Source organism: Athalia rosae, chromosome 1, assembly GCF_917208135.1.
Source record: "Athalia rosae chromosome 1, iyAthRosa1.1, whole genome shotgun sequence".
Lineage (NCBI taxonomy): Eukaryota > Metazoa > Arthropoda > Insecta > Hymenoptera > Athaliidae > Athalia > Athalia rosae.
Window position 1 is genome coordinate 16,230,329 of NC_064026.1, and position 144,179 is coordinate 16,374,507.

At 41.4% G+C, this 144,179-nt stretch overlaps 4 protein-coding genes and 2 long non-coding RNA genes across 17 annotated transcripts; 2 read left to right on the forward strand and 4 right to left on the reverse strand.

The window, feature by feature from the left end:
• Window positions 1–314: 314 nt before the first annotated feature.
• Window positions 315–22,807, reverse strand: LOC110117248. 4 transcript variants are annotated; one of them, XR_007279997.1, is made up of 5 exons: window positions 22,311–22,807; window positions 22,052–22,235; window positions 21,878–21,989; window positions 2,801–3,219; window positions 315–2,666 (listed from the first exon to the last, which is right to left on the reverse strand). It is a non-coding gene; the product is annotated as an uncharacterized LOC110117248 (long non-coding RNA). The 4 variants fall into 4 exon arrangements; XR_007279996.1 differs by having other exon boundaries at window positions 315–3,120; window positions 3,173–3,219; window positions 22,311–22,772; XR_007279995.1 differs by having other exon boundaries at window positions 315–3,219; window positions 22,311–22,760.
• Window positions 22,808–26,618: 3,811 nt separating this feature from the next.
• On the reverse strand, window positions 26,619–29,162 carry LOC125502151. The gene is made up of 3 exons (XR_007279998.1): window positions 28,594–29,162; window positions 26,889–28,489; window positions 26,619–26,759 (listed from the first exon to the last, which is right to left on the reverse strand). It is a non-coding gene; the product is annotated as an uncharacterized LOC125502151 (long non-coding RNA).
• A 5-nt stretch (window positions 29,163–29,167) lies between these two features.
• LOC105690667 lies at window positions 29,168–32,724 on the forward strand. Of its 3 annotated transcripts, XM_012408684.3 has the most exons (7): window positions 29,168–29,366; window positions 29,925–30,264; window positions 30,385–31,251; window positions 31,383–31,686; window positions 31,813–31,961; window positions 32,137–32,194; window positions 32,332–32,472. In XM_012408684.3, the coding sequence occupies exons 1-6, from the start codon at window positions 29,347–29,349 to the stop codon at window positions 32,182–32,184; spliced, it is 1,728 nt and encodes a 575-aa protein (XP_012264107.2). In that variant the 5' UTR covers window positions 29,168–29,346; the 3' UTR covers window positions 32,185–32,194; window positions 32,332–32,472. The 3 variants fall into 3 exon arrangements, with proteins under 3 accessions (XP_012264107.2, XP_012264106.2, XP_012264108.2); XM_012408683.3 differs by having other exon boundaries at window positions 31,813–32,194; window positions 32,332–32,724; XM_012408685.3 differs by lacking the exon at window positions 32,332–32,472 and having other exon boundaries at window positions 32,039–32,144.
• A 2,303-nt stretch (window positions 32,725–35,027) lies between these two features.
• Window positions 35,028–42,846, reverse strand: LOC105690628 (protein PAT1 homolog 1). 2 transcript variants are annotated; one of them, XM_048659891.1, is made up of 9 exons: window positions 42,691–42,846; window positions 41,840–42,037; window positions 41,138–41,747; window positions 40,937–41,046; window positions 40,355–40,860; window positions 40,032–40,245; window positions 39,726–39,941; window positions 39,381–39,644; window positions 35,028–39,285 (listed from the first exon to the last, which is right to left on the reverse strand). In XM_048659891.1, exons 1-9 carry the CDS (start codon window positions 42,727–42,729, stop codon window positions 39,028–39,030), a joined length of 2,415 nt encoding a protein of 804 aa, XP_048515848.1. In that variant the 5' UTR covers window positions 42,730–42,846; the 3' UTR covers window positions 35,028–39,027. The 2 variants fall into 2 exon arrangements, with proteins under 2 accessions (XP_048515848.1, XP_048515842.1); XM_048659885.1 differs by having other exon boundaries at window positions 40,355–40,863.
• Window positions 42,847–43,246: 400 nt separating this feature from the next.
• On the reverse strand, window positions 43,247–92,209 carry LOC105690467 (43 kDa receptor-associated protein of the synapse homolog). Of its 6 annotated transcripts, none has more exons than XM_048649173.1 (11): window positions 91,624–92,209; window positions 89,375–90,065; window positions 65,880–66,090; window positions 57,156–57,307; window positions 50,573–50,719; window positions 49,358–49,517; window positions 48,428–48,628; window positions 48,241–48,339; window positions 47,915–48,121; window positions 47,628–47,827; window positions 43,247–47,534 (listed from the first exon to the last, which is right to left on the reverse strand). In XM_048649173.1, exons 2-11 carry the CDS (start codon window positions 89,410–89,412, stop codon window positions 47,327–47,329), a joined length of 1,623 nt encoding a protein of 540 aa, XP_048505130.1. In that variant the 5' UTR covers window positions 89,413–90,065; window positions 91,624–92,209; the 3' UTR covers window positions 43,247–47,326. The 6 variants fall into 6 exon arrangements, with proteins under 6 accessions (XP_048505130.1, XP_020710638.1, XP_020710636.1 ...); XM_020854979.2 differs by having other exon boundaries at window positions 92,056–92,158; XM_020854977.2 differs by lacking the exon at window positions 91,624–92,209 and adding an exon at window positions 91,042–91,604.
• A 4,103-nt stretch (window positions 92,210–96,312) lies between these two features.
• Window positions 96,313–138,522, forward strand: LOC105690491 (transcription factor SUM-1). Its single transcript, XM_012408279.2, has 5 exons — window positions 96,313–97,127; window positions 100,505–100,781; window positions 101,380–101,550; window positions 117,042–117,120; window positions 137,020–138,522. The coding sequence occupies exons 1-5, from the start codon at window positions 96,868–96,870 to the stop codon at window positions 137,148–137,150; spliced, it is 918 nt and encodes a 305-aa protein (XP_012263702.2). The 5' UTR covers window positions 96,313–96,867; the 3' UTR covers window positions 137,151–138,522.
• The last annotated feature ends 5,657 nt before the right edge of the window (window positions 138,523–144,179 follow it).

A 144,179-nucleotide genomic window follows, 5' to 3' on the forward strand; every position in this document is an offset into this window, starting at 1 on the left:
TGCGGAGCTCCCGCTCCTGCAGCCCGCGTATATACGTATATTTCGAACCACCGTCATAACTAGAAGTGAAAGGGCCCCGTGGCGAAATTTCCTCCCGCAGCTTTTTCAGATAACCAAAATATAGCACTGTATAGTATCACTGTGTACGTACACCGCGACCGCCTCGAGTTTCACGATACTTCCTTTAATTAATCGATCGCTTTACGAATCTACCTGCGTAGGATATTTTCGTTCCAAAAAAACAAATGTTTCGCACCGAACGCGACGGAGACGTCAATTTTCGCCCGGATGCGTTTTTTTTTTAACGGCAAATGGGAGTCTACCCACCGTGGTTATCGGCATGATTGGTACACATCTTCTTCTTGTTTTCATCTTTCTCTGGACGTAGCGCCTCCGATAGAAACATCCCTGGTGTTGTATGCGTGCTTGATTTGTCACGGTATTAATGCGTGAGTAGGAATAGTCGTACGCGTGCACAGACACAAACTACCGTGACCTACCCTCGCGTATTCTATTTTGCTATGGATATATGTATATATGTATATCACAGGTATAGAAGACTTGATCCGTTGTGTATATGCGAGCGCATGAAGAGCGTCCCATTCAAAGTTTTTCACCCTTGTACTCACGGCAGTTTGGCATATACCTTACACACCCGCTACCAGCCGTATTAGAGAAATTGAGAAATGTTTACAACAAAAGTTGTACCGGTATGTAGTACCGTGTATCTGTATAGAAAGAAGAGAAATGAACACGCAACCTTTTAATGCAGAAATCAACAATTTTCTCACATTACGGTCGCAAAGGTCCGTGATAATTCACCCTCTTCTGCTATTGGTTCCAACTTTTAAGTAAACAGACTCGTTTCAATCGCCCTGACGAAAATCCATCCGCCAATCATGATCTCGATACCGAGAATGATTATTGTTTGGGAATTATTGGAACAATGCGGAAGCGTTAATTTTTTATTCGTTCAATTGTTGTTGTTGTTTTTTTTTTTTTTTTCTTTGTTCTCAAAATCAGAACGGAATCGCCTTCGGGGAAATTTCTGGATTGAAACTTGAAGCGTATAATATATACGCGGTCGTAGCGGACGTACACTTTTTTTCAATACAGTGCGATATGACGTAGTTAGTTGGCCTGCCTGATAACCCCATGCGTATTATACCTATACCGTTCAGATTGCACCACGAGCTTAACTTCGGGACGCGCGATTTACATGTATTTCGTCGGTATTTCGTATGCTGTGCGCATACGACCGACCAAGGAACAGTAAGGAAATTCATCCTCGACACTCCTGTGCATGGGACGAAGGGAAGATCGATTTTGAAGAGTATGAAATACCGGTCGGATGCGGGCAGACGCCTAAAAAAATGGTACCGAGACCCGATACTACGTAGAAAATTGGAACCGTTGCGCACAACGCACACGCGGCCGCACCGTTGGCCCGATCGACCTAAAACCTACTTCGCTCCTCACGCTCGTCGGTCGGCGCCAGGAACTATTCCTCGACGTGTTTAGCGCGGTAATGTTCGTCGTCTTTTCGTGCAGTGTACGCGGGATCGTTGTTGCGTCGGAGCTTTCGGGGTAGAGTGAAAAAAAGCTCGGTAAGATTACTTGCGGAAGTTATGGGAATGCGAAGAATACAAGGAAGTATTCGTCGATCGCGTGACCATCTCACGCGTACACCACTGTATACGTACAATAAGCCGAGTCGATATTCGTATCGTCGCGGGGGGGGGGAAAAATAAGGAATAAGTTTGACGAGAACTTTTTATTCGACGAAAGCCATCGTAGGCCAACTTCCTAAAATGTTCATCACCTGCTGACTGTATGGACGCCTAAATTTAGAAAGTAACCAGTCAGCCCAGCTTCCACTTTGTACATCTATATAGATACATATATATATATATATATATATATATATATATATATATATATATATATATATATATATCCACACACTTGCGACGTTGCTACAATACAGCGTATACCGAGGCATAGATTAGCCGTCAACCTCGGAGACCACCTCGCCTCAAATTTTTACCCCTTCCTCCGTATGTGCAACATTTTTTGTACACTCGGTGATCTACCACCGATTGCTCTGGTCTCTCTTACGATCGCGATTTCCGTTCTCCGGTATTCCCGCATGCGATTAGCCGTCATTCGTCCATCTCTGCCAGATACTCTTCCCAGAGTCGTAGAAACGTCGGGTATGGTCATGCAAAAAAGTCCCCGTCTTTTTTTATGGCCCGATGCCTGCATTCTGCAATAGGTTCTTATCACACTCCCGGAACGATGACCTTGCAACCTTGTCAGCTTACGGAGTTGACAGTCTGTCCTTCTCGCAGACCATGGCGTCCCAAAGACCGTCCTTGTCCACGATATACTCGGTGGATTATGAAACATCGTCATCGGTGTGAAAGAAAATCACCCCGAATGATTGTCTTCTGGATTCGCGTGAAAAATTTTGTTTAGCCCTACGCCCTACCGTCATCCGGAGAAAAGTAGCGCATCGGTTCCCCCGAGCTCCTCTCACCCAGCATCGATATAAAATTATCATCATCATCATCATCATCATCATCATCATCATCATCATCATCATCGACGACAAGAGAATGTAGGTTTTCCTGCAGGTATTGGCGAATAAAAGATAACTAGACATCCTGGAGAATATAAGAAAATAATAAATGAACAAAAAGAAGACCGACATGGCGTTTAAAAAAGATTCCAATGACGCAGTTGGGTTTTTTTTTTATTTCCTTTCGCAAAAACACGCTCACTGAATGCATATACGTACAGACGTTGTACGGTACGAGTATACGTATAACGTTTTGTTCCACCGGGTATGTTTAGAGCTGGAGCTGTAAGGCGGTGGATATAAAAGTTTATTCCTCCGTCTCTCTCCCACGTTCCCAATAATATTTCTCCGTCGGTCGCGTGGCCGTCCTCTTTCCGTCACTGTTCAACGTTCCTCGAACGTTTCACCATACGCAGCGGCAACGGCAGTAACACCAGCAGCGGCAGCGGCAGCGGCAGCGGCGTAGTCAGATTCAGAGTCAGAGAGCTCGGTCCTCTCTCTCTCCACACCGCAATGTCGGTGAAACTCCAGCACGGTCTCTGCACAGAACGTATATTATATACGTACTCGTGTACCGTACAACATACCTACCTTCACCACAGAACCTCCACCGTTCTCCAAAGCCCGATCTCCGCGCGCTATAAAAAATTATACATAAACGTATATCTATAGTGTCTGTTAGATTATAGATGCAGTATGATAAATGCTCGAAATCCTCCCACGTCATTATGATGTACTCCAAAAAGATCTGAATAACTTTCAACCTGTATCGAGCATATTTACGCAAGCGGCCAAAGAGACTCGCGTCCGATCACCTCGATTCCTTTCGTCTCGATTGGATGTTTTTTTTTGATTGGGCTTGCACAAGTTTTTCATTTCTGACTTTTGGAAGTCAGTTCTCTTGCCCTGTGCCTTCGACCGGAAAAAGTCGTACTCACACACTGGCGATGCAACGAATACTCGACATTAATTTCCGTGATTGCGGTACTCCTATAAACGGCTAAAGATATCGCCGATCCCACGCCCAATAATTCACTATCAAAGTGTACCTGAAAAATAATTTCAACCGCTCGATAAATTCGTGTTCAATCTTCGGCGTTAAACTTTTTCCTCCAACCATTCAATGTAGTTTATTTTTTTGGGGGGCGGCGTAACTTTTTTCGATTTTTCTACCGAACATCTCTGACTTCTGAAAGTTCCTTCTTCTTGCGCCGTTAGACATACGTAAGATCTAATAGAGGTAAACTTATACTCGGACGCGCAGAAGCGGCTTTGGCATTTCGTCGGCAGAGCGGCGCCACCAGATGAATCCGTTTCCTGTCTCATTTGGTCTCGCTCTTACTTACTACGAAGACTTCGTTACTCTTGGTAGTCGTGGGAGCGATGCGACGCGGCGGCGTTTCCTCTCAAGAGACATTTCCGTGGACTCTGCGGCGTATAGGTTTGTGAAAAGCGCCCCGCTACCTCTCGCTCCTTTCTCATCTCTCCGAATGGCCAAACGGACAACTTGTTAGATGAATTTCTGCAGAACTGATATAGTCCAGAAAACGCAGATGTCTCTGTACCGTTCGCGATCTGAGCGGCATAATTTTTCGATAATTAATTGGAATGACGAAATCTGCAGAGACCGAGTCAGCAGACGACGATCCGATGAGAAGAGAAAGAAATATTCAATACTCTGTATATATATATATTTATATGAAATCGTTTCAAGATCGACGCACCCGAGCCGACGTCGTCGACTATTCCTGAAGAAATCGACGCCGCGCGGTGGGGATTTCGAGAAAGTCTATTAGCCGGTCTTACGCAACCAACTTGTCAGTGAATCGGTCGGACGATGCTCTCTTGGCAATATGAACATTAGACTGATCCAAAAGAATCGACTATCTTTTTTTCTCAAATATATCGGAAATATCGTTGGAAATGATGAAATAAAAAATCCTGTGAAAGCCACGGCCCTTAATATTAATATTGAGATATCCCGCATGATGAATTTCAATTTCCCGTATGATAAACATGCGTATAGAATTTTGTAACTCTTTAATGATTCATCAAAAAGGCTAGACCGAATCATTTTCTCGTATAATAATGAACGCTCTACAACAAAGCTCTCTTATAATTTTTCCATAAACCGACGCGTTTCGAAGTTATTCAACTTATGATTAAATTGAAACAATATGATTTATATTATTTTCTCATTTTATCCAATTTTTTCACGAAACTATCAAGTTCATCAAAAAATTTCAGAATTCTAATAAAACTACTCTAATGTCACAAAGTTAAGGAAAAAAAAAAAAATAAATGAAAATATTTTGTAGTTGAAACAAAAATAATTGGAATTTATTGAAAAATTAAGATACGATAGTATTAGAAATTTAACAGTTGAATGAAAGCATCTGTGAAACCAAAAAAAAAATCATAATACAAAAATTTTGAAAACTTTGACAAAAATGAGAGAATATTATACATTATATTCTAAAGTTGAATAACTTCGAAACGCGTCGGTTTTTCGAAAAATTATAACGAAGTTTTTTGTAGAGCTTTCAATTTTATACAAGAAAATGATTTGGTCTAGCCTTCTTGATGAATCATTAAAGAGTTATGAAATACTAAACTCAAAAAAACAAGCTTTCCCATGTTGATCATACGGGAAATTGAAATCAGGTTTTTTGTTTCATTATTTCCAACAACATTTTCGATATATTTGAGAAAAAAAGATAGTCGATTTTTTTGGAATCACTCTAATGTTGGTTAGGCAGCTGAAATCGATCGGAGCTTTTTCTATAGTCGGAAGTGCACGTCGTTTCTGTGACAATTTCCGTACATCAAACAATAACTATAGTAAAAAATTTGAACTCATTGTTGAGATCCCGACGAATATGAATTCAAGTGAACGATCGGTCACGGAAATATGCTGAATATTTGAGTGGCGTGATTCTTGAAATCCAATTTTTTCCAGCGCCCGTAATAGGCATCAAGTAAAACTGCTGCAATAAGTAAAGAGGAGTACAGCGAACGTCCAACCTCCTGCGTTATATATAGCGTAGCCATGATAATAACTTAATCAACCGAGTGAATCGTCCAGTTTTTTGATACGATATAAATGGCGTTGCACCACATGTGTCTCGCATTCCCGAACTAGACGAGGATTCTATAAGGTTCACTACACTTCTTGCTGGTATACCGATTAGTATACCTTTTATACCTCCTCGCGGCGATTGGCACGCGATACTTTTTGTTTTTTGTTTTTTTTTGTTTTTTTTTTCTTTTTCCTGTAAACGTTCAGCGACGCAACGCCGCGCGTCAGGTGTCACCGTCGCGTGTAAAAGGCATCGGGTTCCGGTTCTTTTTTTATCACAACTTAACGACGACGTTCGTCTTTCCATCGGAGCACATACGTTCGCCTTGTAGTCGGTCAATCAAGACTACTTACTTCGAAGAGGAAAGTGAGAACAAATTTGCAACGAATCCGATAAAAAATCATCGAGTACGTAAAGCGCTTTTCAATTGAGAGACGCGCTAACGATTTCGAACTCGTGAATAAATCAAGCGAGGACACTGCAACCGGGGTACAAACGATATAATGAGAAAAAATGGAAAAACGACGATCGAGACCGCCGAACTCTTGGGCGGGGATATGACCGGTCAACTAAAACACTCGGCATCCTCGCGTCAGGTACACGCATCTTTCGGACTTTCGGTTACCGTTAGCTAATGGGAGTTTGAGTACTTACAATTAGCTCGCGTCTTCCAACTTCTTTTTGCACGTGGCCTGCGGCGCTCTGTTATTATTTCCTCTTCCTCCTTCCGCTTCTCCGTGGGGGATGAAAATATGCGGGAAAAGGGCAACGGCATTTGGCAAACTACTCCGGGGAATAGAGTAAAGCTGGTATACATATACCTGGGTACACGTACCGAGTGTACAGAGGGAGGAGACACGCGGCGTGTTTAACCGCTGTAGCGAGGAAAGGGAAGTAAAGGGAAAGGAAGGGGGTAAGGGTAACGGTCCCGTAAGTTATCATAAGAGCTATGAACTTGACCCACTCACAGAGTTGTAAGCGTCTGCACCGAGCGATACGAAGTTACGAGTAGAAGCGGCATGTACTATACACATACACAGCAGCGGCAGCGATCCGAGCAACGTACCCGGAACGTGATAACTGTTGCATATATTTTCAGCTTATATGTATATATATCCGCCTGCGATAGACGTGAATCCTCCTTCTCTTGAAACAGAGAAGAATTTCCCAACTTTACAAGGGCAAATGCGCAGTGGTTCCCAAGTAGAAATTCACCGAAATACGTGTTACACACATAATCCGCAGGGGGTTTCTACCGATCGATCGATCGATCGATCGGCGGTGCAGAAATTATAGGTCTACCTGTGCACACGTATATGTATACTTATAGACGTGGCGTGGATCGGGGTGCAACGTTCTCGTTTGAACTTGACCCAGTGACGAGGCGCGGGAGAGCTCGGAATGACGGAAATCTTTCAGCTCACTCTCGCTCCTAATTGCCGTCGAGTCCCCTTTTTACTCCCCCCCCCCCCCCCCCCCCCAACTTGACCCCGCATCCCCAACGCGCGCGACCCGCCTTTTCTCCACCGAGGTTCTCTTCTTCGCCGCCGCGCTCCCCGTCTTTGTCGCCCACCCCGTACGTCTCGCCCGTTTCTATTTATCCCTCTTTCCTTCGCATTCTCTCGCTCGCCCACGCGCTGCAGGTCGCGGTGATAAACAAAGGAGCGATCAGGGGTTGAGCGAGGCGTGGGCGGGTGTTCACGGAGTAGTACTACGGTCTACGCCGGGCGAAAGAGCGACAGAGTAGAGCGCGAACCCCACCTCACTCTTACCGCGACAGAGAAACGAGGACGACACGAGGCCCGTCAATGGACGAGTGGCCCACGCGAGAATGGGCTGCGGAAGACGGAGGACGAAAGATCGAAGGTAACCGCCACCAGCCGCGGTCCCTCAAACCCCCGGAAGTTGATCTCGCGTCTTAGATATGCGACCCGCGTCCCGGACTATTTCGCTCTCGCGCATTCGTCATTGATCCCCTCCGTGTCTCGATTGAGCGCAGATCGTCGATATTATTTCGCGCGGTCCAAAACGTTAACATTTGGCGATTATCGTCGCGGTCGCGCTACCCCGCGGCAGTCGTGCGATATATCGGACTGTTTACCCCCCGAGCGAGTAACGCGCTTCGCACGCCACTCCGACGATCGATTTTTAACCCGCGTTCCCCTCATCAATTTTGTCGGATGTACGCATTTTTGCGAGACGAAGGTATGAAATCACGAGACCGGCAATGCCAAGGTCGAGGCCCATTTCAGTGTACATCCGTAAGCAAATCCGTACAGTTTACGATCGTCGATAGAAATCGCCCGACGTTATTCAACCAATCACACGAGGGAATCTCGATATCGAGCGAATAGAGCCCGTCACGATTTTCCTCGATACCTCGCGACGCGTGCTCGTCGGTCAGCTGGACGAATACGGAGGAGCGGCGGCGGCGGCGGCGGCGGCGGCTCGTTATCGCTCGTGTGTATAGCCACTTCAAGAATGGACGGTCCTGCAACGTGGTGGCTGCAACCAACCGACCGCACAACCGGGAACTAACCTCGGTCAACCCTAAAACGAGAACACTCGATTAACACAGCACGTGCCATCAGCCTCCCTTTCTCCCTCCACCTCGGCTGCTGGCTGCACCGCGCCACTTCGTCCCCCCCGTACCTCTCCACGGCTCCGATTGCGCGGCTGGTGTTCGTTCCTCTTTCCATTTCCCTTTACCGACATCAACGGCACACCGCGGCACTCGCATCACGAGCCCAAACGGCGCCGGTCCGAAGCGCAGCAACCGATGAACCTGCCGCTACTGCTACACGGACGTTGGTTGCTCTTGTGCCGAGCTAACGGTGCAATAGTTCTCCGACATCTCCATTCATAACTCGACAAATGGGAAGACCCCCCGAACTCCCTCCTCCCTCCGCCCGCCGCCCTCGCTTTTCCCGTAGACACGGCGTACGTTTGACCGGTCTATTGTGTGAAATCGACTGTCCCGATCAATGGCGTCGTTGCGACGATTTAGTTTCACGGTCCTCGCTCTCGCCAATGCGAAATACGAAGGTGATGTGCCAAGGTCGGATCTTGATACGCTTGAAATTCGCTCCTTTAGCGTGCGTGCGTTGAGATTTTAATGTCTCTGGATCGACTGGATTCGCTCCCCCTACCCCCGTAACCGCCGAGCAATGCAAACAATGCCTGAGCGGGGAGGGGCGGAGGGGGGGGGGAGGGGGGTGAAGAGACCCGAACGCCGGAGTTGAGCCGGTGTTTACAATTCGCCACGTGTTCCCCGTTTTGGACAGGCTCGAGTTGTAAGAGAATTGTCAAACTTGACGGAATCGTCATTCGCGTGCCTATCGATAAAGACCGGATGTTACGGCTTCCGGTGTTTCCAATAAAACAGGAATAGAGACGGCGACTCTGAGCTTGGGATAGGTCGGAATGACATTGAGAAATGCGCTCAAGCCGCCGAGTTTGCTCAAGGTGGGATTATAATCCGGAACCCTGGGGGGTATGGGGAGGTATGAGGTAGGTCTGGTTTAAAGATTTCAACGTTTACGCGATAGACGTTCGTTCGAGTTCGGCGGTAAATAAGATTTCGCTCGTGTCGTTAGTTGGAGATAGTAGAGACGGAAATAGTATTGACCAGAGGAAAAGGTGGGGAAAAGGAGGAGGAGGTGGAGAGGAAGCGGCAACAGCAGCGAGATCCAGAAGCCCGTTTAACTCGACAAACACAACAACACAATACAGACCGTGGAAAGCATAAATGGTCTACTGTACGCGTTCATTCATGAGTTGGAACTTTGGAAGGTGTGAGATGTGTAGGAATGCGGTGGTGTTGCTGCCGCTACTGGAACGGGTGGATAGGAGAGCCGCTGGTGGCAGTACGGCAACGACGGTGGGAAAGAGAAGAGAAGAGAAGCGAAGCGAAGGGAAGGGAAGGGAAGCGAAGGGACCCTCCTCACCCGCGGGAGCTGCGGCTGGGAGTTGTGACGGAGACGGAAGGAGGTTGTTGCGGTTGTAAAGCGATAAGATATCCATGAATGGGCAACGCGAATGCCGATCAACGATCGAAATCAATGAGTAGCGGCTCCGTGTACACGTATACCTTCGACTCCGTACGAAGCACCGCTAGGTAAAGTCGAGCACACAGATGTACGCGGATATACAACCTACCGCCTGTGTCGCGTGGGTGAAGACGCCGGTAGTTTGGAGGTGTGCGTACGCTACAGTACACCGAAGGGGTATCCCACCGCGTCGGCCGCGAAGCATCGACACATATGGGTTGCGAGGGGGGTGGGGCTGCCGCTGTTGCAACGAACGAACACACGTGAACGTACAGCCAGCGCGTCCGACGTCTCATACGTTGGGGAGAAAATTTATACCCTCTATCTAGGAATTTACTACACGGATAACACGTGATACCTATAAATACCTTTGGCGTATAACTATAGGTAACGGTATACCTATACCAGCTACAGGCGCACAACTGACACAGGTGCATGCGTCCCTACGTGCTCGAATGTCCCAGCAGTACGAGAGATTTACAAGGTGAACGCTCCCGACGATATCGTATCGCGTGGTGTGGATACTCCGTTAAAGCTGTACAACAGTGTCACGGCGAAGGTCGCGTTGTACCCCGCCGGTGAACGATGTCATTCCGAATGCCGATCGGAATTCTAAATCCGCGATGAGAAAATATTAGTACAATCGCGAGAGCGGAAAGAAAGAAAGTGGGGTGAAAAAGTGAAAATAAGGGATTACGTAGACCCTCGCGCCGTATACAGCGCAGGTGGTTGGAGACACCGGAAGTAGCGCCCGGACCGGCGTATGATTGCATCCTTGCAGAGGACCTGTTGCTTCTTCTGGATGGCGAGCGAGCGAACGAGCGAGCGAGGGAGGCCGAGTGTCCGGTTCCCAGTGCAGAGAAGCGAGCCAACCGACCTGCGGGATCGCTGGAAGGCCCCGCTACATTTATCCATCTATCTATCTATCTACCCTTTGTTAATTCCGCCTTAATGCCCGGCTGTTGCTCTTGGCGGTATAGCGTGGAACGGGGTCACTGGGGTGTTTATCTACCCCGAGTTTCCACCGCCGGACAAGTTTAGTCTCAATGGGTGACTCGCGATCAATTCGCAATGTGCGCCGTCTCGAGAAATGATCGGCGATAACGTATAACACACCGTGTGATAAGCGATATCGAGAACGACGTGCGAATGAACGTTTTATCGAAAATATCGAAGATGTAAAATGTCTTCCGCGATATACGCGGTGTAGAGAGTGAACCCGAAATCCACTTTCCATTCGCACATGATTTTCCTACAACTGTCTGTGTCGTTCAACTTCTGAGATACCTGTTGCTCCGTTCGATCCCTGAGAGCCCACATTCCTCGTAAACACCCATACAGGACCGTCGGCGGTGGAATGGCCCATCTTTTACAGAGCGGTGCGTCGGTGGCGGTCTTATGTTAAACTTTGCCGTCGGTAGACGGGGGAGGAGGAAGAGGTGGGATCAGTGTGGCGTACACTCGTCGGCGCCACTTGCCGGACGGATCGCCTCCGTTCCAACCACTTCGGGATTCCGTTTGGTCGTTCTCACCGGTTCGCTCGCACGCAAAACGGTCGCAGTCCGACCGATGACCTTCTCTCCTCCTCTTCCCGTATTTGAGCGCCGATACAAATCCCCCTCCCCTCTCCCCCCGTACGAATAAAGCCGGACTGATTTACGAGACGATCAGTGACCCACTGACTGCCACCGAACTCTCCCTATCGAAAACACAAATTTCGCGAAACGGGGCGCGTTAGTCGCCGGCGATAGTTGTATTCTGCAGAGTAATTTCAACGAGCAGCTGATTTAACGAGGCTATACCGCAGCGGGCTGAATGGCCCGGCGACGAATGGCGTGCGACTTAATTGCCGTTTCACAGGTGGCAAAAGCGGTGAACTCTACGATACGGTACAACTGTATGAACGCCTCCCCCCATACCCGTTATCGCCGGGAGTTTCGGAGAAGGTAGGCAATTCCAGTATAGCATAGGCGGTGCGAACGCTGCACCGTCCACCGGAAGTACTACGCGAATACAATGATATCTTCGCTAGGGGGTAAGCGAAGGGGTGGGTTCGCATCGACTCGTGTCGGGGTTGGGCACACGCGGTTCGAGTGATTCGACTCAACGGAATAGGTGCAAGCAACAGGTATGTATGTCACCGTGAGGTATCGAGGCACACACTCACCGTGGGGTGCGGTACGGCGCCCGTTCCCCCTCCCCCCCCCCCCCCCCTCCCCCCGCTGCCGTGGAACGTACGTTAAGTTGGGTGCGAGAAGTGAATTCACTGCCATAGCCTGCCTCCAGCTTACTTCCGTCGTTTCTTCTTTCCTAACTCTACCTTCGGATTCGGGGTGATTCTGGGAGGGGTTTCCCCCCGATACTGCGAAGACGATGGACCGGAATATATTTGATCTGGATTATAAGATGCGCTAGATACTCGGAAGAGAGCGTGGTATCCTTTCGAGAGTTGTGTTATTATACGCGCTGCTAGTTTGACGATCGTTCTCTACGGATGACACATTTGAACGCTGCAGCGCCTTTATGCAGCACCGCTGCTATCGATGAACGGCAGATGCGTGAGCAGCCGGCTTAGTCGATCGGCGAGGAATCATTGTGGTGATGTTGCTGCTGCGGACGGTCTGCTCCTGCACTTTGAAATAAACGACTGTTGACGGGCAAGAAAGTTCAGCATACTTGTTGTGCTTGCAGTGCGCGCCGCTACTATATGGTCGTATGGTACACGTGCCGCTAAATAACTAGCCATATGATACATTATATCCAAAGATCAGAGAAACAACCATGTCCGGCTGTCTCTACGAATATCGTATTGTCAGAACGGTCGGGCGTAAGCCAGCGAAATCATTCCAGTTTTCGATGTTTCGAAACTACGAACGAATTTCGCCGCACAAAAGTAAACGGGTGTTACAAGCTTATAAGTCTCAAGACAAAAATCGTCCGATAAAAGCGCACTGCACAACATGCGCGGGCGACTTTGGATGCGATGAATCGATTAGGGAAAATGCTACGCATCGGTGATCAGCGGGCATGCGTGCATAGGAGGTCTGGGGTTCCCCGTTAAAAAAATTACGGCCCTGCCCCCCCCTTCCCCCCCCCTTCCCCCCCCCCCCCCCCCCCCCCCCCCCCCCCCGCCCCTCAAACATGTATGTGTAGTCATACCGTAGTAGTTTCCTTATTGACCAACATACGGAAACACCGGACATGACATGACGTCTGCGCTTCCTGCTGAATCGGTAAGGTAGGTCGACCGTTTGAATTCTCAAAATAAGGGAACGCGTTCCACGTTGTGGGGAGTTTTCATCTCGCTTCTCGTTTTTTTTGTTTTGTTTTTTTTCTCGGGTTTTTTTTTATGTGTTATTTTTTACCACCGTTCCGCTCGGCGTCAAGAGGCGCGAGAGTTTCGAGCTTCCGAAGCTCTCGATCATCTTCAAATTATTCTTCAATACGTATTGCGAACCACGCTACTTTTGATTTTTCATTCCGCGTTTTATTTTTTACAATTTTATGCACCGATGTAGAATCACCTGCAGCGTCTCGATATTTCCTTTTTGTATAAAAAATCCTCGTTAGTAAATGGTTCTTCGTCGTTGCACGAGCCACCAAGCTAGCGGTGCTGCTGAGTCACTGCTGGGTTGCCAATATTCGCTATCGCAAGTGGCGCACGGTTGCCACGTCCACGTCGAAACGCTGTATAGAGTGAGGAGTGCGAGAGAAACAGAGGGTGGCATGAAGAGAGAAAGCACCAGGCCGGAAGAGTGCGGGGAAGGAAGAGAGAGAGAGAGAGAACGAGAGGAACGCTTCAACGATATGAGCAAGGGGAGTGAGCTTCGCGGCGCGAATAGATGCTAGATTGAGAAAGACGGGAGAGTGTAAGGTGCGAGTCCGAACTGATGAGCGCAAGCTCGAGAGAGAGACGGAGGAGGCGCCGGTACGTTCAAATGTCACTGGCGTTGAAACGCATATTCGCTGCTTGGGTGCGGAATTCGTAGAAATCGTCGGTAATATAGACGTGAGAGTTTCCTCGAGATAAGCATAGCCGCTGCGGAACGAACAGGGTTACCAATTGGGTCCCCCGCGACACTCGACATGTGTGCAATTCTGAATTATACTACGTGTATTAGCGGTTCAACCTCTGACAAAAATTACGCTTCTCTATCATAGGGCTGCCCGACTGATTCAAGGTGAGCATGAATCGACCGAGGCAAATGCAAGTTCCAAAGAAAACAGCGAAAGAAGTTTGACGCGCGATCGGATTATTACAAAATTTCTACATCATCAAGACATCGTTGCATTCAGCAACGATTATTAGTTGTCGAACTTTATAACCAGTTTCTATTGCCAGCCAATAGATGACCATTTAGCAACTCCAAGTGCGGATGATTTTGATAGAGCCATCGCGAGATACGAGATTGTACGAGGATTCTTGAAATTAATTTCGTTTGGCGTCAAGGTTTCAGAAGTCAATTGGCACCCTAAATACATGAACAGGAATTGGATGCGTCGACCGACCGACCGTCGAAAAGTAACCCTACTAAATTCCACCCACTGACCCAAGATCCGACACTTTCAAGAATATCGCCCAAGCCGGAGAACTTCAATTCCCGTAAGGTTCGCGTCCGTGACGTCGTCGTGTGGAAATTCTCTGTTCACGGATTCTTGGCGATTTAGCTAGCAGTTTTACGCAGTTTTGGCAACCGCGTGCACGCACCCTGGGGGGAGTCAGAAGTACGCCGTTGTTTAAAGCAGTATTCAACCTGTGCGCGCAACCCGCCAAAACCGCGAAAGCTGCACTGGGTCACAGAAAGGGAAAGCTGCACGAGTCGGTGCGGCATACATACCACCGTACCAGCCCTTTCAAGCCGGAAACGGATTTTTACGACCTCGTGCCACGCATTCGTTCGAGGGCGCAACCCTTTCTCTCTTCAAGGTGTATAACCGAACATACATGTATATGGATAAAGTTGAGGAATCTCATCGATATATTTCAAGAGCTTTCGATCGGTGGTGAATGTGCAGAAGTCTCGTTATAAACATGCATATAAACCTGATGAATCGTTACCGCAAACTTTAACGCGCATTGTTTTTATGGCGTTGACCTACGTCCGTTTCTACTATCTCGTTTCATCATTTGCATATGATTCTTACACTCGTAATTCGATTGGTGGTCCCCTATGCATATAGCGCTGCATCGATGTTCTTTGAAATCAGTACGAGCAGTCTAGGACGCCACTCCGTGTATCTCCACGCGCGCACCTCGCGCTCGAGTTGTATAACAGCACTCCTGTGCGCATCGCGCATTTTCAATAACTCGCTTGTAAACATGTAGGACGTGCAGTCGGCTAGTGATGCGAAAATTGCTCGTGGCGGTTATTTTTAATTTCGGTATAATCCTTTCTTTGCGCGTTTATATGAAATATATATTTTTTTTTTATTTTTTTCTTTTTTCATGCTCCCTGCTCTTTATTCCATCTAATGTTTTCGCAAACGTGTCTCGGTGTTTATTAGGATGCCCACGTGGCACTCCACTTCTCTCTCGCGTCCAAAACCGAGCTACACTGCGGCGGTGGAAAGTTCTCATAACATGAGTTCCAAGAAAGTTTCCTATCCGTGACCGATGAATTCGCACACCACCCCGCTCCTTCGTAGACCTTCTTTTTCCCAACGCCCCCTTCTCCCAAAACGCTGCAAAAAGTTTTCAGAAAACTTGTTAGACGGATATCTCGCAGGACAAATGGGGAATCACTCCGCCTAGGGGTCGTGGGTGTTGCAACGACACCGGATCCTTGATGCGTGGAAATGGAAATGAACGGTGGAAGAAACAGATGAAAAATTGTAAATATATCTTGTAAAATTATAATAGATATTCGAGAGGCATCATTCTAATAAATGAAACTTATAACAGCAGTGATGATTTTGTGACGCGGAAGATGCCAATTTATTGCAATATATTTTTAAAGCGACAATATTGAGTCAATCCTAAACATTCACACCTCATTCACACATGTACATAAAGAACGTAAAATCGTTGCAGGTAAGTATAACGCGTTGTATATATCAAATGAATTAAGAGTCGGTGTATAATTGTATAAATAAAATAGTTAGAGTAAAATTGTCCTCTGGGGAGATTCACTGGACTAACATGGTAGGATCAATTTTAATTAATCGCTTCTTTGGTGAAATTTCACTTATCTTATCAATGACTTCTTCTTCGCAGGTGAGACCAAAGTTAGCCGTGAAATGAGGAAAAACCACGTCTTCAGCAGGTACGATTGTGATATCTTGGGATTTCCATTTATTTGCTCTATTTATTCTTTATTCGCAGGTACGTTAAGTGATTCGTGATGGAGGCCCTGGTGTCGATGCTCGTGCTCATTGTCAGTACAGGCGATGTGTGTTGAGTTTTCTCTTCAAAATTGTAGCAAGTCCTTGTTTAATTTATAAAATATTATCTGATTAATTACAGCTGATCGTCACTGACGATTGTTTTTATATTGTATTCTTCTATTTCAGCTGCAGTTTAATCGATTGCACTGAATTTTACTGCCTCGTGTTGTATGATATTTCAATAAAACTAGCGAGCGAACGCACTTACGTCCTCACTCATCAATTGTCTTCCCCAGAGTCCCATCCTTTTATTCCTTCCGACTTCTCGGAAGGTGAGTCATCATTTTGACCAGTAATTATCTGACACAGGTGTCACTTTACCTATAGCGGTAATTTTAAATCTCATATCGTTACAATCTACATAACGTACATAAAGATCTTGTGGTTTTTGAACTTGAGACGATCAGTAATTTTTCATGAAAAAACGCAATTCTATTTGTACTGTCATATCGATGAGTTCCGTTTCGCCATGTTGCTAAATTTTTATATGAAATCCAGGTGTTGTGAGTTCTCCGAAAGTTTAATCGTTCACGATCGTGAAATCGAGTGTGACATAGGCTCGACTGAAATACGTACGTAATAAGGCAAATCGCATAAGCCTGTAGACGATTCTCCGAGAAATAACGTGGATACGAATAGCGCACCCACGTATTCGAACGTTTGGAGAAACGCGTGATAATTTGCCATTTTTCGAAAATAATCTGCGAGCGTTTCGAAACGAGGCAACGTTTCCTAAGACATCGAACTCAAAAATAAGATTTAAACCGAGGGCCAAGGGTCACATATAAGATAGAGAGAGAGTCGCAAAATTATAAATGAAGGAAAATCGAATGACGACCGGTTAAGCCCGAGCAACTCGGGCTAGGGCGCCCTGGCCACTCGATCGATGAGACTTGGTCGGGATCAATACGCGCGGAGCGGCGTCGTCCCGTGCAGGGCTGTGCAAATTGATATCCGGATTTGCCTGACCGGCCAGTTTTCCAGGTTTCTACGAATTTGCAAAATACCAATATCGATCTACGTCGTGCGAACTAAATTCTGACAAACCGATAACGGTGTGGCCAGCACGGTTGCGCCGGTGGTTCGGGCGCTCGTCATAAATGTTTGGATGATGTATTATGGGTAAAACTTTGATTTTGCTATAAAAACAATCTAAGTAAATTATTCACGTGACAAGAACAAAGGTTTTATCGTAGAAAAAGTTAAAGATTGAGGAAAACTCAAAAACCTTTTTTTGGTCGAATTCAAATAGAAGGAAAATGCAGCCCACTATACGGGGGACGTGGGAAAATTCACAGAATAAATCAAAGTAAAATTACAAAAAATTGATGAGTTTTTTTCAAAAAAAGGGAAAAATTTTATAGATTTTCACATCTGAAGTTTTTTTGTATGTTCAGTTGACCAGTACGTTGGAAAACAAGAATCTAGAAAAAAAAAACGTCCCGATTAGTCAATTTTCGAAGAAGTTATGACTATTTGAGAAGAGTTAATTTTTCCAAACTTTTTTTGGGTTGGGTAAACAAATTTGTAAAAAGTCGCAAAAACGTATTCAGTGGGGTAAAAAGTAAGAACAAAAAAGTTTCAGAAAAATCAAAACGGGTTGGGTTCAAAAGTGGTCGATTTCACATGGATTGCCCCACATAGATACGCGCCAATACACGTCAACAAAATTGCAGCGTTGTCACAATATTGGACTGCCACAGAAATTATTATTCTAACCACTAATTTAGATTGAATTTCCATTTAATTTGGCTGCATGGTGAAATCCTGCCTCACTGTCATGATTACAGAATCCCCGTTAACGCGTCTATTCGTAGTCTTGTAAAAATGCGTAACAATTATTATTTTTCGGTTATCATGCGATTCTCTAGAATCGCCGCTCAAAATCCCCACGGCCCAGTGTGCATAGTGTATTAGGACATTATATATTCATTGGACGCGGTGTTCGACGGCGAACATCTCGTTTAGTCTCGTCTCTTCTCGTCCGTTTCAACGTAGCGTACGTCAGTTTCAGGGACGAATTACACGATGGGCACAGATACATCTGTAACGGACTCAAGTTGCATCTGCAGCGGAAAAGCCGGTAGGATGTGTTTCGCCTAAATATTGTATAGAAGTAAAATGTGAAGTGTCCAAAAATAGCCTGAGTTGTTAGTCCTGAGTTTCGTGCGGAATTTACCCCGATGTGATTGGTTATTCAGGTTTGTTGCGCGGTAGTTTTTGCGCGGGAATCGATTCCCCGTTCCGCGTTCTGAGCGAAGCTACGTTGGTCGTAGGGAACACGGCAGAGCGCGTAGAGCAACGCCGTCGAAGGTACCACCGCCGACCTTCTTCCCCTGGAGCCGTACTCTCATTAGTCCGACGTTGCTCGATGTTAATGTCATTTGCCGGATCCCACTGACTCCAGGGAAATTTTAGCCCACCTCCTCACCTCCTCACCCCCATCCCTCATTCTTTGCCCTTTCCAGTCTCATGTTCCGTTTCCTCCGTTCGCGGATACGAATCCGGGACGGTTAAAAACGTCGCAGAGATATACCATATTCGTTAATTTTGTATTCAACTTTGAAACAAATCATAATCACAGTCACTATTTCAGATGTTACACGTATACCGTTGGAGGAGCGGGGCGTGAAGGTTCGGACTATGATCGTTTTCCAATTTGGTTTTTCGCAATTTTGGTTCTGACATTTCTGCCCCACGATTCACTCGACGCCCCAACGGAGCGATCTTCCGTTACGAGTACCATTCCTTACACACGCCTCGAAGTTCCTTCTCCCTGGGACGATGCGCTCTTGGGCATGATAGCTTCCGGCTGTAGGTAGCTGGTCCGTGACGCCAGCACCAATCGTCTTTCTTTACTTCTTGCCGGTGAGTTAGCGAGCTGCTCGCACAGCCATTATATGTTCCTGGATTCGTCATATATCACTCTCCTCTTGAACGCAAACACAATTTTGTAAAAAAACAAGGAAAACTGATTAAATGATAAGAAAGACGCCTCTCGACTATCTTCAATTGGTGAGGAACGAAAAAAATTTGCAAATAAAATTTTTTAGAAAATATTCCTTGGAGGCAACATGGGTGCATTGCACAGAAAAAAAAACTGTCACATAATCGTGCACCGTTGAATTTCAAAATCCAAAACAATCGATCCAACTGTACCATTTGAAAACAAATCTGAGCTGACATCATCCTTTTGAACACTCGAGTATTTGAATCAACCATTGCTGCTGCAACTTGTATACCTCGTTTTATACCCTACATACGCTTGTACCCCCATTACGCTCATTTAAAATGTAAATTTGATTCAACTGAAAAAAAAGTTCCTCGAACAAAAAGTATTCGTCTGAAAATAATGTGAGAAAAACGATAAAAATAAAAGTTCATAATCATCGGTGCTCTTGAAAGGAGTCCAATGATGTATCGCACATTTGTTAATATACTTTTCGGTAATCTCTCTAAAAAGTTCACCAAGTACCGTTACTACCGAATTTTTACCCTTTTTACTGTATTCCATCCGCTCCACCCTCTAGCGTCAAAGTACACTTTTTTCCGTCATTGTTTCTTTTGAACATTGATATGTTCGATAACAATATCGAAGCAGTATATTGTTTCTGGTTTTGGGACAGAGAATGATTTTTCGGTCGCAGTGTTGATGTACTTGACGAACACTTCACGCCCCAGTGGCTTTGAGGGGATTCAACTCACCTTCGATCCTGTTCGATAAGAATATACCAAGCCGTTTCCTTCTACCCATTATATCCATATAAGTAGGCATATGTTTGAATCCCGCTAAAATGGTTGTAGTATATCACAGGAAATGACGGTGCTAGAAAATATGATCGTCAAACGATCCATTCGTTATTAGCATTCATCATATCTGAGCTCTTCGGTCTCCGATTTTATAGAAATTAAGTCTGAATGGAAGCTCGTCTGGAATTCGTGTAATGAATATGGGTCAACATTCCCCGAAATGTTGATGAACCCCGCCGGTATCAAAGATACTACTGCCCAACGACCAACTCTGCTTTAGATCTTAACGTTGCGGTTTAAAGATTATCTATTAACGGTCCAATAGTTTTACTTAGCGAAATAAAAACAACGAAAAAAACAGACTGGAATGACGAGCGTCCAAGGGAGACTCCACTGGACTAGTGTGGCGAAAAAAACAACAACAACAAATTGAACGAGTAACAATAAGACAGATGGGATAAAAACTACAACTTTCAGATTAAAACAAAAACATATTGGAAAAAAATCAAAAAGTCAAAAGAAAAATCGACGCTCTCCACTGAAAGCAGCCAAGCCCTTCTTTCGGGTGTTGAAAAACTCATTCAAAGTGACGTGGTCTGATGAAAAGATTCGGTCAATCAACAGAAACGCTGGCTCAGATTGACCTCGCATGCACTCGTAGGAGTGACGCAAGACTCCACCGAGTATCTTGATTATAAAAAATGTGCGCTGCAATAGATGAGTTTATAAATTGGGCAAGTCATTATTTGATATGGAACGAAAGGCTGTAATAGCGAAGATGAACGAGTAGAGAAAATAGTAAAATTGCAACAGAAATAGAAGCAAAATAAAAATTAAAGCTCTACACCCTGGGCACTCATAGTTATTACAGTTTTCATCCGAGTGATGAATGCTGGCGAAGAAAAAAAGTGAATAAAATAAATACCTTAATAAAAACTATAAAATAATCTCGTGAGAAACTTCGAAGCCCGTGCATTTGTTATAGATATATACGAGTAGTTTATGTAACCAGAATTATTTTTGGAAAAAGAATACATCTGTTATTTTATATAAGTTGGATAGACGACTGTTACAATGAGGGGCCGAATTTCTTGGCGGATGAGTTGATAATTGGAAAACAAAAATGTTACGTGGCAACGAATATTTTCACCATCCTTCAATATGTAATCAATTGAACTCAAGATTACGAGGTAATTACGAGCCCTCTACGTTGCAATAACAGATACGACGCCACACATTCGATTTTGAAACAACTAGGATCCGAGGTCCTCATCGTCACACTCTAATTTCATGTCAGGTACACTGGCTCCGACCAATTTGAAAATTTCAAGATTATTTACCCGCATAGTCCGCGAATTGTTCTGGTATTTGAGCAGCCATAGTTGCATCGATGACGTATAAAATTCCATTCTTTGAATACCGTAATAAATAATCGATATTCATAATTCCATATTGTTTATCGGTAGTATAACGGTTGAATATGTACCACAACCTTGTATTCAACAAAGCAGAGAGCGAGTCTTTGAATTTTCTCTCTCGCTAGTTGCTGCTACTGCTGCAGGCATGGGGTACTAAAAAGCGCCCCCTCGGCGCCGAGCGAGAGTAAGCCCGACAAAAACTCCCCTCGACTCTGGGCGTTTACTAACTTTTACGGAAAGACTGCTGCAAGGATCCTCCCAGCTTGATAATTTCGCGTTTCGCAAATTTCCTTACAATACAAATCCTGCAGACTCTCTTCCATCCCTCGCACCTACCTTTCTCCTCCCCGGGATAGACGTATCTTCAAAAATTTTCACTCGTCCAATTACCTCTGCCCTAATCAGGTAATCGATCCGAAAAATATCCACACCTCGAAAATCCCCCTTCATTCATTATTATACCGAGATAATATTCCTCTTACACTTATTTTAAACCTACCCTACAAGATATCCTCATATTCCCGCCACGCTTTATGTCATATACACACGTATACTTATTACATGGAAAACGTCATGTGCGCACATGCGCGTATTATAAGATCCTACGTTACTCACGGCGGTGGTAGCTGCCGAGGAAGAAACGCGGGTTGCTGCGGCGAGCAGACCGCAACAAATATTTCACCAGCTTTATCGCCCGGCGTTTTAGAAACGTACCGCATACGGTATGCTGCAAGAGTCTTTTGGTTACTATTTCGATGGTCTTTCTCTTCTTATTTCCTAGATACTCACCTTCGGCGCAGCTCCGGGTAAGAAAGCCTCGGTTGGGCCTTCGTTAAGATTTAATTAAACGGCGAACGTCTAATTTCCTTAACGGGAACCATCGTGTCGCCACTAGTTTCAAGGAGCACTTTCGTCATCGAAAGTACAAAGTTTAAAGCCCCGCGGAGTACACGGCTGGACGGTACCAATAAACCTTTGAAAATAACTGATATTATTATAAACGGTTCACTACGGAATTTTACCAACAGGAAAGTAGTCTTTCTTTTACCAATAATCGTACGATAATCGTATAAATGACTCCCGGAATCGCAATCGAAGTTTATTAATTTTTCTTGTTCAGTCAGCGGGTGTCTGTGTATTTGGAAACAAAAACGCACGTTCGAGCCCGCGTCTGACAGCTCGAGCCTTTAACAATATCGCGCAAACGAGTTGTGTTACGTACGACTACCTGTTCATTACGTAACGTCATGTCACGAAGTGAATCTATGTACACGTGCACGTATACCTGTACATATCGTATATATACAGTACGCGTGCGAAGCAGTCAAAAACAGCGCGGGGCATCATATATATCCAAACGTAGCAAAATCTACCTGCCTATGTAGGCATATAGGTGGAACCCGGTGCGGAGTGAACTACCCCTAAAATTATTTATGAATTTTTCAAAAAAATTATCGAAAAGAACTTCAAACATCATTCTGGATGAAAAGATTTTTTTTTCGTGGATCCTCGCCTCCTAACTACGTGTGCATAAAAATCTTAAAGTACGTACGATACAGCTAGAATAAGGGTTGCGGTAATTTTTTTACAGTTGCAATGCCGAACCTTTGTTGCGGTGGCGTAGGAGGACCGGAAGAAGTCTTCGACCATAGAACACTGCAGGTAGACGATATGCAGGTAACGAAAATTCTAGGGAATGAAACTTCAGGGATCAGGGATATTTCCAACGCACGCGAGATACCCGAGACTTATTTTATTTTGACAGGATTGTGCAGATTTTGGATATCGAAAGGGTCTCTTTTCGCAACCGGACTCACAATTAGATAATTGGAAGATATTTCGTGTGCTGTTTTGCAGGTCATCGACGATGATGAATCGGGATTCCTTGCATAATTATAGGCCGTGCCACGCGTTGTGGTAGCGCGTGTTTTAGGTGAATAATTAGATATAATTCGCCGCTCTGTTATACATATGTATGTATAGAGCTATTTGGAAGCTGAGCGATAATCCGGCTTCCGCGTATTATAGAATTTTTTATTCACACTTCAGAGACAGGATATGCTGCGTAGTGCGTCACTTGTTGAATGCTGGCCAACGCCGATTGACTCCCGTGTATGTAACCGCGACCGGCCCGCGGCCTCGAAAAGTCACAATCGGAAGAGGGACCACCCCGTTCAACGTTCGCATAGACCGCGAGAGCTGGAAACTGAAATGTGCATTTTCCTTTGGTTTTTTTTTTTTTTTTTCAAATCCGTAGCTTTTTTGAGTCTTGTAACTGGACATATGTTTTCGGAAGTGAATTCTTTCAAGATCCGATTTTAAAACGGTATATAACGGAATTGTGAGCGTCCGAAAATAAGACATATCGAGTTCAATTTTCACGAATTCCCAGACTCCTAAAAGTTGAGTATGAAAATTTTTATTTTTCACTGTTACTTTATATGAAAACGTTACAGACTTCTCGAATAATATTTTGAACGTACATATAGCCTAGGTCGACAGCGGTTTAATTCAAATCCCGTTTGGAGTAGCGCAAAATTTGAAAATTACCATCCATTGTTTTGTTGCACCATATGTATTTAAGTCCATTCGACAGCATGGAACCAGTGTAGAGACGCTGATATTTGCTTACGATATAATTGTCTGCTGCAAGCTCCTCAATCAGTAATAGGAAGACCGAGCTTCTTCTCGGTCCTCGAGGCACTTTTTATTCTCTAAATGTTTTCTTTTCGTTTTCTAGAGAACAAGGAATAACCGGTGTCCGTACACGGGGGAAACGGGGCGTCCACGAGTGAGCCGCCTTGCTAGCTAGTCGTAGAAGAAAGTGGGACATGCGCTACTATTTCGTTAAAAATGGGCCGATGTATTAACATCAGAAGAAGCGGGAGCGCCGGTTGTATCCGATCAAACCGCATGAGAGTATGGAAGTTTAGAGACTAGAAACTGGTCTGACAATAGACGAGTGATGATCCAGTTCCAAAAGATTTCCGCTACCGCGTATTCATTTATTTCGGAAATCGAGATTTTCTCTCAGTGTCAGTCTCTTTTCATGGCAATACCTGGTGCGAGAGCGTAACGGTGATTTGAGAATGACGGGCGACGGAATTTCGGGATCCCTGACTCGCGCCGGTCATGTATGTACATATTGGCGATAACTGTCACTGTGAGAATCTTGTTCGCACGATTAGATCAGGACTTGTTGCGCGGATGATGATCCTTACGTAGTAGCTCGATGACCGAGTGAATGTTATGGAGGAGGAATGGGATACCCGTATTGATATTGGATAACGTCGTGGTCCTTCGAAGGTCTTTGTATTACGATCGTAGGTATAGGAGCAATTTTCGTGATCCAGCTCTGTTATTTTTGTCTAACCTACAGAAATCGTGCGGGGGCGTTCCGCGCGGCGTTAAAATATAGAAGCAATCGATATTGTGAGAAAAAGTTGGCGACGGGATCGATACACTCGCGTATGCGGGATAAGAGGAGGAAATTTTGGAATAAGTAGAAGGCGGACAGGGCGGGTGAAAAAATTTGGAGAAGACCGGCTTTGAAAAAGATCGTTCTATCCCGGTCCTAAGCGCGCGCGCGCGTAAATATCTCCACGACCCTGACGAAGTAGAGGCAAGAGAGTGGGAAAGAGAGGAGAGCCGGGGCCGTCATAATTCCTTGAATTGAACGGCGGGTTATTCTCTACCAAGGTTACCGGGGGACGAAGCGGGAACAGGGAGGAGAATCGATAGGACGACAAGGACGCCTTGCGTATAGAGGCAGAGGCAGAGCCAGTGCCAGAGGTTAGGTTGGCTCGCGAAGAGGGGCGTAAGTTCGTGGCGTCCCTGTGAGCCGCGCTACCGTCGCCGTTAAATTTGTGGACCGCCGCGGCAGGGCGCGGCGTGCCGGGGAACGTCGGGCGAGAGGGGAGCCGACTTTATGCAGCTGCGGGACGATAACAACGATGGGCTAAAGGACCGTCGCTATAGCTGGGGAAATGCCAAATGGGCTACAGGACCGCGCGGCCTAGCCTGCTGTACGTTTGCCCGCTCGTAGTGGCATGGCGGACGGCACCGAGCAGGCAGGAAAGGCGGGAAGGAGGGATTTTCAAGCGGTCTTCTCTTCTCTTCTACTTCTGCCTCTACCTCTACCTCCGCGCTTTACCCAGCCCTACCTAGCCCCGGAGCCGAGGTTCCGTTGGCTTCCTACGAACCTAACTTCGCCCATCTCTCCGTCTCACTCTTTCATCACCATTCTCGCTCTCTCCCTCCCTTCTCTCTTTCTCTCTCTTTTTCGCTCCCTTTCTCTCTCTCTCTCTCTTTTTGCCCATAGGGATGAAGTTTGAACCACGTCCTTGTTCACCCTTATAACCTTGCCGATGCTTCTCGCCGCTAGTCATGCTAACCACCTTATAGCTTGCGCACCTCGATCTTTTCTCTCTTCTCTTCCCTTATCTGTTATTTTCACTTATTTTACTATTCTTTATCGGGGAGTATTACCACCCATTCCCCATACATACTCCGGTCGTTCATACGCCCAAACAACGTACTCCGATCATCGAGTCGCACGGTCACTCGAAAATTTAATGAAACACACCGTGTTCTCATTGCCCACTCATGTTTTACTCGCTCGACCCGAAACCACCCGGTTCTCAATTTCAAAATACTCCGAAAAAAATCCCTTACACTGCTTATAATCCTATTAATCCTTGATGAAAACTGACGACGAAACGTTGCACACGGAAAATCATTTTAACCGTCACATTGATTCCGTAGTCGCATTCACTGCAACGAATCATTCTATCGCCTCATTGCAATTTTCGAAACAAACTGATTCCTGCATATTTGCGTACATGACTGCCTATAGCGGTACGAAACCAGCAACGACTTCACTGTGGTTGACCATGGATCGGGGCTGTCCGTCGTCCACCGTAGGATGCCGATGTAACGCGTGCCAATTAGCGTTAAACGAATACTTGCCTAATATTATTACGTACATTAATTGTTTGTCATATTCTTTATTTGATGCCGCTCGGGAACAGCAAGCTCTCTTGTGACACAAGTCGAATGTACACAGTACTGCTTTACCTGTATGAATTACATGCAATAATACTCTGCGAGTTCTCACTGCAGAATGGCTTATTATGATATACGCTGTGGAAGAGTTTATATATACGAGGCTAATTTGTTGAGGAAAAAAATCGCCAAATTTCCCCTCGAAATAAAATCATTGGATCATATACATTTCAGCGCTACACTGTCAATGCTCTGCCGATTCCTGTTTCATTCAAATTCGAATACTTTCTTTTGTTCGGTTTCACACCGTTTTCTAGAAAATTTCTTCAACTTTTCGATTTATAACGACGGTACATTATGAGCCTGATTTTCTTCTGATTTCAATTTTTGTAGACCCTGTTTTTACGTTCGCGGTCAGATCTGCTTCTGGCGGTCGGTTCCGGTTCCGGTCTCATCCAAACGAGGTACCGTTAGTATTCACTCCTCAGTTTTTCTACAACAAAAAGTCGTCTTCAAAGACATCGGACGCAGCGCTGCAACATCGCAACTATTTCTTAGGTTTATTCGAATCCCACGTAATCCTGACGACGATACGATTTGTACTATGGATAATCGCACTTACGTGAAAAAATCAATCACAGCCAACAACTTTTCAATATTCAAAACCCCAGTGATCTTGGAGAACGAGAACGCCAACCGAGACCTCTAGCTTCACCTGTACCCGGAAGCTCTGCAGAGGCAAAAGAGGACTCAGATTATACAAGGTAAAACGGTCTCTTTACACACAACAACGTAATTCCTACGCCCCAGTCCTCTGCAGTGTCGCTTGAAGAACACACGGGCGGTATTGGTAACCTGAAGATATTACAACAGAAAAAATGATATCGATACAACCGGATATAATTTTTTAGGTCGTTATATCCAATTTATAAGTGTAAAATATTTCTTTCTATTTTCTCCGATTTTAAGCATCCGGATATATTGTGGTGCGATCCTAATCATATCCATGCCGTGCGATAAAATAAAATAGTAGGCAAAGCCAGAGTTCTTCTTTAGCTGTTAAACAACACCACGTAGTTATTAATATTATTGAAGTATGCGAAGACGATCGATTCATCGGGGGCGAAGTACACTAATTGGTCGAAATTCTTGAAGCATATGTGAACTACCTGCAGAATCTGCAGATATTAAAAATATTCTGAAGGTCGTTTTTCACTAATTTCTAAGAGATGCTTTATCAGATTTTCTCCTTGATCTGATTTCTCGTTTACCGCGTGTATTATTGAATGACTAGAATTACATAAATAACAGAAGAATAAACTTCAAGAGCAAATTATGGCTTTTCGGCTTGTTCGAACAAATTGGAAGGCTTCGTGGAATTTTTTACCTCCTAAATTTTTCACGGTAATGTCTGACAGAAATTTATAACGAGAATAGTCTCAACCCAGACGATGATGAAGGTTCGGATCATTTTTTATTCATCTGTCATCTACACTCATCTGAATAAATTTATTCAAATAATTCCTCTCAGAGCTTCGACGAATAAGGAATACAATAAAATTATATCAGCAACTTCAGTACAATTAACATTATCTGTGAATGAAAATTCAATCTTGGGCAAAAAAATTCGCCGTATCAAGATCCACAGTAGTGGAGTGTCGAGGATGGAAATTCATTTTTTATTGCAGAATCTACTCTTCTACTCAATCACATGATAATAATATCGAATTAAAGTGACTCAAAGCTGAGTTTGTGGTACCAATTTGTTGGTGTCCAGTTCACTACGATGGCTCAAAAGCCACTGGGAATATACATCAATCATTTGATGGCAGTAAGTGACAAATTGAATGTTACGAAGGATTCATGTTGACTCCCGCCTACTTATTCGCGGCGAAAATGGTACAACGCTACGCGAACAATGCGTCGCCACCTTCTGGTTATACTTACACTGCCACCTACGGATCGAGTATAAACCTCATAAACTATAGATATGACAATTGTTGTGATAATTATTAGAGAACATAATATCAGCTTGAGGATCTCGTTCAGGACGTGATGAGCCACTCTTGTATGAGTTTCCTATGTACAGTACGTCGATTCTAATTTCACCCAGACTCGATCTACCCTCAGACCGTAGTCGACGATTTTTTCGGTTTCGCACGTGCAGCTAGATTACGAGGGCCGGCGGCTCGGGCGATGTTCTAATAAGGGTATCTTCGGATTCTAAGTTTAAACGTAAAACAATGATTATCTTAGAAGGATTTCCGAGATCTTGGACATTCAGAAGGTTACCGTTGCTTTTTTGCTTGCCCGGTTTATATACTTACTAGAATTCTGAATAATAGAAACCCTTGTTTCAATAAACCGTCCATTTTACGACGTCACCTTGGAAGTCGTCGCTCGTCGCTCTGTCAGAGCCGTGTGATGTTGTTCCTGCAATACATATCGCATACGGTTCTGTAAATTTTGCAAACAAGGATCAATGTGGCAATGCTTTCGTGAAGGATACCGCTTGAATCATCAAATCGATGTTCAAATGATCTAACGACACTGCGGAACGTTAAGAACAAATATAATAATTGGGGAGAATAGAACTACGAAACTGTTGCCATTTGGGTGGTCCATCTGAGGAACTGAAAATGAAGTCGGGAAAATCCGCAAACCTGAATCTTACGCGCGCTTTGCGGCAAAAGTAGTTTAGAGTTTCGTCGTCAAAGGCAGCACCCTCTGGATCATCCCTGTTAGAATCCCTATATTTGAGATATTGAGCATCTTCGAGCCAAAGAGCTCGAGCATTGTCACTGAACTCTAGAACATTGCATTGATTGGTGCTGCCATCATTCGAGTATTGCTACTATGAGGAAAATCAGAATGCACGTATGTATGGATATGTATCGGCCGTGACATCACGGACTCAGGAGGTAGGTTGTAGCCTCCTCTTTGGTTGGAGCTAGGATGGTCATACTTCAGCTTTCAATCAATCGAGGTATCATTGTATGAAATGGAAGCTGAAGACGAAGAAAGACTTTTCACTGAGTAAAGGAGCGGATGACGAATATATTTCCGAAGCGGCGTAAAAAATGTTGGGAAATGTCTTGAGGTAATTCAGGGAGTTGTCATGTTATCATTAAACGGTGGCATACGACTCCCATTCCCACGATATAAAACAACTCCAGACCGACTTTAGAGCACATGTCGATGGGTCCTAATAAAATCCATTAACAGTGAATTGATAAAGAGTCAGTTACCAGTTATAAAGGTAAATGACTTTTCGTGGTACAATCACAATTTTGCCCAACTCTCGTCCATTTCGTTAAACCCTTCAAAATACATGAATTCTATGTTTCCAAGAATTGCACATTTGATTCAGAATGCTGGGATACGTCTATTTTAGTAGGACCCATTGATATTGACACCATGATAACCTATGGGCTATTCACCCGCAACATGATATGTATTCTTCAATTTTCCAAACCTGTTGAATATAGTAGATCTTGCTTGTCAACTTGCAGTAACAAGCCATTTTAATTTCTCTTCAAGATGAATTTAGATAAACCAAAAGTTTTAGCACCTAATTCAGATGAACCAAAAATTCCAACACCTAATTTTGCTGAGAATCTTAGAAAGATGAATGCCATTAATTTTGCATATCTTGCAGTGCTGCAGAATTATTGGTGAACAAGGGCATATGTCATGAGACATGGGAAAGATGGAACAAGACGGCTGAAATATTGCCGTCTGTGGGACAAAAACAGTATGAGCCAAATAGTTGTTGGCTACAGAAGAAGCAGATCGAAAAGGGGCTCAATGATCGAAAAGAGTTACTTGGTGTGGAGAGGGTTGAGCGAAAGTCACAACTTGCTGCTGCTGAGTGGTTGCCACAGGAATCACGGGCTCGAGTAACAAAAAAATCTGGTCAAGAATGGACAAATTTTGGTGTAGAAGAGAACTGCCAATTATATTTAATTCCTGAAGAGGCCTTAATGCTACTAGAATTGGTATTATGAGTTTTATGTTGATACCACCCATACCAATTCGATCAGCCATACATTGATACTAGGAGTTGAGAAATTTTGTATTTTTATTATAGTAATTTGTAAGCTCTACTATGTTTACAGAATTGCTTGGAACTAAGTTGGGATGGAGTAGCGCTTTCTGTACAGCAGGCTTACAGTATTCTACTTGAATCAAACCCATCTGGATGTACCCTACATGAGTATAGGGTGTACAGTCATTTGGTACGGCAAGGTTATCGACTGCAAAGATATCGGTTCAACGATTGCTGTATGGCTAAGAATGACAGCATTGAATCAACGCAACTCAGAACATTTAAACGAAAAAAGCTAGTTCACGATCCCTGCAACAGTTTTTGGCTAAAGAGCAATCTATGTGGCGACCAGGCAAAAAATTCTTCCGATCATGAAATAATCAAGCCAGAGGTGGATAATCAGGAGACCAAAAGTAACACAAGTAGTATCGCTAAGATTTCTAAACCATCATCCAGTGATGGCCAGGGCGACAAAATGGAAACTCACTTCAGTTACATTAATAAACAAGAGACAATGTCCCCATTGTTGAATAAGGAGAGTAATAAATCAAATGATACATGTTTGAAGAGTTTAAGGGTTTCAGCAAGCGAGGCATACGACAATGGAGTATTGAATCTTCCAGGTCCAAGTAAATTTTGTATCAACAATGACAATAAGAATTCACCAAGGACCTCACGGCTGCGGATTATTTCGAACGAAACTTTTCTGGGGGATTTGAAGATAGTTTCTGCATGTCCAGGGTCCCATGTACATAAAAAAGTTCGGCAGTTCCCTAAAGAAGAAATTCTCGCAGATGACAGTGACGTATTAGACCACCTTAAAAAATCAAACCAGATGCAAGGCTCTGACAATTCTGGAATCAAAGAGGTGTTCGGAGTATCTAAAATGGACATTCATAAGAAAAATGTGAATGCCGACGAAGGAGTTGAAGTCGAGGTAACGAACTGATCTAGTAACGAACCAATGAGATCCACGATAATCAAAAAATAGTCACACCGTTCAAAGCGTTGAACATCTTGGTTTCCGTTTGAAATTTTTTATACAGCTATATTTTTGACTTTGTGTAGGTCATCGAGGTTTCTGATGACGAGATTCAAGAGGTGCCACAGAGAATGCCACGCATAGAAATGCTGAATTTATTACCGAACTGTGGGTACACGAAGTTTGTTGCTACACCAATATTGAGGAGATATTTGCCTCCAAATGTAAATCCAAAAAGAGTTTGGAAACCCGATTTGACAACAAAAATTTCAAATTTGGATAAGTGTTCTTTCAACAATAGGGTACACAAAATATCACAAGTAACCGCTATGAAAGCTGTAAATATCCCTGCGCCAACAAGCTTCCCTGGAAACAAGCATGCGAATCATGGTAAAACTTCATTGCTTCTTTGAGACAGACAGACACTACTACAGATACAACATAGATCATCAGTTTTTTGGAAATCTGATGATTAGTCGAGATACATTTGAATAATCTTATATTATTATATTGCAGATTGTACAAACCAAGAGGTGATCAAGAGTTTATCATCATTCAAAAAAATTTCTGGTGCTTCATCCTGGGCTGAAACCAAGGCAAAGTGGCTGGAAGAAGAAACAATCACGATAGAGGACGAGGAGTACAAACCTAACGAGGAGACTGAGGTAAAAGTGCTGGCACAGCTTGTAAAACCCTTAGTTGGCCCACAAAATGCTTCGAGCCTTACTCAAGTTTATAAAAGTCTGCAGATAATAAAAGCATCGACGTTCAATAACGTCAGGTGGCTGAGGAAACGCAAGCAACCTGGTTACAAAATATCTTATAATTTGTACTCTACAGCTCAACATTTCAAGAAATCCAATCCAGGAACCCCCATGTCTAGAATAGTTGTATGCAAGTAAGTGACAAACAAGTCAGATTAAGCATTTGCCATGTTTAGTTCACTGTTATAGAGCCTCTGCATATTTGCTATGACATTGTATGATTCTATAACTTATAGCTGTGTAAATTACTTGCGATCTTTGTGTGTTTCAGTTCTGGAAATACCCCTGTTATCGAACTGGCAGATATACTACTCTTACAAAACGATGCCAAAGATACACCTGTAATTTTGGCTTGTGTGTCAGAGGCCTCAGTTAATTTTGTCGAGCTTGGAAGGGTAAGAATACCCGTGGCTTAACATAACTAACTAAGACACTGAAGCAGTGTATCAGCTTTTTTTGTTCAGATATTGTTATGAAAAACCTGGTGTCAAATACAGCTATTGCAAAATCACAGACAACTGTGCATATCGAATAGGTGCAATGTTCATCCGTCATCTTGTTGCAACATTAGGGTGTCGGCGAAAATGTAATTACAAACTATGATTTTCACGTATTATCATCACTATAAATATGTTCTTCACAAATAAAATCCAAACAACTAAGAGTTCTCTCACCTCTCATTTTGACTGGAGTCAGTGGATCAGACGCATAGAGATTAGGTCTACTGAAAGACTATGTCTAATTTTGATACAGAATTCTATTGAATATCCATCAACAGTCTCGCCTTGTGAGGAGAAAAGTCTGGAAACTCGGTTACCCAAATATGTATATTATTTTAGAATCATAATTACAGGAAAATAAGTTTTCTTGATGTGATTTTTAATTAAAAAAATATCAGTTTGTTATTGTATCATCATCATCACCATTAACGATCATTTACTATGTAATATGGATAGAAATCGTCGTCATAATACTTGATGCATACGTTCGTCGTGTATCCAGTAGTTGTGTCATACCCCTCAGGTGGAAGTAGTTGACCCCACGACCCTGATGTACGATTTGCAATCAAAACTCCAGCAATCACATAAGCCTCAGCATAACTGGCCCTCATCCTCGCATATAATGGGTCCTTTGCGAAACTGACACCTTGCCCAAAGCGAGAACGACGCACAAGACGCCAATTAAAATTTTCTTCTGTAAAAATAAGTCGATTCAAGTATTTAAGCGCATGTATCAGAGTGACTAACAACAAAAATTATAACTCATTTTCACCTGCTATAAGTAGTGCATTGTGATGCGTCGTGGCATGCACCATGATGTGCTCTGCTACATTGCGGGAATTTGGATCAGCCTTCATCTCCTCATATCGTAACACGTATCGGCCCCATAGATACGAATTTTCTACGCGTTTTATTGTAACTGCACGAGGCACGCTAAAAACCGGTCCGATGTATTTTAGTACGCGTTTTCTTTCATCCCGATCCGATAGAATTTGCAAGTGAGTATCGTAGGATGAACTCTTCCATGGATAAAGTTTTCTTAATCCAAAGGAGTTATCGTAGAGGGCCTTATTCAGTAGATCCATTTCAGAGATTTCTTAGTACTGCGATATTCTGCGCAAAACTGAATACAAATATTGTAATCATGGATCTTCTCGTTCGATAGAATTGGGAATTCCCGGAATCCGGCTTTGCGCTGTAGCCGTAACGTTGAGTGTAGCGTTGAGTGTAGATAGCGTTGAACTCAACTTGTTGGATTGAACTCAACGCTATCTACACTCAACGGCCGTAATTGCGTCATTACTTCCGGTTAAAGTTCGTCTATACCCATGCTTTTAAACCGAGTTTAAGGGCCCCCGCAGACTGCAGACTTTTTATCGGCCGATAGTTTAGTCGGGTTGGGCTGAAAGTGCGCACACCGAGCCTAGTTTGAATGTAATCGAGTAGCCCATCAAACTTTTTTATCGGCCGATACTGAATCGCTGTAGTGTGCGCATATGCATTCCTCTCCATACTGATTAAGAAACCGACCAAACTATCGGCCGATAAAAAGTCTGCAGTCTGCGGGGGCCCTAAACGCGCATGTCGCCAGCCAAACTCTAGATTGTAATTCCGGTTTCCGCTACGACGGTATTGCCAACTACCGCCAACTCCGCGAAAAGATCTGTTGCCAAACAGAAACATAACCTCCGGAAAAAATGTTAAATTAATGTTGGTTTTGTAATAAAACGAATAAAAATTCATCATTTCACAGGTAAGTAACGTTTCGTTCATGTGAAATTGTCCGAAAGAGAATAAAATATCCATATTAAGCTTCAATCTAACGTCCTCTCGTGTCAATTATTCAGATTTCCTCGTGATGATCGATTGAGGAAGTTAGGGATTCAGGCAACGAGACGCGAGTACGTCCGCTAAGTGTGTTTGATGTTGACCCTCCTTGTGGCCACGGGCTTTGGGCTGACGCGGAGCAGTTCGGTCGCTAGCGACGAGCCGCAATGAAGGCAAGCAGCTCGTCACCGGCAATCGAGGCGACCGGCGACAGTAGAAGTTTGTCCGATTTAACTCGACGCGCTTGGCCACTAGGAGGGTCAACATCAACACACTTGGCGTACGTAAAACCTTGGGTGCATTCCGAAATAGACTTGAAGTACGGCAAGTTTGTGTCAAGGAGAGATAGATAGATAAGCAAATGAACGGGTGCGAGAAGGGAACAAGGAAAACTCGCAGTACTTGCGGTATATTTCGGAATACGCCCCTTGTCGTTCGTTTGTCAGCGCGGGGTTTTTTAAATAGTAATGATGAATGTATCATGTTTATCCTGAAAGCGTTTGTCTGGTATTCTTCAGTGAAGGCAAGTGACGCTTGCATAGTTTTTTAGAACATTAAATTTTAGATATCTGATAGAATTCTATTCTGCAATAGAATTTTGTAACCTACTAACGAATAAATATACCAAAAAAATGTTATATCAGTAAGGATGCAAAACATTTATTTACGACTTGTTGGATCGAAATTAGATGAAATCTGTACATTTATAACGGTCAAAGTTACTTTTTTCCTCAGCATAAAAAATTTACAATCATTCATCATTTATATATATACTTTTTCTTTTTGTCATAATAATATCCATGTACCAAAATAGTACAAATCACTAATGTAGCTATTTAAAATTTAAGATTCTTCGCTTCGTGAAATTAGGCATATAATTAAATGATTCTAAATATCTATATTAGGACAATCATCATCAATCACAAACGCAATAAACATAGCATTTCTATAAAAATATATTTATGAATTCGAAATTCAATTTACGCCTTAATCAAAACGCGACCTAAACTTTTTTCCAAATATTTTTTTTTTTACGTTTTTGTTTTGATGATAGGAGTAAATTATACATAAGTTTCAACATACCAACAAGTAATCATTTGCATTTTTTTTTTTTTTTTTAATTACAGTTTTTTCATTGAATAAAGAATATCGATTTCAAATTGCCGATCGTTTTGCTACAATATATTCATCTTCGTCTTCTTGTTTCTTCGTCGCTTCTTCAATTGTTGAACTTACAATTTAATTATTGTACCGTTTTAAATCGGTACTTATTTTAATTATTAATAAAATTTTTAAATCATAAGATAACATATACAATTAAGATTTACGAAGGAGTATCTATTATTCCATCGTTATTATTTTATTATTTCTTTGTTCATCATTTTTCTTATTATTTTTAATTTCGTGTTATTCTGTTGATAACAAATTTTCGAACAACCACGAAATTATTTTTCTCTCTTTTTAATATTTTTATGAATTCTTTTCTGGCATTTTTCAACTAATTTCGCCATACTTTATTTTTCCCCAAACTCCCTATTTTCGAAACATATTAATAAATAGGTCGAGTCAAGGCATCTATAAACTTGCGCACTAGTAATCATTTTGCAATTAACAATAGGACTTAATTTTCTTTTCCCTTCATTAGTGAAGCTTACTACACACTCATTACTCTTTACATAATGCAAGTTTTCAACTGTTAACTTGTGTCACAATCGTGACTTCAGAATGCTTGGACCATAAGCAACAGTACAAAACGCATACTTACTGTAATAATAATGATAATAATAGTGATAGTTTATTAATAATGATAGTAATAATAAAAATAAAATAATTATAATTATAATAATCATAATCATAATCATAAATATTCTAGAGATGTACCTTTTATCAATAAATTGCAAAGCGTCTAATCACCCAGTTACATTGTAAGAAGAATATAGCGTAACTTATAGGGCATATTTTTACTTGTAATTGCAATGTTGTATATTTTCACTGAGTTTTTATATTTTCCTTTTTTCATTTTTTTTCTTCGGGTTTTCTTGTCATTTTTTCTCTACTTTAATGAATGCTTTCATTTCTATTTCTAATATTCAGCGCAATCTGCGGATCAGCACACGATTTTATCAAAAAAATAAATGAAACTTGCAATTCATTGCTGTGGCAGTTAATGCATTACTAGTCTACAGATTGCACCCCAAATTGAAAATAAAAAAGCATGCCTTCATTCTTTGGATTTAGATTGATAATGATAATGATAATATTAATATTTTATTTTCCTGTTTCTCCTTTCTATGATCTTCGGACAAGGACTCTTATTATGCATTCAAACATAAACTTTTGGTACTAATCCCAATTCACCATAGTAAATAGTTCATAGGTTCTACCCGTCTCTAAGTGAACCTTACAGGTAGAGCTTTTCGACTGTTCGGTATGATAATTTAACAAATGTATGATCCACGGTTCTGGTATTTCAGGGTAAAATTTATAACCTGAGTATGATACATATCTTTGCCATGAGCATGGGATTCGATTACTGAGAATCAACATGACGTTAAAACTGTTACGTCTAATTGAAACAAATTGAATAGTCATAACAAATAATTATGTATATCGACCAAAAGTTGACGTAAACGACGTTTAGATATTGGTTGAATGTATATTACCCCTTATTTATGAATCCATGATAGTATAAGAAATTGTTAATTTACAGTTGATTCTAATTTTACGTTTGATCTATGATAAATTCAAAAACGTTGCATTCATCGTTAAACGTTAGATGTGCTGATGTTAATATCAGCTAATCGATGACTACATAAATATGGAGTATAGTAAATAAAAAAGTAGTGAAATTAAGAGAGAAATATATTCCGTTTTACTAATAATATTCTTACTTATTGTTATTTTTGTTATTATTTTTTCATTTTTCCCCTTATTTTTGGGTGGTTTTTATATTTTTCACTTTTTATCTTGCGAAAGAGTATTACTCAACTTATCGGCGCAAAATATGTAGCGATTTTACACACACTTCTAATTACAAAATATATGAATTGTTCGATTATCAGTTTCATTTTTCTTCATAGTGTGTACACGCTACACATACATGATATTTTTACGATTAATAGTAACAAAAAATAATAATAGTGTACTATTTGCAATAAATGTACATGGGGGATTAAGGGCTGTAACAGGTGTTAAGGACATCATTATTATTATAATCTACTACGATTATAAACATGAATTGTATTTCAAAGAATGATTCGCCCGGAGCAATCTAAACGCAGGGTTGTGACTTAATAATCGATGAATGAAATAATTCAAAAGTAAATCTTTCGACCTGTTACAGCAATCAAGTTGTTTTCACGAATTAGCAACGTATCGATCTTATCGAATAAATCCAAGCATAAATGATATACAAGTTATCAATGGATTTATTCTTCACTGTGTATAATAACTCACTTTTCATACGTAATTCTTCAATCAATTTACATTATTAATAATAGCAGGGATTTGTAAAAATTCAATCGGTTTTTCTTTCAATTGCTACATGGATGTCAACAAAATTTTTTTCAATTATCACCTCAAAGATACCTATTTTTGATGAAAATTGAATTAAATAAAGAGCGACATGAGAACAATATTTGATCCTCGACCTGCTTGATTTTATTACTGCGCTTTAACAATGAGACAAAGTACAATTAAGGATGGTTTGAATTATAATTCAATTTCTTAATGATAGTTCTGAAATTCACTTTGGAAATAGGGATGCTGATTGAAAAATAGATCATAAATATACTGAAATCAGTTTTTTCTGCTTAAATTCATTCTTAAGATATTAGTTATAGCATAAATCACAGACCGAAAATAGTTGATCTACCGATAGTACTAATAGTTCAATATTAGTTATTGCTGTTTCAGTCAAACTTTTTCTCCGATTTTACGCAAAGTCTTTGCAATAGAGATTAACCCAACCTATCATTGTAGCTATACATAGAAAAAAAAAGGGGGAAGAACAAACAATATAATAATTACAAACAGAAATCTTAGCTTCGCTGTGTGACTTATGCTATCTAAATAAAAAACTTGAAAATTCACTCACAGACTTCATTGGATTATTTAAACAGTTTCCTTATCGAACCGAGCCTGATTTGTAATTTATTTACATATAATTTTATGGTTTAATAAAAAGAACGAAGAGCGAGAAAAGATGAGAAAGTGTACATTCATCAATATTTCTCAAGTTAACCGAATGTCAGTACAAACAGTGTGAATATTTATAATAATTACCTTAGTTTATAAATATACATTATGGGATGAGGAGTAGCTAGAAGGTTTTGCTACTTTGTCATAAAAAAAGTACTGAGCTAACTACTGTCAATATAAATTGTATCAACACTGATACACAATTGTCTTTGTATTGTGTAGAGAAAATAATTTCTAGATGACTGGCAGAAAGTTATAAAATGCAGTTTGCCTTAGATTTCATATATTTGACGATATCCAGCATGCTTTCTAATGTTACTCTACAGTAACTGATAACACAGACACTTTAATCCCTTTCCAATAATTTTAGAGGGGGAAAAAACACAAGTAAAATAAAATAAAAAACAAACTCTTAACTCAGATACTTTGAAAATTTTAGACTATCGTAAAAGGTTTGCATCGGTTAGCAGTAACTCTAAAGGTACGTACCTTTCAATTTTTAGCGAATGGATCCGGTTTAAATGTTGATTAAGGGTATTGGCAGCTATCGGTTGACAAGGCGCAACACTCGGAGGCGATACTCCAATAGTCTCGACAAGTTTGATTACAAAAGCTGACCACTCACGTGCTAAGGTTTCCTCCAGTGGGAACAGTGTCTCTGCTTGTTCCAACACCGAGGCTATCACTGATACACCAAACTGAAATTAGAAGTAAAAGATGAATCGATTAATCAGAATATTACTCAATAATATTTGTGATGATACCACAATAGAAGTTTTTCTTATAGGCCCACCTTATTTGTTAAAGCAAATGCCAAACTGTTGTTTTTAACGGGTTGTGAAACCGTCTCCGCCAATCCTTTAGCGAGACGGAGTACCGTGGTAAATTGAGTTATGGTGTGGATCCATCTTCGGAATTCAGGATAAAAGTTTTCCAGCAGATGAGAATCCCTGCGTCCAATTATTACGAGTCCTCTGAGCAGACCAGTCCAGAGATCAGCTAGTTGAGAGCTGTACTCCGTTACGCTCATATGTGGTAGTAGTCGGAGTAATAACATCTGTGAGAAATTTATTGATCGGTAATATTTATTTCCTCGGTGAATCGACGCTCAATTTAGATGGTAATAGAAGATACCGACCTTTCCTTTGCGTATGCTGAGTAGAGCGGCTAGCTTATCGTCTTTGAGTAATTGTAGAAATGAAGCTATCAGTTTGCCAATCAGTTCAATTTTTGTCTCTTTAATTGGTTTCTTTTCTGCTTCTCCTTCCTGTTGCTGTTGTTGCTGCTGCTCAGCTGCCGCTAATAGAGCTAAGGGATTAGTCAAGTCCTCTAACTTCAACTGCATTGTGTACAGCTAGACAAAGAGAACAAACGAATTTAGATATAAATTTTTGTCAAAGTATTCACATGCCATTTTCTATCTTTTCATGAATATAAATTTCACCCTTTCAATCTCCAGTAAAAGTTGTCGGGTCTTCTTAGAATCTTTCTGCTGAGGATGTAGAGCTTGTTGAGGTTCGTTATTTGGAACCACATCCATATCAATTATTTTACGAGGAGCTGTAACACTACCACATTGTAGCTTTCCAAGTGAATTCTCAAACTGCATCGGTGTGTAAACAACCTTAGTGAGAATATGCTGTGGTTGATCTCTATCCCTAAAATTACGTAAAACGTGATGTATCGGTAGTACATTGTTGTGTTTTGGAAGTATCTGAGAAAAAAATGAAATAAAAATTTGAAGTTAACATTTGCTTTAATTCCTACCTTGAATCTCTATGGTGACCGTTATTGTTATGATGCCTCTTATCCCTGTGTTCCTGATTTTCATTCAGTTTATTTTGCCTGTCGCAAAACACGGTATAATAATAATCTTCCACGTATGGTTGATTAGTGTTAAGCTGTAGCAATTGGATATTGATGAGCCACTGTTTTTCCCTATTACTCATGAGTCCAGCGTACTCGTCATAGTCACCCATTGACCCACTAGAACCATTCATCCCCTGATAATGATGGTGATAACGTTGGTTATTTCGATTATGATTGTAGTAGGGGTATTGATTGTTTTTGAAAAATGGTTGATGATTAGGTGGCGGTGGTTCATTGGAATGAAACGATCGATTATTCTGGGCTGTTCGTTGATTTCCTGGGTGAGAGGATTGCTGCTGTTGCTGTTGCTGCTGATGGTGATTCAGTTGATTATTGGCAAATGGTGGCATCATGGGGTGTTCAGGACGCAATAGTTGGGGCGGAGGCATCCCGGGATAAGGTGGCTGCTGATAGAATGAAAACATGAGCACAACCGTAAAAATTTAAAACCTACTTTAAAATTCTTTTTAAAATACTCACGGGAAAGTTATTGCGAAACGTAGGTGGCGGTGGAGGTGGCTGCCTTTGAGCCCCTGGTGGTATCATTAGATGTGGAGGTAGAGGGTACCGCAACATGTTACCTTGTTCTTCTGAAGTAAAAAAATGTTCAATGTCAATAATCTAAACATCAGAGGTAAGAAAAAAAAATACTTGATTTAAAACAAAAGTTGATTGACTTACTAGGAAATGGTCTGTGATGCTGCATAAATTGAGGAGGCAGTGGTCTAACTACTGGCAGAACTACTGGTGGCCCTGGGCGTCGGAGTCCAGGAGGAAAGCGAGGAGGTGGTGGACCTTTCATGTGAAGTTCATTCAATGGTAGAGAGTCGAACATGTATGGTCCGCCAGTTTGCTGCTGTTGGGCTTGTTGTTGGTGTTGTAGTTGGTGTGGGAGATGTTGTTGTTGTTGTTGGTGTTGATGATGTTGCTGCTGTTGTTGTTGTTGCTGCTGTTGTTGTTGTTGCTGTTGATGATGATGAAGCTGCTGCTGCTGTTGTTGCTGCTGTTGTTGCTGATGATGCTGTTGCTGCTGCAGCTGCAATTGTAGCTGCGAGGGTGGAGGTAATAGTTTCCCAAGGCCGGGAGGAGGTCTACTCGCGATAAGACCTCTTTCCAGTTCCTCGACAGTACAGACATTTTTAAGAGTAGCTGCAATGGGGTGAAGCTGTGGGCGTCTTGGTAAAGGTAGATTTGTTGGGCTATCCCAAACACCTGGCCTTGGCGTAGTTCCATCTCTATCGTCTAGTACCAAGTGTGACAAACTGTCTTCGATATCTATATCGATACCATTCTAATATTGAGAAAATGAGAGCAATGAATTCCAAAGCAACTGACATGATGTCATTTGAGTGGCATGAAGAAAAAATTGATGCTTTGACTTACTTTATGCAGAGGCAAATTAGGTACGTGTTGCCGACAAGACTCGGTGATTTGTGCCAACTTTTCATGATTCTGCTCCCAATCACCGCCAGTTGCGTCAGCTCCGAAGGTTTCATCATTTAATGCGTCATATTCATCTTCTTCACCAACTATTTCTTCTTCTTCTAGGGGTCCATCGAATCCATCTTCTAAGCCATCGCCCTATTACAAATGAAGTCAAAATATCTAGCTATAGAAATTTTTAATATCACAGAATCAACTGTGCATGCCTAATTACGAGGAAACGAATTCATGGCAGCATAGGTTAGGAGGAAATATGAATTTCAAGCGTGAGTCACGTCCATATTACATTCTTCGAGGCAACAATCCGGTAGAACATAACCTTCGAGCGTTCGCTGATTATCGACTGCCAGAAAAAGTGGAGGAATTCGAGCGCCCAATTTCGGCGAAAATCTGTTATCTAAGGATTCAAACATTCGGCGATATTCAATGTTATTGACCTCTCGGGGGCGGGGGTAATGATAACTGAGGTTATGTACGATACATTCGTGGCCAGATTTGAGTTCACGTATCGTTAAATTCGATTGGCCGTACTTGTGATAGTTGTCATCTGAAATTAGTCGTTATCTTAGTATGTCTGTACATCTAAACATTCGCTATATGCTCTCTAAAAAGCCAAATATTTTGATACGCATTAGGCACGGTATACGTTACAGAAATAACAAATTTCCGCTTCATGCTGTACCGCGACGCGGCCCGAAAAAACGGAGGTTTAGTTTAGGCCGATATCTAAAACGCGGCGGAACGCACGGAAAGTAAATTAACGGTAAATAACATAGGCAAATTTCACTTACGGTGAGAGACGTATCAAATCCGAAAAAAGAGTCTGCCATTTGTCAAAATTAAATTTGCAAAATGTCATGATCCGAGCAAACGTCAACCGCTGGAAAAGACATCAGCTGTCATGGCGGTCATTCCCAACCACTGAAATAGTTCCCAACGGGGCGTTCCGTACTCGGAAAGTGCTCCGAACACAACTACTGAACCACAACTTCATTACTACATTTCCCACCAGAGAACGCTAGGCTGATCATAAGCCGCGTTTTCGAGTTCGGCTTCTGGTTATTCATTGATACCTTTCTCTACATTATCGAGAGACTCGGTAGAGACTCGCGCCAAGTGCATTCAAATGAACGGGCGCACATTCATTGATACCTTGCGCAATAGTCTTCTCCTCTTTCTTTTCCGCATCTCAATTTCCCTTTTTTCGAAGTAAAAATCTCTGAAAAAATCGTAAACTTGACTAATAATATTGAAAAAAAAAAAAAATGATGTGAAGGCCTTGCAGTCGTTGAATTCGTCAGTCAACGTTGTAGTAGAGAAAGGGCAAAGTAGGAAAATATACGAGTCTTCAAAACGATATTCTCCTTTATTATTATCGGTAATTGTAATATTAATGTAGTTTATAATTTTCACTGATCCAAGTATTTATCTACACTTCAATAAACCTATCACTAGATAACATAAATCTCATCAATTTATCTAATTATTTATTATATTAATACGCTGTGCTTACAATAACGTTGTGCATTCTCGTTTTTATAATAGTTTTCTTTTCTCGATTCAATAATTTATTTTATTATACTATTAACACGTTATTTTAATCTCTTATTTATTCATTCATTTCTCTATTAATTTATTATTTCTCCTTCCATGTTCATCATCGTAGTATTTCATTATTATCTATCGTAGTGCTTGTAGGTAAACTATAATAAGTGCATAGTGTGATTTTTTGTATTCTTGAGTGATTGTGCATACATTGCCGTGACAATAGATCACATAAATTTATGTAGTATAGATTAGACAGTTTATAATTCAATTATTCATCATAATTGAACAATCCGGAATCCAAACTCAAAATCAGCCTTTCCAAAATTCAAAAATAAACTCTCGTATAAAAGTACAAAAACTTGATCCTACGTAAAAACGAGGAAAACCAGGCTCCAGTTATGGATTCTCAAGAACACGTGTATATTTCTCTCAATTCTTTACAGATTAAAAAGATCAATTGCGGGATAATACTTACTGGTAATCTCTAACCGAATAGTTGCGAAAATTTCAAGAATAATGCACAAATTTCTGAAATAAAGTGAAATAAATGAATTATGATATCATGAAAAATAACGATTAGCATAAGATTTACGAGAAAAATGTATCGCCCACAAATGGGAAAGGCTGGTTTTTTTTCGTACTTACAATGCGATAATTCAGATATGACTACATGGGCATTTTTTTACCTCTAGATAATATATAGTATGCATATATAATCACTGACTTTAATTTAATCGTTGCTTCGTAAAAATGAGTTTAAATAAATTTCGAAACCAATTTTCACAGGGGTAGTAATTGAGTAAGTAAACGAAAGCTAAAATTCCAAATCCAATTTCCGCGAAAACATTATCGAATATTCCTATAAAACTTATTTCTCATCGATTGTCAAAGAAATCGTTAGGGCAACGCTCAATTTCAGTAATAAAAATATTGAATAGTCGCATGATAATCGGGATTAGAAATTATTTTTTCCTTCCATTATCCAGAGCGTACAGCTTATAAATTTAATTACTAAAGGCTATTTTTAAATCAAGTATAACACGGATATTGAATCAATAAACAGTTTGTATAATTTTCATAATTATAATAATTCCATTTATAAAAACAGTTGCTGCTATGTGCTGCACTTCGGTGTACGGATGAGTGCGGAATGAATTTATTCGTTGCCCTACAAACAACACGGATGATGATTGAATATTCAAAGAATCATTTCGATTTTCACTCCACTTTCACATTACTACTCCTTTATCTTTTTTCTCTTCATCAGGTTACGGGATGAAAATACGTTCGATGTGTAATTAATATTTTTCGGGGTCGTCAACAAATAATCAAGTTCTTATAATTCGTTTCATTCGTATACGATTCGTTTGTCAATATCTCTACTAATGTCAAATTTATGGTTTCAATATTATTCTAGTTATTATGAGTTTCCATTTTTGTTTGTCATTTTTTTTTTTGTAATTAATCATTTTTTACTTCGTTTATTTATTATATTATTATTGTTATTATTGTTATTATTATTTTTTATTTTTTTTCATAAATTTTGGCGTAATTCATTAATTTTAATATTCGAGAGGGATTAATACGCCGTCGTTTTGTTCCCCGAAAACTCGCGCGCCGAGTATAACGAATTTATACTATATTTTTCACGCACGAATATTATCTACCAAGTTCTAAATAGTTATAACTAGTTTATGAGTGATGGAAATTTCTTGATATTAATAATTGAATACGCTATGTAGTCGCACACTTGTATTTCCGTTTTTATTTTTCGTTAGATATATATTATCATTTATTTTATTTGTTCTTTTTTTTATTTTATAGTATATGCACATCGGGGATAAAAGTTTAAAGGTTTTATAACATCGACCTACGCGCTTACGTTACGTTTATTATAGATTTTCTATATAGTGCTTCCATTTTTTGTTTTTTCATTTCGTTTCAATAATTCGGGTATCTTCTTTTTTTATTTTTATGAGCAGTTCGATCCGTTGGGGATGTGATAATTAGTTCATAGTCGTCCTCGTAATGAATTGATTCGGTGCGTTGGGTGAGTTTATTAGAAATTTGACGAGAATCACCGCAGCGTCAAATATAACGTTATAATTTCGAAATTTTTCACATTAAGAAATATTTCTCATACTTCGCGTGAATTATATGCGTGTAGCCCTTCTTTAGAACTTTTCTACGCTTTTACCCCTGTAATGAGGTTAAATGGTTATCATTATTACTTTGTTTTCATTTATTCATTTATCGGTTATTTATTTTTTATTTTTCATGCGTTTTATGCCTCATGCAGGGGGGACTCGTGTCAGTTTTACGTGATCAAATAGATGATATTATATAGTTTTTCGGATTGAATATCAAATCGAAAAATAATCATATTAGCCGCCCTGTACATGTGTTATAAAATCTGCAAATTTGACATTGCACTTTAATTTACAATAAATAAATAAATATGTTCCGTTACTATTATACTATATATCGTATTTATATAACTTTATATTGCGCAATATACATAATTTTGACTATTTCTAACTTTATACTTATCAATTATCTATCATAAAGGATTTAGGTGCGTTCTTTGTAAATGGATGTATAATTTTATTTCTCTTCAATAAATTCTTTTCATATCTTCTGGCACTGTGTATCTAATACTGCTTCATATCAGTTGTTCGCAATTAGTGCACAGCTGCGGATAATATAATTGATATTTGAATACTGTTCAGTTATGATTACTTCCAGTTATTATTTCTCTTCAATGTTGTTTTCTCTTTGAAAATTTACTGTTATACGTTGAGCATACAAATGGTTATGCTCGGTGAAGTCTTCAGTTTGTGTATTAAATTCTGCCAATATTTATTCATTTAATTATTTCTTCGTTTCGACTAACTTACTGGTATGTTGGACGAATTCTATAATATATCCAGAGTGCGATCCAGCGCTTCCATTTCCGTTTTTCTTCGCAGTAAGTTATAGCAATTTGACCCGAAGTGTTATATCGTATGCCATACACACCTATATGTAGGCATAAATATTTTACTTTCAGTGGCCACGTCCTCCGAATCTGTGAAAATCGATCTACTCGTTGACAGACCCGTAAAATCTATGGTAATGCGTTAATGAATAAGTTAAGAGATTGCGAGCCCATAAGATTTATACTTAACAGCTGCAACTCCGCTGCGGTCTTTCTGCGTCCTCAGCAAATTTATTTACTATATGCATATATGTATACATAAAATATACATCTATACACGTGTATTATACACAGCGAGTTGTATCACCATTCATTTGAAAACTCATCATCTTCTGCTTACTGTCTTGAGACTCGCAAAGATTTTTGAAAACGTTGAACTGAACCGAAAAAACTACAATTCTGATTTTACTGAATGATATAGAACTCAGCTTCGTGAACGTGGAAACGAATGAACTTGAGAGCTGCAGATATATTTATCGTAGATACTTTTGATAGTTGCAGAAAAATACGGAAGCCAGGATAATAATTACCTATTTAGTGTTATGCAAATAATTATAATACTGAAGGGTAATTTATTCCTAGATACTTGCGTCCTGACTTTCCATTATTTTGTTTTTTGTTTTTAAAATTTTTGGCACTGTAATTTTGACCTACACATTGTTCAAAAAAGAAAAAAAAAATTGAAAGCGCGCAAAATAAATTCCGATTAATCCACGATTTAGAACAATTAACAGCTGAGCAGAGTTAATATAATATTGTAGATGTTGTGTGATTAGTGAAAATCATAGACGCGCGCGGTTTTTCTCTTGATTATTTCTTGTATAGAGGCAGCATAGTATCGATCGCGCGTAAACTATTCCGGATTTATTCTGGACTTTCATTGATCCGTAACAAAAGACACGTCAGACGCTGCTGGTTGCGTGGCAATCTTCTAAAGTTGCTAAGCTGCTTGCCCTGAGGGATGCGAGGCTGAGAGAACTGTGATTCAGAGCATTTAATCCGTGGGGATCTTCGCAGTGCAGGTAGAGTCTGGAACTAACTGATTTGTGGCAGTCTGGACACAGCCGTTTCTTCTTTTTATCTCGCCTCTTGAGGATATCGTAGGCGCACCTGGAAAAGAACGTCGCAGTTTTATCGTTATGACGAATAGATCTAAAGCTCTACTAATCTGGATAAACTACAACATCGTTCAATTCTAATAACCTGGCGTGGAGGATATGCGAACATGGAAGAGCCTCGAGTAAATCAGCCTCTAGACCGAAAGGCTCGCTGCATCCGCCACATCGCAATTCGAGATCCTCTTCCATAGCTGCTGCAAGTCGTTCGTGATGACCTCGTTGCTCTTCGTCACCAAGAGATCCGTAAATTCTTGAAAGTCTGGATCTTACAGTTCGCACCAGAAGCTATTTCGGATAAAAAGATGATAAGTTCTCAGGGTGATGAGATAATTTTTACATTAGTTTTTGCCTTTCCTTCTCGTTGGCGTATACCTTTGCGCCTACGGATCCTGCTACCTCCAACAGCCTGGTGTTGAATTCTAAAGGTCGGCAATTGCAGATTTTATGCTGAAGACGAAGCGCTTCCAAGCACCTTGCAGCTCCATCCATTGCTTCCATTTGGCAGAGACGATCTCCAGTACTCGCAGCCGAACCCATAGCGCTTTCGTACTGACAAAACGCTTTCTGTAAAATATCCAACTTCATTTCACACTGATATCGCTCTACACATCTCATGCAGTTGTAATTGTCATTTACTTGTTACTATTTTTTCAACATTTTTCTCACACTTTCTGAATTTTCTCGTGCAAAAAACTTACATTTATGTCAGACTTTTTCCTATAAATATCCCCCATGATTCGTATACTTCTAGCGTAGCTTGCTTGGTCCCCGGATACGACGGACAATCTTGTGGCTTCCTGAACCGAAAATTTATCTCTGGTTATCCGTCATTTTTGATTAATCAGATCGCAGTATTTTTGGGTAATTGGTCGTCACATAACTCACCGAACAGTAATCGTGAGCGTCGCCGAGTTCTCCCTGTTTTCTGAGGGCCGCAGCCATTTGCAAAAGGGCTGCTCTGTGATGCCTCGAATTTAAATCACCGAGTTGTAAACTCCTTGATAAATCGTAAGCCTTTGCCGCATATCTAGCGCTTTTGTCCGCATCTTGAAGTCTGCTAAAAAGTTCCGACAGTCCAACGTACACCTTAAACAGAATTCAGTTAAACGTAGAATTTCACTCCCCGTGGAGAGAAAGACAAAGAAAAAATCTTAATATCTTCAAAATTTGAAGGAACCGTGATGCACGTTTATATACCTAGCGTATACCTTATATATACATATACACGTACACGTTTGCACGGAAGTTTGAGAGTTTGAGAAATATTAAAACCACGTTAGAGTAAAGCCGTAAAAAAAAAAATAATAATAATCCCAAGGGTAGGAAAACATTGGCGCGGAAGGATAATAACGGATCGTCAATTGGACCGGGGGTGTTGGGATGATACATTTATCATTCGTTGGCGCAATCAGCGCCCAACTTGGTAAAGTCTCTTCCTAAATCCCGAGGGCTAAACGCGGTGTGGATATTCCGTGGAATTTTGAGTCATTGATTACTCCACCCCGCGTTCACTACTATACGAGTACAACAGACGGCTTTCGAATAATTTATGCATATTGGTACGTATACCCGTGAAAGAAAAAATTCTATGCGTCAGATATATCCAATAATATTAATCTTCGGGGTTTTCAGTGATTGGTATTTTTTTTTTTTTTTTTCTCGTTTTTAAACGAAATTGACAGAGGGCCAAGATAACTCGAGAAGTTTCTTTCCTTTTATTCGGCTCGTACTTTTGGTGGTAATTTTAATTTCTACGTCTATATGTACTATTTTATCTATTATCTACTATCTCAACGTTGGTATAACATACGTTACCTGAAGCTCTAGCGACGGGTCTTGAATAGATTGCGCGATTTTGTGAGCTCTTTGAAATGCTTCGAGAGCTTTGCAGAATCCAGCTAGTTCCAAGTGAACTCTTGCAACGGTCAGATGCACAAGACCAGCAGTTGCGCATTGATCACACTCGTTGAAAAGACTGTAAAAAAGAAAGAAAATGAGAAATAAAAAAAACTTAGTCAGAAGATAAATGGATATCAAGGATTACAAATAATGGTACGGAGTAGAGAAAAAAAAACGATCGATATTTAACGTCGCGAAATTCGAAGTTCTCCGTCGACCAGAAACAACTATATCTTTGTATTAGACGGTGATTTCGTGGAGACAATTTTTAATCGTTACGATTCAGACTAAAGCGTCGAAATATATTTTTTCAAGTGAAATACGATAAATTCAAGCCTATGCACCATCTAATATATTAAGCTGCGACCCAGATATTAAGCGACAATTTTCACATGAATTGTTTTTAATTGGAGAATTTTTCAAGAATAAAAAACAAAATGCCGAAATTCAAATCGTCGATAAGATTATTCATCCGACAAAGTGGAGCTCGAATTGCTTTCCGTAAATTTTATTCATTCTCTGTAAATTTTCATAATCCGTTGAAACCATTATGTTATCCGCATATGCTGAAACAATCATACGCGTATGATTTTTCTCCATCGAATAAGACTCGGGTGAATACTACCCTTACCTAATCTAACCTGACCTGACCTCACCTAAACACTCATCGTGAGGTTTTCAAAGGTATTATGATATTATCCTCAGGGGCCTCTAAAGCCAAGTTATTTCGTGTCCCTCCAGAAACGCACGGGTGTATTATAGATCTTCTACGGTGTTCTACGTCAGCATGTATAGACCGTAATAATAATGATAAGAACAGCAAAAACAAGCGACCGCAATGAAATGTGTGGAGCGATAATTCTGACGAGGGGAACAACAAGCTCGGCGAACGTTTAAGGGTATAACGGCTTTCGCCGTTGCTTTTGCGTTATGACCCGTCCAACAAAAGTACGCATACCTATACATATGAATCAAGAGACTCGCGCTGGTATGTACGTGCGTTCAAAAGAACGAGCGCGCCGCCGAGTATCTTTACTGCGACGGGAGCTCCGAAGCGGAGTTGGTATATATTATAAAGGGTTCGCGGCAGTTTTAGATTTACAACTATTAGAAATCATCAAAGGGACAAACCTGTGTCTCGCGTATGCCAAAGCTCTGTCCAAAGCTCCGAGACGTTCGTGAGCTCTTGCTAAATTCAAGTAGGCTTCGGCCCTCATATTCGGAGAATCGAGTTCTTCGGAAATGCATAATTGTTTGTGAGCGAAATCGATGCTCTCCCTGAAACAAATCATGGTATACGAGCACCTGGTAAGACCTGGGATAAAATTTGGTCACGCATAATTGCGTGGGTTACATACGATCAAAGGAACAATGTGAATTTGCGATTCGCTTTCGCGGCAATTGTTCTTTTTTTCTCATTCGCAGCTTCATTGCTTGCATTGAAATGGTTGGGGGTGGATATTTTTTTACTCCTCGAGAATCTTGTTTCATGTAGAAATCTGCTGCGAACACAATGCCTGACGAGAAGAAGCGAGATTTCAATCGCCGTGTTACATGGTATTACCATAGATATGTTCGATATATCTATGGTATCACTACACCGTTATCGGTAAAAGGAAAGGAAATTTGGAAAGAAACTTTATGGGAAGGAACTTAAATGTGTAATCTATATGAAGATGAGAAAAGCCCTCCAGATCGAGTTCATCTCCGGCGACTAACCGGAACGAAAATCGCAGTCTTCATTTAAACTTCTTCGTTATTTACCACCCCTGTACGGTCTTCCGGGATCGCGAGAGTAAACGTAGAAAATATGTTCTGATAAACTGGAGAAAATTATTACTTTTCTTTCACTCGACATCCCAGCTGCAGTTTAGCGTGAATACGATAACGGGGAGTTTCGTTCCATGCACACGAGCGACGTTGTGCGAATAAGCGTCCAAATTTAGGTATACACGTTTTCATCGTTTTGGTACTCGTCACGGGACGGTTCACTCTTTCCTTTCAACCCCCTGTCGCTTCTCAGTTTTAGTTCTCCTCGGCCAATGGCCAATGGCTGCCTCTCAAAGGATCAATAGGTTAAGTGGAGTTCTCACACTCTCTTCTACTATTTCCTGTGCCAACACCAACGTCACTACAGCACACCCCCCAAATACTCGGTACACGTCTCGCATTTATCCCCGCACACCTGTATCAGACATCGCAATTTATCCATCGGTATTGCGTACTGCGGCGTCTTTTTTTTTTTTTTTTTGCTCCATTTTTCAATCCTCGCGGTAGGGTGGACGAATCAAATATGGTTTGTATTTAATTAGCCTACCCGATGCGGCGACAATTGTATAATTGTCTTTTTTCTATTTCATTTTTACGATTTCGCAGGTTTTTCACCCTTCGGAGGACATGGAGATTAAAGAATAACCAAAACTGAGACAAAAAGGGGGGTTGAGGAGAGGGAGGAATCGCACAATCCGCAGAGGTGATAACAACGAAGGAATAAATCAATTAATCGTGGACGCTGCATTTTCCGTTTAGTCGGAAATTGAAATATACCACAGGAATGTAATAATGCGAGAGGGGACTAATTTTAAGACGGCGATAAAGAAAAATTAGGGTTGCATATTTGTTCACCGTTCCATCTCGACATCATTTTTCTTCCCTCGCATTTCTCCCCCCAAATATTTCACAGTTTTTTGCTTCGCGTCTCGCGTATAATAAGTAAAATAATATAAAACGAGCGAAACTCAATTGCTTATTCGTGTATGATGGTACCGGAATAACAAGAGGTTTTGATAAAAAAAAAATCAATATCTCGGAATAGATGTATGGGATGTATAGGTATATGCACGAAAAACATATTTTTCTGTCCCCGTCCCTCTATCGTCTGCAGCATAGTAAAGCGGATCCTCTAGGGATGATAAATTACAAATTTTCGCCACGATAGCAAAGGTCCTTTATCATCGAAAGGATCGCGCAACTCACCATCTCCCGGCCGACACGATGCTTACGTATAATAAAATTCAAATTCATGAATATATAACATATTCCATTGGGAAAAAAGGCAAAAACTCTGACATGAGCGGAACGTTGCAGGGGGTCATACCATCTAGGCCTAAACTTTTTTGACGTTTCTTGAACGTAATAAAAAAAAAAAAAAAAAAAAATTAAATTAAAACAACTAGATCAAACAAACAAGGAAAAAACGTCGACGATTGACATGAAATTCCATATGGTGCCTGTGTCGACTTCTCAGGCATGTGACATTGAGATCGGGACAAAAAGTAGGAGCATATCTATACTACATACCTATATGTTACGTGCAAAAAATTGAAGATAATAATATCTGGTTTTTGTACTACAGCGGGCGGCACAAGGAACTTTTTCAAAGGATAAGTATTCTCCCTGTATATACGTATACATAGGTACAGGGAGAATATGTCTGATATATTGATCCAATATTTTCCTTGAAAATGGACGATGATCTTTTTTATATTATTCATTTATTGATTTCTGCTGATTGTATCGAAACTTTTGTTGTAACTCGACTGGAGATTGAAATTTGCATTTGAAATGCGATTGACGTCTAATTAAAACTCTGCACATCAATTTTGTTACATACCCCCGTGTATGAACACGTCGTCAATTGCCTCTCGACTATTTCGGGGTTTTCGAACTGTAGATCGGATATGACAGAACCGATCATGTTATTGATAGCTATGCAATATAAGTTTGTACGCTCATAGAATATTATCGACATGTGCGAAGTTTTGTACGTAAAAAGCAAAACTGTTACCAAGTTCAAATTCGCAACGTCCAATAATTTTTTTTTGGTTGATCCAGTAATTTTCCAAATCTGCAGCAAATCGAATCGGGCTCTCTGCCAGAATTTAAACCAATCACCCCTCATCACGTAACTATATCCACCGCAGTTCACCTGACCGTTTGACCGATTCATTCGGTAATTTCGGTCGAATCACGGAGGATACAGCGATGGAAGTTCCACCCCGAGTGATCGGTCAGCACTACGCTTCTCGACAAAATCTAATTACGCGCAGCAGGAAGAAATTGGTTGTAAACTAGCAACTACTCTCGTTGGTAGCAAAGATCCTGATACTTTTGTTATTCGGCCGTAACATCTCAGGCCGTTAAATAGTTGTAACAGAAATGAGAAAAAAGCTGGGATATTACAGCGAGTTGCAGCAGCCAGGATACAGTGACAGTACCAAAGACGAAGAGGAAAAAGCTATGAACAAAAAAAAAAAAAAAAAAAAAAAGAAGAGGAAGAAGAAGTACAAAGCTGTAACGCGTTGGGTAGCCTCGGGCGCGTTGTGTGTCTGGTGTAATAAACGTTATCTCTGAGCAACAATCTCTTTGTTAAGACGAACTTGCTCCTCTTCCTCCGACTCGCTGGTATCATATCATATCTGTTTCTTTATATCCTCAAGGGTCCTTGGTTCAGAACTGCACAGCAGTCTCGTGACACACGATGGGCATTTCTATATTTTCAACAATGTATACGGTATGGGTACGTAGCTAGTTCTAATTCGCCTTCCGGAGATTTTCCGCCTGTCGAGAACTCACTCAGACCACCAACACGACGAGCGGCGAGTGGTCAATTATGAAAAAAGTAGTGATGAGAAGAAGAAAGTATTTCCGCTATTCTCTCATATCTCAAAACGTAAATGGAGGTAGCGGTCTTTCGCAGACTCTCTTTCATATCTGCTGCCAGTAGATGCGCGCACCTTTGATTTTTTTCGATTTTGGAATCGAAAATCAACATTTTTTCTTATTGGGGTTTTTTGTATGGTTTTCCCCGCTGTATTTCGATCTCAGGAATCCGAAATCGTTCACCGAATCGATCCAACGATTGGATTATTTAATTTGGTTATCTCCGATTTATCGCTCCAAAAATGAAGAAAATTTAGATATCTCTGCAGGGTTTTGTCGTATAGCCGGATTTGTTGTACCTTGTACCCTTCGGGGGAAAATGAGAATTCAAGCCGAACGTACGGACAGGCAAAGAAAAACGATCGAAATACTGAATATCGTATCACATAACGCAAAGAACTCCAGTTGAAGAACGTAAAACAGGGACTCTTCTCCCCTCTCGTACTCCTTATAGTGGTACAACCAAATTTCTCTGGCAATTTCCCCTCCGGTAAAAGTTTCTGCGATTTGGCTTTGCTGTATTCTCATCGCAAGTTCATATGCACACATACATTTATGCATCCAATATAGATACCGAGGAGTGCCCATAGAAATCGTGCAGTTGGAAAGCAGCGATTTCGCGTGATCCGTCGTCTTCTTCTGCTCGTATCCTTCATCTTTTTAAATACTTTTATTCTTCTTATTCGTCTTCGCTTTCGACATCGAGATGTAAGGTACGTACATACATTGGAATGCAGAAAACATCAGGCGGAGGTAAAAGGTATGACATAGCTATAGTATATGTATAGATTTCTCGTTGGATCTCTTACTTATGTACGTGCGTCTCAAAGCGGCCTGTTCAACCCCCATTTCCGTGCTTCTTTCAATCCTTCACTACTTTTCATAATACACCCGGTACACATCCAATCCTGCATATCAGGTACGTCGCGGACGTTGCATAAATTCGCTTCAAGTATATTCTCAAAAGTACTTTTTGGTATTCCTCTTATTTCGCGGGTTGAAAAAGCATCCGATTACGCATATAAGGTCGGTAAGAAACAAAGTAAGGGAGTTCCTTCTCACTGGATACTCGCAAAACGACCCGATACATAAATTAAATAAAAGAACGAGAAAATAAACAATCAGCAAAGAAAGAAAGAGAAGAAAACCTGATAATGACTATATCTTCGTGAGATTAAGGCGGTGATGTAAATCATTTCAATCTACGCGTAGCGGGTCAAGGCGAATAGAAAATTTTCCCAAGCTTGCGAAAAACAAGAAAAGAGAAAAAAAATCAAATAAGGAAAAAAAAAACAAAATACGGGTGTTACGGATACGATATAATAATACCTCATTTGGGTAAGCATCGGAAAACATGTTCTTACAATTAGTTGTACGCAGGTAGAATTAGAAATTCACTCGCTTTTTATATAATTATAAAAAGTCGCTCTTATTGTAAGCAAAATTTACTTCGCGGATTTCATAAATCTCTGGGTTTTTCTTTGCGGCTCGGTCGTTATATTTCACCGATACATATATATTATATATGTAGCATAGTGTCGACTTATTAAAGTTAATTTTCCGCTCTGCAGCACATTTTTACATTTCTTATACGTAATGGAATTTTGAACAATGAAATATCAAGCTCAAGAAAAATAATGACCACGACCCTTAATTTTGATGATCATTATTATTATTACTATTATTATTATCTCATATTTTTTTCACCGAAACAAAGAAATTCGAACAATACCTATAAGTTGAAGCTAGGAATACATTTTATGTGTATTTCTGATATACCTATATAGATATGTGTGTGTGTATAGATCGGACATATAAGACGAGGCGATTGAGACGTACATAACTGTCATGGCGTGAGTTATCGCGAACCCGTGCCATTTTCTATAGCAATACATACTCTCCGGAGTATATATGTGTATGTACATAATATCGTATAGTTATACTATAGCTATGAAGTATATAATCGATATTGGCACATGGCCGAATATTCAGGATGAGTATAACACGCATAGGATGAACGTGCTATTTGTAATAAAGGGTCATCATCAATTGCCCAAAGAATTGGAAAAAGTAGTAAAAATTCATTAACAAAGAAGCTGACTATCACCTATATTACTTCATGCCGATTCGTAATTGTTGCATTTTTCGCGTTATACCAGAACTATTTCAGGACCCTCCATCCCCTCCGGTGCTGACGTATTGCTACTAATCTCCCTTGAAACCCCCAAGACTACAGATATATAATAACCCCCGGATATGCAAGAGTACCGATACTGATCCAAACATGACGACGACGTTGCGGTATTTCTCAATATCTATAAATATATAAATCAACGTCAAACAAAAAAAAAAAGAGGTAATACAGCGAAACTCTTTTTTTTCTTTACATTCCATTAAATTTTTCCGAATCACCCCAACTCGTAAAAATTCATTAATTATTTGAAATTTCTCGACACTTTCTCTTCTACTTCCCTACAGACTTGTGATGGGTATAAATTTATATTATTTGCCATCTTCAGCGTGGATCATATCGCCGTTCAGGTGTAAGTATATGTACCTAATATGTTTCACATCGCTCGCGGTAAGTTGGTGCTGCAGGGCCAGCGGGGGCTGATATCATAATGAGGGTTCGTTCTCTCGTAATTATACTATACGAGTAGAGGTAAACTTGAATGGGTATATGTGTCTACGTATATATATACATTTCAGACACGTGAAGCATATACCGGTACGTATTTAGCTACTACTCAAGCTGCAAAACGAACGTGAAACGTTATTAATGTATTTCAAACTTGTTGGAACACGGGTGAGGGGGTTGTTTACGACGCAGATTATACCGCGAAAATATTAACCCACCACCTGCAGGTACTCCAGAATGTATTCGCGGAATAACTATAGGTACACGATTATCGCGTTCACCTCGTAAAGTACGTTAACTGCAAGTAGCTTCTACACGTAATACCTGCAATAATGACGACGACGATTGAAGTTTCTAATTTTTTGGTTCTTGCAATTTCTCCTTTTCACCGATTTTTTTTTTAATATTTATTACCTGTATTTACCCCAGTCCATGTACGCCTGATAGAGGTATCCGAGCAGAGTAAATTTGTCGTCGCGTTGTCTTATGCTTTTCAATGCACCGCTCCATTTTCTAACGGCAGCTTGCTGCTTGTGCGCTCTGTACAATTTCAGCCCCTGTTCAACCTGAAAAATTTAATTGATAAATAAACGATTAGGTCATTGATCGAAGATTAACAATCGTAGAAAATAATATAAAGGGCACACCCTCTCCGCGAACTGACTTCCACGTCGGACAAACAACTGCGAAACTTTGTCGCATCAGGTGCGCAGAAACGCACGAACATGATCCGTAACCACCTCCCTTTTTGCACCCCTGATAATGATAATAATAATTCGCACATCTCATCTTGAAACAACTCATCCGACGGTAATTTAACTCTCGTATCGGTACGTCATGGGGATTTAGCTCCTGAGACATACGTACGTACGTACGTACGTACGTGTTGCTATTTATTGAACTATATGTGCGAAATTCCATCACTAGAGAATATCAGTCGACTTCGTATCGCGGTTTACCCACATCATCTATAGGTAAAAGGTATGTATATATACAGCTAGAATTCTGTTACATATCTCGTCACCGTGGGAAAATTCACTCTGCAGATGATTCGGGGCGTGGTCGGTCGAAATGTCAATCGAATCGAGAACCTTTGCCTCGTGCACAACTTCAATGGGATTTTTGATTCAAATGTCCATTTTATCGGAACTTTTTTCCCAATCAAACAAGGAGAATATTTTTCACATGCCCTTTGGAAGGGGTATCGACACGGGTAACTTGGAAAATTTTTGTAAGAATAAAAAGAATTATGAGAATCAGACACCGACCAGGTCGCTTCACTGCATACCGATGAGACGAAGCTGAGCTTAAAATTGTGTGTTTTAGGTAACTACTACCCCGAAGATAGGTACACGGGGTACACCGCATAGAAGTGAGTAGCACTAAACGAAATTCGTGGTGCTTATTGTTAGCTACTTGGGATTCTCGGCACACCTGGCGTTTATCGCCGCGCGCGTTTCTACGTCACGAAAATATCTAGATATATGTACAGACATAGTTGGGTAGGTAGGTAGGTAGGTAGGTAGGTAGGTAGGTAGGTAGGTAGGTAGGTAGGTAGGTAGGTAGGTAGGTAGGTAGGTAGGTAGGTAGGTAGGTAGGTAGGTGGGTGGGTGGGTAGGTGGGTCGGTGGGTAGGTGGTGGGTGGGTTATACCTATAAATGGAAGAAAGTGGAGAAGCCGAGGCAGAAACTGGGTGGTAAAAGGTGGTTCAGACTCCGCGTGGTATAGATAAGAGGGAGATGAGAAAACGAAAAAGACGAAGAAGGAGGTCCGACCGTATCGATTCAACCCTGAAATTTGTTATACCTACGTGGTGCAAATTGAGACCACAACCCCTAATATAAATAAAACAGAATGATCTACAAACTAGCTTGGTACGGAATTAGGTGAGAGAAATGGGACAAGAACCGACAAACGAATCGCGATCAGTCAACGTTTTCCAGAGGATCCTAGTTCAAATAACACGCGTCTGGGGATTCAAGCGAGTGACAATGCTCGTCCCGCACAGCAATTTCCATGACTCGCCCGGGGCGTATGAAAATATGGAGAAAATAAATAAACCAAAATAATAAACCAGAGAGAGCGAGAAAAGAGACGAATGAGAGAAAATAAGGAAAAAACAAAAACAATTATACTTCGAGACGGGAGGATGCCATCTCCTTCTGAATTTACTGTCACCACCTTGAAAAACTTTTCTAATTAGGGGTCGCTCGTCGGGAGTTCTTCCCAGAATACGAGTTGTACGTTTGTGGAAAGGATCTTACGCTGGTTAAATTTTGTGTATATGTATATAGGTAGAATACATCATCTCGATTCCGAGCAAGCTGCGCAGGATTTCTAATTAATATTTTCCGGACTCTCGATTCAAATTCAGCGATCTAAATTCCATTTTTCACCCAAGATCCTTCAACCGATTCTCGCAGAGCACCTAAATAATTCTATTCCAAGCGAGAGCTATATTTCGAAACGACTACGTTAAAAATACGTGTATATACGTGATCGGTATGATTTTTTCCTTCGACTGAACTTTTCGTCGTATTGCACCGCGGGGGTCTCGACCATGGTCGAAATTAACCCGTAAATCCGTTAGTTCGTCCCTACGGACCACCCCCTCGGCTACCCTGCGCCTGATCATTCGGTAATTTCCTTTGCCGCCCGGTGGTTTCATCCGAAACTTCCTGCACAGACGGCCTCCGGCAAATCGTATAACTTTTCCCATACCGGATACTTGTGGTCCGAATTTACCTGTTTCCCGCTAATATAAGTATATATGTATATGTATATATGCGTACCGATCGCGAAATCACGAACCGACGCGCCACGATCACGGTTTCGCGAGTCGTAGTACCAAAATGGTTCAGGGACATTCTTAACGTTTTCCGCAAGGACGTTATCGAATTCTAATCAATGGATGGAAATAAAAAGAAAGATAAGCCTCACAGTTTCACACCCGTATACAGATCGTGATTGCCGATCCTTGAAATTGCATTGCGATTCGGCATCGGTGGTATAGCTAGGAAACGGGAAGTTTCGTCCGTCTCTATAGATACACACACACACACACCGGGCTTTGGATGTCCTTATCTGCTATACCGGCGCGGGAATCAACCCGTCGAATTTCAGCCCCCCTTCCGCAGACGCGCGGTAACGCCGTATTTCTCTAAGGAAGCCAGTGTACGTGAGTACCGTAGCGTAACTTTGAGATAAGTTGAACGAAAATCAATTCCAAGATTGGCGATCGCATCGCTTCTATTCTAGGCAGCCGGCGGTGTGATACACCGCGGCGTCGCGCGCATGCGCTTGGTGATCCGTATCCTTGAACGCTGATTAAAAAATGTTCATCATCATCGTCGAAATTCCGACACTACCCAAGCGAATTATTCTACTCAATTATAGGGGAAAATAAGGTGGTGGATGTCCAAAGGTTGTAAATCAAGGGATGCGCGGGAAATGAAAAAGCTGCATTCAATATACATACGAGGCGTACAACGGTAGCGAGTATAATTTTCGCTCTTCAGGGGTGGAATTAATTTGATATGAATGTATAATTCGTTTCGGATGGCTTCTGCTTGTTCGTATGTACGCGAATACGGTTCGCAAAAAGTTCGTCGGGAGGGATGGAAGTTCGTACAGAGCGACGACGAGAGTTCGCAGTTCGCGGCTACGCTCAGGTACGCCCGTACAACAGGTGTATATCATAAACAAGCGCGTACGTGGTATGGAACGCCACGGGACACGAGTGACTTCGATGTCCCGGCGAACACCCTCCGCGGGGTTCGTTCGTAATTGTCGGTCTCTCCTCGCGAACGCGTTCAAGAGTACCCTTGGGCAATGACGCGGCGTGTAGTCGCTTCTCATTTTCCTCCTCCGCTTCCAATTTACCGATCAAGATGTCCCGAAACCCCCGGCCTCCTCCGGTTCGAGCGCGCGCGCCTGCCAGAAGCTGCGAGGATCGCCTTGGAATCCGTCCCGCAGATGCTTCGATATACGGGACCTCAGCCGTCCCCTCGAAGAACGTTACAGTACAGAAGCGTTGTACGTATAATACATATACCGTAGAAACTTCGAAACTTGAATTTCGAAGCCTCGGGTTAGGGAACTCAACTGGGAATCGACTTCTGAGGTGATTTCCTCTATTCCCCGTTTCTCTTCACCTGCACATACGACGTCGCTTGAAAAAGATTATTCGAATTTAGAAGTTCATCGGATGTAAAAAAAAAAAAAAAAAAAGAAAAGGCGAAACTCTAGCTGACTTTTTCAACGCTTCGAACGTACAGTCTCTCGCATAAGCATATCGCATCTACTCCGGGCGGTTGCCTCGGTCCGGATTCTTCGCTTGATTGCCGTTTCGATCCACCGTCTTAAATACTTCCGAAGATTGATTAGTCGCTATTCGCTGGTAGAATTGTTACGGTAGCTTCGGTAACTTTATAACAATTATTTCTATTTTCAACGTGATTTATCAATACGTTTTGCTTGAAAAAAAATAATATTTTTTCAACAAAATTCCCTAAACGAGTTCATATAGAAGGTAATATATGATTGGAAAGATGTGTGCAAAATTTCCCCCAGATTGATCGGAAAACTTTTTGAGTCATCGCCCACAGCAATCTAAAAAATGTGGTTTTGAGAATGGACACACAAGCGGACGCAACGTGTAGGAGTCACACGTTTACGTATTATAACATGAGAAACACTTCAAATTAAGTTTTGAAATTTGAAAAAACTAAACATTTCTTTTAAACAGTTGAAAATATAAATAAGCCAAACTCCAGTTTTCAAAAACATGAAATACACGAAGAAATAATAATCGAAATCGATTCGAATGTGCGACTTCACTTGTATTTCCCCCATTAATTAATTTAGAATTATTTTTTTTTGTAAAATCAGTAGAAAAAAAAGAGGAAAAAAAAGGGCAAGCTGAAAATTTCACAGCACTTTCGTGTCACCTTGAAGTAACGTCAATGAAAATGTCAATGACAGCGATATCTTGTATACCAATTATGTATCATTGAACTTTGTAACTGTTGAAATCAACTCACGTGGTGACAAGGAATTTAGATTTCCATTGCCGTCAAATTCGATGACCTACGGCCAAAAACCGGTTCGTTACACGTTAAATGCCACCAATGCTTTCTCCATTAACCCATAGCGACGGAAGTAAAAGTCCCCATAAAGAAATCAGAGCGCAGTCATTTAGAGCATTCGCTTGTCAATTCATCATCAACGAATAATAACCGTCGAAAAGTTTTGGAGAATTTCCCGACATAGGATAGCGGGAGCGTAGCGAGGTGGAATGTAGATTCTCGTTACGTCTAATTTCTTGGATGTATTTATTTCGGACCGCGTCTCATCCAATGCCCGGCGTCTCATACTACGATTACACACATATATCATAGAAGGATCAGCACACACACGCACACGCACATACCTATACCACACTCGCATACGTAGTACACACTATCGATTCCTAGCATACTACCGTTTTTCAATCGTTTTTCAAAACATCTCAAGATTTTAATAATAATAATTATAGTAATAATTGAGCGACAATAATGAATAATTAGGTTGATGACGTCAAGAGGTCGAGAAGTTATCAAGCAGCGGATGACCACAAGAATTCCTGACTTCTGGTAAATTTTCGATGACGTCACCGAGCAACGTCCGAGTAAGGAATTAATTACCAAAATTTAGCGCCGCCGGGCGAGGCACCCCACATCCTTTAGTGTCTCAACTCTTGGGGGTTTCCCATGGTGGGACAATGATGCCAGCTTGACGGAGGATTAATCATTTTTTACGCCGTGAACAACATCGAAACTTTGAGGCCAACCGCGCGTTATTTTGGAGGGTGTAAATTCGGGCTAGCCGGGTGACTCGTCGACAATGCGATCTTCAATACGAAACATAATGGGGCATTATGTATTGATAAATTTCACCCCCCCCCCCCCCCCCCCCCCCGAATGTACGACGAAAATAAAGGAGAAAAAATATTTCCATTACCCAAGTGGTTACGATATTTGGCGGAAATCAGCCGACGTCAATTTTCATTTTGAATAGCTCCAGCAGCTTTTTACTTCGACCGAATTTAAGAGTGCCAAAAAAAATATCCCAACGGGGAGGGAAAACAATGGTGCGTTAAAAAAAAAGGAACGAAAAAAAAGAATAACGCAAAGAAAGGGATGAAACTCTGAGGCCGACTCGCGGCGATAGGAGGAAATAAAATGGAACGGTCTAAATAAAATAAAACTTTCGAAATCTCGGTACGCTTTCTCATATTCTTCCGGGCGAGATAGTAATTCCCGTCACCGCCCGATGCAAAACTCCGGGCAAATTTAGTCAACGTTACGAGTTCGCGGGGTCCTCAAGTTCGGGGGAGGAAAGAAAAGTAGAGTTGGAAACGGACTCGTCGTTCACTCGTCCGGAAATCCTGCGCCGCAGGATCGCATACACGTATACCTACGTGTATGTGTTTTTTTTTCTATGGGATTCCTCATCTTTTTACGTTTCCCGACGTGAGAAAAAAAAGGAGGCGGGAAATTGGAAATCAACTTCCGGGAAATCGTGCAAAAAGAAGGGTGCGATTATTATTCACATTATACGTATGTATTTTTGTGTCGTATTTCTTAGAATGTTTCCCATATATTTCATACAAACGTGGTATAACGTAACATATGTGCGTGCGGATCGTATTGTGTCGGAAGGTTTTTTTTCAATGATGTATTTTTATGCTCAAAGTATTATAATTCGAGTTACCTTGCCCGGGTTATGCGGTTCGTCGTGGTAAATTATTCAAGGCTCAAGTGATACACGGCAGTGAGCGGCTTGGAATACACGTCGGCGATGGAAAGTCCCGAAATAAGTATGACGATCGCTCGTTTTTCTTCGGGTTTCTTGGTCTTACCCTCGCCGTGGACTCTGGACATTTACCAGACGAATTAAAAAGGGGGATCCGCACGTAGCTCGTCTCTTCTTTTTTCCGAGAGAGCTGGAAACGCTTATTTTTCTTTTCCTTAACTCTCCTGTGGTTAAACTGATTTTTTTTTCCCCCCCTTTTTTGTTCAACTCCCTAATACACAGCGCAGATACCCGACGAGAGTTACACTCGTAATGGGGTGTCCATGATAGAAAAGAAACACCACGAATAACTCCATTGTTCTCGCCTTTTCTTTGCTTTTATGATAAATATTTTTATATTTTTTTTTTCTTACGGATTCATCAATTATGATTTTTACCGCCAAATGCAGTTCAGAGTATGTTTGGAAAATGAAAGAATCTTTGTACGTTCAAAAAGTGAGGTACATCAAAATTCGGAAAATCTAATTTTCTTCTCGTTTTAGGATTGGCGCGGGGACGTTGAAGGCATGTATTAACGGCGCCGACGAGGGATGTGTAAATATAAAATGGCGTCGCCTCTTTTTCGGATATATTATATCGCAGCCCCAAGGACAGACGCTACGGAATAGGGTAGCAATCTTCTACCATGTGATACAGAGTATGACGATGCATTATTTTCGCTCGCCTTCCTCGCACGAGGTTCGGGTTGATCGGTCACGGGGAAAAAACCCCCCAAGAAATAAGCGAATTTCAAAGTGTCTGTCACCGACGTGGAAGAGATCCATCAGAAGAATAGAATAATGATGAAATTCAGCAGAAGAGGGAGAAATGTGCGAGACAAAAAAATCACTAGTTAGCGCAAAAACGTTCTTTTTTTTTCCCATATATTTAATAGAAAAAGTTTGAAGAGCGCAACAAAAGTTCTTTGTTTTTTGTTCGTCATCTTTGTTTTTTTCTTTTCTTTTTTTTTTTGGCGCAGTAATAAGCCAATCCTGAGAAGTTCGCGCGACGAATCTTCTTTCGTCTCTCGCGGTTGGTTATATTGTATGGAACTTCCATTTCATTTTGATTACCAGAGTATAATAAGAAATCGGGTACTTGCGATACTCGTGAAAGGAAATTGCGAGAGCCTCTCGGAATTCATACATATCCCGGATCTCCTCTTTATGGAATAAGATAAGTGAGAAATCTTGGTTTGTATGTGCATGTAACACACATAATCCGGTTGGAAAATCATAAGCAAGATTCTCTCATCTCACCGAATTGAAAATCTTGAGAATTATTTTTTATTTTATTCTCCATTCGCATACTACTTCACGTTATAGCGCGCGACGCGACCTCGAGGGCCGGGGCTCATCTGCGGCTACATTCAACGACCGTACCTGCGCAATCATCGTGATTAGCTTGCCCTTGTCACCCTGAAACCGAGGGTGACAGCAGGAGACAAAATTGTGGGTGACGAGTAAAGAGCTGTAAAGTAACCCGCGACGGAGCACCGCATATTGCTTCTGAGAAGGGGATTATCTTGAACTTGAGATCGTCGAGAATAAAACTTGGAAGATAAAGCACCTCTTGACGAATTAGTTTCTCTCTCCGTTTCTGTTCTGCTGTCAGTTTCAACCAGATAACTCAACGGCGCCGTCCTTCGAGGAGTGACGGTTTAATTAGATATGACCGCCCCGGCCTCTTTTTTCCCTTTCATTCCCGGTTCTTTTCCTAATACATTCCGAGCATGTAATTATATCACGCGGTCGTCGCATCTGGTTATCTGAAAACCGTCGCAACGACGTTGGATGCATAATACCAAGTTTTTCTTTTTTCGTTTTGGTTGCCTTAATTTCTCCTTCGTAAATTCGTTGTGAATTCTCGATGGGAAAAACAAATAAATACTTTGGTTCTTTTAACGACGCTTCCGAACACTGGACGTAAAAGGTATAAAAGTTAATGCATCTGCTGTTTACGTATAATGAGTTCGTTTGACAAAAGCCTCTCAACTTTTAAGTACAAAGTTTGAGTGCTTTTCGTAGGTCGTATATGTGAAACTCGTTAGCTTAATTGTAAATGTTCAACTGTTTCTAAACAACGTTTATTAAAGTCACGTAGGTTGCGCGGTGCAATTTTCATTGCCAATTAAAATACGGGAATTGGGTACACTCGTTATATCCGAGGCGCGGGTGGAAAGGATAGAAAAAAAAAAAGAAAAGAAAACCTTTAACGCGATCGAATCTTGTATCACGTCGAACGCAGCGTAGCCATGAGCAACGTCCCGTTCACGGATCTATCTCTAGCGGTGCATCGACTCACCCTTCGTCTTGCCAGTTGCTGATCCAGCCGATGTCTGCATCCGACAAGGCACTCCCAGAGTCCCGCTCTTCCATTCTGATAATGCCCGCTGCCGTTTCCGTTCTGGTGACGATAATCCTCCTCAGCAAACTCGTATACGTCGAGAGGGTGCCGCGAACCGTCCGGACTCCCCAACAGCGCCGTTGCCGACAACTGATGGCTCGCCGAACCGCTAATAAATTGGAAAAAAAAATTCAAATTATTCAATTGGGCCGTACAAGTACGCTTACTACTTTCACCTTTCACATGGGTATACGGGCCGTACTTCTATCCCTCTCTAGTTTAATTATCGAAGGATAACGACCGCTGGAACCTCGTGTCATTCGACGACGTATATAACTAGAAGCTCTTCGCGCCGTTATTCTTTTCCTAAAATTTATCAAATATAAAACTTCGTAGCTCCCAATGAACGTCTATCCGAGGTATTCTATAAAAAGTTGGTGATAAAATGTGTACACTCGTCAGAAACTCGCTATGCAGTCTGCAGCCCTTTCTCTCGTCTTTATTATCTCGGCGATCCAAGGGCGAAAAGGGTTTCTCGTTTTCGGGAGACGGCTTTCCCTTATACTATATATAACGTCTGTGACAATATCGTCGGTTTTGTCCAGTTCTAGCGCGAAGTTGGGAGAAAACTTTTTTCCGCCACACATTCGGGGGGGGGGGGGGGGGGGGGGGCACGGTATGTAAGGATTTCTCCGACCCTGTTCCGTATACATATACGTGTAAAGTTACACCGGCAATCCGGCACATAAAAGCCCTTTTCTCTTTTCACCTTCTCGTTTCTTATTTCTCCCTCGATTTCTCCTCATTTCGCATAGATACACGTCTGCGAGAAGGGTGCACCCGAACATAGTCAAACCCCCGTCTTAATCCGTCGCATCCACCCCATTGCATAGAGCAATCGACTAAAAAATAAGAGAAACTTCAACAAAAGCTGAACGAACGTCAGGCGCGTTTGGAGTCCTCGAAGACCCCGATCATAAGCAGACCCAACACGACCGAACCAACTGTATGTTACAACTACCTCGGGCAAAATCGCAATTTCGACTTATCGACGATTCGCGTTCCTCGAGCTGTTCTATACAATCAGTCGAAGGCGAGGGTTTGATTCTCCCGAAAAACTTGTGACCTTGACACAGGATCTTGCGGGGGTTGTTTATGCTACAAGTAGGAGTGGGGGGCTTGGTGGATCTCTCGGCGCTTGAAGCCAGACAGAAGTTTTTAGGCGTCTGCGAAATATACGACATCAACTTGATCGTCGACGACGTGAGGTTCCTACTGAGAACCACGCCGTAGTCTGGATTTATCGTGGTGTGTTGGTAGACAGGGAGAAAAAAAAAAAGATAATTAGAAAAATTAGAAGTGGAAGAAAAACCGATAAAGACTGGACGGATGTCAAATGCAGCCAGTCTCTAGAACCCCAATTCGCACGAAACACTGAATTACACGTCCTTCGATCGTTTGGCCGGCATTTTCATACACATATACCTATACGGATGTATGTACGTACATTGTACGTACACTTGGCTTAATCCTAAGTGGTGTAGTGAGATACTAACCGATGACATTTAGGTTGGCACAAAATATCCTTAGGGGGAATTTACAGCAGCGCCACGGCAGAGGTGGGGATCGGTAGCGGTTCGACCCGCATCGATCGTACGTAAATTCCCCCTAGGGATATTTTGTGCCAACCTAAATGTCATCGCGTAGTGTCTGGCTACACCACTTATTGTTAGGATTAAGCCAAGTGTACACAATGTGCTAACGGAACCCGTGTACTGCGCGTACATCGCTTGCATGTATTGTGCACAAAACCGAAAGTGGTTTTGTTATAATCAGAAAATTTTTGATCCTTGAAAAAAATTGGGGGGGAAAAAAAATTGATCGACAAAAAACCAGTTAACTTCGTAGCCTTTTGCCGGAGTCTTGCTCCAGACATTGACAGGGCGAGCGAATGAGATGAGAGGACATGATGCTCGTCAAGCCGTGAACTTCTTACAGTTTTTTTGGTTATAAAGTACAAAACTAGAGAAACGCACATCTATGCGTCTAAAAAGTAAATGTCTCGTGCACAGCCTCGCCCAACGAATGAACCAGCGAGTCAGCAACCAGCGTACATACCTATATGTATACGTCCTTCGGGAATCCTATGGGGGTCATGAAACGGGAATGATGGGGGTGTAGAGCCAGTCCCGCGATCTCCCAATTCCATGTGTCCTCCGCACTGCCGCGATACCATTTATTACGGGAGATCCCTTCCCCTGTTTTTTCACTTCGCGTTCTCTTTTTATGTCTCCCCGTTGCAACCGCACGCTCTTCCAATTTCTCTCTCTTTTATTTTTTATCTCGATTCAGGGCTGGCCCAGTGACCCAGAGTTTGCTGCGACGAACTCCGTGACCTCGTGGAATTTATTCGCCGTTTTATTGGCAGCCGCGTAGCCGCCTTACGTAACATCTCGTGCACATATTCCGCGCGTGCGGACGATGTGCTGCGTTAATTCTGGTACCAAAATCTGATTGATCACCCGCCAAATTCGTTTGTTTCGATTTACTCTGCATACTATAATCGATCGCACACGATCGAAATTCGACGAAACAGACTAGGTATTAACCGATGGAAATTTGAGCAGGGTGAAAATGATTTTCTCCTTTTTTCGTTTTGCATACAAGTATTTTAGCGCTTACTTATTTCGAGAGTAGTATCATCACTTACACAAGAACGTGATCTGTAGGTATAAGTTCGGTGTGTACTTGCGAAACTGTATTCGTACTGCCGAATTCCAGCGCTTGGATTTTCGTGCGAGTACAACGCCCACCTTGAAATCCACTCAACAAACATACTATAGGTATACCTACACCGACGTAATGTATTCGAAGGTGAGTTGAAAACATGCAGAGACACTCAACAACCCCTGCGTTGTTGAATTTACTTTGACTTTCTCGAAAATTTCTAGTGCCCGCATTTCTCCAGTTTACTCGCCTTTCCCATATCTGCAGCAAAAGCAGCACCGGCAGCAGTTTGCTCGGTGCTCGAACATACCTATATATAATTTACGTATACTATACATATGTACAGGTATTATATTATATAAACGAGGAGAAAACATTTTGCTGCTCTGCCGAGAGGTAAAGAGGGCGGCGAGAAAATTGAGGAGAGAAAATAGACGCGGACCTTTTGCCTCGCAACTTTTCTTACGAGCCAAAACCTGACGCTAACTTCACCACCCTTCTTCTATTTTATACCACAGAAGAAGCGGAATATGGGGAAAAACAGAAAACACCGCAAACCGATGCTTATACGTTCTCTCCGTACAAAATTTTGCTATCCTTCACCCATGCACGTGTAAAGAGAAAAAAAAAAAAAAAACGTACAGCCATGATACGTATTCTCAACTGACAAGAGAGCCATTTTTTTCCTCTGCTACTTCATTCAGATTCATCTAGCAAGGTTACAATTCTGTGTTACAATTCTCAAGGTTGTCTGAAGATGGGAGCCTTTTAAGGGCACATATAAATTTTTTTTCCCACTTATTTTTCATATCACTCCTTCTGTTTGTCTTTTTTTCCTTTTTTCGTTCTTTTTGTGCGGTCTTCCCTTGATATGCGCGGATCAAACGAAACGCGGGCTATACATTTTCGATGGGGCGCAAAAGGGTCGGACGTGCCCGGAGTTAGATAACATTCGTTTGAAAAATAGAAGAGTCCAACTATATGTGCTGCGGCAAATATAAGAAGGATTTCCCTGCAATAAGGCATGAAAATAAATAATCTCCTTGAAAACGTCTGCACGCGGTCCGTTGACTTCTGACATTTATTTCGACGGCACGCGTTGCAATCAGGTCGATAATTTCAACATATTATGACGATAATCAATCACTCGACGATTTTCATTTTATTTCGTTTTTTTTTTTTTTTTAGATAACTTCCAATTTTCCGCGGATCTTTTCACATCAGCGATGTTCGGAAAATGGATGAAAGGAGCACTCATCGCCCTTTCCCTTTTCTCGCTTCTCCCTATTATTTTCCTTCTTTTCGAGGACTCTTTATTTTTTTCTTCCTTTTCCTTATTTCGTTACAGGCATCACTTTGCTCCGAGGGTCCCTTTCCTGTATAATAGCGCTAATTCCGGTAGCATTTTACGAGCCAAAGTCAGGTGATTCGGCCCTGGAATATACTTTCCTTCTTTACGATTTTAGGGTCAGGTCTTCAGATACACGTGATGACTTATCGTAGACTGCAGTGTGGCGAAAACAATCCTTGGTCAAAAAATCAAATGAATAAATATGAAATATAGGGCAAAATGGTGGAAAAAAAATTAGCCCGTTGACGAGAGTGGGGAGAGAAAAAGAAATAATAATCGCCAAGGGAGAACATCGATCCGCCCTCCGAACTTGGGCCGCGTGACTTGCTCCCTTGGGGAAGCTGAAAACCGCGCATCAACTCGTGCAGAACTTATGCCTAATTTTATAGAGGCAGAACCGAATTCGCCAGCCCCCTAGCCCAAAACTTTTTAAATATCATACCGCCTCTCGCACCACATCAGGTTATGCGTTGCGCGCGACATATTCGAACCGAGGGAAATAAAACAGTTGCCAAGTTTTCGAATTTATAATATCCCATCCCAGTTTTATTAAATTTAAAGAAAAAATAGAAAGAATCAAATAAGAATCAAGGACACCAGCGTCGGATATGCAGGGAGGGGGTTGATGAGAGATCGATTTGATTGACCCCTCGGGGCATTGAAAGTTCGTTTTCTTACAGGCGCTGTAGCTATATTATACCGATAAGACGTTGTAATTCTGCGAGTTCAAATTGTACGCGGCTCTGATAGGAGTTCACAAACTTTGCAAATAAACGGTGTTATGCGAGAGTTACGGAGCCATAACGACGTAGGTATACGGCGTTTTAATACTTCTGTATCCGACTGCTATGTACGCGTCATGCTAACTCATCTTTTTCACATCAGAATGGTATCGCAACAAAACAAACCCAGCTTGCGTAGCTAATCATCCTGACGAGATGAAAACAAAAACGATCCTCCCAAATATACGTACACAGACGAGACGATGAAAATGAAGCTTTCAATTGAAAATGTACGCGTCGCCTTTTGACAAGATTTTTGAATTGACAAACTCATATATTACACGGTGGAGAGAGAAAGAATTTTCTTTTTCTTCTCCTTTTCATTTTGAGATCGTTACTCGCTTGTTCATTTACGTAGTGTAGTGGTTGGAGGGTGAAAAGAATTTTGAATTCTCAGCCCCTGCTCGATGCTGCTGCGTGAAAATCCTTAAAGAATTCCGGACACGCGAGATTCTGCAAAGCGTATTTATACACATATACACGGCCGTGCATAGTATGTACAGTATATTTACCTGAAATCTCAGTCGGAACACGTTGGAATAAATAAGTATACTCACCACATATATACTATATACCTATACATATATATCTAACTTAATATACGGGGCGAATGTCACCTTATTCTCTGCGTATAATACACATTATATAACTACAGGCACATATATGAATAATAAGTGTACGTATTTATCTAGTAGCAGCTGATAATATATTCTATGCGTTTTTATTTATTCATTTTTTCTTTCATTTACTTTTCGCCAAGGTATGTATTTGCTTATAAATATACGTCTCCGAAGCCCGGTGAGGAAGAGACCCGCACATTTCATCGCGCGAGGACCTGATTATACAATTTTTTTCATTATTCTTTTTTTCTCAACACCCTTTCCACTCGTTGAATCCTTTCCTGCAGTTATTCGCGGCACTGAAGCGGTAGATGAGATTATTTTTTTTCATTTGCTTATTTTTCTCCTTCATTTTTGCATACGTTTTGCGCTTTTAATATACTATCCTCCCACCGAATAATGCGATGGGATGCTCTGTTCCCCAGAAGGGTGTAGTTTTCTTCATCTAAAAACTATATGCATATACGTATATATACCATGATTGCCTCTTTGAATAATCAATAAAAAGATCCGAACAGAGCTGCAGATTTTCAAACGGGTATACCGGGATGCGTATATAATAACATCTAGGAAACGAGAAAAAAAAAACAAAAAGGAAAAATGAGCTTCAAAACGGAGAAAGAGAAAAAAAGGAAAACATCTGAACCAGCTTATCGATGCTCTACATTGCGCCGTGATGCTCGATACTCGATGAAAATGAGTAGTTACAAGGAACACAAAAAAGAAGGAAGAAAATCCGTTGCATCTCAGTTACCATTTTTCAACGCACTCCAAAGCAAGGAAAGAAAGACAGTCGGAACGAAGAATGAAATACAAACAATGGAGTGGGAAGAAATATGTAGTTCGCGTCCCTTAAAATTAGCTCAACTCACAATCAGTTGGTTCGCCAGTTTTTCAATCAGACAAAGCTTCACTTGTATCGTTCCCCCGAAGGCACAATATCTGGACAGTCAACTATTGTCCGTTTTGCTGGCCGCATGAAAAAACACTCTACGTATGCGTACATATGTGAACACGTGAAAATACACATACATCATGTACGTGCGTAGGTATAATATACCCGTACGTATGAGTATAGGTGTACGCATAATGTCTTTCTCTTTGCTTTATTCAGGCGTAATACCGAGAGCTCAGGAAAGCTCTATTTATGCCTACTATACTTATATCGTATAGGTATAATAAAGGATGAACCACATTGAGAGGATATCCTCTACCCGCCGTTTCTTTATATTACGCCACCGAAGTACCTCGGGTGCAAAAAAAACATCGCCAATTGCATTAACTTTTATAAATCAATCGGCGCACCGAAAATTCGTCTCTCAAGAACAACCGTCAAATTAAATTCCCTTGAGAAAAAAAGAATCCAAATCAATCATTGTGCCATAAGTACATGTGATTTTGCATCATGCACAGATGTACCGACGAAGACTGGAACGAACGCGTCACCAATACCTGGTTCACGGAAAAGATTTCTATAACCAACAAAGGTAAGAGTGACAAAATTCTATTTTTCCTCCGATAAAACTTTGTGGGAACGATAAAAAAGATAGTTTGGTTGCACACGAAACCGTAACGTCCAGTTGGAAGAGCGTTTATTCGAGTGTGAGAAAAATAAAGAAGATAAAAATTGCATACCTGCTGGAAAAGTTTCCGGATTGACTGAGAACTACGAGGGCGTTTTCCGCCGGTGTACGTGACTCAACTAATTTAACGAACCTTCGAAATCTAATTACCCTTACCGATCCCTATTTTCGCGCGGTAATCTCTCTTTTTTTATGTTTATTCATCATTTTCTGTTTCTTTGTTACTTTTTCTTTTAGTTGGTAGTTTGGTTTAATCGAGGACGCGCCCAGTTTTCTTCTGTTATTTTATAAAAAATTAGAACTCTCCGAGAAGATCCTCATACATAATTTGTATTTCTATCAGAGGATTTCAAGAGGGGAAGATTTTTGATTAATTTGAAAGAAAATAATTTCCATCTCTCGATTTGAATTTGTCGTATATTAATTATATAATGAAAAATATGTTTGTAATTTATAAGTGAGATCTGCCTTGCATATCCGCATGGCAACGCTCTTTCAATTAAGTTTAGTAAATATTAATGCCCCCTTATAATATTGTTCATAACAAAAGGGGATTATTTCATTGGGAGAACAAAAGAAAATTTAGGAATTTCCATCCCCTCGAAACGCGGATCAAGTCCCCGGGATTAATTACGCTAAATTATACCCACGTCACGTACAATTTTCGCACCACTCGCTCCGGGAAGCCCCTTTTCTCATTCGGTTTCATTCGATTTCTATTCTTCTCGTTGCATTTTCTTTGCCGCTTTCTCCCTGCATACTGGCAAATTATCGTTACAAAGAACCGAGAAAAAAAATGGAAGAACCCAAGGAAAAAATACGTTCGAGAGTCGCGGCGTTACCTTATTTTCCGATTAGACTATGGGATTTCCCTTTAATATTCATCCCTCAGAGCCCTCTGATGTTAGTAAGGAAGTTGTTGCCTTGAACCAGTTAATTTGGCGTGAACAATCCGCAGTTGGTCGCATTGCGGTAAAACCAGCTGGGCTTACTGCATCCTCCAAAATCTGGTCTGACGCCTCGAGACTAACTTCAGACTTTATCTCCCTATACCACGATCCTAATCTTCACTACGACCTAAGCAAAAAATTTCGAACTAAGCGAAACGCTTCCAAAATCGAACTCACCCTCGCGGGACGCCAGCCAACTTGGCTGAGTGAATTGATTTGAAAGTGACGAAAAACCGACGTCGTACAAAAGTACCCCGCACATTCTTCCTTTTAGGATGCTCTGATAAGGAAGAGTGTTCACATACTAAAATGTAAGACCCCCTATTAGGCCGATCCATAGAGCTTTTTGCATGCACTTGAATTGTACAGAAAACGACTTGCACCATCGTTTAAAGTATAGCGCGTTGATGAAAACCTATATGCATGAGTTGGTTGAAGCGAAATCGCACTAGAAATTTGTTTATACAACGAAAAATCATAAAACAATTGACAAGTTTTTGGTTTGTCGCAAATATCTCGAAAAGTAACGAAGGGATCGCTTTGCTGCCAACAGGGCTCTTGTAGAGAATTTAAAACCCAATGAAATGGTTTTTCAAACGACTCGATCGGTGCATTTTCAACCGAGAAAATCCGGAAAACCCGCGAAAGTGAACCTTTTTTCAAACGTTCATTACTCCGTCGAATTTCAAGCTGCAACAACAATCTTGCGGATTATGATAGACAGCAGTACGCAGTGTGTGGTGATGCGTAAGATGGTCTCCGTCCGACGCATAGTCTTTGCACAATTGCGTTGTAAACAATAAGAGGGCTCATTTTGTCAAATGCATGACATGTGAGAAAAATGGCCCGACTGAAATTCTGTTGATGGTTCCGAAGAGTAGAGATCGAAATCTTTGATTGGTCTGTATCAGATCTTCACGTGGGAGGTGCGAAATGTCTCAAAAATGGCCCCTAAAGTGGCTCCGAACGCTCGAAAATGCGTCCGAGACCGAGTTGGGTAGTTGTGGTGGGGGATCAAGCCAGCGGAGGAGAAGTATAATGCCCTCGCGGCTGCGGTTGCTCCTGACCAGGCGCCATTTCGCATATTACGTACTCTTTTACTATAATTTTGCGTACTTTTTCAATTACTTCGGTTTATTAATAATCTTATTGCAATTAACTATTATATTATAAAATAGTACACTGACAGCATTGTAAGGTGAGTATAATATTCGTGATAAGAACGTCTCTTTTATTGAAATAATAGGTTTAATAAAGTCTAGATATTTTAAAGATTTTCCATCAGATCGAGTACGCACACATACAAAAAAATACAAATTCATATCGTTTCACGTTTTTTGCTAACTTGGGTCTCTACAATGTCCAACACTGCATCGTCTTCATCAATATTTTGACCGCATATGAGCGCATTCATTGACACTAATATATTATTATAAGTATGTACATGCTGATTGTAATGATTTGTTTTTCAAATGTAATGATTTTTTTTCTATTTTAAATAAATAACTTAATTTCTAATACATGAAATCGGACGAACACAGAACATTCACATGGAATTAAATCAGGTATAATTTAGAATCAATTCATCGTCAAAAAAATTAATATATCCGTGAGATTTAAAAGTGACCCTTATTTTACTTTTAGATTTTCGTCTCAAAATATATGCCTTTGTTCGAATCAAATTTTTTAAAATATATATATATATAGACAAATAAAATTTTAGTCCAAGTCAAACATATCACAAACATTACAGACATATAAATAAATAATTAGGTGTATAAATAAAATTAATTGTTAACGGCACGTAGACATTGAAAATAAATTAGACATGACGATAACAAGTCAACAAAATATAATATATAAAATTATAAAAAAAAACGTCGATATTCGTAAAATGAGAGAGAGAGTATGTGCGCGACATCCAACCTATGCCGTCTCCTTGTTAGTTTCATTTTTCTTTTCTCTCTCTCTTTTTTCTTCTTCTTTCTCTCTCTCTGTCTAAAATGTATCGTTACATGATTTAAAAGTACTAATAAGTCTATGTCTTGATCCACAATTGAAACAGTTGACTGATTTTCAATTTTTGCATGTTCGATTGCTGAATTTATATTAAGTAAATCAGCATCCTAAAATGCTGTTTTAGTTCGAAATCCTGAATGATTTAGAGCTTTTGAGAGCATGCTCATTGAGCGAATATCATTTTTTTTCGTTTCTTGAAGATTGTTTTTGAGGAACTGTAATTTAGATGTTACCATCTAAGTGAATTTTAGTGCCAAAAGAAACTAGTTTACGACGAGATCGTTAAACAGATTTTGTTGTCAACGTCTCATCATCCGGATAACTATCAGATATGACGTAACTATTGCGTTTGTAATCGCGCGAAGCATAATTGACATATTTTTTAACTATTGCTCCTACATTCTCGTTCGTGTTCCAAATAACTTTGTCAAGAAAATAGCCACTGTTTACACCATGAAACAAATCGTTAGAAAATTGCGGAGTACTTTCAGCAGGAGTGAAATGTATGACAATGTAATTCAGATTTTGCGGTTTTGCGCATTCGTTGAACCCATTGCTAATGGTGCTGGAGAGAGTTCATATTTCATCTAATCTTTCATATCATTTTGATCAGCAACATTCGGTGAAATTCGTTGAAATATCAACAACTTACTCCTTCATTTTATATATTTTTTATTTTGAAGTCAATCGATTTTAAATTTAGAACTTTATTTTTGCGCAAAAACTTCAAAGACGCAAAATTTTCTCCTATATTCGCTTTCGTCAAATTTTTTCCAACCTCAAAAGCCTTAGGACAATTAATACTCGAATCACCAACAGCACCTGAGAGAATCCCCATGATAACATCAGTTACAGGAAACGGCACATGAATTTCAAAAAAGTCGTTCAATTTAGATAAATCAGCTGAGTCACGACTAATGCGACTGGTCCTGTTATCTATGTGCTGCTCATTGTCAGTCGTAGGTTCAATATATCTGTGGTCGTAGCAAATGTTATATTGCAAACATTTTCCATTTGGTTACACACATCCATCATAGCAATTGTTGACAATACCCATTTACTAACTACTTTCAGTAATCCCTCGACCATATGTTAATCCCCCGCTGCATTTCACGGCTCTCATAAGCACTTGCACTGTCGTCATATCTGACCATACTCCACTCCAAAATCTGTTAGATCGCCTAATTGTAAAAAATCCTTGAGTGCAAAATTTATCATACCCATGGCTTTGCAAAGATACCCATACTATCCTCTAACTTTAACATTTTTCGCAAACACAATTGGGCACGGTTCGCATAGTTATGATTACCAGGAGCATAAAAAATTGTTATCATCAGTTCTATGGTATTAAGATGTTCTTTGAAATTACCAGAACGTTCTGCGACTATAAATCTTTGCATTAAACGAACCAATTCGGAATATTACGCCCATAAGTGACCGGTAGGACCATTATCTCTCATTTTATTGAATTTTCAATAAAATATAATTTATAAAGTAAATAAATAGGCGATGTGAGATTAATTTAACAAATTAAAATAGTACTACACATATAATGTATCGTTGATCATCACGACATTATGTGTCAATAAATAGGTCATGTAATCAGTATGAAAAATATAATGGTTAAAATGACAGGCATACTAATAAATACATGCATACAGCCATACATACTGTAAAAGTCGACTGCCCCTAACCCTTCGTTCCGAGAGACTTTTAGTGAGGGTCACCTCAGAGGAAAAAGCCCTCGGATCACGTGTCGATTCTTCGACGAACATGAAAAGAGATAGTCGGCGCGCAGGGTGAGAGATCGCTCTATTTTCCTTACATACCGCCCGATGAGTTTGTGTCCGGATTCCAAGGAGATGTCAACATATTAGGCGGTTTTATAAAATAGCCAGTGACCTCGAGTTCTACTTTCACAATAAATAGATCCAAACAACCGATATTGGTATAATAAAATGTCTGCTGCTTGTGAACACGTGTAAATTAATTTATATTATGACTTATTACCAAACTGTATTAATTATGTTATCACCCAATGTTATTTTATGCGTATATTTTCACTGTTATCACTCCGTTGCATACTGTCATTATTTCAAAGTCAAGAATATTAGATTATTACATATTACAGAAGTGAATCAAATACGTCTTTCTAGCACGGTGATATGGTCACTTAAGAGAGCGAATATTTCAAATCCCTTTTCGTTGCTCTGCTGGTTTGGATGTTGTCTTGACCGGTGAGGTTGTTTACCACCTTATTCGAATTCGTTATGATGGGCGGCTATTTATATTTTCTTTGCGTCGCTATTGGGCTTATTAAAAATTCGTCGACAAATTTAGTTTAGAATCGATATCTTCTAGCATTGGACTCTCCTCAATTCTCTCGTCATCTTCCAATTTTGTTACACAACTTTTGAAATACAATTTTTCTTCGTCGTTGAATTCAATTTTTTGCAAAATTAAATTTGCAACCGAAGTTTGTGCTAAAAGTTGTCCTCTCATAGCTCTGGAGAGAGCGTACCCTGTAAGAGCCATCTCAGCAAATAATACGGCATATATTTGAGAAAATGCTTCTTTCAGTCCACTTCCTTCCATAATCATGCCTACGGATCCCAGAAACGACATAAGCAAATGAAAACAGCCTAAGCGAACAATTACAGAATTCAAATTATGAGGATCGTTGTCGGGATCCATGGAACTTTCCTTGGCTAATTTCCTTGGCTCTCTGACAGAGGAAGGTCAAATGTCACGAAGCAATTCTTTAGACCAACTGCATCAGTTCTACCTACGTCTTGCTTCTGTTAACACGGTAGTGACGATGGTAATGTAGTCACTTGGGGATGCATCAACGAATTGCAATGTGATTATTTTCGAATTAGAACAATCAGTATCTGAAGCGTTGAGATGATTCGTAAATCCATGCCAAACCATGGTGTAGCGCATTGGCGTAGTATATTTACCATAATACCAGATAATCTCTATAGGTTTGATGTGGATTGTCGATGAAATAGCATTAAGAGTGTCCAAGTCATTAACTATAAATTATTTTAGTGTAAATGGTTTTGTCCGGTCGAAATCAACTGAAGGTAGATAGCCGAATTTTCCACTATTAACCGAAGGTAAAGTTCCTTCCAAACGAACGATATTGTTATCAGACTGTACTGCGAAGAAGATGGTGTCACACACATTACACCTCCCATACTGTGAAAAGTACTTTTCACCGTCGATTGTAGCTGCGTTATGGTCGGCATTATCGAAAATGAATTGAACTTAACAGTCGGGCGACGAACGTACACCTACGTGTTCAGGATCATGAACAATCGTTTCAAAGCGAACTGTTTCTGCGTACGAAACGCAAAGACCTGTACAAACGGTCGTTGAAACCTTTTGCAGGAAACTTTTTCTGTGTCGTATGGTGTCGTAGAAGACAGAGCGAGCAAAAGTGAAGACGAAAAGGATCGTGGCCTCGAGCCGCGTGCACACTTGAGCATATATTTGCGCGTACGTCGTACGCACGTTCGTGCGTGTGAACACTTTTGCTCAAGGATCAAGGTTTGCGTTTGTGCGCGCGGAATCGCGCTCGAGTTGTTCCTGGTGTCTCCCCCGCGCCATGTGATAACGAGATGTCGTCCAAACTGTGCACCGCTTCGCACGGAAACCCTTCGATGGACCGACCAGCGACGGATCGTGTTCGTGCGTGCTAAGAGGTATCCGCACGCACAAAAACCACGTCACCTCCATACGAGCATTCGTATGCGCGCAAACCGTTCGTGAGCGCAAATATGCTCAAGTGTGTACGCGGTTTTACGCATTACATGATAATATGGGCTATCGTTATTATTTTATCATCCCATCATAGATATATTGAACTAGATCGGACAAGTTGCGAAAAGTGAGAGTCATAGGGTATTAAGTCGCAAAATAAGAGTGCCAGCCCAGAGCGCCCTCTGCGTTTCATGGTAAAACAGACCCTTCATCGACCTCTGAGAGATTATCGGTCAACCGCACGAACGATCTGTAGATCCAATCTTCAAATTCATCCTTATAGACGGTGACGCGCGACAAATATAACACGCTCGTCCGGACTATCGGTATTACGGTGCAGCAGATGAGCTTCTCTCATCACTAGGATGATTTCAGTGCAAATGGATATTATGATAATTTGTTCACATTTGAATACAAAAATCTGAAATACAATATTTTCTGTAAGGAGAATTATTCTTGTTCGGTTGAAAAAAATTTCAGTATAGTTCGCAATATTACGGCTATGGAAAAAAGTAGTATTTCATGTTCGCTAACACAAACTATCGGTCGAAAAAAAAAAAAAAACTGAATATAACTGTTATTCTTATTGGGGCTTGCGAGTAGGAGTTTGTTCGTTGTTCAGCTTTTTGTGAACTTGTTAATATGTCACGATGGAAAGATTTTCGAGTACAGAAAAAATTTAGAAAAAAAAAACCAAAATCAAAATCCAAAGATGCCGAGGAAAGGAGAATTAATTGAAAATCAATTGGGAAATAATGATTTCTAAGTGAGAAGAAAACTTGTAACAAGTTTTTCAAAGAAATTAGATTGTTCAATTAATTTTCACTGGAACTTAATTCTATCATTAACGTGTTGTCATTTTCTTCGATTCATTTTCTTTAGTTAGTTTATTTTCTACCGACCGACTTAGGGTCGTTTGCATTTGTATCCAAACGAACCTAAGTCGAAATTTCTTATGTCCAAACGAACCCTGGGCAAACTTTCTCCGTAGAAACGGATTCTGTCTAAACGATTTCTGTCCAAACTAACCTCACTCGCACCAGCAACCAGGCTTTAGCTCGCCGCGCATCAAAGCGACGACACTCGCTTCCCAGCAAATTATCACTTTTGCACCTCGCTCTTTTTTCGTCCTTCTAGTCCTATAGTCTAGTCAACAAGTGCCTTTTGGTCAAATTTGAGTTAGCCTTCGCCGAATTCAATGTAAAGGTGATTTTTGGATCCAGAATGAGCTCGAGAAACTTCAGAAATCGCATGACAACGCGGTTGAAAAAATTACAAAAGTAATAAACAATTTAATGGAAAAAAAGTAGGGTTCGGTTTTTTGCGGATATCTCGAAAACTATTGCGGCTATCTGAAATTTGATCTGAAAAAAATTCAAAAGGGGAAGAAAACACACTAAAAAAAAGTCCAACCTCCCTGAACTGCACCACGAATATTTATGATTTTAATTGAGCTATGAAAAAATGACCGATGACGCCTGATTCGGCTCCCACGCGCGATGCTCGTTTGGGAGACATGAGCAAAAAAAAAATTTATTCAACAGTTTATATATGAATATTGAGGGATAAAAAAATTTAGGTACTTGCTGGACACTTTAATAAACAATAATCAGTTGGAAAAAAATTAGAACCAGAATTACTCATTAACTGTTGATACGGCAAGTAATAATACGATAGTAGTAATTTTGGTAACAAAGGTAAGAAACTCGAAGAGAACGAAAAAATTCAAGATCCATAAATTTTTTAAATTAAAAAAAAACTAGAATTTTTTTTGTTCAAAAACCCACACACAGTTGTTATTGTATCATATTTAGTAATAAAAAAAAATCTCGCTCGAAAATTCATTTGTTTATAACAAATTGTAATGCGAAAAACAATTTGAAAATAATTGAGAAATTTTTTTCCTTTAGAATGTCAAATAACAATTGAAATTATGATTTAAACAAGAAAATGTTTTCTTAAAAAAAAACATGTCACTCCTTTTTTTATATTTTTAATTTTTCTCCATAGCTTCAACGAAGTGGGAGGAATTTGAAACTTTCGGTTTGTTAATTATCCGAGTTTTTTTGTTATTTGCCTATTGAGAAAGAGTTTTCAATTTACAAAAGCATATTACATTGAAAAATGATGAATAAATTTTTTTTCCAACTGATTATTGTTTACTAGAGTGTCCAGTACGTACTTGAATTTTTTCATTCCTTAATATTCATATATAGACTGTTGGATACATTTTTTTCGCATATGCCTCTGAAACAATCATCGCGCGCGGGAGCCGAATCAGGCGTCATCGGTCATTTTCTCATAGCTCAATTAAAGTTATGAATATTCGCGGTACAGTTCAGGAAGGTTGGACTTTTTTTTAGTATGTTTTCTGCTCTTCATGAACCTTCTTTCAAATTTGGGATATCTGCAATAGTTTCCGAGATATCCGCAAAAAACCAAACGTGGTATATTGGAACAAAATTTATTCGAAGAACAAGCTATTTGCTTTTAATCGTGTCAATAACTATATTTTGTTAAATTTCATTATTATAAATCTCATTGATTATCGATCCGTTTTTTTTTTTATTTCTTTTTTTACGAAAAGAAGTTCATATTGTATTGTCATCCAGTTATGAGGAGTGTTTGAAGTTTCAAATATCTAGCTCATTGGGAAGTTGGTTTAAAATCGATTGCAAAATTTTTACTGAACAGACAAGAAAGCGGGTTAATAAAAACTTGATAAAGAGGAACGCTTCGTTACAGAGTCGTATCACCAATTGAAACAAAATAGATTCCACAAAAGCTCTATACAGAATGAAATTATTTCTTACCAGGTAGAATCTGATGTGAAATGTAAAAATAATTTTTCTGAGATAATTTTTTGAACAAATTTATGAGAGTAAAAAAAAAAGTTCTTTAAACAAATTTAAAGAAAAAAAAAAAAAAGCACTTCACCGTTTTTGTGGATGCGATACGATAATTTGAAATATCATTCTCTTTTTAATTCCAACACGTTATTTTCGTGGTCAATGGTGATCCGGCAACGCTGCGCATAAAGTTATCTCGAGTATATTGTAGAATCAAAAGTAGGAATTATATATATATATATAAGTATATATTATATATACTCGGTGCAACATTGCCAAATCACAGGTTTTGTTTCAGTGTTCTAAGATTGATACACTATGATCAGATATTAGATCTTACAATCATCCTCGGTGTACAATGCATCGTAAGCTGTATACATAGGCAATACAGAATACATATGGGTACGTATGTGGCAAAAAAAAATTTCTCTGAACCTTGTGAGAATATTCATCTGAGATTTGTGTAAAAATTTTAGATTTTTGAAAATTATTGATTCTAATTTCAGCAGTTCAAAGATAGCCAAGGATGTCATATTTCGGAACAATGAAAAAAAATCTCGATACACCTTTTTTTTTTACCAAATTTTCCGTACTTTTTGAAAAAATTGATTTTGACTTTCCATGGCCTTTAAAATGACCCTCTCGGTCATTTCAAGTGCCAAAATTCCTCGTTCAGAAATTTATAGAATTCTAAACTTTCTAATATCTTCTCTTTGTCTTCTGCGATTTTTCTTCAGAAGTTTTAGTTTTTGCGTGTAAAATTAATTTTGTATACTATAATTGCAAAATGATGATTATGAAAAAAATGTTTTGTACGAATGCTGCTTAGCTTTTCTTGTAGATTACGAATCTGCAATACAAAATATGGATTTCCGCTCGGAAAACCAAGTGACCCTCAAAACCCCCATACAATCCAGCTAAATTTCAATATCTATGGTATTATTGAATTTTCCTTCTATGATTCTGCAATTATTGTTTCAAAAATTTTCCAAAATAATCCTCAGTTTTTGAGAAAACACCTTGTAACACTTTGAAAAATATATCCTGTTTACATGGAGGGTACAATCCACTATGCCGTGCATTCGTGCATTTTTGGATTTTGTGTTCTGCTTGTTGAGACATTACTGCAATAATTTATCACGGGTAAAACAGCCATGTATAACTGTATCTAATATATCACGTTAAAAATTTATGGATACCGTGTATAACATGGCTCATGTCGCTTGGTCACATATCTGTCGGTCAAGTCGAACAGTTTCATAAAATTATCATATCGACCTGTTAAGCAAATCATGGGGTTTTAGGTAATTCTGTGAGTAAAACAGTGGCCTGAAGCTAAATCCTCAATTTGGGTTTTTTCGCCGAGCGCGCCGCCTACATTTAAACCCATACACTAGAATCCGCCATGATCTTGTCCGATCTAGTTCAATATATCTATGATCCCATTGAGCCCAAGTTCTACTTTTGGGTTCATGTTCATGAGTTTTAATTGAAATATCGAGAAATAATTTCAAACTTTTATTAGGAATATCATCACCAAAATTATTCGAAAAATTTGCAGGAGATTTGTAAACGTCCATATTGCATTGTTTGATTGTCCTGATATCTTGCAAGCTGAATCAACGATTCTTCATTTTTCTTGCTTGATATCTCATTCGCGTTGAGAATTTTTACCTAATTAATGTTTAAAACAAAGCAGCCAATCATTTTGAATTGAATGAGTAATCAACTCATCCTCAAAGTGTCGTTTCAAATGCTCCACAATCGCATTAATTCTAGGAAAATTCTCTGACGGACAAATGCTTTTATGATTATCTGAAATCGTCTTCAAAGATAAGTGACTCTCTTTAGAATTATCAAGTAAGAAATTCATAACAAGCGATAGTGTAATCGAGATATCCTCAGTAATTGATTTCTTAGTAATTAAATCGTAAAATTTACTCATGCGATTCACATGGGGCAATAATTTATTTTCCGTATGATATCGATCGTTACACTTTTCTAAATTACAAATACGCCCATATAAAAGTTGATTATTCTTCGTCCTCGGATAAGTTTCAAGCTGTTCGAGATTATTATCTACCGTTGACTGTTTGGTCATACGACGGAAGTTTGGTCAGTCTTCGTTAATCTTTTCGCCACAAAAAAAAAAAACAACGCGTCAAAAAATCAAATTCTACACCTTGGGTTTTCGATATCTCATAGAAGCGCTGTGTTGAGCTTTTCTCTCTTTAATAGTTCATTTTATGTTGGTTTCTCTGGTGTACGCCATTTGGCAGGCTGTTTGAGGAGTAACTTCTCGTAAACTGTGAAACTTCAAATGTTTATCGTCATTTCTTCGTTTCCTTGAAAGAACCAAATTTTCGATACCTCGTTCTTTCACAACTCGTGATTCGGAGGGTTCCATCATTTTTTCTCATATGAGATGAATATCTTCAGTCTCGTCATCTTGATAAGCTGCACCTTCTCTACTTAGATTGCCCGCAGCATTATCGTCGGTTCGGAATAACGAATAGAATTATCAAATTGCATGAATATCTTATTCATTATTTACAAATTCCGAGGTAAAACCAGATATCACTTCCAATAATTCATGTTACAAAGTGACAAACCGAATTTTTCCTCTTAAGGGAGGATATTCATTTGTTTTACATGTTAGTAGAAAATGTTAAGAATATGTCACCAAATTTAGAAAAATTTATTTTGAAATATTTAACAATACGCTATAACTTGTCCAAACTTTGAACGCGTTTTTCTCGAAACTACATTTTTTAAATTGGTGTGTGTGGGCGAAAAGTCAAAAAATGATTGATCAGTCGGGCTGAAATTTCGCATTCATGTTCTCAATGATATTACTTTCTATATAACCCTACTTATTTTTAAACTTTTGGGGAGAAAATGTTTTTTGTTTTTTGTTTTTTGAAGCAAAAACAATTGAAAAATTTGGTTTAAAATTCAAACAATTCTCATAAAGTGTTTTATTTCGCGTTTTTTTGATTTTTCGATTTTGCTTGGGTTCATTCGCAAATTACATCATTGATAAACACTCGGAATTCTTTTTTTTTTTCCCAAGATCAATATTGCAGATACCACAACCCACACCAGTCAACAACTCACGCTATGACCTTCCCAGAAGACTGCACCGTATATCGGTCATTTTTTGATAATTCAAATGTGAGGAACAAGGAATTAACTGTTTATCAAATTTACTATTTCAAGCAAGGAATTTAAAATTACTGTATTTTGTTCCAATCCACCATTTATAACGGCTAATAACATTTGAGTTATTTAATTTACATTTCACTGTCTTATCCAGATACTTCTAATTGTAAGACCTGAAAGTCTTCACTGCCGATTTCCATGATCAAGGTTTTTCAAAATGTTTACGCGAGTAATTGATCTCCTGTGAGTAAAATGGATGCAAAGTGAATATTAAAACATTTTTTACTCAATACATTGAATTAATTATTAAGTTATTCATGGTCACTTACTATGTTTTAACAGTATTTTACGAATTATTTTACTAATGTTAAGAAAAATCTTACCTTTAATTTTAACGGATCCAATTGTTTTTATTTCACGATTATATTTTCGATATTGCGCAGTCAGAAATATCACCAAAACATGCAGGAAATCACTTGACACTGTGCAGGAGTAACAGCTGTGATGCTTGAGGACACTGTTTGGTAACTGACCGAACTTTTAATGGGTTGTATAGAAATTTTGAGAGAAAAACCGCTTGAGGTCGAGCACATATCTGCGTTTTGTGCGGATCTAGTTCAGATCTAAGTTTTTATAAAACGGGTCCATATAAAAGATAAATTCAAACCGGCATTTTTCAAGGGTACGCCTGGTCAGGAGCAACCGCAGCCGCGACGGCATACTTCTCCTCCGCTGGCTTGATCCCCCACCACAACTACCCAACTCGGTCTCGGGCGCATTTTCGAGCGTTCGGAGCCACTTTAGGGGCCATTTTTGAAACATTTCGCACCTCCCACGTGAAAATCTGATACAGACCAATCAAAGATTTCGATCTCTACTCTTCGGAACCATCAACAGAATTTCAGTCGGGCCATTTTTCTCACATGTCATGCATTTGACAAAATGAGCCCTCTTATTGTTTACAACGCAATTGTGCAAAGACTATGCGTCGGACGGAGACCATCTTACGCATCACCACACACTGCGTACTGCTGTCTATCGTAATCCGCAAGATCGTTGTTGCAGCTTGAAATTCGACGGAGTAATGAACTTTTGAAAAAAGGTTCACTTTCGCGGGTTTTCCGGATTTTCTCGGTTGAAAATGCACCGATCGAGTCGTTTGAAAAACCATTTCATTGGGTTTTAAATTCCCTACAAGAGCCCTGTTGGCAGCAAAGCGATCCCTTCGTTACTTTTCGAGATATTCGCGACAAACCAAAAACTTGTCAATTTTTTTACGATTTTTCGTTGTTTAAAGAAATTTCTTGTGCGATTTCGCTTCAACCCAACACATACATATAGGTTTCCATCAACGCGCTATACTTTAAACGATGGTGCAAGTCGTTTTCTGTACAATTCAAGTGCAAAATCGCATCTTTTTTTCGCTCTATTGACTGGCCTATACATACATATATTAATTTATACTTCCGTCACGCTGAATTATCGGTGTTATACTTCAGACGGTTATGCAAGACCCGCTGTCAACTATTCCGAGATGATCTAGTGATCTGTCGATTCTTCTGAGAAAGAAATTCACCCTCACATATTATAGGCGACCTGTATAATGGATCAGATGTATGAAAACACGTTAATGTCAAGATAGGTAGAGGATAGATACGATATGAGGCAGTAAGTCAGCAACCGCTGCCAAACACCGACAAACACGTATACATATATGTATAATCGCGAAATATAATCGACGTCGAGCTAAAGCCCAAGTTACTTGAATCATTTTTGGGAAACTTTGAAGAAATTCCCACACTTATCCTGACCGAGCCGACGCCCGACGTGAGGAGTCACAATATCCACGTGCGTACGAAAGAGAGGATCGTCGATTCGCTTATCCAGAAGATACTCCTTCATCTCATTTCTCGTGGGTTAGGTCCTTGAGGATTTCGAGTCAAGAGCGGACAGAATAAATAATTAAATTGTTATACCTAATCGTTCGCCGAACAAAACGAAAATTAAAAATTGATAACTGGTAAAAAAAACTCGTCGTTGATGTATTCCATATCCTCCGGAGGGTTGTATTAACTCTGGCAGGTATGTGTATCTGAATTACATGTCCACGTCGTGTACATGGGGGTACGAAAGGAGAGCACGGGAGGCTGTGGGGATAAATCAAACCTATTGCGTTTCGGGAGTAACGGAGGGAACGGCGAGGGGTGGTTGCCGTTCACCCTTCCAAAGTCGGCGTTCAGGTTCTGTTCTCGAATATCCACGTACAATATTATACCTACATACATTCGTACATGCATACCCGTACGAGGACTGTGGACCTCGGAATGTGTGTGATACGTACATACGTGTACGAATGTAGTCCTTATACACACACACACACACACACACACACACACACACATATATATATATATATATATATAACATAAATCCATCTGAACGTACATGTATAGTCAAGATACACGAGGGGGGGGGGGGGGGGGGGGGGAACGGAAGTGGGAAACTGGAAACTGGAAATGCGGATAGAGCATAGCGAACATTTCTGTACATGTACGGAATACATGGGTGCATACATGTACTTGTAAAGTACACGACATGTGGACAGAAATGAGCGAAGTTTCATGAATATGGGGAACATGGCGACCGCGTTTTTCTCGTGTGTTGCACCAATTTTCGGTTTCGAATCCAGCTACCGTGGAATCGGAAAAAATGCAAAATTGTCCAACGGGACGTGAGCCGTGAGATTGGAAATCGTTGAACTATCGATTACTGATTCGACCGGACGCTTATGGGGTGTGAAATGGTAAACTAATGGGTATACGTGTAGGTAGCCGTGTACGTGTACGTACATACCTGGGGGGGTAGTCGAATAATTTAGTTTAGAGAGGAGGATTTCGCGTGCAGTAAATCTCGATTAAATGGAGCCGCGTTACCGCCGTCTGCGGGAGCACACAAAGAAACGTTTCGGGCGTCGGATCGGGACGCCACAATAAACTGGCTAAGACCGCGCGAAAGTAAAGGTAGACAGTTATGGTCCTGCAGTTGGATGGGAATAATTACAGTCTGCCGCCCCTCGACCCTCGTGACGTAATAAAGTACGATCGAGGGAACGGCGAAAAATCAGAAATTGGAAACCATAATGGACCGAGTAAGGTGAACTTCGCGTGACACACGCAAAGGATATTACGTAAAGCTTCTCGGAAAATAGAACTTTCAGCTTCTCTTCAGCTCTATTATTTTCCCTTGCGCAGGAATTCGGAATCTCTACACAGATCGATGAATGTTGCGCTACAAGTCATTTCGTACGATGACGAGTATCTCACGGCGAATCACCCTTATTACCGCAACGCGGACGTGGAATTTTTCCTCAAATCATACAAAAATGACAAAAACTTTCAAAGTGCAAATTTTCATTATTGCTTGCGATGCGAAAGCCGTGATGCGAAGAACTGAAGGAGAGAAAAAAAAAAATTCGCTACCCCTCTCACGTATGGCTGTTCAGAGGACGAATTTTGTCATTTTTGAAGAATCACTCCCCTCGCGAAAGGAGGAGATTCGTTTGTTCGTTCCAATTTTTTTTTTTTTTTTGCTCTGCTTTCCTCATTTTCATTCGGTTACGGATATAGGACGGGAATATTTTCTCACCTGAGGTACTCCCTGGACGCGATGGACTCCCATGACATGGCTGTAGCCCTTTCGCCCGCGTCCCTCTCCGCTTCCTCCCTCTCTGACGACCCCCACTGCCAATCTCATCTTTCTCCACCACCATTATCCCCAGCACCGCACCTGCAGGCCGCACTCAGGCAATACATAACCCCCTCTTCGCAATCCCACTTTTTCGACACTCCTTATGTTATTAATTTGTTGGCAAAATTTCGCGCGATTTTTCCTTTTTTTTCTTGTTTTTTTTTTTTTTTCTTTGTTTTTTTTTTTTTGTTTTTTCTGTCTCCCCTGGTCAAACGAAAATCTCTACCACACGCGACACACAAGTTTTATACAATATTATAAATTTATTGTAAGTTTTTTTTTCGCGAATAGACAAACTTTGGGCATTTCAATCGATCGGTGCGTTCCTTTTTTTCTCGCGCGATTGAAGTGTCCTTTTTTCCTCCGCTCCCTCTTATATCCTCCTTTTTCCTTCTACTCGATTCGACAACGGTGAAAAGAAGGACCGTGTACCAGATGATTGGGGCGCGAAATTCTTCCGAGTCGTTGCTCGAGGGTAATCCAATTATCACTGATCGTTTAATCGACTTTCTGATGACAGATTCGTTGATTCGGTTCGCTTCTTGCAACCCTCCCTTCTCCTGTTATGTTTTTATTTTTTTATATCGTGCTGTTTGAACAAAAAATACTCTCCTTTATTCGATGTATTCCTTCGTTCTTTCCAATACGCCCGTATACGTGATGTTCGAACGCCGATTGAAAAAGATAAGATCAGCCACTAACCACGTGTAACGTAGAAGGGAATTAGCAAAAGTGAGCTCCCTTTGTCTTTACATTCGTCGAGAATTCGGTACGGCGCGGCGGTTTCAATCAAAATTAAACTCGGTGAAGCGTGTCGTCCCACTTTTGTTATTAGTTTATATAGGTATACCGTGTCCTCGTCTCTCGCGGATGCTTCTACAGATCTTTTTTCTGATTTTGAAAAGTTATAGATTCAGCGAAACTGCAGAGATGGATGAGAAAAAATCGAAAAAAAAAATCAAACGAATATTTATCGGAAATGAAAGTTTCTCGCGGATTTGAACTTCGCACGGGAAAACTATAGTGGCAATTATTGGAGTTGAGCTTAATGAGTCAAGTTATGCTCGGTTGTTTTCGATTGAAAAGGGCAAGCTACTAGACGTATAGATACGTATCTAACATGTACACGTATGCACATGTAACCGGCAGTTGTTTGCTACGTTTAGTTCCCAGGAGTAACGAAGCCAGAGCCGCCCGATGTCTGGGAAAATTTTCTCTCGAATAGAAACGAAAATTGTTCGGAGCTTGTTCGGCGGGCCGGTAAATCGTTCGTTCGTTCGTTCGTTACGAACGTGGAAGGTCGACGTGGAAAGAAGAAGAAAGATAAAATCCGAGAGAAAGAGAGAGAAGGAGCACAAGAGGGATAGAGAAGGAGCAAAAAAGCTACCGTCACAAGGTAACGGCGGGGGGATGAAAAAAGCGGGATATTTCAAAGGAAATCGGCACTCGTACAGGCTGATTGCATGACGTGTTTGCTCTTGCTTTTCTTTCCTATTTGTTTATCTTTATGCTCATACCTTACCGCTTTCATTACTCAATTACTGGAATATGGAAGAAAAATTCACCTTGCACGCGATTTATTGCTGTTAACTTCCGACGACACTTTCTAGCAATATATGTACGAGTCACCTACTCCTTGTGTTACGACTCTCGATGCATTGGGCATTTACGTCCGTCACATGCGGTCGGAATTCGCCCCTCAATCGTTTTTAGATCTTCGCATGATTTCGAATACGGATTCGATCATATCATATTGAAGGGGTTTTACAACGGAGCCTAATGAAATTTCAACGAGTATGTTCTTTACGTGCGAGATCCGTTGGTGGGTTGTGTCAATCTCAGTCAATTACGATCATTATCGTTATCACTTTCCTAATGATAACCGCGCCACGCTCCAACAGGAATATTATATTAATATTTTATGTACAGTTGCACGAGTCGTAACGATTATAACTTTGATAAATTTAATGGCTCGTAATTTCTTTACGCGAATGAGATTAAGATCAGGTATTTAGTCGGCCCCCTTTTTTTCCACCCTGAAATATGTAACTTTTCTCTCTCTCTCTCTCTCTCTCTCTCTCTCTCTCTCGACAAACGCTATCGGCGTTAGAACAAGGAAAACAAAAGGAAAAATTGAGTTACACTACTGATTTTTTAGCAGCCGACTGAACCTCCCGGGTCGAATAAAGAAAATGAAGTAAAAATTGGAACATCAAGAAGCAAGCTATGCCGCACGCGATCAAGTTTAAGCCGCAACGTTATTAATCTCGGAGCTAGTTTTCAAAGCACTCCTAGAAACGTTTGGCTCCGCTTGGTAATAAAAATTTTACCGATGACACTATACGCGATTAAAATATTTAGGGTCCATTATTCCGTCCAGTTTCAACAAATACCGTTATTTACTCTTCAATTATTTTTTATTAGGAAATAACTATCAATTCATACTTCTCGCTCGACAAAGGGCAGTAATTAAGGGTTGAGTTTTATGTATCGAGTGAGGGTATTTTTTAGGTTTTATTTCTTTTCGGATCGATAAAGTTTTGCGGGAATGGCTGGTCGTTTTATTTATGCGTACGTACGTAGGTTAGTGACAATTCTCGCTCCGTATCGCGGTGGGTACGAGTTTCGAGGTACGGGGCAACGGCGAAGCTCTGCCGGCCGTAGTTGGTGCCGAACTGTCGCGCCCGAGCCGGAGCAGCCCGCAACACACGACCCCCCATCCTCCAACCCTCCTTATCATCCCTCTCGTGGCCTTCCTTCTGCCACGCCGCGCTATTCCATCGCCTCCGTCGGCGCCGCTCGCACCCCTCCCAACCAATTCCCGGACCTTACCTTCCTTTTCCCTTCAAAGATTCGGTCTCATTTCTCACTTACATCTCGTTAACTACCACCGACCACCCCTCCCTCCTCTGACTTCTATCGAGAAATACTCCGTGCCGAACATATCGGTGTACGTCGTTTTATCGATGTTACAGGGGGGGTTACCAACCCTGTGCAGGTCGCATTAAGTTTAGGGTAGGCTTTGAATTTCGTCAGGGTCGGAGGTGGTCATGGGGGTTAATTACACCGCCAAGGTCGTAGGGCGTGCTCTCGGCTCATATGCCTGGTTCTGAATGTGCGTATTTTTTCCAGTTTTTTTCAGTTTTTTTTTTTTTTTCTTTCAGTTTTTGGCAACGCATATTTTGGCTCCGCTCCTCTGCGCGTATAACGTATATTGTTCTGATGCAAAAATAATTGGTAGAACGCTGCGCAGCTGGCAACAACGGGGTTGGATTTTGGTGAAATTATCAAATTTGAATTACCTTCGCATCGATTATCGTCCGCTTGGAGATATTACCGCGTCTCTCTCTCTCTCTCTCTCTCTCTCTCTTTATCTCTATTCAGATAGAGGGATAAGCGATTTTCGTTTGTTCCAGTGGACGAAAAAAGCTACAAGTTCGGGAACCGTGTAAATGTGTTGCATTATGCTGATCGGATATCCCGGCGTAGAGTCGGGGACGCAGGTGATGACGGAAAATATTTCAACCGCCCTCAAAGTCTGGCATCTCACCTGATTCCAGATCTTTAAATTTTCTCCTGGTCTTCCGCGGCCGGTGCATCGAACTCTCGCTTCGAGGGCGCGGACCTACTTCGCCTACTTCGATCTTTCATCCTTAATTTGATATTTAATGGATCAGAGAACGTGGGTCTCCCTCCCCCCGCAGTTACGTGAGACAAAAATCAGCCTGCTAGTCCTAGTTCGGAATAACAATGGCAAGAAAAAGAGAAGAAGGGAAATAGGACGGAGGGCGGAGGGTGGAGGGTGGAGGGTGAATCAAGGCGGATTAGAAAGTTTGGGAATGCGCGTCACGCGATTCTCCTTTCCGTTCCGCGTCCGACTCCTGTGGCCTTTGATGCGTCACGTGACCCCGCGAGCGTCCTCCTTAGTTTTCAAGGTATCGCGGGGGTCCTGGGACCCCATAAAAGTGGGTGAGGCACCTTGGGCTCCGGAGCTTCGGCGGATGTATCCCAGGCATCCCCCGAAGCGCGCGGCTGGAGTGAGTGACCCGTTTTTCATCTCACTCTCATTCGACCCAGTCTCTCGGTGTTCGGGAAATTTCCGAGTCCTACCGAACGCTACCGATTTTCCGACCCATACGGGGCGCGGGGGTGGAAAACGGGGACACACGACGGTGCAGTCCGCAGCCAGGGGGGTAGGTTCTACGGTATATCTGTGTATATACAATACACATACACGTATATTTAGTCTTCGAGTTGAGCCGTCGCGCGCGTGGCCAGTTGCGGAGAACCGGTCGACGGAGAGAAAGGAGGGGGAGCACGTAGGGTGGAAAGATCGGGGGAACGGGGGACCACCGAGCATCGTGAAAAATTAAACCCTTACCCTCGGAGGCATCGGGCACGAGGCACGAGGCGCTCGCTCCTCCTCTCTCCCGGGGTCTCTTCTTTCTTTCACGTTGTACGTATCTACACCCGCGTACGTATGCGCAGGCCACGTGTACAACATGTATACCCCCCACCCCGCCGCGATATGAGCCAGGACAAATACCGCCCGCATAACATCCCCCTGTCGTTCACCTACTCCCGACTTTCGCTTTTTTTATTCTCAGGTAGACGCCTACCACCGTTTACGATGAAATTGAAAAACTTTGATTCCTCTTCCTCTCCTTCGTTTCTTTTTTTTTCCCTGAGGTTTGTCCGATGTTTTCGGATAACACGAGCGACCCACGTCGGATTCGCTCGTGGCAGCCGGTAGTTCTTCGTTTTTTTCCTTTTTCTTTTTTTCTTTTTTTTCCCCCCGTCCCCTTCACCCCGTCATTTGTACCGTACGACGATAACGCGGAACGCGAACAAGACGAACCTGCGATTGGCGCGCTTGATTTTCAGAGTGTGCGAAACGATATCGATGAATCGCGACAATTTTCACTCGGATCGCACGTATCGCATAACCGGTGAACTTTGACCTTTAATCAACGCCCGAGTGTTTTGTGTTTCCACATCCGCCTACGCTTCGGCAGATATTATAACGTTTCGTTCACCCTCCATTCCCACGTCCATAAATATAACCCACTGTACGCTCCGTTTCTGCACGCGTTGCAAAATTGCAAATCTCCCCTTCACCGGTGTGTGTACGTGCTTATCACATTCGAAAGGCGCAGGGGACGGTGTTGCACCGGATTACCTTGTCTCGAAGAACCCTCGACCGTCGCTGAACGACAGAAATAAAGTAACGAATACCGATATACGAGTATAAATCCTTGCCGTCGTTGTTCGATGCATGCATGAGAATTATACCTATATCTCCGTTCGAAAATAACAACGCGACAACGGTCGTCCCCGCTCGCGTTAGGGGAAGGGATCGTCTGGAGTCGGGGATGGGGTTTTAGATTACTTATCGTTAGCTCAGGGTGTTGCAGCAGTTGGCACGCCCGCTGGAGTGACCCGATAACCCAGATAGCCCGGATGACCCCAACGCGACCTGTTATAGGCACACCTGTATACTACTTCTTCTAGGAATTATTTAAAATAGCAACCCCGATTCTGGGAGGGAGGGGGTAGAAAATCTGTGTAGAACGCGGAAACAACTGCCGGATTCGAAGTGAATCGCGGAAAAGGAGAATTTCGGTTTCCCTGTTAAGAGGAACTGCCGCCATGAAGGGGACGTTAAACGAGAGGGAAAAGCTCGGATCACTCTTGAAAAGCTCTCATTCACTCCATCATTTTTTAATCGCTGGATGTTTTTTGCCCGTGCATCGGATATACCCGACTCAATACATCTGGGTTACTGCCAAAGTAACGTCGGAAGGGTTGAATATAACAGATGAATACATCGACGTGTACCCGATATCCGTATACGAATACATGGATTGTTGCTTGAACGTGACGTGGAGGAACATTGTCAAAAATCCGAGTCGATGGAGAAACTGGCGAAGTGTACCGTATCCACGGCGAAGTAAAGCGTCGCGGTATCTCCCTGTGAAATTCAGTGGCGGTGCATAGAATTCCGCGGTGGCGGGTTCCAGCAATCCAAGGAGTGGAAATGCACTCGGAGTGGGTGTATACCAACCTATGCGGTTGATGATCAGGAAACCGAGGTAAATTTGTCTCCGGCGAGTCGCTCCAGAATTCCTATCTCGCGAAATATCCACCCGGCGCAGTGGTGTAAATGTACTTTGGGTCGTACGCGCGAATCATCATGATTATGATTGATCGGTGCGGCAAAGTGACGCCGCCGCCGTGTTCACCCCGGCCCCGTGACATTTCCTGGTATGAATTTCGCGCGATCGTCGCGTCTAACTTAACCTAACCTAACTACGCAATAAAACAAAAGGAGTATCGAGGAATTCGACGGGCCTTGAAATCGTCGCTTGCGTACGTACCCGGAACCGAGTGGCGATTCGAGTTGCGAAAAGAAGTCTACTTCTTTTTTTTTTTTTTTTGTTCACCGGATGATCGGTGTCGACCCGCGGGAACAGCGACGCGCCGCGATATGTGGGATATCTTCACTTCGCTCGGTTAATTAATACCCGGGACCACACCTTCGCTGGCAATTCTGCCAAACTAACGTATCCGTGACAGCGCGAAAGGGCGGGACCTCGGAGAGTCCAAAACAATTTTCTTATCCCCGATTGGTTGGGTCGCTCAAAAATAGTGTCTCGGGGTGTGTCTGACTTACCGAAGAGACACACAGAAATGAAATCTCCCTCCCTCCCTCCCTCCCTGCCGCGAGTCGTACCCCGCGTTATACAGTTTCTCGGTATGTTGATACACGCGGAACCATCGGAGTGTGTATTTCTAAAAACACCCACATTCACGCACTGGCTTGTCGCCCGGGCGCGACACACATGCCACCGAAGAAAAACCATGTGGCTTCTACTCGGAGAGTGAGTAGTCGCTGCGACATAGTCGGAGGATGCCTTCGCTCAGAGCTCCTCGCTACAATCTTTGACCTCGAGGATTTCAGATATTCGGTAAAAGTAATTCGTCGGCAAAATCTTACGTCGACAAGGATTCGGCTCGGCTCGTCGACGTCGGTTTCGTTACTCGTTGTCCCCCTCAGCGAAAATATGGTTTTCGTTAAAAGTGACCAGTGGTCATCGGCCGGAGAATCCCGACTCTAAAGACAGCGTGCGAAAAGAGCGATAAATCAAAATGCGGATTCCTTTTTCTCCCGTGCTATTCATTACCCAAGAGAATACCGCATGCGATATCTCCGAGTGTTCGTAAACATGTGTGATCGAAATTGAAGTGGTGGATTTTTGTGAAGTACGTTGAATAATAATAACGAAGAAGAGAAGTAACGGTCGCCTCTGTTCGTATTCTCCAAATATCGTGCGCGCGGTCTTCCCAGGGATATCCTTCAATCGTCATTAGTCCGAATCGGAATCTTCGAGATGATGACACTGATGACAGACGTGGGTCAGTACCCGTACGACGCAGCGACAAGGTCTTCCTACGAAAGTTATCACCACCATCACCACCATAGACATCATCGTCACTTTTACGCAACCGCGACCTCCGACACCGATCAGTACTTACAGAGATACACGAACACGGATCGAGACGATAATCCGAGAGCGACGAGCGCCGATGGGAGTTTGGCTTCCGCCGAAAGTGCGGGATCTGGACGCTGCTATCATCGCGATCCTCTACGGTACGGCGGCCCGTGCATGCACCCAGATATTATTTTGTTCTGCATCGGCCCCGGTTCCCGGGGCCTCTCGTTCCTTCGCCTTCATTTTCTCTCTCCCCTTCGGATCGATGGATCGACTTCGTCGAGAGTTTCGACGGATCGTCAGCGAGTGATTTTATGCGGGTATTTCTAAGCGCGTTAGATACGGGGACCGTGGTATGAATTACTGCGGAAGGAGGCGACCCCTCGAGATGCGCTTTGCACGGCGTTTCGAGCTCTCCGCGATTGCACGTAGAACGGCGCGAGTGCATTCGAGCGTGACTATCAACAACTATTGGATAACTGTACACGGCTATTGCAGTCGATTCTCCATTCGCTTCGCTACGTTTATATCGGAGCGGGAGGCACGACGCGGAGTCATTGTGACGGGCGTTCACTGTTTATCTGCTTGTAAGATATTCGCGCGTTGTATTCGCTCGTCCGCGAATGGTTGTAAATTTTTTGCAAATTTTTTTTCATCATCACGAGGTAAATATAGGCGAAAATAAAAGCACGCCGTGATTTTTGATTCCGTTCTTTTGATCGAAAACTGCGTTGTAACTCGTCGTCGTTTATCCAGCTGAGGAACCTGCTGCCCGTTTAATCAGGGTGTTTCAATTCGATGAGAAAATTGAGAAAAATAAGAAAATGGAAGACGAGAAAAATATACGTTATTACGCCCTCTTGGGCGTATTTTAAACGATGAATCTTTGACGATCGAAAGAACACGGGCGAAAAATACCCCGCGAGGGTTGTTAAAATTGATTATTAGGCACGCTTGAAGAAGATTATTTTCCTCTAGTCGAGGGTGGAAAATTATAAGCAATTTGCCAGTGATTGTTGAACCGATAAGGTAATGCTCGCTCGCTCAGCTTCTGCCACTTCTCTGCACCCGGCTCTACGCTGCGTTACTTCTTCGGGATTAATTACACGAGGATATAATAACATGTTTAAAATCCACCGTTTTCAGCCATCCATCTTTCTTCAATTTGTACTTTACATTCACGATCAGAAACGACGAACGAGATGGCTCAATTTTTAGGGGATGAAAAAAACCGAATAGCTGCAGTTTTAATTTTTTTCTTCCAATCCACGAACGCATCTACTCGATAAGAAAACAACTCCATCGATTTCGTGAACGGTTGGAATTGAGGAGAGAAAAGAAAGGCATAAAGTACTTTTCCAATTTTAACGCATCCACGTAACCCGCAAAAACTTACTCCGCTATTTTTCTTCATATCTGGTATCGCGTGCGTTGATCGTTTTTTTTTTTTTTTCTCGATTTTTCGATTTTTCCCCTTTCCGTTTTTTTTTAATAAACGTCACATTACGATTCGGTGGTGGGTATTAGCTGCGAAGTGGTGTAAACTGTTTTCCAGTGTTTCGCGGTTCCGCGTCGCTTCGCATCGTTTCGTTGTCGCGTAAGAAGAATTGATACATTTATAGTCGTCGTATGGGATCTTCCCGCTACTGCCAGGGACTGTGGAGTAGAGAAAAGGGAAGAAAAGGATGGCGCAAATTCGCTCGGGATAAACTTGACGATATCTTTACTGCCCTCGAAACAGTTCACACCTCACCTGCCTTCCTTTTTCTTTCCACTCTTCGTCCCTCTCCGTCATCCTCATTCGAAGACGCGACGTCTTGAGCACGGGAATTCGCACCACCGTGCAGCGCCTCCGTCGTTCCCGACACCGGCAGAAACAAAACAAAAAAACAAAACAACGACGAACAAAACTACAACCCTGACGTGAACAAATTGATTGGAAATAAAAATTAAACGTTGAAAATATACGACGAAACTTGCCATTGATCGCGTTGTCATTTTCTTCTTGGTTATTTTATTTTTTTTTATTCCTCATCGGACAGGCACGGATTTCAGTGTCATGCCCGAATCGAAGGGGTAGAAACGAAAATAAACTCGGCGTATCCGCAAAATAAATTAAAATCAGGGGGATTGAATTCAAATCGAATATCGATTGGATATACGTATACAATAGTCGAAGCTGCTTCAGGAAAATATGTATCTTTGCGTATCACACGTATACGAAATCAGATTTTTCAGCAAGCGTTTGATTTATATTCAAAGTATTTTTTTTCATACACTTGAAAACGTCGGTCTGAAGATTTCAATCGAAGCCGGGATACGGAAACGCGTTAATGCATCATCATCATTTATCGTAATTATTTTTCGACTGACATCGAAATAAAATATTATAAAATTTAAAAAAATGACAGACGTACATGTTGGTGAAGCCGCGCCGTGCGACAGATATCTGCTATTAGCGAAATAAATTTTCTGCGATCGAGGATGATAATGAATGCTATTTTTTACCCCGAAATCGAAAAACAAATGAAAAAATAAGAAGCAAAAAAAAATTGTTACCTCAATTCCGGGCGACGATCCACTCCAAATCTTTCGACGTTGTGGACATTGCGTTGCGGTTCGGGTCGAGGGAGACGATGGATTTAAACCTTTTCTCGATTTTAATCGTCGATAATGACTCTCAACGCTTTAACTTTCAGCGGTTCAATTACCAGGGGTTCTTTCCGGGCAACGGAACTCCCTCTTTAATTTTCAACACCGGAAACCAATCTCAGCATCTGCGTTCATCCGAGCGACTATCTTCGATGAATTTATACTCCACGTGTTCAATTACCCATCGATGTTGACGAATACCAAAAAAATAAAGAAAAAAAAACAAAACAAAACAGCTCCCAAGCTTACTCGGGACGGGATCTAACGGAAAATTGTCGTAACCTTTATTCGGTCATTTTTTATTTTCATTTACGCAATCCTCCGTAATCGTAACATCTAGTCGGTTATAAGAATTGTTCATTTTTATCGCTTGACGATACGGATGTAGTTTTCGAAACGAACATCCTGGATTTATTGAGCGACCCGGCAGCCGCGCATTACAAGCGATAATTACGGTTCAACCCCGAAATACTTGAGTATAGCGGTGTATAAACGAGGGACACAATTGCGCCAAAATGGTTGGAAGATGTTTATATTATTCCTTGTTGAATTAACAGGGAGAAAAAAAGCGAAATCAACCCCTGCCGCCGTATACGCTGCACACAGACTGGGGGTGTCAAGTCCGGAGGCAGAAACAAAGTTTTTTTTCTCCTCTCTATTTCTTCGACTCACAATTTTTCTGAAAACTTCTTCTTCTCTCCCCGAATGCCTGTGACAGCCGAGAGGCGCTCCGATTTCCGCTTTTCCTTCTTGTTTTCTTTACACGTCGTCTCCAAGGCATGCGGACATAACAGCTACCCTCTAGAACCGAGTGATGAAGTAGAAGTGAAAATCGATGGAAAAAAAATGAATTCACGTTTACGTCAATCTGTCTGAATTGCAGATCGCAGTCGCGATACATCCCAGATTCGGACGACGCATCGTCGGTAATATCGGCGGACGCATCGGCGGATCTGGAATCGCCTTCCGGGGAGGGCGACTTGGACGGTGGTGAGAATGAAACGGTCGAGCACGTACCCCATCCCCACGCATTGGACTCCGGTAGTCCGCACGGACCGAGAAGATGTCTTTTGTGGGCGTGCAAAGCCTGCAAGAAAAAAACTGTAACCGTAGACCGAAGGAAAGCCGCAACTCTGCGGGAGAGAAGACGTCTACGAAAGGTGAGCTCAAAAACTAACGGTGATCCGAACAACAACGACGAGTAAAATAAAATGGTAAAACTGTCGTGGAATTGATATTCCTTGATTGAATTAACAGCACCGCCGCGTCGACATTGCGCATAGTTGGCTCATTTATGTTGGAGTGAAACTTTTCTCTTACCCTAAAATATACAATAGTTTCCGACCTGACTCCGAGCAGACGATGTACCGAGAGTATGGCAAACTTTGTTACAAGATATGACGAAACGGAAGTTTCTCGATGCCGCGCGGCGGCGCGTTGGCCCCTCCGCACCTCCGTTGAAAGTTGCTGAAAATTTCCCCATGTAAATTAAATTCTACCGGTTAGCTCTAGTTTCGACATTGGGCGGTTGACCGATATTCTTCGCTTCGTTCTCGTCCTAATTGAGAACTTTTTGGTCATTACCGGGTTTGAATCCGGCTGATATTTTCTACGACAATAATTCCGACGCGGAGCGGAACGATATATGCATGTATCCGCCGATTCGGTCGAACCACCGAGACCCTGCCCGTTATGTAACCCCCTGTCTACGGCTAATCCGTTATCCGTCTCCGTTAAGTGGTCCTCGTATGATTTCAGGTGAACGAAGCTTTTGAAGCGCTTAAACGGAGGACGAGTAATAACCCTAATCAACGTCTACCCAAAGTGGAGATACTGAGAAATGCCATCGAGTACATCGAGAGTCTCGAAGCCCTTCTTCAAGGCAGCATGACTCCCGGGCCTCAGGATCATCCCTCCGCAGAGACCATGGTGCGTTTCACCCTTCACGTTCAATATTATATGTGATCACGAGTCACTCTACTAGGCGACACCGAAAACCAGCTGTCGACCAAAATACACTTGATTAGACTTGATTGGACGCGTATCGGGCTGAATATCGCCGCTTTAACTCCCGCATATACATATACACGTTTACACGTTTATAAATCACATTTTTTCCCGACCGAGAAACTCGCTAGGCCCGCGATATTAATCACCGATGGATGACTTATATAATTGCGATAATATAATAAGGGTGTTGTCGCGGTCGTCGCATGAATCAAATGTATTACACGAGGAGAGGCAATTCGGGGTGTCAAATAAAAGTTATCCGGCCATATCCATAGATTATACCTGCAACAAGGCCTACACACTCGTGTATGTACGTAGAGCGAAGATTAACAGCGGTTCGAGCAACGAATATACCTGTGTAAAGTGGTCATAATTCAGGGGACATTCTCACGGGTGTTATATAATATACGTATAATATATATGTATATACGAAAAGTTTTTCCAACAATTACAGCTGGTATAACGGAACAAAATAAGGTCTCTGTTTTTCGCTCATTAGTGTCGCGATGACACTCATTGTCCGAGGGGAACCGTATAAATCCATGTTTTATTTATTCGTGTACTCAAAACCGTATAAAATCGCTCCCGTATCGATTGAACACTTTCGTCGTAGCTCCCGTAACTTTGAACGAATTTTTTACCCGGAATTCATTCGTTGAAAAAAAAGGGAGAGAATCATGTCCCGAACAGGCGACGACCAATCGAAACTCGAAATACGAGACGTCGTCATCGATTGGCTGTGAGGTCGATATTCGATTTTTCAAATATGTCAACAATTGGCGAGCCAAAAAAATGCCAAGCTTATGGTCTTAGATTTTTCTCAAAATTGGGGCCGGAATCCGACAGTTTGTTTTTTTTTTTTAGATTCTCTACAGTATTCTTGAATATTTTGATGTCGGGAATCCGAATTCACGAGTCAAATCGATCTTTCTGTAAAATTGATCGAGTTATCGCCAATTGTTTTGCATCTCGGAGCAGAGATATCGAGATATCTCGATGGTAAAAAATTTGTAGATGGTCAAAAAAGGGCTCTCGACACGCCTGCGAAGTATAAGGATGCGAAATTTCGTTGCCATAGTTTCGACGTTCACCATCCGAAGCGCATTGGACGACCCGCGTTTACGATATGAGAGATACTTCAGCGGCTGCTGCGACGTGCCACGCGTTTCGTTCGGATCGGATGACGACACGTGCGGCGGTAACACCGACCGAAAGCCGCGTGTTTTCTCGCGTGAATATAAACGGAAGTTCGCGTACGCCGTTTACCTATACCGTACATACTGGATACCGTAATACCCAGATCAGGGGTAGTCGCGGTGGCTTTATTTACCTCGCAACTTGAGAACTAAAGAGAGAATCGGAGGGTGAATTTTCCTCGAGGCGACGACGACGACCGCGACGACGACAACATCCACTGCGACCGTTATTGGATTTCGATACTTCGATTATCTGTAGATGTTACGTGTACAGATAGGTTTGCCTATATGTATGTGCGCTATACGTATATGGTACGTACGCCACGCTCTATGATCTGAAGATAGTTTCGCGGTAGAGGTGCTCGCATAACACCAACTTAGGAGAAACTCAGTTCCTACCCGGAAGGACGATTCTCCTTAACAGGGTTAGAATGTCTGTCGGATAGGGCGATGAAGATATAGAATGTAAATTGATTAACAACGATCCCAAATTTAATCACTCTATCAGAAGTGATCGAAGTAATTAAAGCTATTGAAATTCAACGGACGGTTGAAATTCCCGTCCAGTTTTTCGTGTAGCGCGCGACACCGGTTGGATTACGGATACAAAATATTCACAAATATCCGCTATTCGAAGGTAGGAAAGGGAGAAGCGAGAGGCGAAATGAATCTTCGAGCTCGTTGCGACCCCCTTTAAAACGAAATGGAAAGAAATCCAGTTAACCAATTCGCGTTCATTCATTTCCCTCGAGTTTCATAAGACCACTGAACTACGTTAGCTTCTCGACTCGCGGATATTAAGACGTTCTTCTGGAGGGAAAAAGCGAGAAGGAAAAAAAGAAAAGAAAAGAAAAGAAGGTTGCAAGGCTTCCGATTTTCTTGGGGAAACGTTCGTTCCTTTTCGGAGGGAATTGTTCGAGTAGACTGAGTAAGTTGGAAGCAATCTAACGTACCTATATAACGTGGAGGAACCTGACTTATCTTACGCTCTCGAAAGAAAACTATGTATTAGAATTGCGGGGGTGGCGAGTTAGCGAATATATTTCTCGCATTGTATTTCCCCGTTTGACTCGTAGCAGCAGAAACGGTGGCACCGGCGATGCATCTCGTGCACTCCGGTGCGGCGCACTGCACGGTGTACCGCATTGCATCGGAGCAACGGCGGCGGCAGCGGCAGCGGCAGCATTGTTTTTACGCCGGAAATAGAAGCCCCGGCTTTGTCTAGGAGGCAACGGCGGAGCCAGAAGGCAAAACTTTGAAATACTCGCTAAATTTATTGTTTCTACTATACACTGGGTGGTTTCTAGGAACGACCGAAGAGCTACTCTCTAGTCTTCACGCTACCGATACGAGTCGCTGAGTTACTGACTGACTTACTGACTGATCGATTGAAGGCCCTTTGACGCCAACGGGGGAACTCTCTTGAAAATACGGTTCTCTTCTGTTGTTTCTGCCATACAACAGAGGTGGAAGGTCTCGAGGAAAATCCAACCGCCCTTTCTGTTTTGTCTTCATCTTATTCTTTTCATCTTTTTCTTCGTTTTTTTTTTTTTTTTTTTTTTTTTTTTTTCGTTTTCCCTCTTCTCTTCCGATGAAGAAATCTTTGGGATCCGTACAAGGGTGGCAGGGTATAAATTCAGGAGACGTAACGAGTGTCTCCGTCGCCTGGAATAGCGGGGTCCTCGTTGTCCTCCTCGTCGTCTGGGTCAACTACGAGCGGGCGATTGGTTATTGGCGGGAAACGGGAATCGACCGTAACGTAGAATGGCGGAAATAAAAGGGAAACGGAAGAGGGTGAAAATGTGAAATGAAAGCAACCGTCTTCCGATTGTTACTCTGCAGGATATACAGGTACCTACCTTGCTCCGAGCAAAATCGTACCTCTCCGCGGCCTTTTTACGGAGTTTGTTTCATTCGAGTCTTTCCCCTGTCTTTTTTTTTTCTCAATTTTTTTTCTCTTCTTTCTTCTGCAATTTCCCTCGTCAGTCAACGGTCTCGTACAACGCGTTATCTCCTAACCCTCTTATAGCTGAAAAGTTCACTCCGCCAAGTTCATGCGGGGACTCTTGAGAAGCTTTCCAATTTCCTTAAACGTTTATCGGCCAAAAACTGCGCTTCCAAAAACTATGTTAATCTCAATCGAAAGAGAAAACTTCAGAAATTTATCAGTTAAAAAATATAGAAAAACGAATAGCGATCCGTTGTCTTCTACCTTTTTCAATAATTTTCTATCTTACCGAGAATAATTTTCGATCGGACAATTTTTTTTATCAATCTTAAGCATCCCTCGTCTTCGTCAAACGTCAAGACTTTCCATCGTACGAATAATAATTATTATTCGATCTACGAAGGAGATCGCAAACATGGTTCCCATCTGGGACCTTCGTGTATAAACTTCGTAACCCGCACGTCAACCTTAGTCGGGTCGCTTAAAGTTTCACGAGTGAAAATGAACGAACGAATCGGTTTATCGGGTGACCCATAACTTTCGATTTGATTCGAAATTTAAAAATCGATTTCACGATCGAATCATAATTATTATTCGGCTCGGAGCGCCACTGAACGCTGTACGAAAAAGAAAAAATTCTTCAACGTATATCGCATCAGCCGTGCATTTTATAACCGTTGAACTCAATTAACAAAATCGGTGCGGTAATAAAAGAGGCGGGGAAAAAATTTCCCCAAAGATACGAGGGTGAAAAGCAAAAAATGTGAGAAAATAAAATGGAGCGAGAAAAAACGAACCCGTTACCTAGAGAGAGAATATCTATCCTATATAAACACGTGTATTGCGTAAAAATAAATACACTGCCATATACCGTTGCTACATTGACGACGTAACGGCTTATCTATATTATCCGTTTACGTAACGATGCGACGCATCGTCTACCGTTGCGCACTGCATATACCTAGAGCTACGTAAGGGCGTGTGCATCTCACCGACGTCAACCAACCCCCGCGTTTTTCCCGGCACTCGGTTGACTTATTTCTTTCATTTACGTACTCGTTCGGTTCCCTTTTTTTTGTTTTTTTTTTTCTCAACAAGTTTCTTAGATTGTAATTTATTTTTTGTCTTCTTCTAATTTTTCCTCTTTTTTTTTCTCTTACCGCGTCTTATTTCATTTCTTTTTTACCCATATCTCACACGTGTTCGCCACGTGGACCACACTCGACCACGCTCGAGCTACCGGACGCCAATGTTTTTGCCCCCTTCGACAGCATTAAGTATATATTACCACTTTCCCCCCTCCCCTTGCCCCCGTACCAGAGCGCTCGATGCAAGAAGGGTTTGAGGCATCTCCTTTTCCTACATTTTTTTTTTTTTGCCTCCTCTGGGTTTTTTTTTTTATTATTTTTAATGCTAGCAGGTTTGTCTGGACGCGTATATTACAGTGACGAAGTTATTTGTATGAATGTGTCAGTTGTTACCATCTGCAAATGTGAAATGCACCCCCGCAGTTTAAAGTGAAAAAAAAAAAAAAAAGAAATCAAATATTCATTCAGTTTTCCGCCGCAATAACATCGCATTACGAATATCATTCTCGATTCATGCAGAGAAAAAAAGAAAAAGAATCGTTGCATGTTCTGCGACAAACAAACTTCCGGTGTAATCTCGAAATTTCATTTTATTTAATTTTATCAATTTTCAGGAGCAGATTTAGGTGACATTTTTATATTTGCCCTATCTTGATCTTTTATCCCATCACACGGCAGCTGAGAAATGAAAAAAAATACCGAGTGTTTCCGGTTAACCGGCTCGGAGCATGCTGACGTAATTTTTGTCAGTAGACGCGCGAATATTTCGTTGAAAAATGAAATTTCACAAATTTCACGTGATTCGTTCTAGGTCTTTACAAATTTAGAAATGTTAATGTAACGACAATCGCACAGCACGTGAAATTCCATTTGGTAATGGGAATTATAAATTTAGGGTTTTGGGGGGGGGGGGGGGGGGGGGTACCTATATCTGGTGTGCCCATGCAATATAGATGTAGGTCCCATCCCTCGACGATATATTCTTCTCGCCTTTGCCGGAGGGCTGGAACTACGGAATTACGACTGCAAATTTTATAAGCGTGTTTTAAGCCGATTTAATAATTAAGGAAATCGTCGATGCGGATATCGAGATGAGCGCGTTTTATTGTGGCGGAGATGAGACTTGGGCTACTCGTTTTGTTTTGTGCCGCTGTTGCGATGCGCTGATGGGTTCCGCTAGCCGTTAGCTTAGGTCTCTGTCAACGCGCCGAAGTCATTAACGAACATCAGCTCAAAAGACGAAAGGCTGCGGTTACCGCCGCTGTAAACCAAGCCGGTCATTACCACTCCAGAAACCGTGCCGCTTCTCGCACACGCACAGCCGATTTCACACCGCGCCCAATAAAGTCCAACAAAATCATCGATGTGTGCGCAACTGCAACCGTCGCGGGCGGCGGTGAAAGCCGCGGAAAAAAATTCGGGCGCTCGTCAGTTTTCCGATACCGCGCGCCATCGACATTTTGCGAATGTAAAATTGTTTAATTAGATACTCGGAATGATACCAGCGCGGCGATGAGTTCTTCTTTTTTCTTACATTTTCGCTCCCGTGCATCGTATGCGCGATAAACGGGCTAACGTGTTTACACGAGTTTACAAAGGCTTTGTGAACCGGGCAATCGTTGGTAATGTAAAAAATTTCAATCGGATTCATCACACGCGGGGTACCGGGCATCCGACAATTACACCTGCGGGTGGTTCGCGTTCTGATTGCACTTCGTCAGAAGTTCGTTCGTTATACCACCCTCGTCGATGATGCTAACGCGAAAAAATCGATCGATGAAAAATAGGAGTTCCAGAGGCGAGTGAAAATTCCGATAGAAAGAGGAGGAAAAAGAAAAAAAAAAACGAAAAAAAAACTATCCATTCAATTAACGAACGGAATGAACAATGCAAACTCCAATCGCTCCGCCGTGTCTGGTGAATCAAACGAAGTACTCCGCGTACAGCGGAAATTTATAGGCGTGTTGTAGACTTTATATCTACTTTTCAATTTTATGGTAGAAATTTTTTTAGCGATCCGTATGAAAATTAATTATCTCTTCCAACGTTTCCATTTTCTGCACTCGTAATACGTTGTACTGGGAGGGTAATTCCCCCCCGTCTTTCTCCCCTTTTTTTTTTTGATTATCACGCTAAAAATTCCAGACGATTTCTATGGAGTTTAAGTCGTCGTCGTCGTCGTTAGAACGGTTGATTCACGAGATATCTGCAGTGCTGTAAATTCAGTTCTTCGCTCTGTCGCGCCGAAACGACGAAAACAGACGTAAAGGTTGCGCGAAATCTCAACGATCGTGTACCTCTTAGACTTGGTTTAAAAAAAGTCGATCTTATACCAACTGACAATTTATGAACACCGGACGTGGTTCCTCCGAAAACGCGCGCCCGCACGAAACGAAAATTTGAACTACACAAAAAATAAAATAAAAATAAACAAAATGAAATAGAGAAAAGAAGAAGGGCTTTGACGCGCGGTAGTGCTCGATCGTTCCGTTCATTCTGAAATTTCACTATGGAGTTCCATAGATTATTTTTCAAAAATTCCGAGCGAGATCCACACCGAAACTTGGTTAGAACTAATCTCATCAGGCTGTAATGTGGTCGGATTCAACTGAAAACATGAAACTTTTAATTGCGTTCTCTGTAAATTCATCACCTGCTGTTCTCGGAAGCTCGCAGAAAGGATGTAGAGAAGCTTTTAGCAGAACCGTTTTTCATTTCATTTTGTTTCACTTCATATCTTTTTTCTACGCTTTTATTTCCCATTCACATATCAACCTCAAATCATTGTACCGGAATTCGTCGATACGAAAACTTTGTCCATTCTGTCTGATTTTTTCTCTTTTTCAGTTGTTCTGTTTCTGTTTTTTTCTCTTTTTTTTTTTCATTGCGAATAACGAGCGTGAAAATTTGTAGAGGATTTTATTGGCGACCGCGCGAGCGCGGTTGTTGGGTAAAGGGGATGATGGGGACAACGGCGCCGACCATGATCCCGTAGAGTACGAGGACTCTTTTCGGAGGGAAGGATTACACAATGAAATATATCCCCTGACTCTCCCCCCGGTATTCTCTCTCGTACTTCGCGTATCTATTCGCTAAATATAATCCGAAAGCTACGCGCGACGCGTCGTCCCGATGGTTCCAGCTTGTATTGAAAAAAAAAAAACAGCTAGAGATAATTTCCTGACGGATATAAGAGAAAAATTTTCTTCAGTTGTACCGCTATCGAATCTATTTCGCACGGGGTGGAAGTTGAAAGATTTTCTCGAAAATCAAAGTACTTTGAAGAGGATGTGCAAGGATCGTAAAAACGGAGCGTCGCGACGTCCCATTTTCATTGATCATCGAGCATCGATATAGGTATATACCACCCGATGATCTCCACCGCTCGCTCCACTGCAGGGGTATAGTAACGTATGTTTGAAAATAGAAGAAAAAAAAAAAAACATACATATATATCTGGACGGTTCATTTAGTTTGATTTTATTTTTCATCGATTTTTTATTTTTGTTATTTTTCAGAAACTACGGGCTGATATAATAAGAAATAAATAACTCGAAAGCCCTATAATATAAGCTCACCGAACATAACGAGACGTCAGACTTCTTTAAAAACGACTCATTTAATTACGAAATACCGCATATCTCAATATCATAACCCCAATAAGCTTCTGGCTATAGAGACAAAAAAAAAAATCAGAATTTTTCTTTTTTTTTTTTGTTCTTCAACGAAATAGCCTACGGACCAAAGTATTAACGGCTTTAATTTATCGACTCACTGTCGAATACTTACTTGAATTATCACCCACCTGAAACCTGCATACCTGATAAAATTGGATGAAAGAAAAAGAGAAAAGTAAAATAGAGAAATTCTTCAATTCATAGAGCTAAAACCAAGCAGAACGACGACGTTAGTAGAAAATGAGATCTTCCAAAACTGCAAGCGATGAAAAATCAACTTTCGGTTAATTCAATTAATTGCTTAATCACCTCTTCAGTTGTGATCTATTTTCTTTGGTGTGAGCACAGATATATTGAAGTGAGTATCAATTAATATATGTACAATTACATATGTATATTCCGTATTTTCCCCGTAATAAGAGAAAGAAAAGCAAATGAAAAAGCAAAATGAAATAGAAGAAAAAAGAGGAAAAAAAAAAAAAAACCAGAGAATATTTCTTGGCACGAACGGAGGTCGAGACACAGAGAACGACACGGAGGAGCGTGTTTCACGTTTCACGATATTTACGGCGAGAGGATTAAAAAGACTAACCCTCGGCCAACCTTACCCGCTTTCACGTATATCCGAAGCACGCCTATATCCCCCATGCGTACGAATGCAAACACTGTGCTTATTTAAAGCGTCGTCGCCGTTACTCCATTCCACTTGCATTATCGTAAACTTAACGGGAGAGTTACATTAAAAGCTCGCTGATTACTAAATCCCCCCTGCCCCCTGCCCCCTGCCCCCCCCCCCCCCCCCCCCCTCTACCCTATCCTCCCGACCCTACCGAGATTCAGATACGAGCATACATATTAATAGAGACCCTTTGATTTTAGTCCGTTTAATAAATTTCATCGGATTCAGAAGAGGCGCGTTATTATAAATCGATCGGTATGGATATTTCCACTTGCGTCATATATTTATGATATTCGTGTCAATGAGAGACAAGGTTTTTTCGATTATTTTTTATTTGTCGGTATATTAACGAGCGTTAAATCGCCGAGTGAGTTTATCTGGTTCACTTGGAACGATAATATGGAACGTGGAGTCCAACGAAACGATTTCAGTTTAGTTGTGTCTGAGAATAGTTCTTATAATAATTCTCTCTTCCGAGACATCGGATCACGTGGTGTCCTCGGCGTTAGATATAGAGAAATGGAATAGATGGAACATTTGGAAATGAAAAGGCAGGGGTAAAGAATGAACAAGAGGATCAGAGGACGCGACACCGATCAACATTCCAAAACCCCGCGACAACTAAAGAGACAAAATTCTAATTCGGATGCTGGGTGGGTCGAAACTAGAGAGGCGAAGAAAACACCGAGGAAAAAAAGAACCTCGCGATCTCGTGACGTGATTTCAAAAATATAAGAAACATAAGACGAAAAGAATTTTCAAATATCCCCCAGACAATTCCAATTGATTCCGAGATTGTTTAGAAATCATTTCACAGATATTTCTATATTATTTATAAAAGCGACGAAAATTCCAAAAGATCAAGCGGATTAGTTATATACATATAATCTCGTAGCCAACGTATATAGGTATATAAATCCATTGATCTATGTGAACACGTGAAAGAAAAAAACTGTGTTTTCGGGTTAATCGAATTTAGAGTCAACGATTAGCGGCGCAAGCCTATAGCCCACGCTCCGGAGAGGAAGGAAAAGGAGAAAAAGCTTTGCGACCTAAAACTCTCGGGCTATAAATCTCAGCAATAAAATAAAGCTTGTTGATAAGCGATGACCGCAACGGCGATATATTTCACCGCTTGCAGCTCCGAATTTCCCCCACTTTTTTATTTTATTTTGGGTTTGGATCTCGTCGTTTTTTTTTTCCCCCCTTTTTTTCCTCTTGCAATCCGACTTTGGTTTTTTTTTTGGTCCTCTTTGACAACTTTTGTTCATTTCTTTCCGTTTCTGCATATAGAAGCGGAGATTTTTATATTCGGTAAACCTGCAACGTGCCCGGCGCTGAATTTCACAATTTAGAAAAATCCCGGGGTTGGTGTTCCGCGAGAAGAAAAGAAAAAGAAAAAAGGAAAGATAAATTATGAATGTATTCGAGAAACTATACGAATGCCTAGAAAAAAATTCGTAAATCCGGAAATATGTAGTTAAAAGTGAAACCGAAAATTAAAAACGCCAAATCGACTCGTTAGTCATACCGAAAGATTACCAGCTCGGTTACGCCGTTTCAAGCACGAATAGCTCCTAGCCACCTATATCACGATCTCTTTGATCAGCGATTTCCATTTCGTAGGCGTCTGATGTATTCCCAGTGGTGTTTTCTTTTTTTTCTCCCCCTCTCAAATTTCTATCATTTTTTTCATTTTATTTCACTATTTATTTCCGTCGTCGGCCGACACCACCTTAGCCGCGTATTCGTATACGCACGTCGGACCAAGTTCGGCTCTGTATACCGTTGAATTTATTAATCACGATATTCTAGAACGGAATATATCAACCCGCCGTGTTGTTTAAGTTTCACTAATTGGACGTGCAGATGCCTCTTCGGTAGCTGCAGCGCCTTCCCTTGAAATTTAAGCTTCGCGGTATCACGATACGTATTCCCAACCGTGAATTTCAAAGTTCATTTACGGAAAATCGAATATATGTATATTCAATTTCGAAAGGCGATAAAGTTTTACAAAATATCAACGCGCGAACTAAAATTTATTTCATTCTCTCATCTCATTTTCTACATCGAGTCATTGAAAAAACGACCAAGTAAAAGAGTCACGGTGAGAGAAAAAAGAAAACCATCGCGAAATGTACGAGTAATTCGGTACTTTATAAAATTTATCCACTATTTTATTTTCCTCTAGATTTTAAACCACCCGCCCGCCCGTCCACCCCCATCCCGAAACGCAATATAATTTAAAGATGATGGGATCTTTCTGGCATATCCCGTTGAGTTTATGATGTTTGTCATAAGCTCGCAGCGAGTCGTTTACTTACGCGTACGGGGTTAAATCGTGGAACTCCAATAAATTATTTTTTTTATCCCTTAATAAATATATCGATTATTAGCTTCATCTCTTGACGCGGTAAATATTGCTATAATTCACATTTTCCGGTGGAGTGGTATATTTTTTCCCGTTTTCATTTGGAAAAGAGATTTTTCTGTCTCTTCGTTTCGATACACCAGTAGGTGATCGATGAAATAATGAAAAGAGCGCCAAGGCTTTGCGTAGAAAAAGCAAAAAAAAAAAAAACTGGAAAACCGGGATGTGGAAGTGAAACGAAAATAAAAGATGAAATCAGATGAAGCGAATCGAGAGAAAAGGTTGCGGTGTTGCGGAAACGGTTTAAAATATAAAGTATACAGATGTGCTCGGTGACTCGTAAAATTGTGGTGCAAGTCCGTGAGATGGGCGAACCGGGGGTAAAAGATTTAATTGAAGGCGATAAAATAAAAGTCCGGGGGCTTTATATACCTTACTCCAGCAATTCGACCCACAGTTCGGCTCTCTTTTCCTCTCCGCGTCATCCCCCTTCGCTCCTCGAGGTTTTTGCTCCAGCCATCTTTAGTACCGTTCTTACGATCTGAAGTGGCGTATTGGAGCAAGTTTGAAGAAAATCGAGTGCTTTCGTATAATTCGAAACGGCAATTACAAGTGCCAAGTTTGAATTTCCTACCACGTGGCGAAAAATAATCTATATAAGTAGCATATGTCTGCACTGCATACCGAAATATATGCGGAATCGAAATGCGCGTGGAACAGTGACTGATTCGAAGCCCATTTTGTTGGGAGAAGAATGAAGAAAGAAGAGAAAACAGAAATCGTTGAAGTAACGGTGAAAATAAAAAGCGGATAATACGAGAACTGCAGTTATAAACGGTGCGGCCATTTGTCGACGCGACGATTCAACGTTCAAAATAAATGAAAATAATCAAATAAATATAATAACAAGGTGTGATTTTATGTTTCGGTTGACGGGTTGTACACCGCGGACTTTAATGACCGCAATTTTAGCGAAGCTTTTAACTGACAAAAGATTGAGAAATTTTTCTTCTCTTTTCTTTTCTTTTTTTTTTCATACATAAAACTTGCGGGAAAATCGAGTGTCTGAATAAAAAACGTACGTGCGTACATGTTGTTATGTATCCGTAAAGTCGCGAAGTGCCGGGTTCGTCAATTCGTTTTTTACCAACTAAAACATGGCAAACTCGAAATGCCATGTAAAAAGCCGAAATGTATGGAATTTCATTGTAAAGGGGTATGGGAATCTCGAGGGGTTTTTGAGCTTCACGTCGCCGTTTAATACATCTATATATTTGAACAACTTCTCGAAAATAGGATTTGAGCGGTGTAAACGGTGCAGTCGTGAACTGTGGCGGTGCAGTTCGCCGTAGCGCCTGTATATCGTGAAATTCATGAATTTAAACGCAGACGCTGACGCTACACTGGGTTAGTAATTTACCGAAGGAATTAACAGCTTCGCAAACGGTAGGCCGCGATGCACCACCGCGGTCTATGGTTCTGTACGTGTAACGTTATAACGTGCGGAGAAACGGCATCAAGGGAGACAGAAACGACCGACTTTGCAGTACTGATTACTCGTTCTATTCGCGTCTCACGCGAACCAAGATCGTTATGCCTTACGCGAAATACACGACGGGGACTGAGGAGGTCCCTCTGTTCCTTCGGATGCGCGGAGCTTCGCGCCACTGACAAATTAAACCGACAGGGCTTTAAATACGGGACGCAAATTAGTTTTGAGAAGGAAAATTAGCCAGAGAAATTGATCGGTTTCAAAATTGAGGGAGATTTGATCAAATGTACGATGACTGGAAATCATCGCTGAACCACTCCAAGTATTTTGTTATTTTTTTTTTTTTTGCTCGGGAAGCAGAGACTCGCGTCTGATCTTTTCGTCGGATTGTTCGTTGGTTGGTTGGTTGGTAAAAGACGATCGAGGTGCGTCTGGGAAAAATCTGCTTTGAGTGCGGAGACGTCGAGGTATATAAAAGCGACGGTAGCTCGATGATCCCCGTCGGCATCGCCACGCAGGGTGCGGCTGTGTCATAGCTCGTGCCACCGAAGTGATTCCAAATCCGTCGAGTATACGGAAACTTTCGACTGCATAGTTTGGACGGGAAGAATGTGGATTTTAAGTTACGACCGCATGCGACATCCGTCCGCTCGGTGGGCATTCGGTATACGGGGCGACGAAACTCTTTGAAACCCATCGGGTGTAAGGTACGATATTTCTCTAGCCACCAGGCGACGTCGCGGTGGTCCGTTTTTCCAATTAATTTGTTCTTTCGAATGGAAATATTAGTTAGAAGCCTCTTTGAAGAGTGGAACATGGCGCGACGCCGGACGGTGACCGAGTCGAACCTTTAATAAAATTCGCTTGACGGTGGATCCGAGGTTATTCCACGGAACCATCCGCAGTCGAAGATGGCGCGGAAGAGCGCTATAAAAATATGTTTAATTGCCACTACGAATCGCCCTCCCGGTCGACGGGATCCCCTTTTACGATGTTTTGACGTTTGTATCCGCGTTTTTATTCGACACAAAACATTTTTCTAACCCGTACCAGATACCGAGGCTCGGTATGCGCGGTCTGCACACGATCAACGTCTGCTTACTTGAAGGATGTCGTGAGTCACAACTATCGCGTCACGGCACTTCACAGCGAACGTAGGAGAAAAAAAGAAAATAAAAGTGGAGAAAAAATGTTTGGTAATCGTATGAAAGGATGTACAACGCCGAATTTCATTAGCGCGATTGATAAATCGTGCGACGCGCGTCGCGAACGTATCGATCATGCATTGTGTATGAGGGTTCGTCATCCTCACGGTTTCGAATTTCACTCCATCTTTTTTATTTTTTTCCTCGGTCAAGGAGATGATGCCCTGCGTAGGATCCAATCCATTTATTTCTTGGCGTCTTTGGCAAAGCTTTCGAAAAGCTCCGGGGTTGAGGAATGTTTCTTTCCAATGGAATAAGGCATCCCACCAGGAGCAGACCGTTGTACGTATAGTTGTAGGTACGGTACGACCGGGAAACTCTTTCGGGTCCGGAAGCCCCTCCCCCCCCCCCCCCCCCCCCCCGCGTTACCAGGGAGTTTTGCTGGAATCCCAAATCCCACGGGCCAACTTCGAACAATTACGTTCAAACACCACTTTTCCACTTTTCCACTCGCCCGCTGTCTCAGGCCGTTCGCCCGCTCGATCATCGCCTCTTTTTCCTTCTTCGTCTTTCTTACGCATTTCCAAGGTCGACGGTCACCAAACCGATTCTGGTACATACATACATATAATATAGGTGATATATTACCGGGGGGAAAATGAAAATCAGCGCCGCTGCTGCCGCTCGATAAGAAAATTAAATCTCACTGCTGCACAACCGTCTGACATCCATCTGGCATTTACGGTGAATGGTTTCAATCAAGAAGCCCGAGAACTATTTACCTTTGCTTTGAAAAATCAAAAAAAAAAACAAAAAAAAAAAAAAAACGATGAGCTCCGCGCGCAACTTGTAGAAAATAAAAACAAAAAAATTCGTTCAGGAGTCAATTAATCCAAAGGAATTAGGGAAACACGGGGTAATATGGGGTAGCGGGGCAGAATGGGGTGTCCTCAAATATGTCGTCAAAAAACCTCGAACATTATCATTTTTGATCGGAAGTTCTTTTTAATTTTTTCTCATTAATTCCTCGAGCGCCCCATATTGCCCGGCGTCACCCTAACAATAAGTACGAGTAATTTTTAATGCGCGGCAAAAAATAGAAAATGAAACTGGCATTTATTCCGAGCAAATTTGTTTCTAATTCGTACCTACACCATAGAAAGTGAAAATCGCTATTTTGAGTCACTTTCAATTTCCATCTCGCAGGATAACGAAAGCTTCGAAGCCCTTGGAGTTTTCGAAATGTCGAGGCGTTAAAGCGTTATGAATCATTCGGGAAAGCTGTCAGGATGAACTCATTCCGGAAACCCGTTACTCCCGGAGACGAGGGGATTACATGCACAGGAACTGACAAGTAAAGATCAGCCGCGAGTCGGGGAATGTTTTCAGCGCTAAAATACATGGATATTTTTTCTCATCCAATAATATAAGAATTTCGTAAAAATAAAATCTCCAAAGCTACGGGACGTAAACACGATAAATTTCTAATCATATTAACGGGGCGAACATACGAATTATCGCTAAAGTAGGTAATTCACCGCACGTGGTTGCTCCGCTTTACGAAATCCCACTTATTGTACATTACTGTTATGTTTTTTTTTTTTTTAACTTCAGTTTTCTCGTTCGTCCGAAATTGTCGAAACGACGGCGAACGGCGGCGTGTTCTCTTCACCGGGAGAAGAGCTTTGTCGAGAATCATTATCGCGATTGTTATTATTATTGTCATCGTTACGACGTGGCCGAGTCTCTCGTGTACCGCGAGTTGATTCAATGAATTTAATAATATTTATACGAGTTCCTGTTTTCATTTTCAGAACGGAGAATCTCCCCAATACGTTACCGACAGGTTGCACCAGTTCTCCGATCCCTTAGCGAGGTTTCAACCAATCAACGGTGAGTCATCGTGATCATATCTGTTTTCGATTCTCCCGATTCCCTCGAAGGTCGGTCCGCTTGATTGAAAAGTTTGAAAAATTTTTTCATCCAATTTTCGTACCGGTCGACGATACGCATACCTGCATGTATATCCTGCACGTGGGACCTATTACGTCGGACAAAGTCGGGCTGACGCGTCCTCGATCGGAGCACGACGAATTCATAGCGAAATCATAAATCAAAATTAGAAAATGGAGTATAGAGTATAAAAAAATTGAAGGGAAAAACCGAGGGCGTGCGCGGTAAAAGGGTTATCTTTCGAGTTTGAGGGTTGGTCGTTAGAGGGAGGAAAATCCTCAGGCAGTTATGCGGAATCACGCCTAGCTTCTTGCTTTCTCTACGTCACCCGTCGGTTCCTCTGTGTCCATCCCTCGCGTCGTCCGCCGTTCACCACTCTCTGACGAATATTGATGACCTCGTCTTCTCCGCTGGCGCCTCTCCACCTTCTTTCCCTCTCACCTTCCCTTTCTCTCGCTCCCTCTATCTGCCGCAACGAAGCCCTCGCCTCTCCTGGACCAACCTTACGTTCGCTCTCTCACCTCGGCAGCGTATAACATTATATGTATACTTATATATACAAACCACCTTCCGGAGAGAGAATCTCTCCCCATCGCGTCACGTTGGCTAATGAGTTCCACCACACCCTGCAGTGCGTCCTTGGTTTTTTTTTTTTGTTTTTTTTTTTTCATTACTTTTTCTCCCTTTTCTTCACCTCCAAGTTTTTACTTTTTCCTCTTTTCCACTCTTTTTTAAGCTCAAGGTTGCAAAACCACCCCGTCGGAGAATCAAACGCGGCGAATATAAGCGCGTTCCCCCCTTCAGAGATTTACACTGTGTCCGATCCTATCTTGACCCCGTGTAACTTGATGTATCCCAATGCTTACTCCTTTTTTTCAGGCTGTCCTTCCGATGAAATGGTAGTGAAAGATAGTGAATGAAAAACGATAATAGTGAGATTGCAAATGGCTCCGTAAATTATTGGATTTTTTTTGTCTTTTGATCCGTTGACGCTGCTCGCGGTTTCCATTTTATATGAACGTCGGATTACAGCCGGAACGAATCAAGACTAACGCGAGTCCTGCTCCGGCGTTTTTGCTGCAAAACTAAATTGTGCAGATTAATTATAATTCATTGGGGTTGCAAACGGGATGGGAGAGCAAAACGGATTAATCCGAATTCTCAACGAGACGTCGGTATATGTATACAGTTCTACCAGTGAACCTGGTACGCAATTTCGCATGGTGTATTCACAGGGTGTAGAATGTCAGACGATTTTCAAATCTGTTACACTGTATTTGAATTTTTCATACAATCAGTCCGATCCGCGTACTCCGAGTGTCCGTAAAAAAAAAAAAAAAAAAAAAAAAATTATCTACGTCAATCGGTCGCGACGTGATTGATTTTACTTCGAAATATTCCTAAACAAGGTAAACATTCAATCTTCACATTGATAGAAATTGGCCTCCCGTTTTCCGACGAGCAGCTGCTGTTCGGAAATATGAGACTCCTGCAAGCTCGCTTGGCTTGTTGTGAAATTTCGAATAAAATATACAAATATATCCGATAATTTTGGTTAGATGCTAAATATTTCCACGTCTGTTCGAACATATCGAATTATTCATCATTTTTTCTTTTCTAAAAAAAGTATCAAATTCGCGGAAGCCAAATTCGCACGGTATGCGTGTGGCGAGGGATTGCATTTCCAAACGAACAATTAAAAATTGAAGAGTAAAATATTTTCAAATTCTCGCTCCGCGCTGCCGCGCGTACGAATGAATGTGAAAAACGCATCGCAAGCATCCGCCGAATCCACACAGCGTTGCACCGTAGAGGATTCATACCAGATGGACGCGTATTACCAGATGATCACAGACTCTTCTTTCGATTTTTGATCCAGCAAATTGGCAAAAATATTGAAATTGATTATCGCGACGCCGACGAATCATCGCGATCAATTCCGATTTTGTACTCCCCTTCCGTTTCGTACACGTGCAATTTTTCGTTTTACATCGAGGCGAAATTTTGCACTCGAGTTAATTACACATACGATATAACGAAATGGAGTTCTGACTGACAATCGAATTACATCTGCAATGGAGTGTCTATACCGGATTACTACGTTGAGTGGACACGTAACAACGGCGGGCTACTTCGGCCGATATTACCGAAGAACAATTTTCAACCAACGGTTATAACCTCCTCGAAATGGTCAAGTACTTCATTAATTTGCCCCACATTTTCGAACACATCCTCGCGTGCGGAAATCGCGTTAATTCACCGGTAAAATCGAGATGAATTACGCATCGTGTTGAGCTGCGCTATAATATGATCGACCGGTTGGCCCGGAAACGGAGGCATAGAATTCCAATAGTTCAGTCATTCGTAGAATTTTGAACGAACGGATAAGGAAAAACTTGCAAGTTCGGGCACCTGTCCCCGCGGATGTACGAATGCGGGTAGACTTAGCTATGGCGTCTGAGTCCGGCAATCTGCGGCGGAAAACTAAACTATACATCGAAAGTTTCTTCGAGGTAATTAGTAGCCGCCCACGCGACCCGTGGCCAACATAAGTTTTCAGCTTGTATCTCGTCAGGTTAACAACACCCGGAACAAACGCTCTGTAGTAGGTATAAATGCGGTATAAGAGAAAAGCTGTTTGTATTGTAGAGAAGTTTTAATATACGAGATATATTTATCGTCCGCACTGTAACGGGGGTACAGCGATACGTCGACGTCCATCGTTCGGTCAATAAACAAGCGTCGAGCTTTTAAATTGTTTGCTCTCGAATCCAAACAATAAGAATTCAGAAATTGTCCTTTTGCCTTTTCTTATTCTTTTACGAGGGGTCGGGGGAGAACACAGAAAGAACATTACGCACACTTAGACGTTCGAGTAAACTCGAAACGCATAAAGTCACTTCCTTCGTGTCCAAATTCTACTCCCTCTTATAAATCCGAGAGATATTTTTAAGTAGATTAATGCCACTCCCTCCATTTATTTTATTTTTTTTTTGGCCGTGATTCTTGCTTGGTCAGGGTTGACTGACAGTTGGCTTTGGCTACACTGTCTTTTCTAAACATAGATTTATAACAGATTAGTTAATACCATGTTCAACGCGATCGTTACTCAACAATCATACATTTCGGGATGTTCACAAAAGTTGTTGCGAACGGTCCAAATAATCGAGCTCCAAGTTCCGAATCGAACGATTCTCGGTAAAGATGATATCGCCATCTGAAATCTAAATTATGTTCGAAAATTATAGCTGCATTTAATAAATTATCGCAACGACGTGTATACGGTGCGCCGCAAGGTAACGGGTGTTTCAGAAACTCCAGCAATAACCTTGTACGTCGGTTATTAGTTAGCAAAGTAGAATCAAGTTAGTATCGGTGTACGTGCACACGTACACCGCTACATAGTGTATTCCGAGCAGGAAACTTCGTTGCACTTTGCTTCGACTTACGACGATACCGCGACCTATACTAGACGTTACGTCCGAAGTATACCGCGTATACCTATACGTGACGTGCTTCGTACAGTCGGGCATGTTGTGTAACGGTGTTGAGTGTTGATTCTTAGCTTGGAAACCCAATCGACCCAACCCTCAAATTTTGCTTTGATAAGCGTCCCGAAGCCAATTAGTCACGATATCTTAAACGTTCGAGTGTGATCCCGACCCTCCTTCAAACGTCGAGTATACACTCGAGAATAAGCAAAGAATTTCATGCGGGTATTACGTAAACGTAGGTGTAATTATGGTATAATCGATACACCGGAACAATCAGGTATACACACATCGTACGCTTTAAAAACTCTGGCAATTCATCGGAAAGCAAACATAAAAGGAAAAAGAGAAACTTTATTTTACCATCAAACTCACAAGTTTCGTGTGTACTCAGCTGTTTATCGGTTGGTTCATTCGTTGTAGTTTTTTTCTCTTACCGAATCTTCACGTATAGGTATAGGTATACGAATACGTTCTGGTAAACACAAGAGAAAAAAAGCTCTCTCAATTTTATGTTATTTTCACAAGACGCATTATACGCTGATTATCAGCCACCCGGTGCGAGTAGTTTGTTTGTTTTTTTTTTCTGCACTAGCGAGCGGGAAAATTCAAAACAAATAATTCGCATTTTCGATCAATCGGGATCCTTCAATTGTACGAAATATTTTCGGGTGAGCTTTGAAAACTAATCGGTATGAGAATATAAAAATGTAGAATATTTTAAGTTCTGGTAACTTTTTTTTCCATTCCCTTTCTCTTGTCAACGAAACGTAAATCGGAATGCTGAATTTCCCAATTATCCTCCGGTAACTCAAAAGTGGAGTGGAAAAAATAATGTAGCGATAATAATTGGGCCAAAAGCCCTGATTGTTTCACGACTCAGCACCCGGTGTATATCGAAGCTGTGCAATTTGCTGGCAGAAAACAAAAAAAGTGAAAAACAAAAAAAATCTGTGAATATATTTAGCACGCGCACCGTACTTCCTGAATCGGTACATGAAAAATGTGAAATAAGCTTACGGAAAGATCGAAGATTTGGGGAATTTGGACATGCGGAAGTTCAAGCGATCAGTAAGCACAGTAGCGGATTCCCCGTAGGATCCCTGGAATATTATTTTTTTGGTGGATTCTCAACTAAATTGAAATCCCCAGCGCAGCGATGGCAATTCTGTGACCGAAGGGGAGGACATTCGTCTGCCCCCTGACACGAGAAGTATAAGCATGTCTATTCTCGGATGAGATTCGTCAGAATAAGCTTTCGTTTTTCGTCGCGCCTAAAATGTGGCGGAATTAATTGGCCTATATTCTTGAAATAGACACCTCCATATTATACTCGCACCGCTGTAACTCTCTCGCGCGGTTCGAGCAAATTTACAAGCAATAAGAAACACCACCGATCGGATCCGATACGCCGATTGTTTCGATTCGCGCCATATACTCGTCTCACAATCGGACGAAACTCGACTCTGGTATTCGAATGAAAATTAAACAGAACAGAAGAACTCGTTTCTGTTATTCATTTGTTTTTTTTTTTCTCTTTCTCTTCGAAAGGATTTTCTCGAATAGTTTGAATCGAGTTTCACGTTACCGAAAAAAAATCTGATATTGTACCGAAAGTCCGTCTTCTTTTGTTTGCAAGTTCAGCTCACGAGAGCATCCTCCCAATTAAATTTTTGTTGCAATCCGAATTCATACGGGAATTTTGAGCTTCGTTATCCCAGGGGGTTGAAAAAATTCAGAAAGTTCGAAATGTTGCCGCGTAAATTCATCCGAAGCGCCATACTTAAATTTACGTATCTTGTAACTCGAGTGTAAATTAGGCGCCAGGAAATAAATGTCTGCCAAAAATCGTCGGCTCCGCGACATCATCAGGGTGTAGAATTGCCCGAGGACTTCGGATACTTAGGTACACATGGGGAGAGGGAACGTCGTTACATACTTTTCTATCTATGTATGTATATTTACATATCATATATGAATACATATCTGCTTACGTACCTCGTATAGAATATATGGACGTGTTCCAAAACAAGCCTCGTTTGCGACTCCCACGATTTCGGTACCGAGCAGAAACACCAAGACTGCAGAATTAGGGGCGGGAGGGGAGATACGGACGTCGGAAAGGATACGCGATATGTATGCACATCTTTCTTTTTTGTTACTCCAAGGTCTCAGTCGGTGGATTCGGGCGAGGTACCTCGGCGTGTGTAACGCAAGGAAAATATTGTTCCGCGTGTGTGTGAAAACTGTAAATGTGTGCTTTACACACACTCCTACATTCGCAAACGTGTGTACAACAGACGACTTTATATACACCTATTTACCTATTTATTTACCTTATATCCACCTTCACCAATCTTACCTACACACATTCGCATTATTCTACGTCCGAAGAGCCGAGCTCGCCAAGTACAAGAGCTCGGAGCTTGGGGCATTCAGGAAACATTGGACGCCGCAAAGATAATATAAGTCATGGGTCTGAGCCAAATCCAACACTAACCCAACCTGTTTATTTTATGCAATGTTTGCAACGCGCAGCAACAACCATTCTTAAACCATTTATATACATTCGGTTACACACACCCCACCCACTCTTGGTGCATGTACTCGACTTTGTATGATTTTTATTGTTTTTCGATTATTTATTTATTTTTTTTCACTTTTTTTTGTTGCTTTTCTCGTCGTCTCGCATATATTTTCCCGCGGCGTATTCCAACGGTGAATTTACATTGCATAAAAATTTGAGTAAACGCGTTAGCATTCTGGATGTACAGCGTAGGTATGTAACTCCAAGCATTTCAACGGTCTCGGAATTTACAATCGCAGTCCACGTAGACCGTAGTTCAGAATAAAAGCAAGAATGATAAGTTTAACCGACATATTTATAGTGTATAAATTTACCCATGTTCTTAACTCTTGGAAATTCGATGTGAAGTGAGTCGAAAATTATTCGGTCAACGAGAAACGAGAGGATTAAATCTAAATTGATGTTGTGAGAGAGGTTATAAAAACTTGGAAAACAAAAAAACAAACAAACAAACAAATTGCGTCTATAGAATTCGAGTTGCGCGTGCAGAGTGAGTATAGTTCGAAGATTATTTAATTCTTCACTTTTCAAGATGAGAGCGATGCAGAGAACCTCGAGAGCGCAAATTTTTGCGACCAAATGAATTTTTCACGTATTACCGCGTGGGTTCTCTTAACTCCCTTTCTTCAAAAGAAGCGAGTAGATATTCAACTCTCTACAGTATGCGAAGCTCGCGCAAAAACGGTTCGCGAAAAAGCGGGAAAAGCTCGCTTCTCTGGATAATTACGTATAACGTATACGTACGTACATACATATGTATCGAGATGTATATCTGGCGATACTAACTGGTATGTACGTACGTACATAAATCCGATCTGGACAGCGAAGCAGATATGGAAGTTGAACAAAAAAAAAAAAAAGGAAGGAAAGTTTTTGAAGATTCGAGGTTCTAGATGCAACGAAGATGTACCGGATAGTAAAACGTCGCGTTCCGCTATACATCTATATATATCTGTACCTACGCGAGCATATATGACCTATTAATACGACTCCGTATTAATTAGCGTTAATGAATACCTGGCCATTGGCAACCGTGGAACATAATTCAGCCAGGAAAGACAGCCTTCCTCTGTATTACAAGAGTGCAAACAAACGCGACTCCGATATGCCCACGAGTACACACCGAGTTTCTCTATATTCCATACGCGCATGCACATGCGTCTGTACACGTACGTATTCGTGTGTAATTATTCACCACCAACTAAACTTTCTTATGCACAGAAAACTGATGTGGACTAAAATTTGGCGCAAGTTTATTTACGTTCGACGCATATCTACAGTTATGCATGTCGTTGGTGATTCGGTAAATTTTTTACTCCATCCCACTGCGCATCGGCAATTTTTACAACCCGTGGCGCGTCACGATAAGAACGGTACATTGTGCAACAATGGGGGAGGGCAATTTCTAATCCTCGCTGGAAATCCCCCATTTTTTATTTTTTCAACAAGTGCAGGTATACGCCATTTTTCGCGCATGCGAGGCTGATGAAAAAAAGGGCCTCGATCTTTTAATATTCTGAAAATTTGTCGAACGTGTCTGGAAATTTGAAAAATCGTGATTTTGAATTTCGAAAATTTCGAAAATTTTCAAAATCTCGAACATTTCTGATATTTTCAAACTTGAATGTCGAAGAATCTTGGAAACATTGAAAAAGAGCTCATTACCTCGCTAGGGAGGTAATATCCATTTTTGTCCCGCCTAAAGTCCAGGCTAGGAATGAGCAATTTCCCATCCACTCTGAATGCGAGAAGAAGGGCCGATTTCATGCACGTGTTGAAAAGAAAAGTATTTTTCTATAGACGCGATGCAGAACATCCGTGATTGAAATTTATTATTCCTCTACCGTTGCTGTGAATACCTATGAGAAGTGAGCTTGCCACGACGATTCCGTTCGGATAGAGATGGGAGGAAGTCGTAACGATCCGGAATACATGAAACAAGCTTGTCGCGGATAGGTGGGTACACAACCTTAGAAAGAGAAAAAAAAAAATGAAGGAAACGAATTCGGAGTAGAACATATTTTCACATGTTGTAGAAATTTTTATCGTCGCCGTATAGTCTTCGCTTTCATAATCTGTGGACACATAATTTATCAAACTGATCATTTTTGTAAAGCCTTCGTTCCGCGATATGAACGCGAGTTTATGTGTGTGTGTCATGATTTTACCTCCATTTCATCACATTCGAATGAACGTTACAGGACCTCCCTGCTGCGTAGCTATATAACGGAACACAGATGACGCAGGTATAGGTATAGAAACAGCGATATATCAGCATCAGGGTGGAGATTTGGTGCCAAGTAATTTGTTCAACCGTGGAGCTACATCAGAGTACGGCTAGTGCAAACCCTGATTATTTTAATTAATGCCTGCTCGATTCGGCTCATTTCCCTAAAGCTATTTCAAAGATGGCCGCGAGCCGCGTTACCGCTATTGCTGCAGGTATTTGTTTTTTTTTTACTTTTTTCTTCTTTAAACAGAATATTCATAATAAAACTTAGAAAGAAAACTCTGCTCCGCCATTCGATTTCCTGGAATTATAGGGTAGAAATACGAGACGTACTTTATGTTTCCGCGGAAAGATCTTAGATTACCCTAGAACGGCTAATGAAATAAAAGAAAGCTGGGACGAGGCTTATTAAACGTCGAGGACTATTTAGCGGAATTTTTTAATAAATTACGGGGCTCTGATTTTCGATTACTGCATCCGGCTGCGCACCGAGCTTCTCGAGTGGGAAGAAGAAGTTCGGAATAAATTATTGAAAAAGAAAATGCTCCGGTGAAAATGTTAACCAAAATTTGTTGGACCGTTGCCAAATTACATAATTTTTGCAAGCGCACATCGAAAGCTCCTCGAGACGCGTTTCGTCCAGCATCTCTCCATGTGCGAGAGACAAAAAAAGAGATTAAAGCGAAAAAGGGTATCGGATATCTGCGACTGATTTCCCGCAATTTGTCGCACACGTGTATACCTATAGATGTCGACGTTGATGTGCTACAGGTTCCAAATTCTGCCAACGAGGCAATATCTCAACCCCCGTTCTCGCGGCCCCGTTAGTCTAAGGCGTTGAGATGAAGGTAAACGCGTCTGAGGAGAGACGTAGCTTTAGGATCGTTTGGCGGATCGTATAATTTATCAGTGAAATGCGAAAAGAGCTGAGGTGAAATTTAGTAAGTTTGCTGTGAGACGAGAGAATTTACTCTACCAACTTTAGTGAATAATTCATTTTTAATGCTATTCTTCCTGAAGTTGAACACCGCAAAACTGTCGCTACATTATACACATGTATACATACCTATATACCTAAAGGAAAGCTTCGCGTAGACTAGAGCTTTTAGTTTGTCGAGACCCGTCAGAGATACTCGAGGTTCAAAATGAACTTATACATCGTATATATGTATAAAGTACACATGTACCTACGTTTTATATACTTTCACTCGTACCTACACTTTGCCACTCGTCGCCAGATCGCTTTTACGCGGTTTTTGAACGTACGTACGTACGTACGTATAACACACCCCCGCACCTCTGGTACTTTATGCTCAGTGGTACGGGTAACGAGGCTTTTAACATCTCGCTAAGAAAAGCTTCGATAACCCAAGAGAAAAGAAATAATGAATAAAGAACAGGAATAATAAATCTGCTAATTCGAGCTTTGTTAACGTTTTATCTACGCATAACGTACGTACGTACGTTTTACGCAAGCTCGCGCAACGCGTCATCTTAGCTCTGAGCGAACCAATAATAATTCTTGTAAACTGCGAATGACGGTGTTGAAAACGTCAACGCGTAGCCACGTCGGGGAACTGAGGAGTATACGGGGAACTTTCGTACATCGAGCTTTTAACAAAAGCAACTCTTTCGTTACAGTGTACATACATATAAAGCAAGAATAAAATGCGTCCGAGATTTGGTTTGACATTTTTTTTGCACCCGTGGAGGAAAAATCTCTCGCAGTAACTATTAACGAAAGCTGGGAAGTAACCAACAAAGCATTTAACAAATTTGACGAATTCGTTCTCCACTGCGGTTTCGCGAATACCGCAATTTCGTCTTCGGAGCACACCTGCGACGGTAAGCGGGTAGCTTTTATTAAAAAAAAAACTGAAAATTCGTTGAGAGCGTGTATACTTTGGCGTGAGCTCGCGTGTACTTAAATTCGCGTTCAAAAGTATATAGAACACAGGATAGGTCGTAGGCTCTGCTAGTGTGCAAAAGTAGGCGCATTGCCTAGGGGAGCGATGCGTCAAACCAATGTGGCGTAACAATTTATGGCACTTCAGAGGTGCGAGCACAAGCTTATTTGTGAGAGCTTGAAAATTTTCGCGGGTATGTAACGTAGGTATAGGTATCCGTCCACGTACGTACAGCGGGCTTCAAACGCTAAGTGCACTTCTTTTTTCGGATTCCCTCCGTGACGTTGGGGAAGGAAGGCTCCCCTCCTATCCGTAAGCTCGTCCGTTCTTCGGGGCAAGTCTTTTCGTTCCTCGGAAGCTGAGCTTAGGAGGAGATTTTTTCGCGCTCTGATAACCTTCAGTTTTACCGTTTATCGGATATCAACGTCCTCCGAACTTCCACGAATACCGAAGCGGAGCCGATAGACCTCGATAATTTATATGAAAAACAATTCGGCCCCGTATTCACGGATGATTCTCGAAAGTTCGGCGGCTCTCGTGGTGCGCGAAATTGAGAGAGGGGGATACGCGAGGGGTCCTTTCATTAGGTAGTTTTCGTTAATTAGGATGAATCAGAGTGCCCCTTTACCACCGTCAATTATTATTCACACAAATTGAAGTAGGTTAGCGCATGGATGGTCTTGGAGGTACTATCGCTATATAGCCGTGTACGCGTACACGTGTTGCGCTCAAAAGCGAACAGTCGAGGCGCACAAGACGCTCGCAAATTGGCCTCACAAGGGCTTTGAAGTCGCGCGTACGTAATTAACTTATTCTATTTTACATTTGAAAACGTACTTACGTACGTATCTCTTACGAGCGAATATACCACCGGCTATAATATCTCGAGGTTACACCGCTCTGTGCTAATATGTGACGAGCACTTGTCTGTCGCCGTACGCCGGAGGTCGAACATCGCGGGAACGTGGTTCTTTTTTTTTTTTTTTTTTTTTTCATCCGTTGCACTCGCCGTACGAGATTTTATCGGGAAAATAGACCCGGACCTTCGGCTGTTTTTATCGCTCTCGCGGCATTCGATAACTTTAGAGACGCTCATTTTGCTCCCCCCCGTTTATGGGATAACGGCGGTGAGGGGCGCCCATTATCCCGCGATTACGTGCGGGGTGTCTTTTGCCGAAATTGCGGGACACGGTGCGGAATAATTGAGGGTGTATGTATACGCGGGGATGAGGTGCGAGCACCGCGTAACTCGGCGTATCGGAAATTCGCCCAGGTGTACAGCAGATATGCCGTACACGTACCGATGCACACGTAAACAGCTACTCCCCGTAAATCAATCCGTCACCCCGCAGCGGCTCTTACATTTGCTCCGAGTTGTATCCGATAACGTCGCGTAAACTGGATCGAGCTTTCGCGTCACGGACGACGTTATTTAATAGGAGGATCATCGCTTTCCGATCACACTCTCTCCTTTTTCTTCGTCGAAATTGATCTTCCTTTTTTTCTTCCGACGACGCGCGGTGCGTGTCTGATCGTGCCAAATTCGGGGCATACATATAATCGGTTTTCCCTTGATATCGTCCTTGCTTTTCTTCGTCGGGATCACAGGCTGCGGACGACGGAGTAGAACGTTGGACGATAAAATGGAGGGTGCGGGTTTGCTGCAAGTGCAGCGGCAGAGTTTCTGGGAAAATGTAGAATATAGGTAAGAGGATTGTTTGCAACGTGCTCGGCATCGTCAGCATCGACACGATAGATGTCTCAGTTTAGTTTAAGTATTAGTCTAGGGTCCCTAAACAAACAATGAGACAGGGGTGATCGTGTACGTGGATCCATGTATTTTTTCCCCTCCCCAGAGTGGCAATGGTAAATTGCTTGGCCCTCGAGTATCCAGTGACGTTATGTACGGGGTCTCTATTTTTACGGACTACTGGGGGCGCATCCGAAAAAATTTCAGGCTATAAAGTGTTCGGAATTTATTCGAATGGCCGTTCACGACGAAACTTGATTTTTAATATACGAAGCTTGGGAAAAGCTAATGCAAACAAAAGCTCTCGAGAAATAGAACGAGGCGTGTAATTAAGCGGATATCTTCTTACTCAACCGTCCGCAGCTTACGTGTTGGAAGCAGAGGAGGTTTCTCTCGACGAAATAGTCGTACGTATGTAAATAAATTTCGACGTGTCTTCTCCCGAGTAATCGGTAAGTCGGTAAGACCAATCGGGGATAGAATATCCTGTTTATTTCCAATCGTTTCCTCGCTTCGCTTTCGTTTAAATTAAGCGAATCGATAACTGGCCGTATCTAAATCCACCGGAGATTATTAGATTTTCTTCGGAGTTATTTGACTCGACTCGTGGCAGCAGCTGAACCGAGCTGGATATCCTAAGGATTCGATAATCGAACGTTAACCGCCAACAACGTCGAGGAGTCGGTCCGATTTCCTTATAAAAATTTCTTTCGACCAAGGTCGACGGTGAAAGGTGAGTTTGATCGCAAACTCCAGGGCTTTTGTGCACAATTTTCTCAAACGTGTATTTTTCATTTCTTTCATTTCGTTTAATATGTTTATAACGGGTGTTCGTGTCACACGGCGTGAAATAGGCGTTTAATGCGCGGATGAATTATTACCGAGATGCTATATTATGAGCTTCACGAAGTCGAGGTGAACACGATACTATGGGACATCACTACCTTATGATTCATAATACCACGAGGCAAACAGCTCATAATTCAAGCAAGTGTTGTGAATCGAAGTGTGCCGGGACTGCACCCTACATATTTAAATATAGACTTCCGTTTTCAAATATACATTCTATATTGCCTCATCCAAAAGCCGAGAGGCTATTTCCAACCAACATTTGTGTACAACGTATGAACTACCTTACTCCTATAGCTATCGCTCTACGCGCCGAATTTTCATTCAAATTCATCGCACCGCACGCCAGTTATAAAATTATATACTACAATGCAGATGCAGATGCTGCCCACGTTCACCGTATGCGCGAACGAAACCCACCCCCGCGTATAACCGTCATCTGCATTCGCGATATTATAAACTCTCGCTGATATTCACTCCGTTTTTCGACCATTCCGATCGTCTACTCCGTTCGAGCTTCTACTTATCATAAAATACATTAGAATCCTACGAAACGGGAAATTTTCATTTTTCTCCAAAAATCGAGATTTTTCAAAGGCCGGCCTTCGCCTTTTTTCGATTTCCGGACCCAAAATCGACAGATTTATCATACTCTATTTCAACGTATTTTCAGCCCAGAAAACCAAATCCGTGAACTAAATCGATCTATCCATCGAAGTGATCGAGTTCTGGTGAATTTTTCGAATTTTACGGTATAAACATTGAAATATCTCAAAAGAGATTAACTGGTAGCTCAATTCGGTCAACGGACTCGTGTTCCTGGGTTCAAAATATGCTGGAAAATTCTCATACGATCAATTTTGAAAGTACTCTATTTTTTGGCTCGAAAATGAACCGGAATCCTTAAGCTAAATCGATCTATCCGTCGAAGTGATCGAGCTTTCGCCGTGTTTTGACAGGTTTTCATTGTACTATGATTTACACGTCGATGGACTCGTGTTTTTCAGGTAAAAATACATAGAGAAGTAAAACAGTCTCGCCGATCGATGCGAATGCCAAGAGACATGAAATTTCACATGAAATTCGTCAGACCGGATGAATATTTTCGAAATTTCACATTTGTCAAATTTTCTCCAGGCATATATAGGGTGAATCGTTTGGATGTATAACGTGTGCGTACCTATAGTTGTACGAAATCATGCGAAATTTCGTCTTATCGTTAGTTGCGAATTCGCGTCATTTCGGGTTTACCGACGAGCAATCCTGCGTTCTCGTTATATTATTCGGTATAATTTAGCAATTAGCTCTGCTCTGATTCGGGTTCAAAGTTCGTACTATACGGTAATACGTCCGCGCATATTTAACTCCATTGAATATTTAACGCCTCGTTCGTTACCTCGTATACATACGTACAACGATGGACTCCATTGTACGTGCATGTACAATACAGTCTACAAGTTGCATTACCTAGACTATAATAATACAAAGGAGCCCCGGGTCTCGACTGCGTTCTCAGATATTAATGAACATCATTTCCTGCACAGGGACTATACATATACCCCAGTACAGAGATAAAAGTTGTCTCTCTTATTACGATACGCAGGATGATAAATTGCAGAAAACCTAATATACCTTTTTTTTCTCTCTACCCTGCATTTTACTAGTCTACTTTATTGTTAAAAAAAAAAAATGGAAAAAAAAACCTCATTTCCTTCGCGTTATTTGCGTGGAAAATTCATTCCAATTTTGACCAACGGACGCCGCGCGGTGCGGTATACCGAGAGTCCAGCGATTAATTTCCGTCGTCATGATTCCGCAAATAGACCGATTGACAAGGCGTACACCTTCGGGCGAAACCCTGTCACAATTCAACCCGCAATACTGCAGGTAATAACCGGAACACTGCAGGCGTCATATTTATGAAGGGCATAAATAAAAATTTCAAATAAACGATAAACCGTAGTGAACCATATAAATTTTCTAGTGAGATTATGAAAAATATCCCCCCCCCCCACCCCTCCCCCCCGTTATTCGCAACGATATTATATAATTTGAAACGAAAAAAAAACGACGACCGAACAATTTTTTGTGGAAAATGTCCAGTGCTCAAAATATACGAGCAGCGGAATGAAACGGTTGAAAACTTTTCTCTTCCACCGTTCGAATGTAACCTGACATCGCTGTCCGTTTTTTACATCGTTTATTCCTCTCGGCGATTGTCATACCATACGACCCTTATCTTTTCCGATGATCGAGTTTTTCTCAATTGGTCATTTTTTCTTAGGAAAAGAAGGGAGCGTAGCCATGAAAGTTTCATCCGCTTTATCTCCGCAATCGTCTTTCGAGAAATCAAAAACCACAGAAAAAAAAAAGAACGCTCATTTATTTTCGGTGATTTTCAACACAGCAATAGCGAAATAAGCCCTTCGCTCCGTTATAATCTCCAATGATTTACACGTTGAAACTGGTTAGCACACAGGCATATATATACAATTAAGTAGCCAAAGCTCAAGAAGATATATAAAGTAATAAGAATTTGAAAAAAATTTAGGTTAACTGACGAAGGAGCGTCGTATATTTTTGAAACACCTTATAGTTTCGCAACACAAACTCGCGCTACGTTAACGACAGCGGAGCTCCGCTACATCTAGTTTATTTCCTCGATCCATTGAACATCTTTTTTTCTCTGGTATTATTACTTTTTACCGCCTTCGTTATATAGCGTTGGGAGTATTTTAGATTTATTTTTCTAGAGAGATGCGCTCATATAAATACAACTCCAAGGCATTTTTGTCTCTCTCTATATTTATACGACTCGCGCTTCGTTCAACTGACGTAAATTCGCGACTTTTTCTCGATACGTCGAACCCAAAGACATGGGATGAATTTTATACCGCGTCACGATCATGAGACGTTCTCTGTTAACATTTGTACCGATGAAAGTTTTCGAAAAATTTATCATCGCCATTAATTTCAACCTCCGGAATACCGAAGTCGAAGTGATAATCTTCAGCGCTATTTACTGATATTTATAAATTTACTTTGGAAACACTCCGAAAATAATTCATCTGATTCCTCACGAAGTAGAACACGTCTGTCAAACAAAAGTTCGATCCAATCGCGGATCCTGTTTAGATACCGTTTGGGTGTAACTCATTGTCAAATGAATTAACAATTGATGGAAGCCAATAAGTCTGAACTAAATTTTCGAAACAACAAATACATATATGCACAATCAGTCAATTTACTAGACGGGCGTTCAGTTTGGAATGAAATCGATAAGTTTATTATCTAAACTTGAGAGAAACACTCCTCAACGTTCAAAGGGCAAAGCTTTCCTTGTGCATCTACAAATACGGCGTCTCATTCAATCGCCTCAGAAAGTAAAATGAAAAGTGTCACTCACGGAAAGGACGCTCCTCTTATTACGTTCTTTCTTTTTATTCTTACGTATTTGCTTTCTTTTGAAAAGTGTTGCCCAACAACGAGCTGAGGGCTTAATTTAAGCACACCACTTGAGTCTGAGATGCAGCACGAGACACTTGAGTATTCCGAGACTGCAAACGTTGAACGGAAGTCTCTTGTTTAAAAGTTCCTGAAAATTTGCCCGTGGAAGAATTTGAGAAAAAAAAAAAAAAGGAATAAAAAATCGCCACACCTTTTGCCATCGACAGACGTCGTTGACGCGTCAGTGAGAAGTGGGGCGTTTTTCGATCAAAATAGAAAGAAGTACTCTTTCACGCGCACACCTGGGGATAATTTATTTCCGAAAGGTAGCCCACGACACGCGTCTCGTTCAATTTCAATATTAAGCGATGTTGCGATAACCTTTTTTGCCATCATTCAAAAAGTATCCAGCCATCAAGTTACCCCGCGTGACGTGTTCATCCCACGTGTTGGAAACGAGGCGGTGTCGTCTTTGCCGAACCCACCTGCCCCTCAGGTTTGCCGTGAGCTCGCAGGGGGCCTGACATCTGTCGGCATATTTATCTTCGTTTAATATTATTAGGCACTTGATCCGCGGCGCACCGTCCCACCAATACCGACTCCCCGGTGTATCTTCGTCCTCCTTCGTCTGATTTAACTTCGCCGGTTCTTTCTCTATTCGGTGGAGGTAGGTCAGTCTGCTACGCCGCCGTCGCTTGCTTTGGTTTGCTACGTTTTCTCTTCGACTAGCAAGATGTGCAGCGGCACAACGATCGATCAACGTTAAACGCTATCAACACCCGCCTTAAGTGAGTCGCTACCAACCGCTAGCTTCTGCTCCTTATACTTCTACGCTTACACCGGTTTTACTGCTTTTACCTCCTTTATGTCTCGGGCTAAACGATCTCAAAGCTCGAACTGACGGTGCGTGTCGGCGCTCTTTAGCACCGTTAATAGAAAACTCACACCATCGGCGCACAGCCGGTATGAATTACCGGATCTGTCCCACGACCACGTGAAAATCCAAACCCGAACCCTTCACCAATCGTCCCGCTTCGAACGAACTGCGTTACAGTTGAAACAAAAAAAAAAATACTAACGATCTGAAATTCGAAAACTGCAATATAAACACCATGGATTGGAATATCTGCACGTTGCACCGTAGAGATACGTATGTGCATAAATTTTCAGTCACCTGGGAGTTTTGTAGGGGATGAAAGGCAATCAGGGTGAATTTATCGGCGGCGTCGAAAGCTAGCCTTAATCTCTTGAGACGTCGCGTTGGTTGAAAGGCTTCTGTTAGTATATAGAACACGATGGGCGCATAAGACGCAAAGGTTTTGGACTTTTGCCGAGTGTTTCGAGCTCGGTTTATTCCTTTCATTTATTTACTTTATACATCCTTTTACTATTTTCAACTTTTTATCGACCGTGAGTACGAAGGTAGGCGAGCACGAGGTACGCTTGTACCAAAACTTTGTATCCACGTAGATATAAATGTAAGAATGCACCGTACAACGGTACGCGGAGAGTGGGATATACGCGAAATGTTGGCAAAGTAAAAATTGTTGCGCGGCTGCCGTCGGACCGAGATGCTCGTGGGTATAAACCTGTGCATCAGCAAATCCTCAAAGCGCGAGGATCGTTATTCTTGGCAGCTTATAACGTTTCTCACTAGACAACCGCAATTTCCCCCGTGGTATTAATTCTCAGTTTTTCCTTTTACCGTTCTCTTCACTTCTGGTATTTCACACCACGCTCGGTTTAACTATCAAGCTATAACCGACCGAGAGAAAAAAAAAAAAATCAAAAACGGCAGGGGCTGCGACCTGAGAAATTTGATAAAATTGTCATCCATTTAACGATACTCGGGTAGAGAAACTGAGAGGAGTGTGGATGAATGATTTGTGAATTTGTTATTCGTACAACGTACTATGGCGCAGCTGATGCAACATTTCCAATGTCAGGAAGTCAGATATTACCGTATAAGTAGATCCGCAAGTGGGGTAGTGAAGTTACATTATAGAAGAGCAATGTTGCCTATTAGGTGAAGGAGCCGATGCAAATGATCACCCTGTGCTTACATACTTTCTCATGCAAAGTAATTCCCTTAACCCTTGTCCACTCGTCTGTCATGGTGTCATCCCATCCCCGGAGCGTCGATCCTCCGAATTCCCTTCGGAGGCGATCCGGCGATCTCCTTGTTCAAAGTGGGACTTGACCAAAAATTCGATTTCCTCTTTCACTTGTCCGTTGATTTTCTCCTTTTGATTTGATAAATAAAAGAAAATTTCATCGCTAGAAAATCCTCTAATTATCTCCGGATGGCGATGCGGTCGCACCTTTATCTGAAAACTGCCAAAAGAGTCTCGAATGGATGCGAGTTCGAGTTCGTTAATGGAATTGATTAGAGCCACCCTCGTCCACGGATGCGAGTCAATGAATCGCATCTGCACAAGAGTTTATTTCCACCACTTTCGACGCTTTTAAAATAACCCCTACGCCAGCGGCTGTACTTAATTTTATTTTATTTATTCATGTTTATTTAATTATTTATTTATTCTCGTATTTGCGTACCTATGTACGTATAAAATTGCGCTGGGAATTGATAGTTTTTAACCCAGTTCAATTAACCGGAATATAAATAATAACGAACAGCAGGTGCAGCAGCAGCTCGGTTGTTCTCGGTTGTTTTATTTCATCGTTATTCGTTTTGTTTCTGTTAAGGACTCGAGAACAGGTAATTCGCTGGAGCGAAAGTAACACCGAAACTCACTTTCGATATGCTTTTATTTATTTCAATTTTTTTTTCTCCCCTTTTAATACTGTGCTGTACCTTATGCTAGCATGTATTCGTCCGAACGATTCAATTACGCTGAAAAAGGTTTCCGCGAGGGTCTCCGTTACAAATGTATATCAGTGTATCAAGGCCCGGTAGAGTCTCGCGCCAAATGCATTAAAAGAACACCTAACGGCAACCGAGTGTCTATACGGTTAACAATAAGAGATAGGAAATGCGCTGTAGGGCCAATTGTTTCATCAGTATTTCGAGATATTCGGATAAACTTTCGCAGTATGGTCGGAATTCCACTACCTCCAATTTTTTATTTTATTTTATTTTTTTTTAATTTAATTCAATTTTTTTGTCTAAATTTTTATCACAATGCTATATTCTTTCAATTGACAAATTGGTTTGTTGCACGTGTTTATTCCAGTCTTCATCGGTACAGCTTCTGTGCAAAATCACGTGTACTTGGCACAACGATTGATTTGGATTCTTTTTTTCTCCATGCGAACCTAATTATACGGTTATTTTTGACGAACGACTTTTCGGTGGCGATTGACTTACAATTAGAAAAGTCATTTTATTTGGCGACGTTTTTTGCACCCGAGGTGGAGCATAACAAACGTGGGTATACGTAACGCAATTTCACGAATGAATATTCGCCAAATTTGTATAAAAGGCAGAGGGGAAATTCAGGGAACTGGATACAAGCTGCTGCCTATGCTTTCCACATAATTGAATATCGACGCAATACGTTTCAGCAGGTCAGCGATTAATTAACCTCAATTTTAATTTTCTTGGTTATTTGTTCCAGGTTACGAGCAATCGGAAAATGCGGTACCTCAGAATGCTGGAAGCAGTCTAGACTGCTTGAGTTTGATCGTTCAGAGTATCAGCGGTGCGCCAAAATCACCGATGGAAAATCATCACCCGGTTCACAATTAGAAATTTGTTCTTCGCACGATTGGTGTAAGAAGAAACGAAGAAAAAGAAGAAATTATTTAATTCAATTGACAAAAAAAGGAAGATCAGGGGGTGAAAGATCTGCACCCGGTCGCAGAGCAACAACGGCGGAAAGCCTGGCCTGTGTTTTGAATCCGGTCGATTAGGTTTTAAACCTTATAGCATACTCGAAAGAATCGGGGGAGGGGGATAAGCCAATTCCTAATTACAGCAATTGTAAAAACGTGTCCGACTCATTGAGTAATCCAATCTAATGCTGAAAGTACTGTAGAGTTCGCATTAAGAGTGATTAATTGAGTTCGTAATTTAATTCGAGCTTTCGAAGTAGTTCTACGGTGAAATGCAGGTAGTCGTATATTTATGTGTATGTAAGTAGTCTGTCTAACTTTCAAGATGCGTTTTTCACCATTATAAGTATAGGTATATAGCCTCATCCTCGCCGCGGTGCACCCCGTTACTTTCCTCTAGGTAATTACAGTTAGATTATAAGGGGAAAAATATAAAATAAAAAAAACGAAAAAGAAAGAAGGGAAAATGAGAAAATAATAAAAATAAGTAGACGCTAAAGATAAAAGAAAAGAGAACGAATACTCGCTGTATTAACGAGTTTAATTAAAGCGGAGTTAATTAAGCTATCTCCACACACGTACAGTTCAAGAATAATCAGAGCGTATCTTGATACCAGGATCAGCATATCTACTACAGATACCGTGTACATACACGTGAAACGTTGCAGAATGTTATAAACCATATCGAAGAGGATCGAACAATATTTTGGATCGATATATATATTTGTTAATAAAAGTTTTTAGCTCTTCGGTAAACTCATCGGTAAACATAAATTATTATCGGAGCTAAAATCAATGAAAAATTTAATTTTCTTGAAAGAAAAATTGTATACTGACAATGAGCTATACGAATATTGGATGAATAATTTTTACGATCCTGATAATGAGCCTTGTGATGAGGAATTGAAGTGCCTGAAAACACGTCCCAATGTAGAATGATGATTTATTCGGAACGAAAAAAAAAAGAAAAACTGTGCCTTACAATAACTACGTACTTTTTATGTACTAACAAGCAACTAATAATGCAATGTATGATATTTAAGAACAGTAATTTTATTTTTCAAATAAAAAAAGCAACCAAAGATAAAAAAAAAACCTTGTATTATAAATACCATTAAATAACATTTTGCTCAAGCATAATGTAATGAAAAAAAAAAGAAAAGAAAAAAGAAGCGCATGTAAATATATCTACATAAAAATGAACGAATAATATACACAGTCAATGAGTACACGCTATATACATCATAGTTTATTACAAAATAATAAAAACATTAATAATCTGCGAATGGTTCCATTTATTTTCCTTACCCGATCCGAACGAAAAAAGTTATAGAGAAAAAAATCTCATTATTCTCGGATCAAATAGCACGATAATAACACCCCAAGAAACCTATCGGAAAAATGTCTTGTTTTTCAGCTGATGGGATTAAAGAAGTCTAGGTGTTCCAATTTTCCTGGAGCGCGAAGGAATAATACGTGAGAACTTCATTACATCCTCATATATCAAAGCTGATGTAGGTAATGCGTAAGGATCATTAGTATTATAGCTTATAGATGTGCAATGTACTCGTGTAAGTATATAGCGTAAAAAGTCATCAGTCACGGCGTAATTAACCAGACGGTTAACTATCAGAGCTTCTACTAATAACTCGATAGCTGTGTTCAGGCGTGCGTGTGTGGCGAGTACGTCTCAGCTGCTAAAGCCGCGCGAATGAACGTCAAGATATTAATGATATGGCCATGCTAATTACCATTCCAACTAACTCAATCACCTCATCAACGCCTGTCACCTAAAAGTTCAACGACAGAGGTCGTTCGGCCATCTTTGCTTTCGATCGTTGATGATGGAACGTATTTCTGGAGGAAGAAAGGGGAAAAATGAAAATTGAAAGTTACTTCAGTTGAAAATTGAAAAAATTGCCCGTCGAAATTGTATCGTTATCGGAATAATGAACTGCCAAAAGAAATTTCACTGCAAAAAGAAAATTTGACGCAACTTTTCTTCTGATTTTTTTTTTTTTTTTTTTGGCATTTAACAAGGTCAAAAACTTTCCGCTTTCGTTCAATCAAAGAGTCTATACCGCGTATAAGTGAACGGAAGTTTGGTCAGAGTTCAAGTGTGCGGCTATTCGAGCTGTACATACAATCTTTGCGCCGACAGAAAAAAGCGGAAAACTTGAGGACCGAAAGATCCTCGAGTACTTGAAAACATTTCACTCACGGCCAGAAGAGTCCGGAACGAGGCACATGCACTTGAATCAAATTTTATTTCTTCTTGTTGCTTTGGGCAATCCCCATTTACATAAAATGTGTTCGTGTAATTCTCCCGTAACCTACCTATATTATTGCGAATCTGGTTGCTTCGCATACTCATCGTTCGTACGATTATGATAAAAATTATATTTAAAAAAGTCTTGTGCCTTCATCTTCTGAAATAAACGAGAGGTGGCATAAGGATTACGCTTTGTTCATATTTCATATCTTCTCTTTTTCGTTTTTCGTTTTCACAGATCTTTTTGTTTTTCCTAAGAAACTTTGTCCTCGTCATCCCTATATCCCTCCGGGCTGTACCGTAAACACAGTTCGTCTTTGTAGTTTTATGTTTCACGGCAAATTACATCGGAGCAAACATAATATAAGTCGGGCGCTACAGGGGCAGAAGCGAGATACAAATGTCGCTCTCGAATTTGAGCGACAGCTTCTCTCGGGTTCCCCGTATCTTTATTATAATAAACCGTATAACTCTCTCTTAATATTATCGCGCGAATCGCAACGGAACAGCAATAATTTCATACCTGTTCGAAAAAATCTCTCCGATGTGGGGGAAAAAATTACGGAGATCACTTACGAGGGGCAATCTTTTTTTTACACCTCTTCATCCCTCTCACAAACACATGACGAATGCACGCGTATACCTATAAATAAGTAATATTTTTGTTGGATAGGCACGCGCGCATGGCGAGTTTGATAAAAAATATTTAGGGTCGTTTTAGAAACTACCGTTACGTACGAGAGGACCGGGAAATCTGGCAGGAAGCCGTTAAGTTTCTTCCTACTCGAGTGCGCTTTGCGATCCCAATAACTTAGGGGCATGCGAGCTAGATGTAAGTATACATATAACGAACCATACACCTTGTACTCATACATGTAGATACGGTTTTCACTTAACCGCAATTCCGCACGCGTCTCGTTAAATCCGGGAAAAGCTTTGCACGGAACCCCCCCCTCGAAATTACCCTCTACTTTCACGGCTGCATTATAAACTCACTTCACGTTGCACCGTCATCCCTGATTCCCCGCCACCGTCCGCCAGTCGGCGCGTGTATCGTGATCCCCGTATAGATATGAAAAGGAAAGATACACGTATCTATGCGCGTACGTTGTATGCATCTAACAAAAGGTGGGAGGAGCGGATGAATTTTTGGGGAAAACACGATGAAAGAAAAAAGACACATTTCAAACACCTGCCATGCCTCTACCGGCTACAGTAGGGGTATGAAAGAGGAATTTTTCTCTTTGAACGGGTAAAAACGAAATTCTCTTTGAAGGCTGAGAAGCAGTAGGCCACTGAGAGCTCGAAAAAAACGAAAGAGAGAAGATGGTGAACGCGTGCAGAGAAGAGATCTCTTGTACGTATATTATTTACGCGTATACGCTGTACATGTATACAGTGTGGTATGTAATGTAATTTAGTAAATAGGTGAGGGGCAAGTTTCCGACGAAAAACAGAGCTTGCAGCTCGATTTTTACCAACTGTACGTGCCGTGGGCGTGAAAATTTCCCAACTCCTTGATATTTGAGCCGGCAAATTTTCACGCTTTGTAAAAGTGAAAAAAAAAAAAAATAAGACAGTTTGACGTGTGTTTGGCCTTGTACTCGATAAAATACTGCAGAGAGAAAAAAAAAAAAATGATCCGTATTTACATGTATATGTATACCCCGCAGGAAGTATGGATACCTTGTGATCGCTTTACCACGCTTTTCTTTCTGAAATACGATATTCGACTGTTTCCTATGTAGTTATCTAACCGTGTGAACCCAGACCGACAAAAACCCCCGACGTTCACGCTATATCCATAATCTATATGTACGTGTATTTCAGGACTCGGTTCCCCTGTTATCTCCGTTCGTCTCTCGCGAAAAGCTGCTTTTTCACGAAATATATATATATATATATATATAGAATTTCTGTGCAAGTTAAAGTGTTGGCCGCGCTGTAATTTCGCTAACTCGGTATCGTTTGGATCCAATCTAGCGCATGTTAGTTATACGGATACGTAAAGTATACGCGAAGCAATCAATTACCTGAATTGAGAACTGTCTAATCAAATTTATTAATCGGATATCACAGCAATTCGGTCGACTACGGTAGTGCAATAAAATCAATTACCTATATTATGCTGTGCCGATAATTGACAAATTGTCGGAACGTAGTTAAAAACTTGGATGACAAGATTTGGTTACCCACCCGTATTTTTAACATTGGATCGATTTTCAACTTTGAAAAACTGACAATCTGATTTTCGGAGGCTGAGAAAAAAACAGTTTCGATGTTGGAAGGCGGGTATCGTTGCGCTCAGATCCTTCCATGTAACATCCTTGAAAGTCAGAGGCGAACGGCAGCTGATATTCTACCGGATTTATGTCAGTGCCCGAAAGTGTGTAAAGCGGAGCGATTTTGTCCCCGAAGAAAAACAGACTGCCCCCCGAATTCGTCGGCTCGGTCCCTTAGCTGTACCCCCGAAGGCATAGTTTATTGGTATTTTCGTTTTAGCACAATTTCGGCACGTTTTCAAAACACAGTTTGCCTCTTAAGTCCTCGAGCGAATGCATCTGCTCCCATTCGTCACTCCTTGTTATCGGCAAATTTAGAATTTTAGAAATCCCTCGGGGAACACCCCCACAGGGAATACCCGTGCACTTCACGTACAAATATTTTGTTTCCTTTTTTCATGCCTTCTCCCTATATGGCTCCTTTGCATCGCGTGTTGTCTTTGCTTTGTCGGTATAGTTGACGATGCCAGAAGCGGATATAGACGAAGTTGTAGGTGTGTCGGAGAGCTTGGAGAAAAAACCGAAAAAGAATAAAAAATTTACACTTCCCCTTCCAAAGACCTCAGAATCGGTTTTACTTTTTGTCGCCGCAGTCACTCGCACGCAAATTATATACGTATTGAGAAAAATAAGAACCGCGCAGAAGAATCACTAATTAACCGACAAAGTTTTGCTTGTTTTTGTTCATGAATCTAAAGACAAAAGAAATGTACGAAGAGTAAATCGTGGGAGAATTAATCTGTGATGAGGTTTGCATTGCTTTTCTTTATGCTATTGTAGATTTTAAGCTCTTCAAAATTTCACCGCAGGTAACATCGAGCGACATAATCCTGAGATAAAGAACGCCAAGAAACAAAGGGATCGTTTATTCATCCTCGGTAATTAGAGGGTGTACGAAGTTGGCTGACTATATCGAACGTTTCTTATACCTCCGAAAAGTAAGTAAACCTCCTGGAAATTCATCCTTGCAGCTGTGAACCGCGACTATTGGTTATTGGTTCAAACTCTGAAAAATTTATCTTCTCGAACATGACGGAAGGAATCGCGGTCGGCTCTACATTGCAACAACTCGACGGTAGGAGGAGAGTGTCATTCGTCGTCTCAGAGATATTCTTCACGTCCCAAATTTGGCTAAAACATTTTCGTTTGTCGCGGTGCTCTTAGAGATTCGCGCTGGGATATTGAGACGAAGTTTGGCATCCTCCATTCGCGAATCTCCTCTGGATCCGCATCCGATTCTCCGATTTCGGATAAACGGATCCTCGAGCTCTCGTGTCACTTTACTCGCTCCGTCTCTTTTTACTCCGTCCATGAACCAGCGAGAAGGACGCCGAGCTGTCAAGCATTCCGCACCGGCATCGTGCAGACATTTTCAGGCTTTTTTCTTTCTTCCCACAATAGTACAGATGCAAGGAACAGAAAGGTCCGAATATGATCCTTAACAAACTACCTCCGTTCGAGATGGTTCAAGCCGTAAAAAGTTTTTCCTTTCTCAATTCTCTTCACCCGCACCGATCGCGTCTTGGCTTCGTTAAAAATTGATTCTTTGATTCTTTCCAACAGTACATCGGCGTATAGGGAATACATTTTTTTAATTTACGTATATTTCTTTGCTAGGTGAAATTAATAGAGCACGCGTGCCGTTGATTTCGAGATAAATTACGGCTCTTATGAAAGCAGGTGCGTGTATTCCGATCATACAGATGGATTTAGGAAGCTGCAGCAGTCGCAGGAGTTTTCGAGTTTGAAATTTAAGTCGAAAACGCGCTTTCACTCCCGACACTTGTCTGCAGACTGCACCCCTTCTACAAAACAGCTTTAACGGCTTATTTACCAAAACATACGACTGCCGCATGAACTTTAGATATTTACAGCGGATTGCTACTTTACTTGAAAACCCTCGAAACTGTATCACCTATAGAGACCGGAAACGGAAATTTTAAACCATGTCTTCCGAGCCACCTTTCCATTCCGCTGGAGCACGTACGTTTTAATTCGATTTTGCTGACGCAAAACGAATTCACCGAACGTTAACGTCTGCAAATACAAATAATTCGTGTAAGGTTATTCAAATTTTTCTAGTAGTATCGCTGTGCGAATGAACGTTCTACTATTTTATGGCTTGCGCCGATCGCTTATCTCTTGGATTACACGAACTAAGAAATTCATTAAAAATTCAATTACGCGCTCATTGAATCGGTTATCACGGTTGGAGTATCGCCAGCTATTTTTTACGACCGCCGAGTTAGCGTTACCCCAGGACTCAAGAAGGCGAAACCCGTGACTGCAGCAGCAGCAGAAGCAGCATCGTTGCGGATTTCCGCCCCTGTAATAGCTGACGTGAGATCGCTGTGCAAACATTGCAGAATCGAAAAGCTCGCGGGGCGTA

Coding starts and splice junctions, on each gene's coding strand:
- LOC105690628 (XM_048659885.1), bottom strand. CDS start 42,729: ATGGCAGACTCTTTTTTCGGATTTGATACGTCTCTCACC. Junction 41,748..41,839: donor CTAATTTGCCTCTGCATAAA/GTAAGTCAAAGC, acceptor TCTCAATATTAG/AATGGTATCGATATAGATAT. Junction 39,286..39,380: donor CATTTGCTTTAACAAATAAG/GTGGGCCTATAA, acceptor TTCTAATTTCAG/TTTGGTGTATCAGTGATAGC.
- LOC105690491 (XM_012408279.2), top strand. CDS start 96,868: ATGATGACACTGATGACAGACGTGGGTCAGTACCCGTACGACGCAGCG. Junction 97,128..100,504: donor TATCATCGCGATCCTCTACG/GTACGGCGGCCC, acceptor TCTGAATTGCAG/ATCGCAGTCGCGATACATCC. Junction 100,782..101,379: donor AGAGAAGACGTCTACGAAAG/GTGAGCTCAAAA, acceptor GTATGATTTCAG/GTGAACGAAGCTTTTGAAGC.
- LOC105690667 (XM_012408683.3), top strand. CDS start 29,347: ATGTTGGGAAATGTCTTGAG. Junction 31,687..31,812: donor AAACAAGCATGCGAATCATG/GTAAAACTTCAT, acceptor ATTATATTGCAG/ATTGTACAAACCAAGAGGTG. Junction 32,195..32,331: donor TCTAGAATAGTTGTATGCAA/GTAAGTGACAAA, acceptor TGTGTGTTTCAG/TTCTGGAAATACCCCTGTTA.
- LOC105690467 (XM_048649173.1), bottom strand. CDS start 89,412: ATGTCATGGGAGTCCATCGCGTCCAGGGAGTACCTCAG. Junction 66,091..89,374: donor GCGTCCAGGGAGTACCTCAG/GTGAGAAAATAT, acceptor CCAATTTATTAG/CGGTTCGGCGAGCCATCAGT. Junction 48,340..48,427: donor ACGCTCACGATTACTGTTCG/GTGAGTTATGTG, acceptor TTTTCGGTTCAG/GAAGCCACAAGATTGTCCGT.